Source organism: Salvelinus fontinalis, chromosome 24 (genome assembly GCF_029448725.1).
Source record: "Salvelinus fontinalis isolate EN_2023a chromosome 24, ASM2944872v1, whole genome shotgun sequence".
In the NCBI taxonomy this organism is placed as follows: domain Eukaryota; kingdom Metazoa; phylum Chordata; class Actinopteri; order Salmoniformes; family Salmonidae; genus Salvelinus; species Salvelinus fontinalis.
This window is the reverse complement of record NC_074688.1, coordinates 36,006,864-36,151,042: the sequence shown is the minus strand read 5'-3', so window position 1 is coordinate 36,151,042 and position 144,179 is coordinate 36,006,864. Positions and strand designations below refer to the sequence as shown.

The 144,179-nt window shown below is 44.3% G+C and overlaps 1 protein-coding gene and 1 long non-coding RNA gene across 2 annotated transcripts; one reads left to right on the top strand and one right to left on the bottom strand.

Moving 5' to 3' along the window:
- Positions 1–38,594: 38,594 nt before the first annotated feature.
- LOC129822366 (melatonin receptor type 1B-B-like) lies at positions 38,595–128,692 on the bottom strand. Its single transcript, XM_055880594.1, has 3 exons — positions 128,284–128,692; positions 41,687–41,805; positions 38,595–41,122 (listed from the first exon to the last, which is right to left on the bottom strand). Exons 1-3 carry the CDS (start codon positions 128,462–128,464, stop codon positions 40,367–40,369), a joined length of 1,056 nt encoding a protein of 351 aa, XP_055736569.1. The 5' UTR covers positions 128,465–128,692; the 3' UTR covers positions 38,595–40,366.
- A 542-nt stretch (positions 128,693–129,234) lies between these two features.
- LOC129822367 (uncharacterized) lies at positions 129,235–132,092 on the top strand. Its single transcript, XR_008754480.1, has 2 exons — positions 129,235–129,310; positions 131,671–132,092. It is a non-coding gene; the product is annotated as an uncharacterized LOC129822367 (long non-coding RNA).
- Positions 132,093–144,179: the final 12,087 nt, after the last annotated feature.

The window sequence follows — 144,179 nt, the reverse complement described above, 5'->3', positions numbered from 1 at the left end:
TACAGGTAATTACTGAGAGAACCCATGTACAGGTAGTTACTGAGAGAACCCATGTACAGGCAATTACTGAGAGAACCCATGTACAGGTAATTACTGAGAGAAACCATGTACAGGTAATTACTGGGAGAACCCATGTACAGGTAATTACTGAGAGAACCCATGTACAGGTAATTACTGAGACAACCCATGTACAGGTAATTACTGAGAGAACCCATGTACAGGTAATTACTGAGAGAACCCATGTACAGGTAATTACTGAGAGAACCCATGTACAGGTAGTTACTGGGAGAACCCATGTACAGGTAGTTACTGAGAGAAGCCATGTACAGGTAGTTACTGGGAGAACCCATGTACAGGTAATTACTGAGAGAACCCATGTACAGGTAATTACTGAGAGAACCCATGTACAGGTAATTACTGAGAGAACCCATGTACAGGTAGTTACTGGGAGAACCCATGTACAGGTAGTTACTGTGAGAACCCATGTACAGGTAATTACTGAGAGAACCCATGTACAGGTAATTACTGAGAGAACCCATGTACAGGTAATTACTGAGAGAACCCATGTACAGGTAGTTACTGGGAGAACCCATGTACAGGTAGTTACTGAGAGAACCCATGTACAGGTAATTACTGAGAGAACCCATGTACAGGTAATTACTGAGAGAACCCATGTACAGGTAATTACTGAGAGAACCCATGTACAGGTAATTACTGAGAGAACCCATGTACAGGTAGTTACTGGGAGAACCCATGTACAGGTAGTTACTGTGAGAACCCATGTACAGGTAATTACTGAGAGAACCCATGTACAGGTAATTACTGAGAGAACCCATGTACAGGTAATTACTGAGAGAACCCATGTACAGGTAGTTACTGGGAGAACCCATGTACAGGTAGTTACTGAGAGAACCCATGTACAGGTAATTACTGAGAGAACCCATGTACAGGTAGTTACTGGGAGAACCCATGTACAGGTAGTTACTGGGAGAACCCATGTACAGGTAATTACTGAGAGAACCCATGTACAGGTAATTACTGAGAGAACCCATGTACAGGTAATTACTGAGAGAACCCATGTACAGGTAATTACTGAGAGAACCCATGTACAGTTAGTTACTGAGAGAACCCATGTACAGTTAGTTACTGAGAGAACCCATGTACAGGTAATTACTGAGAGAACCCATGTACAGGTAATTACTGGGAGAACCCATGTACAGGTAATTACTGAGAGAACCCATGTACAGGTAGTTACTGAGAGAACCCATGTACAGGCAATTACTGAGAGAACCCATGTACAGGTAATTACTGAGAGAAACCATGTACAGGTAATTACTGGGAGAACCCATGTACAGGTAATTACTGAGAGAACCCATGTACAGGTAATTACTGAGACAACCCATGTACAGGTAATTACTGAGAGAACCCATGTACAGGTAATTACTGAGAGAACCCATGTACAGGTAATTACTGAGAGAACCCATGTACAGGTAGTTACTGGGAGAACCCATGTACAGGTAGTTACTGAGAGAAGCCATGTACAGGTAGTTACTGGGAGAACCCATGTACAGGTAATTACTGAGAGAACCCATGTACAGGTAATTACTGAGAGAACCCATGTACAGGTAATTACTGAGAGAACCCATGTACAGGTAGTTACTGGGAGAACCCATGTACAGGTAGTTACTGTGAGAACCCATGTACAGGTAATTACTGAGAGAACCCATGTACAGGTAATTACTGAGAGAACCCATGTACAGGTAATTACTGAGAGAACCCATGTACAGGTAGTTACTGGGAGAACCCATGTACAGGTAGTTACTGAGAGAACCCATGTACAGGTAATTACTGAGAGAACCCATGTACAGGTAGTTACTGGGAGAACCCATGTACAGGTAGTTACTGGGAGAACCCATGTACAGGTAATTACTGAGAGAACCCATGTACAGGTAATTACTGAGAGAACCCATGTACAGGTAATTACTGAGAGAACCCATGTACAGGTAATTACTGAGAGAACCCATGTACAGTTAGTTACTGAGAGAACCCATGTACAGTTAGTTACTGAGAGAACCCATGTACAGGTAATTACTGAGAGAACCCATGTACAGGTAATTACTGGGAGAACCCATGTACAGGTAATTACTGAGAGAACCCATGTACAGGTAATTACTGAGAGAACCCATGTACAGGTAATTACTGAGAGAACCCATGTACAGGTAATTACTGAGAGAACCCATGTACAGGTAATTACTGAGAGAACCCATGTACAGGTAGTTACTGGGAGAACCCATGTACAGGTAGTTACTGGGAGAACCCATGTACAGGTAATTACTGAGAGAACCCATGTACAGGTAATTACTGAGAGAACCCATGTACAGGTAATTACTGAGAGAACCCATGTACAGGTAATTACTGGGAAAACCCATGTACAGGTAATTACTGAGAGAACCCATGTACAGGTAATTACTGAGAGAACCCATGTACAGGTAATTACTGAGAGAACCCATATACAGGTAATTACTGAGAGAACCCATGTACAGGTAATTACTGAGAGAACCCATGTACAGGTAGTTACTGGGAGAACCCATGTACAGGTAATTACTGAGAAAACCCATGTACAGGTAAGTACTGAGAGAACCCATGTACAGGTAATTACTGAGAGAACCCATGTACAGGTAATTACTGAGAGAACCCATGTACAGGTAATTACTGAGAGAACCCATGTACAGGTAATTACTGGAAGAACCCATGTACAGGTAATTTCTTAGAGAACCCATGTACAGGTAATTACTGGGAGAACCCATGTACAGGTAATTACTGGGAGAACCCATGTACAGGTAATTACAGAGAGAACCCATGTACAGGTAATTACAGAGAGAACCCATGTACAGGTAATTACAGAGATAACCCAGGTACAGGTAATTACTGAGAGAACCCATGTACAGGTAATTACTGAGAGAACCCATGTACAGGTAATTACTGGGAGAACCCATGTACAGGTAATTACTGAGAGAACCCATGTACAGGTAATTACTGAGAGAACCCATGTACAGGTAATTACTGGGAGAACCCATGTACAGGTAATTACTGAGAGAACCCATGTACAGGTAAGTCCTGAGAGAACCCATGTACAGGTAATTACTGAGAGAACCCATGTACAGGTAATTACTGAGAGAACCCATGTACAGGTAATTACTGAGAGAACCCATGTACAGGTAATTAATGAGAGAACCCATGTACAGGTAATTACTGAGAGAACCCATGTACAGGTAATTACTGAGAGAACCCATGTACAGGTAGTTACTGGGAGAACCCATGTACAGGTAATTACTGAGAGAACCCATGTACAGGTAATTATTAAGCGAACCCATGTACAGGTAATTACTGAGAGAACCCATTTACAGGTAATTACTGGGAGAACCCATGTACAGGTAATTACTGAGAGAACCCATGTACAGGTAATTACTGAGAGAACCCATGTACAGGTAATTACTGAGAGAACCCATGTACAGGTAATTACTGAGAGAACCCATGTACAGGTAATTACTGAGAGAACCCATGTACAGGTAGTTACTGAGAGAACCCATGTACATGTAATTACTGAGAGAACCCATGTACAGGTAGTTACTGGGAGAACCCATGTACAGGTAGTTACTGAGAGAACCCATGTACAGGTAATTACTGAGAGAACCCATGTACAGGTAATTACTGAGAGAACCCATGTACAGGTAATTACTGAGAGAACCCATGTACAGGTAGTTACTGAGAGAACCCATGTACAGGCAATTACTGAGAGAACCCATGTACAGGTAATTACTGAGAGAACCCATGTACAGGTAATTACTGAGAGAACCCATGTACAGGTAATTACTGAGAGAACCCATGTACAGGTAGTTACTGGGAGAACCCATGTACAGGTAGTTACTGAGAGAACCCATGTACAGGTAATTACTGAGAGAACCCATGTACAGGTAGTTACTGGGAGAACCCATGTACAGGTAGTTACTGGGAGAACCCATGTACAGGTAATTACTGAGAGAACCCATGTACAGGTAATTACTGAGAGAACCCATGTACAGGTAATTACTGAGAGAACCCATGTACAGGTAATTACTGAGAGAACCCATGTACAGTTAGTTACTGAGAGAACCCATGTACAGGTAATTACTGAGAGAACCCATGTACAGCTAATTACTGAGAGAACCCATGTACAGGTAATTACTGGGAGAACCCATGTACAGGTAATTACTGAGAGAACCCATGTACAGGTAATTACTGAGAGAACCCATGTACAGGTAATTACTGAGAGAACCCATGTACAGGTAATTACTGAGAGAACCCATGTACAGGTAATTACTGAGAGAACCCATGTACAGGTAGTTACTGGGAGAACCCATGTACAGGTAGTTACTGGGAGAACCCATGTACAGGTAATTACTGAGAGAACCCATGTACAGGTAATTACTGAGAGAACCCATGTACAGGTAATTACTGAGAGAACCCATGTACAGGTAATTACTGGGAAAATCCATGTACAGGTAATTACTGAGAGAACCCATGTACAGGTAATTACTGAGAGAACCCATGTACAGGTAATTACTGATAGAACCCATATACAGGTAATTACTGAGAGAACCCATGTACAGGTAATTACTGAGAGAACCCATGTACAGGTAGTTACTGGGAGAACCCATGTACAGGTAATTACTGAGAGAACCCATGTACAGGTAATTACTGAGAGAACCCATGTACAGGTAATTACTGAGAGAACCCATGTACAGGTAATTACTGAGAGAACCCATGTACAGGTAATTACTGAGAGAACCCATGTACAGGTAATTACTGAGAGAACCCATGTACAGGTAATTACTGAGAGAACCCATGTACAGGTAGTTACTGGGAGAACCCATGTACAGGTAATTACTGAGAGAACCCATGTACAGGTAGTTACTGGGAGAACCCATGTACAGGTAATTACTGAGAGAACCCATGTACAGGTAATTACTGAGAGAACCCATGTACAGGTAATTACTGAGAGAACCCATGTACAGGTAATTACTGGGAGAACCCATGTACAGGTAGTTACTGGGAGAACCCATGTACAGGTAATTACTGAGAGAACCCATGTACAGGTAATTACTGAGAGAACCCATGTACAGGTAATTACTGAGAGAACCCATGTACAGGTAGGTACTGGGAGAACCCATGTACAGGTAGTTACTGAGAGAACCCATGTACAGGTAATTACTGAGAGAACCCATGTACAGGTAATTATTGGGTGAACCCATGTACAGGTAATTACTGAGAGAACTCATGTACAGGTAATTACTGGGAGAACCCATGTACAGGTAATTACTGGGAGAACCCATGTACAGATAATTACTGAGAGAACCCATGTACAGGTAATTACTGAGAGAACCCATGTACAGGTAATTACAGAGAGAACCCATGTACAGGTAATTACTGGGAGAACCCATGTACAGGTAATTACCGGGAGAACCCATGTACAGGTAATTACTGAGAGAACCCATGTATAGCAGGTCAGGGACAGGAGGAGATCACAGAGGAGATGAGAGACGAAGGAAGCAAGGGAGAGGCAAGGTCTATAGTCATCGTAGGTTATATAGGTCTGTGTGTGTACGTGTGTGATATCTACAGTACCAGTCAACAGTTTGGACAGACTTACTCATGCAAGGGTTTTTCTTTATTTGTACTGTTTTCTACATTATAAACTCAGCAAAAAAAGAAATGTCCCGTTTTCAGGACCCTGTCTTTCAAAGATAATTCGTAAAAATCCAAATACCTTTACAGATCTTCATTGTAAAGGCTTTAAACACTGTTTTACATGCTTGTTCAATGAACCATAAACAATTAATGAACATGCACCTATGGAACGGTCACAGTTATAAAAACTTAGGACACTAAAAAGGCCTTTCTACTGACTCTGAAAAACACCAAAAGAAAGATGCCCAGGGTCCCTGGTCATCTGCGTGAACGTGCCTTAGGCATGATGCAAAGAGGCATGAGAACTGCAGATGTGGCCAGGACAATAAATTGCAATGTCCGTACTGTGAGACGCCTAAGACAGTGCGACAGGGAGACAGGACGGACAGCTGATTGTCCTCGCAGTGGCAGACCACGTGTAACAACACCTGTACAGGATCGGTACATCCGAACATCACACCTGCGGGACAGCTACAGGATGTCAACAACAACTGCAGGAGTTACACTACAATCCTTCCATCAGTGCTCAGACTGTCCACAATAGGCCTAGAGAGGCTGGACTGAGGGCTTGTAGGCCTGTTGTAAGGCAGGTCCTCACCAGACATCCTGACATGACCCTCCAGCATGACAATGCCACCAGCCATACTGTTCATTCTGTGCGTGATTTCCTGCAAGACAGGAATGTCAGTGTTCTGCCATGGCCAGCGAAGAGCCCGGATCTCAATCCCATTGAGTACGTCTGGGACCTGTTGGATCGGAGGGTGAGGGCTAGGGCCATTCCCCCCAGAAATGTCCGGGAACTTGCAGGTGCCTTGGTGGAAGAGTGGGGTAACATCTCACAGCGAGAACTGGCAAATCTAGTGCAATCCATGAGGAGGAGATGCACTGCAGTACTTAATGCAGCTGGTGACCACACCAGATACTGACTGTTACTTTTGATTTTGACCCCCCCTTTGTTCAGGGACACATTATTCTGTCAGTCACATGTCTGTGGAACTTGTTCAGTTTATGTCTCAGTTGTTGAATATTATGTTCATACAAATATTTACACGTTAAGATTGCTGAAAATAAATGTAGTTGACAGTGAGAGGACGGTTCTTTTTTTGATGAGTTCAGAATAATTGTGAAGACATCAAAACTATGAAAAAACACATAGAATCATGTAGTAACCAAAAAAGTGTTCAACAAATCCAAACAAATTTTATTTTGAGAATCTTCAAAGTAGCCACCCTTTGCCTTGATGACAGCTTTGCACACTCTTGGCATTCGCTCAACCAGCTTCATGAGGTAGTCACCTGGAATGCATTTCAATTAACAGGTATGCCTTGTTAAAAGTTAATTTGTGGAATTTCTTTCCTTCTTAATGCATTTGAGCCAATCAGTTGTGTTGAGGCAATCAGTAGGGGTTGTGTACAGAAGATTGCCCTATTTGGTAAAAGACCAAGTCCATATTATGGCAAGAACAGCTCAAATAAGAAAAGAGAAACGACAGTCCATCATTACTTTAAGACATGAAGATCAGTCCAACCGGAAAATGTCAAGAACTTTGAACGTTTCTTCAAGTGCAGTTGCAACAACCATCAAACACTATGATGAAACTGGCTCTCCTGAGGACCGCCACAGGTAAGGAAGACCCAGAGTTACCTCTGCTGCAGAGGACAAGTTCATTAGAGTTACCAGCCTCAGAAATTGCTGCCCAAATAAATTCTTCACAGAGATCAAGTAACAGACACATCTCAACATCAACTGTTCAGAGGAGACTGTGTCAATCAGGCCTTCATGGTCGAATTGCTGCAAAGAAACCACTACTGAAGGACACAAATATTAAGAAGGTACTTGCTTGAGCCAAAAAACATGAACAATGGAGACATTAGACTGGTGGAAATCTGTCCTTTGGTCTGATGAATCCAAGCTTGAGATTTTTGGTTCCAACCGCTGTGTCTTTGTGAGACGCAGACTTGGTGAACGTATGATCTCCACATGTGTGGTTCCCACCGTGAAGTATGGAGGAGGAGGTGTGATAGTGTGGGGATGCTTTGCTGGTGACATTGTCCGTGATTTATTTAGAATTCAAGGCACACTTAACCAGCATGGCTACCACAGCATTCTACAGCGATACGCCATCCCATCTGGTTTGCGCTTAATGGGACAATCATTTGTTTTTCAACAGGAAATTGACCCAAAACACACCTCCAGGCTGTGTAAGGGCTATTTGACCAAGGAGAGTGATGGAGTGCTGCATCAGATGACCTGTCCTCCACAATCACCTGACCTCAACCCAATTGAGAGGGTTGGGATGTTGGACCGCAGAGTGAAGTAAAAGCAGCAAACAAGTGCTCATCATAGTCCTTCAAGACTGTTGGAAAAGCATTCCAGGTGGAGAGAATGCCATGTGTGCAAAGGTGTCATCAAGGCAAAGGGTGGCTACTTTGAAGAATCTCAAATAAAAAATATATTTTGATTTGCTTAACACTTTTTTGGTTACTACATGATTCCATATGTGTTTTTCATAGTTTTGATGTGTTGAGTATTATTCTACAATGTAGAAAATAGTAAAAATAAAGAAAAATCCTTGAATGAGTAGATGTGTCCAATCTTTTGACTGGTACTGTATGTATGTGGGTGTGTATATGAACATATTGAGTAATGATCTGTGTGTGTTATGTATGTGTGTTGTGTATATGTGTGTGTGTTGTATGTGTGTGTGTTGTGTATGTGTGTCTCCAGCCCCATTTACATCTGGGTCTAACATGAGTCCTTTTTTCTGATATTGTCCACATTCTGATCGTGCCCACATTTTTAGACAGGTGTAAACGATTAAAAGGCACATTGTGATCTGACTGTGATCAGATCTTCCTGACCACCTCGGGAGCAGTGGTGTAAAGTACTTTATTAAAAATACTTTAAAGTACTTCTTAAGTTGTTTTTTGGGGTATCTGTACTTTACTATTGATATTTTTGGCAACTTTTACTTCACTACATTCCTGAAGAAAATAATGTCCTTTTTTCTCCATACATTTTCCCTGACACCCAAAAGCACTTATTACATTTTGACAGGACGGTCTAATTCACACACTTATCAAGAGAACATCCCTGGTCATCCCTACTGCCTCTGATCTGGCAGACCTCACACAAATGCTTAGTTTGTAAATTATGTCTGAGTGTTGTAGTGTGCCCCTCGCTAGGCGTCAACAAAAAAAAGAAAATTATGCAGTCTCGTTTGCTTAATATGAGGAATTTGAAATGATTTATACTTTTACTTTTGATACTTAAGTACATTTTAGCAATTCCATTTACTTTTGATACTTAAGTATATTTAAAACCAAATACTTTTAGACTTTTACTCAAGCAGTATTGTACTGGGTGACACAGTTTTACTTGCGCCATTTTCTATTAAGGTATCTTTACTTTTACTCAAGTATGACAATTGAGTACTTTTTCCACCACTGCTCGGGAGGTAGTCAGGCACACACTGTAATTTACATACAGGGAGAGACGAGGAAATCTGGTCACGATGTGGACACAGTGGAAGGATACGAGACACATTTTAATACATATAATACACATTTAATACACATTTTAATACATGTAGACATATTTTTGAAAATGTGGGCACAATCAGAATGTGGACAAGATCAGGACAAATGATGCATGTTAGAGCCAGGTATAAACGAGGCTTCTGTGTGTGTATCCACTTGCAAGCATCTGTCATCTTATGATAGTGATGTATTTAGTGTTCATGTGAAACTGCTCTTCTCCATGATGTTTCATTACGAGCACTAAAATGCACTTAGCCAATCCAAATTAAAACTAGGAAACAAGTCTGCTCCTGCAAAGTCAGGGATGGCGTATGAGTGTCAGACTCGTCAGATTCCAAGCTCGACAGACGGACGTATTTATGTTGACCTTCGCACGCACACAAACACACACATTGTTAGATCTCCATCAATATGTCCCCAACAGCGTCCATCAGGAATGTGTGTGACCATCAAACCAAGGACAAGCAGCGCTCCTTGAGAGACAACAGTCAGGTGAAAGCAGACAGCTTGAAGACAAGATGCCCAAGCAGACACCTGGCCACCTGGCCACCTGGCCACCTGAAAGCTTTACTGGGCCTTAACCAAATCAACTCCACCCTTGGCTGATATCTAATTGAAGTTGGGCTCCACTAATCCCAAGCCGTTCTCCATCAAATCAAAGAGCACGGTCTATCCATCCAGTTGAATCCAGCAGTCCCAATTGGGTACTGCATGGGTACTCAAATCAAATCAATCAAAGTTTATTCATCAGCTCTAGTTTAGTGACCATGATTTTAGAGCAGCAAGGCTATAGTTTAATGAAGCCCAATTCATTTATTCAATACACATGAGGTTATGGGTTATTGCCCATTAATGGCACAAGGTAATGTGCTGCTTTATGGCTGGTAATGGTATGGAACATTCACTGGTTCCGTCCAGTGAACTGATACACACCTAATGCTGCTAGATGCAAATCACTGAATTATGAATGGCTACTTTCAATGCAATTCAGGTGAGTTGGATCAAAACTCCTTTGGGTCCCTGGAAGTCACAAGGTCAATATTAAACAGCTAAAGCCTACTAAAGAGACAAGATGCCTTTGTATAAAAATGAACTCTTTTCAAGAAACAAACTGTAACGGTCCTGACCAGTTTTATGTTGTTTTTGTATGTGTAATTGGTCAGGGCGTTAGTTTTGGGTGGGCAGTCTATGTTATCTGTTTCTATGTTGGTTTTGGGTTACCTGGTATGGCTCTTGATTAGAGGCAGGTGGTTTGCGTTTTCCTCTAATTAAGAGTCATATTTAGGTAGGGCGTTCTCACTGTTTGTTTGTGGGTGATTGTCTCCTGTGTCGTCAAATGTATTTTCCATACGGGACTGTTTGGCTGTTCGTTTCGTTTTCGATGTCGTCTGTTTCCTGTCCGTGAGTTTACGTTTAGTTATGTAAGTTTATGTTCAGGTTTCGTCAACGTCGTTTTCTTGTTTTGTAGTTTTGAAAGTGTTTTGTTTTGTTTTCGTGTTGCCGTCGTATTTATAATAAAGATGGCTTATTTCCCAAATGCTGCGTTTTGGTCTGAAGATCCTTCTCTCCTCACCTCGTCCGAGGATGAGGAGAGCGACAGCAGAAACACAAACGTTGCATTAAGAGCAATATAATGGCTATTTAGCACTCCTGAAAAATTCATTGTACAAGTCAGTTCAAATGGGTAGCTGGGAAGTGCTTTAGTGTTGGTGTAAGTCTCTACTTCCCTCTCTCTCTCTCTCGCTCTCCTTGAATGATTTCAGAGTTCAATGCCTTTATTTTACGTGTGACTTCCTTCACCATGGATGAAGGTGCTTCGGAAAAGATCACAAAAAGGACAGCAGGCGTCTCGGCTCAGGCATACATTCATCACAGCGAAGTAATTACCCCTGTGGGTAGAATGTCGTGCCAGGCTCCTCGGAACAAAACGGGAGTGAATTTAATTACATTATCTAGCGGAGAGGGAAGGTTGTTCTGTTAGATCAGGTGATGAATGCATCGTGAGGTGTGACTGACATGCTTTCTCTCTGACCCTCAAACACTGCCTGATTGTAAAGCATGTGAAGGGAAGGCAAGGCAGGGCAAGGCATGCAGATTATGCACCAAACTCAATTACCTCCCCCTTTAGATGCAGAGGGCAGTGACATCAAAGTGATGCCTTGCCCGGAAAATAGCCCTCCAAGATACGAGAATGTTAATGCAAAGTCAATTTCACACTCTATTGGATTTCTGATTTCTTCCATACACACGTGCACACACACACATACAGTACACACGTACAGGCACAGGCACACACATACAGTATATAAATATTTGTGCACACGCACAGACACACACAAACAGTCAGAGTCAAAACTCCTGGCCAGGGAGCGACAGCAGCAACACTAAGAGATCTTCCGGTCAGAGCAGTAACTCCTGGCCAGGGAGCGACAGCAGCAACACTAAGAGATCTTCTGGTCAGAGCAGTAACTCCTGGCCAGGGAGTGACAGCAGCAACACTAAGAGGTCTTCTGGTCAGAGCAGTAACTCCTGGCCAGGGAGCGACAGCAGCAACACTAAGAGATCTTCCGGTCAGAGCAGTAACTCCTGGCCAGGGAGCGACAGCAGCAACACTAAGAGATCTTCCGGTCAGAGCAGTAACTCCTGGCCAGGGAGCGACAGCAGCAACACTAAGAGATCTTCCGGTCAGAGCAGTAACTCCTGGCCAGGGAGCGACAGCAGCAACACTAAGAGATCTTCTGGTCAGAGCAGTAACTCCTGGCCAGGGAGCGACAGCAGCAACACTAAGAGATCTTCTGGTCAGAGCAGTAACTCCTGGCCAGGGAGCGACAGCAGCAACACTAAGAGATCTTCTGGTCAGAGCAGTAACTCCTGGCCAGGGAGCGACAGCAGCAACACTAAGAGATCTTCCGGTCAGAGCAGTAACTCCTGGCCAGGGAGCGACAGCAGCAACACTAAGAGATCTTCTGGTCAGAGCAGTAACTCTTGGCCAGGGAGCGACAGCAGCAACACTATGAGGTCTTCCGGTCAGAGCAGTAACTCCTGGCACTGTCATTTCCAGCCATAAGCTGTCATCATGGACTCCCCCAAGCCCATAAATAAGTGATCACACTAAGACACTTTAGTTACTAAAGAAAGCTCTAACTGGTACGCGTCACATCCCTCTGGGCACACACTGGTTGAATCAACGCTGTTTCCACATCATTTCAATGAACTAGGTCTGGGGAGGATGTCGGATTCTCTAGGACATTTTGAAAGGGGGAAAAAAATGTTTGGGGGGGGAAGGTCGTCTTCAGACAGGCAACTTCCAAGAAGTCATGAGTTTGGGTAAGCGGGCTACGGCTGAAAAATTCAAACTCTTTCTGTAGCCTGTAGGCAGACATGCCAGAACCTCGAGTTTCAAAATTAAAGTTTGCAGGGAAAATCTTTGCAGTGGTTTTAGTGAAAGTAGAGGATGCAAACTAGCCACTTCTGAAATGCACTTGTAACCTCTGTGTTCTCCATCTTGCTAGCTAGCTACGACTTTGTGTCTGGCAGGGATGTTTTCACTAGGACAACAAGCGGATCCGTCCCTGACGTCACCGATGACACGCTGCCCATTTCTGACACCTTCTCTCTATCCCAACTGACTCTGGAACTTCCACAGAACGTGTATGCACGAACATTGGTACATTGTGGAGAGCAACCCGTCTGTCTAGAGAGGCTATACATAAGATATAGGCTGCACTGTGTCTTTGGAGATCCATATACTTTCCAGCTTTCCCCGCTTCCCCGGGGCATAAATAGAAAGCTGAAATAACAGGTTTTCCACATACAGCAGCTGGCCGGAGGCTAGAAGGAAGGCTAGACAGACAGAGTAGTGGTACTGAGATGCCTCCAGGGGGCTTTGCTATAGTGACAGAGGGATAGCAGGCTGTTTCAGCCTCCAAAAGACTCTCTGTGATCACACCAGGCCTGCGCTGCACCGCGCCATGCTCAGCCAGCTGGTGTCCTTTCAATCAGGGCAATTATGTTTTCATTACCTGGAACAGCTTCTCAAAACAATGGTGGAAATTGCATCGTCCTCGTGGCATTTTTGTCAAGGGTGGCAAGAGGGCATATGAGAGGGACATGTGAGAGAGGACGCCAGGATTGTGAGCTCGATACCCAGGGCCATCCATATGTAAAATGTATGCATGCATGACTAAGTCACTTTGGACAAAAGCGTCTGCTAAATTAAGGGGTTGGGTTCCATGGCTGGTTGAGTCCGGAGGTTGGGACTGACAGTTGTGGTGCTACCTTGACCTTTTGGTGACCTTTGTATCGACACGGTCTGGGGCTTGTTAGACCTGATCAAGCGGTTATGATCATCAGCAGTAGATGGGTTCATATCTTCATCCCGTTGAGAATCTCCCTCTGACTTACATCTCCTCTAATCTATACTGTAAACTTTACTTTATGCAACACTGTATCCCCATGCTGGAGATAATTGACATTTTCATCATGACTTGAGAGCTCAGATATTGGCTTCCTGTCTGATCTGTCTATATCAATATGACAGGCCCGGTTTACATGTTCATAAGGAAACAACATTTTAATCTTCTCACGTTGCATTAACACACGGCACGTGCAGCCATGGAGAGTGTTGTGTTCCCTGCCTGTCGGCCTGGCTCTAGGTGTAATTTTCTGAGGAGGGAGAGAGAGAAAGAGAGACAGAGAGTGAGAGAGAGAGAATGAGAGGGGGCGGCACAGAGTGAGAGGGAAAGGAAAAGGGCTCCTCATAACGTTGTAGAAAAGAGGACATGATGCAGGATTAGCAGGGGATCAAAACTAGCTCGGTGAAATGGTGTGAAGGAGAGGAACAGGGCTCACACTCCTCTCACCTCTCCTTTAACCTCCCTCCTTCAATCAGAAGGCTTTGGCTTCTTTGTCCTGTAGAGTCTCCTCCTCTCAGTCCCCAGCAGGGAAGGTCTGGCCTCTTCAATCTAACAAATTCTTTCTCCATATATTATTCATCCTCAAAATATATAATTTCAAACACTATTATATCCAGACAGACTACACCTCCGGGCTAGCTGTTGGATCCACTAAAAACAGAATAAAATAAAGGATTTAAGTTACAGCAGCAGCTGTCCATTCCGCTCACTCACCTGTGGTCATCCAGACACAGAACCTTGGAAAATGTGTCCTGCGGTGAGCACTGATTGAATCTAGCTGCTTCCTGTAACTGCCATGGCATCCGTTCTACAGCCCTGCTATTACTCAAACAGTGGTTGGAGGGGCAACAAGTGCCGAAGGGCAGCTTATTTGTTCAACCAATGGGTTGTGTTTGAATTGCACACAAAAAAACATGAAGGAGCTTTGCAACCATCTCTGATGGGTACGAGGATCAAATGACTCCTGTGGAGAGTAATCATTATGCAACCTCGTTGAGAGAACGAAGCACTGTGAGGATGGCATAATTGTGGTTTCCAGCTGTTGAAATGATAGACCACATTCCAACAGCCGTCTGAATACCCCCACAGAATTCCATATCCTGTCTGGGGACTAAATATTGATTTCCAGCTCAGTGTGGGAGAGAAAACAGGGGGGGGGGGGGGGGTTGAATCTATCATTTCTGCTTATTCAGTCTATATTATTCTAAATTCTTCTTCTTTGACATTGTCTGTTCCTGTCATAAAAAACAATGTTCTAGTGAGTGCCAATATATAAAGCTCCTGGCAGTGGAACTACATTTTATTTACTGGCAGCTTCCCCTCAGTCTCTCTCTCCAGAGGTCCTGTGAATTGGAACTGGCCACTTAACTAAAGCATTCTGATTCCTATGACCTTGTCTCTCCCACTCTGGCACAGAGTGACATCTGCCATCGATGTCATTTAACCACCACAATAAAAGTCCATGAACAGGGTCAGTGCAGTTCAATGTCAGTAGTTAATTTGCTCCTTATCCTTACTGGAGCTGGGATTTGGGCATTTGAAGTGTTGGCGTGATATGGGGGACTACCTTGAAGCTGAAGAGAGATTACCTTGAAGGTTCTCTGAGACACTGAGAGGGGGTAGCTAGCTGCTAGAGAAGTCTCCTGAGAGGTGGTAGCTAGCTGCTAATGAAGTCCCCTGGGAGGGGTAACCTAGAGAAAGCCTTTTTGGAGCTCTCCAGGGCTGTGTGAGAGAAGCATCAGGGGACACAAAAGAGAGAAAGTGGCGCCAAACCACACAACTAATATTGGACACTTCATGGAACACAAAGCGTTCACTCTCATCCTGGAATATCCAAAGCCTGAGATCATCAGCTTCTCCATCCTGGAGGGGGAAAGCAATAATTTCCAGGCCCAGGGACATGTACTAGTCTGTGGCGACCTAAATGCCAGAAGTGGACAAGAACCTGACACCCTCAGCACATAAACACATACCTGGAGGTGACAGCATTCCCTCCCGCATATGCCCCCCTAGGGACAACTTTGACAACATAACCAACTGAAATTGGTCCCAACTCCTGCAACTCTGTCGCATGCTGGGTATGTACGTAGTCAATGGTAGGCGTCGAGGGGACTCCTATGGTAGGTACACTTATAGCTCATTTCTTGGCAGTAGAACTGTAGACTACTTTATCACTGACTTCAACCCAGAGTCTCTCGGAGCATTCACAGTCAGCCCACTGACACCCCTATCAGATCACAGCTGTAACGGCTTTCTTCTGTGGACGAAGGAAAGGAACAAAGCGCAGCGTAGCCAATGTTCATCATGTTTAATGAAGAGCATAAACTTGAACACTACAAAAATACATAAACAACAAAATGTGAAAACCAAAACAGTCCTATCTGGTGCATAGAACACAAAGACAGAAGACAACCACCCACAAAACCCAACACAAAACAGGCTACCTAAATATGGCTCCCAATCAGAGACAAACGACTAACACCTGCCTCTGATTGGGAACCATATCAGGCCAAACACAGAAACAGGAAAACTAGACACACAACATAGAATGCCCACTCAGCTCATGTCCTGACCAACACTAAAACAAATAAAACACAAAAGAACTATGGTCAGAACGTGACAACAGCAAACGAAAAACTGATCACAGCAACAACAAAAAAAATCAGTCTACTTGAACAGAGGCATCAAAGCTAAAGGAACTGAATAATATTAAGAAACGCTACAGATGGAAAGAAAGTAGTGTGGAAAGCTACCAAAAAACAATTAGGCAAAAACAAATTCAATCCCCTTTAGACAACTTCTTGGACAAAAATGTCCACTGTAATCTTGGCAGAAAACCTAAACAATATACAGTATACAGTTGAAGTCGGAAGCTTACATACACTTAGGTTGGAGTCATTAAAACTCGGCTTTCAACCACTCCACAAATTTCTTGTTAACAAACTATAGTTTTGGCAAGTCGGTTAGGACATCTAGTTTGTGCATGACACAAGTAATTTTTCCAACAATTGTTTACAGACAGATTATTTCACTTATAATTCACTGTATCACAATTCCAGTGGGTCAGAAGTTTACATACACTAAGTTGACTGTGCCTTTAAACAGCTTGGAAAATTCCAGAAAATGTCGTCATTGCTTTAGAAGCTTCTGATAGGCTAATTGACATAATTTGAGTCAAATGGAGGTGAACCTGTGGATGTATTTTATACCCTGATGAAGACAGCTTGGCTGTCGAAACGTTGGTAATTACATTTTTGCATCTGAGCTCCTAGAGTGTGTCCGGCTCTCCTTTATTTTTAAGTTTTCTACTCCGCTAGCCAGCACCTCGCCTCAATAGGTGTGCGTTTCTTTTTCTTCTAGAGTATTTCAAGGCCTAACTTCAAACTCAGTGTCAGCCAAATCAGCCAAGACCTCAGAAAAAAATGTGTAGACCTCCACAAGTCTGGTTCATTCTTGCGAGCAATTCCCAAACGCCTGAAGGTACTACGTTCATCTGGACAATCAATAGTACGCAAGTATAAACAACATGGGACCACGCAGCCGTCATACCGCTTAGGAAGGAGACATGTTCGGTCTCCTAGAGATGAATGTACTTTTGTGCGAAAGTGCAAATCAATCCCAGAACACCAGCAAAGGACCTTGTGAAGATGCTAGAGGAACCAGGTACAAAAGTATCTATATCCACAGTAAAACAAGTCCTATTTTGACATACCCTGAAAGGCCACTCAGCAAGGAAGAAGCCACTGCTCCAAAACCGCCATTAAAAAGCCAGACCACGGTTTGCAACTGCACATGGGGACAAACGTTGTACTTTTTGGAGAAATGTCCTCTGGTCTGATGAAACAAAAATAGAACTGTTTGGCCATAATGACCATTGTTATATTTGGAGGAAAAAGGGGGATGCTTGCAAGCCCGAAGAACACAATCCCAACCGTGAAGCCACGGATTGGCAGCATCATGTTGTGGGGGTCTTTTGCTGCAGGAAGGACTGGTGCACTTCACAAAATAGATGGTATCATGAGGCAAGAAAATTATGTGAATTTTTTGAACCAACATCTCAAGACATCAGTCAGGAAGTTAAAGCTTGGTCGCAAATGGGTCTTCCAAATGGACAATGACCCCAAGCATACTTCCAAAGTTGTGGCAAAATGGCTTAAGGACAACAAAGTCAAGGTATTGGAGTGGCCATCACAAAGCCCCGACCTCCATCCTATATAAAATTTGTGGGCAGAAATGAACAAGTGTGTGCGAGCAAAGAGGCCTACATACCTGACTCAGTTACACCAGCTCTGTCAGGAGGAATGGGCCAAAATTCACCCAACTTATTGTGGGAAGCTTGTGTAAGGCTACCCAAAACGTTTGACCCAAATTAAACAATTTAAAGGCAATGCTACCAAATACTAATTGAGGCCACAAATGTGCATGTGTCTACTCAAACGGTCAGAAACAGACTCCATGAGGGTGGTATGAGGGCCCGACGTCCACAGGTGGGGGTTGTGCTTACAGCCCAACACCGTGCAGGACGTTTGGCATTTGCCAGAGAACACCAAGATTGGCAAATTCGCCACTGGCGCCCTGTGCTCTTCACAGATGAAAGCAGGTTCACACTGAGCACATGAGCACATGTGACAGACGTGACAGAGTCTGGAGACGCCGTGGAGAACGTTCTGCTGCCTGCAACATCCTCCAGCATGACCGGTTTGGCGATGGGTCAGTCATGGTGTGAGGTGGCATTTCTTTGTGGGGCCGCACAGCCCTCCATGTGCTCGCCAGAGGTAGCCTGACTGCCATTAGGTACCGAGATGAGATCCTCAGACCCCTTGTGAGACCATATGCTGACACATGCACATTTGTGGCCTGCTGGAGGTCATTTTGCAGGGCTCTGGCAGTGCACCTCCTTGCACAAAGGCGGAGGTAGCGGTCCTGCTGCTGGTTTGTTGCCCTCCTACGGCCTCCTCCACGTCTCCTGATGTACTGGCCTGTCTCCTGGTAGCGCCTCCATGCTCTGGACACTACGCTGACAGACACAGCAAACCTTTTTGCCACAGCTCGCATTGATGTGCCATCCTGGATGAACTGCACTACCTGAGCCACTTCTGTGGGTTATAGACTCCGTCTCATGCTACCACTAGAGTGAGAGCACCGCCAGCATTCAAAAGTGACCAAAACATCAGCCAGTAAGCATAGGAACTGAGAAGTGGTCTGTGGTCACCACCTGCAGAATCACTCCTTTTTTGAGGGTGTCTTGTTAATTGCCTATAATTTCCACCTTTTGTCTATTCCATTTGCACAACAGCATGTAAAATTTATTGTCAATCAGTGTTGCTTCCTAAGTGGACAGTTTGATTTCACAGAAGTGTGATTGACTTGGAGTTACATTGTGTTGTTTAAGTGTTCCCTTTATTTTTTTGAGCAGTGTATATTTCAATGAATTGGCGAGGGCACTAGAACAGTGTGCAGCACCTGGACTCACTCTACTAGAATCTGAAGTCAAATGTCTACTGTTTGCAGATGATCTGATGCTTCTGTCCCCAACCAAGCAGTGCCTACAGCAGCACCTTGATCTTTTGCACAGATTCTGTAAGACCTGGGCCCTAACAGTAAATCTCTTCTTTTTTTATATAATGTTGTTCCAAAAATACAAGTTCCAGCTAGACACCATTGCCCTAGAGCACACAAAAAGTGATACATAACTCGGCCTAAATATTAGTGGCAGGTAACTTCCACAAAGCTGTGAACGAGCTGAGAGACAAGGCAAGAAGGGCCTTCTATGCCATCAAAAGGAAAATAAAATTCGACATACCAATTAGGATATCAAATAATGCATGTAGAGTAGAATTAGGCCAATACCCGCTAATTATCAAAATCCAGAAAAGAGCTTTTAAATTCTACAACCACCTAAAAGGAAGAAATTCCCAAACCTTCCATAACAAAGCCATCACCTACAGAGAGATGAACCTGGAGAAGAGTCCCCTAAGCAAGCTGGTCCTGGGGCTCTGTTCACAAACACAAACAGACCCCACAGAGCCCCAGGACAGCAACACAATTAGACCCAACCAATTCATCAGAAAACAAAAAGATAATTACTTGACACATTGGAAAGAATTAACAAAAAAACTGAGCAAACTAGAATGCTATTTGGTCCTAAACAGAGACTACACAGTGACAGAATACATGACCACTGTGACTGACCCAAACCCAAACTCAAGAGAAGACAGGCTATGTGCACACTACCCACAAAATGAGGTGGAAACTGAACTGCACTTCCTAACCTCCTGCCAAATGTATGACCATATTAGAGACACATATCTCCCTCAGAATAAACAGAAACACAAAGAATTCGAAAAACAAACTCCCATATCTTTTGGGTGAAATACCAGTGTGCAATCACAGCAGCAAGATGTGTGACCTGTTGCCAGTGAAGAACCAACACCATTGTAAGTACAACCCATATTTATATTGATTTATTTACCATTTTGTACTTTAACTATTTGCACATAACTTGATATTTGTAATGTCTTTATTATTTTGGAACTTTTGTTAGTGTAATGTTTACTGTACATTTTTATTGTTTATTTCACTTTTGTTAATTATCTTGTTCACTTGCTTTGGCAATGTTAACATATGTTTCCCATTACAATTGTCATGGCTGTTGAATGAAGTGGACCAAGGTGCAGCGTGGTGACCGTACATTTTCTTTTTATTAGAAATGACACCAACAAAACAATAAACAATACAAAACAAACTGTGAAACTTAAGGCTATGTGCCACAACAAAGTCAACAAAGTCAACCTCCCACAAACACAGGTGGGAAAAAGGGCTACCTAAGTATGGTTCTCAATCAGAGACAACGATAGACAGCTGTCCCTGATTGAGAACCCTACCCGGCGTAGAATTACAAATAATAGAACTAAAGAACATAGAATACCCACCCCAAATCACCCCCTGACCAAACCAAATAGAGACATAAATAGGATCTCTAAGGTCAGGGTGTAACGCCAATAAAGCCCTTAAATTGAAATTGAATTGCGAGAGAGAGAGAGAGGTAGAGAGCAATGGAGCACTGGAGCAAGGAATAGACAGAAGAGAGACCATGCTGTAAAGGGGATTTTCCAAATGAGTCGCTGGCATTTTTCCGGAGCAAAGTGACCTAGGGAGCTCTGAGGTACAGGTCTCCCCCCTGACAGAACTCCCCCCCCCCTTCTAATTTCCTTAATTTTGTGGCTAAAGTCAAATACTTTCTGTGGCACACATCAGAGTCAAATACTTTCTATAGAACAAACTTCACGTCAGGATAGACAACCGAAATTAATAATTAATGTATGTGTGTTATATTAAACATAGAGGGAGTAAAATGTTGGCAAGCAATAAACATGTCAGAACAACTATGGCTGAATTATTATATTTACACTTTCAAAAATACGAGTTGAATAAGAAATGGGAGAGATTATGAATTTTGGCAAAGAGATGTATTTATAGACTAATACAAAACCAGGAGCGGATTTAGGTACGGGCGACATGGGCGGGCTGCACGGGCGCCCCGGCGCTGAAGGGGGGTTTTCCCAGGGCGCAATACAAGCTAGAACCGCCACATACACTTGAAACAAGTAGCCAAACCGAAAACTGCAAACAAATATGCTTTCTGATACTAAGATCGGTGAAATGTAGGCTAAACTGACAACAGAGTGAAGAGCAGAAATCTCAACTAGCAAGCAAGTCGTAGCAATGAAGAACATGAAGGGGGAGAATTCTGGCAGGGGGGAGATTTTCGGCACAACACCGGAACGCATGAGAAAACAAAATCACCTTTATAGTGCAACTGACGGAAGTTGCACACAAGGAGAACATTTTTAGTGGCCTAAGGTCCGGGAAAATGTGGCCTTTGATGAATCCATTTCATGCAATTCTACATAATTTTACATGACTGGAGACTTTTATGCCGTGTTAAAAACATGGGAACTCGGAACTGGGGAATATCTGACTTCCGACTTCAGTACGTTCAAGACCACTAGGAACTGGGGGAACAAATCATCCAACTCGGAATTCCAAGTCGGAAAATCAGACCTCTTTCTAGAGCTCTGACTTTCCCACCTGAAAATTACTGACGTCATGATTCAACATCGTTCCCAGTTGTCATGAAAGCACCATAATAGCAAAGAAATGATCGAAATTACAGGCTAGGTTGACACTGATAAACTGAGAATCTGAGATCAACAAAAAACGACCTTAAATCCACCAATAGCATATGCTTATGTGTGTGCAGACACATATAGTAGGCTACAATATGAGGAGGGAATTAAAGTCCTAAAAATACTTTCTAGCTTCACTGACTCACACAATGATGCGCAGCTGATTCGCTGGTGATGGCGGATGTGCTAGTGCCAAAAACCTTTCTCTCACTTGTTTTACTTTGTAAAACAATATACCTGTTTGAAAGTTTATCAAATATTTCGTAGGCAGACAGATTAGAGTCTTCTCTTTTCAGATGGAGCCATTTGCTGAGCAATACTTGTGTTTTCCAGCAATTGTATTTGAAGTCTTGCCAAAGGCCAGTTATGTCTGCATGCTGTTTGTTCACTGACAGATTTGCCGCACGTTCCCGACTGCAGACTATGCCTTGTTTTTGGGCTACACTCCACACCTACAGGCAAAACATTTTTAAAGAAGTTGATCGATCCTCTGTGGTTAAATGGTATGCTTTCACATGGTGTAGTAGGTTATTCTGAATTATTTAATTTCTTTCTGTACAGACAGCAGCAACTCTATAACTTTGGCAAATGTATTTAAATCTATCAGGGGTGCTGCAGCTCCTCCTCCATTCTATAAGGTAATACATGATGAAGTCCAACGCTGGAGAGATGAGAGTTGTAGGCTTTTTCATGTATATCAGACAGTGGCGGTTCTAGCTTGTATGGCTCCCTGGGCGAACCCCCCCCCCCCCCCCCCCCCCCACACCCCAAAAAGCACCATTCTACACTAACTGTTTTATTCAGACATTTGGAACAACACAAATACATAATCATAATATTTAAAACTATATAAATATAAAATATATACAAAATTAAGACTCATAAATATCAAATATATGTAACAAAGACAAATAGAAACAAATTGTAGTATATAAATACAAATAAAAAAGAGTATCAAATTATTACACGATTACCCTATTGCTAAAAAAAAAAACACAAATAAAACTAAATTGCACAAATTCTATATCACACAAATACACAAATAGAATAACACACTTATAAAGAAGAGAACCTGATTATTACACTATTGCACTTCAAACAAGAAACATACAAACTAAACTGCACAACTGCCATCATCACTGTCAAACGCTCCCTAAAACACTTCAGGGAGCAGGCCTTTCTAATCGACCTGGCCCGGGTATCCTGGAAGGATATTGACCTCATCCCATCAGTAGAGGATGCCTGGGTATTCTTTAAAAGTGCCCTCCTCACCATCTTAAATAAGCATGCCCCATTCAAAAAATGTAGAACCAGGAACAGATATAGCCCTTGGTTCTCTCCAGACCTGACTGCCCTTGACCAGCTCAAAAACATCCTGTGGCATTCTGCATTAGCATCGAATAGCCCCCGTGATATGAAACTTTTCAGGGAAGTTAGGAACAAATATACACAGGCAGTTAGGAAAACTAAGGCTAGCTTTTCAAGCAGAAAATAGCATCCTGTAGCACAAACTCAAAAAAGTTCTGGGACACTGTAAAGTCCATAGAGAATAAGAGCACCTCTTCCCAGCTGACCACTGCACCACTGAGGCTAGGAAACACTGTCACCACTGATAAATCCACCAAAATTGAGAATGTCAATAAGCATTTTTCTACGGCTGGCCATGCTTTCCACCTGGCTACCCCTACCCCGATAAACAGCCCTCCACCCCCCACAGCAACTCGCCCAAGCCTCCCCCATTTCTTTAATTTCCAGGAGTCTGGCTTGGACACCTTTGTTTTTGCCTCTCATGTCAAATTAAATCAAATCAAATTTTATTTGTCACATACACATGGTTAGCAGATGTTAATGCGAGTGTAGCGAAATGCTTGTGCTTCTAGTTCCGACAATGCAGTAATAACCAACAAGTAATCTAACCTAACAATTCCACAACTACTACCTTATACACACAAGTGTAAAGGGATAAAGAATATGTACATAAAGATATATGAATGAGTGATGGTACAGAACGGCATAGGCAAGATGCAGTAGATGGTATAGAGTACAGTATATACATATGAGATGAGCAATGTAGGGTATGTAAACATAAAGTAGTTTAAAGTGGCTAGTGATACATGTATTACATAAAGATGGCAAGATGCAGTAGATGATATAGAGTACAGTATATACATATACATATGAGATGAGTAATGTAGGGTATGTAACCATTATATTAATTAAGTGGCATTGTTTAAAGTGGCTAGTGGTACATTTTTACATAATTTCCATCAATTCCCATTATTAAAGTGGCTGGAGTTGAGTCAGTATGTTGGCAGCGGCCACTAAATGTTAGTGGTGGCTGTTTAACAGTCTGATGGCCTTGAGATAGAAGCTGTTTTTCAGTCTCTCGGTCCCTGCTTTGATGCACCTGTACTGACCTCGCCTTCTGGATGATAGCGGGGTGAACAGGCAGTGGCTTGGGTAGTTGTTGTCCTTGATGATCTTTATGGCCTTCCTGTGACATCGGGTGGTGTAGACGTCCTGGAGGGCAGGTAGTTTGCCCCCGGTGATGCGTTCTGCAGACCTCACTACCCTCTGGAGAGCCTTACGGTTGTGGGCGGAGCAGTTGCCGTACCAGGCGGTGATACAGCCCGACAGGATGCTCTCGATTGTGCATCTGTAGAAGTTTGTGAGTGCTTTTGGTGACAAGCCAAATTTCTTCAGCCTCCTGAGGTTGAAGAGGCGCTGCTGCGCCTTCTTCACAACGCTGTCTGTGTGGTTGGACCAATTCAGTTTATCCGTGATGTGTACACCGAGGAACTTAAAACTTTCCACCTTCTCCACTACTGTCCCGTCGATGTGGATAGGGGGGTGCTCCCTCTGCTGTTTCCTGAAGTCCACAATCATCTCCTTTGTTTTGTTGACGTTGAGTGTGAGGGCCCTCACCTCCTCCCTGTAGGCCGTCTCGTCGTTGTTGGTAATCAAGCCTACCACTGTAGTGTCATCCGCAAACTTGATGATTGAGTTGGAGGCGTGCATGGGAACGCAGTCGTGGGTGAACAGGGAGTACAGGAGAGGGCTCAGAGCGCACCCTTGTGGGGCCCCAGTGTTGAGGATCAGCGGGGTGGAGATGTTGTTACCTACCCTCACCACCTGGGGAGGCCCGTCAGGAAGTCCAGGACCCAGTTGCACAGGGCGGGGTCGAGACCCAGGGTCTCGAGCTTGTTGACGAGTTTGGAGGGTACTATGGTGTTAAATGCTGAGGTGTAGTCGATGAACAGCATTCTCACATAGGTATTCCTCTTGTCCAGATGGGTTAGGGCAGTGTGCAGTGTGGTTGCGATTGCGTCGTCTGTGGACCTATTGGGTCGGTAAGCAAATTGGAGTGGGTCTAGGGTGTCCGGTAGGGTGGAGGTGATATGGTCCTTGACTAGTCTCTCAAAGCACTTCATGATGACGGAAGTAAGTGCTACGGGGCGGTAGTCGTTTAGCTCAGTTACCTTAGCTTTCTTGGGAACAGGAACAATGGTTGCCCTCTTGAAGCATGTGGGAACAGCAGACTGGGATAAGGATTGATTGAATATGTCCGTAAACACACCAGCCAGCTGGTCTGCGCATGCTCTGAGGACGCGGCTGGGAATGCCGTCTGGTTCTGCAGCCTTGCGAGGGTTAACACGTTTAAATGTTTTACTCACCTCGGCTGCAGTGAAGGAGAGCCCGCAGGTTTTGGTAGCGGGCCGTGTCAGTGGCACTGTATTGTCCTCAAAGCGAGCAAAAAACTTATTAAGCCTGTCTGGGAGCAAGACATCCTGGTCCGCGACGGGGCTGGTTTTCTTTTTGTAATCCGTGATTGACTGTAGACCCTGCCACTAACCTCTTGTGTCTGAGCTGTTGAATTGCGACTCTAGTTTGTCTCTGTACTGGGACTTAGCTAGTTTGATTGCCTTGCGGAGAGAATAGCTACACTGTTTGTATTCGGTCATGTTTCCGGTCACCTTGCCCTGGTTAAAAGCAGTGGTTCGTGCTTTCAGTTTCACGCGAATGCTGCCGTCAATCCACGGTTTCTGGTTTGGGAATGTTTTAATCGTTGCTGTGGGTACGACATCGTCAATGCACTTTCTAATGAACTCGCACACCGAATCAGCATATTCGTCAATGTTGTTGTTGGACGCAATGCGGAACATATTCCAATCCGCGTGATCGAAGCAGTCTTGAAGCGTGGAATCAGATTGGTCGGACCAGCGTTGAACAGACCTGAGCGCTGGAGCTTGTTGTTTTAGTTTCTGTTTGTAGGCTGGAAGCAACAAAATGGAGTCGTGGTCAGCTTTTCCAAAAGGAGGGCGGGGGAGAGCCTTATATGCGTCGCGGAAATTAGTATAACAATGATCCAAGGTTTTACCAGCCCTGGTAGCACAATCGATATGCTGATAGAATTTGGGGAGTTTTGTTTTCAGATTGGCTTTGTTAAAATCCCCAGCTACGATGAATGCAGCCTCAGGGTGTGTGGTTTCCAGTTACAAAGAGTCAGATAAAGTTCTTTCAGGGCCATCGATGTGTCTGCTTGGGGGGGAATATATACGGCTGTGATTATAATCGAAGAGAATTCCCTTGGTAGATAATGCGGTCGACATTTGATTGTGAGGAGTTCGAGATCAGGTGAACAGAATGACTTGAGTTCCTGTATGTTGTTATGATCACACCACGTCTCGTTAATCATAAGGCATACCCCCCGCCCCTCTTCTTACCAGAAAGATTTATGTTTCTGTCGGCGCGATGCGTGAAGAAACCAGCTGGCTGCACCGACTCCGTTAGCGTCTCTTGAGTTAGCCATGTTTCCGTGAAGCAAAGAACGTTGCAGTCTCTGATATCTCTCTGGAAAGCTACCCTTGCTCGGATTTCATCAACCTTATTGTCAAGAGACTGGACATTGGCGAGTAATATGCTAGGGAGTGGAGCGCGATGTGCCCGTCTCCGAAGCCTGACCAGGAGACCGCTACGTTGGCCCCATTATCATAAGACTGTCCTCTGTAGTACTCAAAAGGAATTGTTAGCTCCTCTAATCTTTTGACAGGGATGCCAAATGTTGGCCCGTGGACTTCACTGCCTCCAAAACCCCCATCAAATGTTCCTTTATGTGGGGCTCAATCACAACTGACAACTGTTCAGTGTGGCTGATATCTGAGGTGCAATCAAGAATGATAGAGAATCATTTTTCCAGCTTGATGTCACTCACCATTATTGAAATAAACTTGCTGCTCAACAAATCAATGAGTTCATTCTGTATTTGGTGGCCAAGGTAGCTGGTGGTGTGACTCGAGGTCCCTTTTGGGAAATGGTTAAGGTGCTCTTTCATGACTGGATCAAAGTGTGCCATCAGTTCAACCTCTTTGAGGAAATTTCCATTTGATGGAGAGTACAGTGTTTCTGTGTAGCCCCATAGTGCCAGATTTCTAATTGCCAGAGACTGCACAATAGCAGTCAGACGTGTCAACACCTCTCTCCATCTTATCCTCTCAGCCTCCATAAGTGCCATCTTTTATCCAGCATAAATTAACCACTACAGATTCTTTCTTTCTTTCTTTTCTTTTACCGTTATTTTACCAGGTAAGTTGATTGAGAACACGTTCTCATTTGTAGCAACGACCTGGGGAATAGTTACAGGGGAGAGGAGGGGGATGAATGAGCCAATTGTAAACTGGGGATTATTAGGTGACCACGATGGTTTGAGGGCCAGATTGGGAATTTAGCCAGGACACCGGGGTTAACACCCCTACTCTTACGATAAGTGCCATGGGATCTTTAATGACCTCAGAGAGTCAGGACACCCGTTTAACGTCCCATCCGAAAGACGGCACCCTACACAGGGCAGTGTCCCCAATCACTGCCCTGGGGCATTGGGATCTATATTTATTTTTTTTAGACCAGAGGAAAGAGTGCCTCCTACTGGCCCTCCAACACCACTTCCAGCAGCATCTGGTCTCCCATCCAGGGACTGACCAGGACCAACCCTGCTTAGCTTCAGAAGCAAGCCAGCAGTGGTATGCAGGGTGGTATGCTGCTGGCTAGATTACGCAATAGAAATGCAACGTTTCTTTTTGTTTGAGCCAGTATATGCATTGTTTACCGTGAATGCAGTCTCTGCTAACCCGAGAACTTTGCCTTTAAATTTAAATCACACAGTAACGCTGAACTTCCACGATACGGATTAAATAGAGTCCTTAATTCCTGAAATCTTCCCGTCTTAATCCTATTGGGAGGAAGTCAACCCTCCAGACTGACACTGACATTTTGATTGAATCCTTTTACTTAGTCACATTTTGATGAAAGATTGGAAGTCTAACAAATCCCTTAAAAATTGCTCAAAAGAACTGAAATCTTTGGTCAATGTGTTATTGAATGTCATTGAATGACATCATGATATGGACTAGGCTCAATGCCCTGATCTCAGTCCAGTGACTAGGCTCAATGCCCTGATGTCAGTCCAGTGACTAGGCTCAATGCCCTGATGTCAGTCCAGTGACTAGGCTCAATGTCTTGATGTCAGTCCGGTGACTAGGCTCAATGTCCTGATGTCAGTCTGGTGACGAGGCTCAATGTCCGGATGTCAGTCCAGTGACTAGGCTCAATGTCTTGATGTCAGTCCGGTGACTAGGCTCAATGTCCTGATGTCAGTCCAGTGACTAGGCTCAATGTCTTGATGTCAGTCCAGTGACTAGGCTCAATGTCCTGATGTCAGTCCAGTGACTAGGCTCAATGTCTTGATGTCAGTCCAGGGACTAGGCTCAATGCCCTGATGTCAGTCCAGTGACTAGGCTCAATGTCCTGATGTCAGTCCAGTGACTAGGCTCAATGTCCTGGTGTCAGTCTGGTGACTAGGCTCAATGTCCTGATGTCAGTCCGGTGACGAGGCTCAATATCCTGATGTCAGTCCAGGGACTAGGCTCAATGTCCTGATGTCAGTCCAGGGACTAGGCTCAATGTCCTGATGTCAGTCCGGTGACTAGGCTCAATGCCCTGATGTCAGTCCAGTGACTAGGCTCAATGTCCTGATGTCAGTCTGGTGACTAGGCTCAATGTCCTGATGTCAGTCTGGTGACTAGGCTCAATGCCCTGATGTCAGTCCAGTGACTCAGCTTAATGTCCTGAGGTCAGTCCAGTGACCCAGCTCAATGTCCTAATGTCAGTCCAGTGACTAGGCTAAATGCCCTGATGTCAGTCCAGTGACTAGGCTCAATGTCCTAATGTCAGTCCAGTGACTAGGCTCAACGTCCTAATGTCAGTCCAGTGACTAGGCTCAATGTCCTGATGTCAGTCTGGTGACTAGGCTCAATGCCCTGATGTCAGTCCAGTGACCCAGCTCAATGTCCTGAGGTCAGTCCAGTGACCCAGCTCAATGTCCTAATGTCAGTCCAGTGACTATGCTCAATGCCCTGATGTCAGTCTGGTGACTAGGCTCAATGTCCTAATGTCAGTCCAGTGACTAGGCTCAATGCCCTGATGTCAGTCCAGTGACTAGGCTCAATGCCCTGATGTCAGTCCGGTGACTAGGCTCAATGTTTTGATGTCATTACTATGAGACAGATGGATATTTTATTTGAATATTGAAACAATGTTGCAAATGTCGGCGAGACAGACAGCAAGGTTTATACAAATCTCCACTGTTGAAAACTAAATCTTAGTCCATGTGAGATAATGTCGAGATGCTTTTTATAGTGGAGCTCAAGTTTGTTAGTTACCTGGCTGGGCTGATGAGACAGTGGATTGCGCAGTCAGATGGGACAGAGTAAATAGGTATTTTAAGGTCATAGATTTAACCGGTGGTAACTTGTGGAATAGACACTGGCTGGAATGCGGTCTAAACCAATCAGCATCCAGGATTAGACCCACTCGTTGTATAACAACACATATTCAACTGATCATTTACTGTTAGTTCCCTTCAGTTGGTATAGCCTACATTATCATTACATTTAATTACATTGTTTCGTTTACCTTAATTTGCTTCCTGTCTAAACACCGTCACGTCCGTGTTGCTTAGGATAATTTGTATTTATTATAGATCCCCATTAGTTCCTGCCAAGGCAGCAGCTACTTTTCCTGGGGTCCGGCAAAATGAAGGCAGTTACAGCGTTTTTAAAACATGAGAATGCATTCACAACACATTAATTGTGTGCCTCAGGCCACTACCACATATCTACAAAACAAAATCCATGTGTACGTGTGTGTATTGTGTGTATGTTATCATGTGTGTATGCATGTGTCTGTGCCTGTGTCTCTTCACACTCCCCGCTGTTCCATAAGGTGTATTTGTATCTGTTTTTTAAATCGGATTCTTCTACTTGCATCAGTTACCTGATGTGGAATAGAGTTCCATGTAGTCATGGCTCTATTTAATATTGTGTGCCTCCCATAGTCTGAACTGGACTTTGGGATTGAAGTTATTTAAAATGTGATGAAAAAAACACGACTGTTAAGAAGTCATTACAACAACAACAATGGACTTCAGAAACAAACTTTCAAACCAATGGAAACTTCTTGGCAGGGAAAAAATACATTTGAATAAATGTGAGTTTTGACACTCATATGTAGGTGTCATAACCAGCCATAAAATAATGTAATATACAGTGCATTCAGAAAGTATTCAGACCACTTCACTTTTTCTACATCTTATTACGTTACAGCCTTATTCTAAAATTTATGAAATTGTTTTTTTTTACCTCATCAATATACACACAATACTCCATAATGTCAAAGCAAAAACAGGTTTTAGAACTTTTTGGAAAAGTATGAAAAATAAAACACTGAAATACTGAATTTACATAAGTGTTCAGAACCTTTACTCAATACTTTATTGAAGCACCTTTGGAAGTGATTACAGCCTCGAGTTTTCTTGGGTATGATGCTACAAGCTTGGCACACCTGTATTTGGGGAGTTTTCTCCCATTCTTCTCTGCAGATCCTCTCAAGCTCTGTCAGGTTGGATGGGGAGTGTCACTGCACAGCTACTTTCAGTTCTCTCCAGAGCTGTTCAATCGGGTTCAAGTCCGGGCTCTGGCTGGGCCACTCTAAGACACCAAGAGACTTGTCCCGCGTTGTCTTGGCTGTGTGCTTAGGGTCGTTGTCCTGTTGGAAGGTGAACCTTCACCCCAGTCTGAGGTCCTGAGCCCTCTGGAGCAGGTTTTCATCAAGGGTCTCTCTGTACATTACTCCATTCATCTTTCCCTCGATCCTGACTAGTCTCCCAGTTCCTTCCGCTGAAAAACATCCCCACAGTTCAATCTTTGCCTTTTGGCAAACTCCAAGCGGGCGGTCATGTTTCTTTTACTGAGGAGACGCTTCCTTCTGGCCAATCTACCATAAAGGCCTGATTGGTGGAGTGCTGCAGAGATGGATTGTCCTTCTGTAAGGTTCTCCCATCTCCACAGAGGAACTCTGGAGCTCCGTCAGAGTGACTATCGGGTTAATGGTTATCTCCCTGACCAAGGCCCCCAAATGCTGAGTTTGGTCGTGAGGGCAGTCCTAGGAAGAACCTTGGTGGTTCCAAACTTCTTCCATTTAAGAATGATGGAGGCCACTTTGTTCTTGGGGACCTTCAATGATGCAGAAATGTTTTTGTGCCCTTCCCCAGATCTGTGCCTCGACACAATCCTGTCTCTGAGCTGTACGGACAATTCCTTCGACCTCATGGCTTGGTTTTTGCCCTGACATGCACTGTCAACTTTGGGACCTTATATAGACAGGTGTGTCATGTCCAATCAATTGAGTTTGCCACAGGTGGTCTCCAATCAAGTTGTAGAAACATCTAAAAGATGATCAATGGAAACAGGACGCACCTGAGCTCAATTTCGAGTTTCATAGTAAAGGGTCTGAATACCTATGTAAATAAGGAATTTCTGTTTTTTTTAATTTTATACATTTGCAAAAAAATCAAAAAACATATTTTTGCTTTGTCATTATGGGGTTTTGTGTGTAGATTGATGTGGGGAAAAAATATTTAATCAATTTTAGAATAAGGCTGTAACTTTACGAATGCCCTGTATGTCACAACTGGTGTAAATATATGTGTCATGAGAGTTTTATGACCATATTATGAAAGGTTATGACAAGTTATGTCAGCTGTTATGGCATATTATGACATGGTTATGACCGTGTCATAATGTGTTATGACACTGGGTGTCAAGTAAAGTGTTACCAATGAATCAAACAACCGTTTTCTTTCGTGCATAGACTCTCCTAACCTTTTTTTATGATTACTAAATAATTTACTAAACCTAAATAATCTACAAGATCAGAGTATTTTTAAATCTACCAATTCTAATAATAATTACCAATATTCTGAACCCGTTCTCTCAATATATTTTAGTTAGTCTGTCGACAAAATTCGAACTTAAAGGTACACTGTATTTAAAAAGATGGCTTAAGATAAATGTTCTGAAACCCCTATTGAATGAAAACCACGAGAAAATCTATTGGCCAGCAAGTGGGAGCGTTTTCAGCTGTTTAATTACATTTATTCAGAGCGTGCAAGGTAGCCACACCTGCAGATCAGGTTATGCAACTGAATAAGGTAAGTCTGATTACCAAATGCTGATAAGTGTGTAGAAAAGGCATAAATTCTCCTTAGTGAATAATAATATGTTCTTTGTGCTGCTTTGCAGTTGGCCCCAGCTCTCTTAAATACTGAATGAATATATCTGTTGCCACTGCTATGCCAGAAACATACACTAGCTAGCTGTGGATTATACATCAGATGTTCTATTCAAGAGCATTATCAAAGCAAATACAAGAGGGTAGAATGAATTCTAGACGAAGGGCACTACTGTAAACATACAGTGAAGATTTACCACACCAAATAGAAACCTGTATTTATAAAAAATCTCAGAAAACTTGAAGACCACATTATTCTCTGCTGCTCATAGTTTTAGCGTGTGTAGTCTGTGTGTGTGTGTGTGTGTGTGTGTGTGTGTGTGTGTGTGTGTGAGTGTGTGTGTGTGTGTGTGTGTGTGTGTGTGTGTGTGTGTGTGTGTGTGTGTGTGTGTGTGTGTGTGTGTGTGTGTGTGTGTGTGTGTGTGTGTGTGTGTGTGGCATTTGTGTGTGGCATTTGTGTCTGCCTGACCCTTTCTATGGTAACTGACAAAAAGTAGTTGGCAGGGATGACATGTTAGGTCTCAATTATGGACTGGAAACATACCAGAGGACTGTGAACGAACTGTGCCTCTGCTAGAGAAGCAGGGTGAAAACAGAAGGCAAAGCCAAAGCACCACCAGACAGAACAGTGATAGCGGCTCAATTATTCATAACTGAACTGTGAGAGGAAGCATCACTGGGGTTTTACGCCCCAATTAGACTGGTTAGTGACATGGAGAAAACAAGAAGTGAGCAGTCACATCACAAAGACAATAGAAAGTAGTCATAACCCATAGAGATGGAAAGAGGTATTAACTCTGTATATATGCCATTACGGCATCTGTGAAGCATGAGCAGCTCCATAACCCCATTGAGGCTATATCTCCATTTTAAATTAGTCATTTTTCTTCTTCTGTTGTGTTTGAGAAAGGTGTAAGCTAATATTTGTGATTTACTGCCACCAGCAGTGCTAAAGCCATTTTAAAGATGAATACAGTGATATGATCATTGACTGATTGCTCTCAACCAATATGAATCCCCATCCAGTTGACTACTTTAAAATGGTGGAAGCACTCAATGGCAATGTCCATGCAAAAACAGGTTATAGCCAAGTTGAGTCCTCTAACTATGCCCAAACCTAGCTTCATGTCCACATCCCGGTTCAACCCTTAACCTTAACCTAGCCTCCACCACAACCCTAATCATAGCTTCATGTCCAAATCCAGGTTCAACCCTATTCCTAGCCTCAACCATAACCCTTAACACCCACCCTAACCCTAACCCTGGCCTTAACCACAATCATTACCCTAACTCTTGCTAACGTTCAGTTCCTGGACAATAAAGTAGATACACTCAGGGTAAGGATCTCCTTCCAGAGAGACATAAAGGACCATAACATACTCTGTTTTATGGAATCGTGGCTCTCTCCTGATATATTGTCCCCGTCCATACAGCCAGCGGGGTTTTCCGTTCATCGCTTGGACAGGAACAAAGAACTCCCTTGAATCTCCCGATCATGAATACCTCACCATCAAATGCCAACCGCATCAAGTGCTGCTGTTCATGAGGACTTTATGCTCCCGATCTCCGTGGCCGACGTGAGTATTACATTTAAGCGTGTTAACCCTTGCAAGGCTGCCGGCTCAGAAGGCATCTCAAGCTGCATCCTCAGAACATGCGCAGACCAGCTGGCTGGAGTGTTCAAGGACATATTCAATCTCTCATTATCCCAGTCTGTTGTCCCCACTTGCTTCACAATGTCCCCCATCGTTCCTGTACCCAAGAAAGTGAAGGTAACTGAACTAAATGACTATCACCCTGTAGCACTCACTTCTGTCATCATGGTGTTTTGAAAGGCTAGTTAAGGACCATATCACCTTCACCTTACCTGACACCCTTGACCCACTACAATTTGCATACCGCCCCAAGAGATCCATGGACAAGGCATATTGCACTGCACACTGCCCTATCCCAACTGGACAAGAGGAATACCTATATAAGAATGCTGTTCGCTATTCTTCGACTACAGCTCAGCCTTCAACACCATAGTGCCCTCCAACCTAAGCACTAAGCTCAGAACCCTGGGTCTGAACCCCTCCCTGTGCAACTAGGTCTTGGACTTCCTGACGGGCTCACCCCAGGTGGTGAAGGTAGGCAACAACAACTTTGCCACACTGATCCACAACATGGGGCCCCACAGGGGTGCGTGCACAGCCCCCTCCTGTACACCGTGTTCACCCATGACTGTATGGCTGCGCACGTCTCCAACTCAATCATCAAGTTTGTTGACGACACAACAATGGTTGGCCTGATTACCAACAACGATGAGACAGCCTACAGGGAGGATGCGAGTGCCTTTGTGGAAAAATAACCTCTCCCTCAACGTCAACAAAAGAAGAGAGAGATGATCGTGGACAATGGGGCCGTAGTGGAGAGGGTCAAAAGCAGCGTGCACATCACTGATGAACCTGAAATGGTCCTATTGAGCGCCTTCTGTTGGGCTGTATCATCGCCTTGTACGGCAACTACGCTGTCCGCAACCGCAGGACTCTCCAAAGTGTGATGCGGTCAGCCCAATATACCATCGGGAGCACACTGCCTGCCTCCAGGACACCTACAGCACCCGGTGTCACAGGAAGGCCAATAAATCAAAATGTATTTATAAAGCCCTTTTTATATCAGCAGTTGTCACAAAGTGCTTACACAGAAACCCGAGACTAAACCCCCAGGGAGCAAGCAATGCAGATGTAGATAAGAATACATGGCCATTAAGGCCAGATCGTTCTTCAAGATGTTCAAACGTTCATAGATGACCAGCAGGATCAAATAATAATCACAGTGGTTATAGAGGGTGCAACAGGTCAGCACCTCAGGAATAAATGTCAGTTGGCTTTTCATAGCCAAGCATTCAGAGGTTGAGACAGCAGGTGTGCGATAGAGAGATAGAGAGATAGAGGGAGGGTCAAAACAGACGGTCCGGGACAAGGAAATACAACCGGTGAACAGGTCAGGGTTCCATAGCCGCAGGCAGAACAGCAGAAATTGGACCAGCAGCACGACCAGGTGGACTGGGGACGGGGACCGCCAGGAGTTGTCAGGCTAGGTAATCCTGAGGCATGGTACTAGGGCTCAGGTCCTCCGGGAGGGGTAGACAGAGAAGAATTAGAGAGAGCATACCTAAGAACACCAGATAAGACAGGAGAATTACAGATACAGATACAGTATGCCAGACTCCGGGCACATAGATTATTGCAGCATAGATACTGGAGATTGAGACAAGGGTAGTCAGGGGGCACTATAGCCCTGTCCAAAGTTACCCCAAGACAGGGCAAACCAGGCAGGATATAACCCAACCCACTTTGCCAAAGCACAGCCCCCACACCACCAAAGAGTTATCAACACTAACTTACTACCCTGAGACAAGGCTGAGTATAGCCCACAAAGATCTCCCCCACCGCACAAGCCTGAGGACAGGAAGGAAAATCACATCAGTGACTCAACCCACTCAGGTCGAGTATAGCATGATGCACCCCTCCTAGGGACGGCATGGGAGAGCCTGAACAAGCCAGTGACTCAGCCCCCGTAATAGGGTCAGCGGCAGAGAAGCCCAGTAGAGAGAGGGGAGCCAGCCAGGCAGACAGCAAGGGTGTTTTGTCACTCCAGTGCCTTGCCGTTCACCTTCGCACCTCTGGGCAAAACTACACTTAATCATAGGGCGTACTGAAAAGATGAGTCTTCAGTAAAGACTTAAATGTTGAGTCCGAGTCGGCATCTCTCACATAGATTGGCAGACCATTCCATAAAAATGGAGCTCTATAGGAGAAAGCCCTGCCTCCAGCTGTTTGCTTGGAAATTTTATGAACAATAAGGCCTGTTGTATTTAGAACTAACTGAAGTTTATTTAGTGCCTTAGCTGGGTAGCCGGAGAATAGAGCATTGCAGTAGTCTAATCTTGAAGTGACAATAGCATTTTTCGACAAAAAGTTTCAGTTTTTTGCAATGTTACGAAGATCGAAAAAGGCTGGTCAAAGTGAGAGATCAGGGTCCAGAGTAACTTGAGGTCCTTATTTGAGATAACAAACATCGTGCAATATTCGAGATTCATTGTCAGATTCGACAGCAGATCTCTTTGTTTCTTGGGACCTAAAACTAGCATCTCTGTTTTGTCAAGGACCTCATCCACCTGAGCCGCGGCCTATTCACCCCACTATCATCTAGAAGGCGGAGACGGTACAGGTGCATAAAGCTGGGACCGAGAGACTGAAAAACAGCTTCTATCCCCAGGCCATCAGACTGTTAAAGAGCCACAACTAGACTGCCTCTGCCCTGTAGCCTGCCCTCCGCCCAGTACCCTACTCTGCCTTTCAGTCACTAGCTGGTTGTACTCTACCATGCACCTTAGGGACTGCTGCCCTATGTACATAGTCATTGAACACGGGTCACTTTAATAATGTTTGCATACTATTTGTTTATCTACTGCTGTACAACATTTTGGATTTATTTAAAGATTTTGGATTATTCTGTGCTTGTTGACATTTACTACATTGAGTGATAGGAACTAGGAACAAAAACATTTTGCTACACCCGTCATAACATCTGCTAAACTGTGTACACAAATGTTTTTATTTCATTTGATTTGATACTCCAATGGCTTACTCTATGCCATCCTACCGTCCTCGCTTTCTCTTTATCCCCTAGCTACCTTACCACCCACCCTTCCATGGTCCATGCCAGGTCGGACGTATCTGTCAGAGAAAAGTAATCCTGCCTGTTCCTGTTCTGATGCGTCAAGACGTAAATCTCAGGCTGCTGTCATGCAGGCAGGCCCACATCTCTTCACTCAGAGACATACACACACACACACAGGCTCAGGGTGGGAGAGGGGAGGAGGGGGGCTGTGCGACGACAATCCCCCCTGACAAGCTTTTTTCCAGGCTGTTCAGACGCTTTATCTCACCGCAATGACTTTGTCATTTGCCTTTCAGCGATGGCAATCTGCCAGCCTCTCGTTGAGAGATCAATTAAACACCTCTGTTGTGCACTACCCTCTGTGAAACATGTGTCTCTGTCTGTCGGTCGGTGTCTGTGTGTCTGTCTCTGTGTCTGTCTGTCTGTCTCTCTGTGTGTGTGTGTGTGTGTGTGTGTGTGTGTGTGTGTGTGTGTGTGTGTGTGTGTGTGTGTGTGTGTGTGTGTGTGTGTGTGTGTGTGTGGAATAACTAAGATGGAAGAGACTTTGCCTGGAGATATGTGTGTTAACACGATGTCATATGTGAACAAGTCAAATAAAGGTGACAGGTGTGCACCTTGAAAAAAAACAAAAATATCCACACTATCTGGGCCAGTGCAGCAGTACTGTCTGTCAGAACTTGTGTGGTCTCACCCAATGTGAGATGTTCCAGGAGAAAGTGCAAAGTTGACCTGGTTATGGCAGAATGAACAGGTTTCTCACACACACACACACACACACACACACACACACAGCACCCCCCCCCCCCCCCCCCCCCCCCCCCCATCCCCACACACACACTGGACCCCAGGAAATGTAGCTGCTGCTTCTGCAAAAGCTAATGGGGATGTAAATAAACAAATAAATAAATAAATCAGGGAGATGAAGGGTGCTCTGGAACTTCAGCAATGTTTGGGCTGACAGAAGCAATTTGTATGCATTAATCTCCCATCCAACCCTAAGCAGTGCTCACAGAGGGCAGCCTCAAGTACTGCGCATGTGCAGAATCATGGGGCAAGCAGTGGAGTGAACGGAGAAGGAATAGCTAAGAGCAGACAGGAAATAATGAGAGAAAGAGTGGGAGAAAGGCGAGAGAAAGATGGAGGAGGAGATAGTGTGAGGGGAATGAAAAAAAAGAATGAAAAACAGTGCTTAAAGAATAGAGCGAGAAAGAGAGAGCAAGGAGAAAGAGAGGGAGAGGAAGCGGGAGAGAGACTTCTCACCAGCAGCTGTAGTTTTCACATCACTGCACAGAAAAACATGTAAGTGTATTTTACAAACCCAACAATTTCCAAAAGTGAATCTGCATCCTCTAAATTAATTGTCTTGGCCATCTCAGTTATTATTTACACTCTTATCAATGTGTCTGAAAAGCAGTAATAATAACTAAGAAAAGTTGTTAAAAGTAAACGTTTTTATTAACATCTAAACTTTTACATTGACAACCCTTCAAAAGCATATTCTTCATCAGTTTCATACGTAAATCACAGCAATAAATACAATGTATTTCGCTTAATTAAAAAATCAAAAATCTTATAGCTTGACCACTGTGCTCCTTCTCCCTGTGCATCCACATGCATACATGCCAATTAAGAATGATCTTACCATCATCATCATCATATAATCTTTGTCAACATCATCGATATCTTCAGCAGCAGTTTTCACAAGGTCATCAATAGAAATGTGAAGGTCATTTGCGATTGAACTAACATATGTAGTGTGTACAGTGAATGTAGTCTCTGCTAACGTGGGAACATTGCTTTTAAATTTCAATCACGCTGTAACGCTGAACTTCCGCCATACAGATTGAATAGAGACCCTAGTTTCTTCAAAGCAAAACAAAAATAAAAAACAAACAAACAACCAAAGCAATACACAAAGCATCAAAGTTTATCATGCACATTCTTCATCATTATGGAACACAGCATCACAACAACGGTATTCAGCGTCATTACGGCCTGAATTCATTCACTTGATTTGTACTAAGATTAACTTCTTCATAAAAACAGTATTGTCCTTATTCACATATAGTATTGAGTAAGTTGGTTTGCTGTAGTGTTTTAAGGTAATGACATGAAGTGTAAAATGCATAGAATAGGTCACATGTCTTCATGCATTACTAAGAGTACAGTTGAAACCTGTAAACTGCATAAGTACAATGTCGTCCGAGTTAAAACAGCTTTATTGTGCTTATAATGTACCAGCGAGGGTTTTTCAGGACACTCCGTCGAGGGGCATCACAGCACCCCATTCCTGACTCAACAGAAATGACCAAATCTGCTGATGTATCTAATGTAGTTGTCTATTCAGTCTTATATCCTTGTGTAACTCTAAGCCTAACGCTATATGCTGACTCCAACCCTAACGAGTTAACCCATACTAACTGGGTTAAATTGTAAAGGGGTTGTTTTTGGTAAATCTCCTGTTTGAGACCATGAGCATAAAATCAGGCACCTTTTGACAATCCAATTGCCTAGTTAGTAGTAGGACCTTGTGAGCTCCTACCGTTGGCATGCTCCATTGCTTATTTGTTATTTACAACCAATAGGGTTTTTACAAATAGTTTTCTACGCTAATGTACGCTGGCCATAATGATTGTCATAATGATATAGATATATCGATATAGAAAATATAATAAACTGTGTGATAAATACTTTTACAGAGGAAACTGTGAAGATAACAAATGTGTCTTTAAATACCCTGTCTTATACAAAAATGTCATGGACGTAATGGTGTAAAAAAAATGTAATAATACTTTTGGGGCTTACACTTTGAAATGCATAATACTACAGCAGCAGAGAGGAGGCAGGCAGCCTGAGGTGTATACTTAAGGACATGATACATAATAAGATAGAACATATATGCTTCATGAATGGCACTCTTCGAATTGTGAATAACACAGTCAGTTAGCATCAGTCAACACCTTTGTGTATGTCTCTCTCTCTCTTTAATACGCACCATTCGGAGAGTTCTTTGAGGCTTCGGTAACAGCACAACTGTGCAGTCAGTGAGATACAGGAGAGAAATGGAACTCCATGACTGAAAAAAGAGAGAGAGAGAAGAAAAAAGAAACAAGTCCAACAACACCATAGGGGAGGAGTGGAGGAGAGAAGTGGAGGAGAGGAGTGGAGGAGAGGAGTGGAGGCGAGAAGAACCTTGGAGTCAGCGTCACAAAGCCTCTCCCTTGACGTGATCGTTGTTGTTGAGTCCCAGTCTGGGCGAGTGCTTGCTCCTTATACCCTCTGTACCCCCCTGTGACGCCTCCTGGAAGAACAGACCAGGCATCCACATGGACATGATAATCCGTTTGTATTCCTTACGGAAGTTCTGGTTGAGCAGGCCGTAGATGATGGCGTTAAGGCAACTGTTGAAGTACGCCATGAAGTAGCTGACCACAAACAGCCACTCGGGGATCCGTGGCGCCACCGTCTCCGGGTCGATGGCCACGGCCAGACCGATGAAGTTGAGCGGCGCCCAGCAGATGGCGAAGAGCACGAACACCACAAACATGGTGATGAAGTTGCGCATGTCGCTGGGTTTGAGGCGGGGCTTCACCTCTGACTTCACCTTCCTCCTCACCTGGATGACCAGGATCCAGATCCTCAGGTAGCAGAAGGTAACCACGGCTATGGGCACAAAGAAATGAATCACCACCACGGTGATGGTGTATGATGTACTGACGGCCTGGGCAAAGGTACACGAATACACCCTGGGGTCGTACTGGAGCGACCCTACGAAGAAGTTTGGTATGATGGCCAGGATGGTGAGAAGCCAGATGAGCCCCACCAGTAGGAGGGTGTTGCGGTAGCTGTAGAGCCTGTCGTAGGCAAAGCTGTGGCAGATGTAACAGTAGCGGTTGATGGCGATGCCGGTGATGTTAAAGATGGAGCCGATGACGCTCAGGCCCATCAGGAAACCACTGACCTAGAAAGAGAGAGAGAAAACAGAAGCCCTGTTTATACTTGGTTCTAACATTCAGCCTTTGTCCTAATCTTGTCCACATTCTGAATTTGCCCACATTTTCAGAAATATGTCTCCGCATTGTGACCATATTTCCTCATCCCTCCCTGTATGCAAATTATTTGACAGCTATTCTTTCAAAATAATATGTATTTATTTTAAGCCATATGGATGCCATAAGTCAATGGTGCCACCTGTAAATGATTTCATAAGGCAGGATAATTATGATTTAAATGGTTTCATTGTCCAGATACGTCTATATTTGTAAGATATCCAGACACAATGAGTGCCTGACTACCTCCCGAGGTGGTCAGGAAGATCTAATCATTGTCTGATGACAATCTGTATTTTAATAATCTACACCTGTATAAAAATATGGGCACAATCAGAATGTGGACAAGATCAATACATATAACATCTTAGAACCAGGTATAAACAGGGCTAGAAAGGCAGAGAGACAGACAGACAGACAGACAGACAGACAGACAGACAGACAGGCAGGCACACAGACAGACAGGTCTTAGTCACTTTGCACTGTGTCTCTCCCAGCGACCAGCCGTCATGGAAGATGGCGTAGAGCACCAATGGGTAGGGGTAGAAGGCCACCACGAGGTCAGCAAAGGCCAGGCTCACCACAAACACGTTCCCTACAGAGGAGAGACCACAACACATTAGCTTGTTGGGTTCGGGGGGTTCGGGTTACGGGTAAGGGTTAGGCTTGAGGCAAGGGTTAGGTTTAGGTTTAGGTTTAGGTTTGAGGCTAGGGGTAGGGTTAGGTTTGAGGCTAGGGATAGGTTTGGGGTTAGGGTTGAACCGGGGTGTGCACATGAAGCTAGGGTTAGTGTGAAGGTAAAGGTTAGGGTTAGTGCTTAAAATTGCATTTGAGTTAAAAAGTGCTTGGCCGTGTCTCAATACCTGTATTTGTGTTCTAAATAGTAGACATTTTGGGTATGTGAAAAAATATAGTTTTATAGTATGTGAAATATAGACAGTTTTGTATGCTTTAAATGCCAGGATGTCATATTAATTTAGGCTTTTGATCTAGTAGAATTCGCTGCACACAATTAAGGAAGACGTGTGTGTCTGACAACAGAGGAGGAGGACGGGCTTGTGGCAATGGCTGGAGCGGAATAAGTGGAATGGTAGCAAATACATCAAACGCGTGGTTTCCATTTGTTTGATACCATTCCATTAGCGCCGTTCCAGCCATTATTATGAGCCGTCCTCCCCTCAGCAGCCTCCATACATATACAGTGCATGGCATACTCTGCCACTTCACGATGAGGCTGGAAGTCAAGGGCCGTGCCCAAAATCTGGTTTACCTACTACTTATTTAATCTGCATACTTAACATGCATACTGTGTACTATTCATACTTCATTGCATATCAATCACACAGACACAACCATCCACCGAGAAACAAACACCTGCTATCATTCAAATACATTTGCTCATTGAATCACATCTCATTACCTTTTTCCTGGGTCTAATTTCCTGTGTTATACTACACTATTCCCACCACACGGGTCAATCAAGATTAAAGGAGACTTCTGCTCGGTAATGACTTGGAAGTCGAGAATGACTTGAGGACAAGTATGGAATATTAAGGGACTTAGAGACGGCGTAGAGAGAATAGAAAGAGGATGTATCTTTAGGAGAAGAATATATAACTAGAGTGATGTGAGCAGGATTTCTCAGACAGATCTGCTGTGTTGTTAGCACGCAGGATGCTAAGCCATGCGGTCTCAGAGCTGACTCACTCGATCGCTCGTCACCCAGCTAATTGAATGAGAAAAGGTACACGGCTCCTAATTGCCTTGTGAAAACAATCATTGTGTCAAGTCACTCCCACTTTGCCACGACAAAATAAAGTATGTGTACTGTGCAGTGGACACGGGGGAAAAGATTGTTAGCGTTAGCATATTAGCATGCACTATGTACTTTTCATTCCCCTAGATTCGCTCCTCATTTTGAATGGCAGTTAATTTCCACCTTAGCCTGCGTACTATTCATATTCGTCAGTCTAGATTGTTCCGATGCAAGGCCTTACCTCAGACCAGCCATTCTCCCTCTACAATGTACCGTATTATACTGAACTTTACTCTACTCAACAGTACTCCACTGAACTCTACTCTACTCTACTCTACTGTACTGTACTGTACTGTACTCCACTCTACTCTACTGTACTGTACTGTACTGTACTCCACTGAACTCTACTCTACTCTACTGTACTGTACTCCACTCTACTCTACTGTACTGTACTGTACTGTACTCCACTCTACTCTACTGTACTGTACTCCACTGAACTCTACTCTACTCTACTGTACTGTACTGTACTGTACTCCACTCTACTCTACTGTACTGTACTGTACTCCACTGAACTCTACTCTACTGTACTGTACTGTACTGTACTCCACTGAACTCTACTCTACTCTACTGTACTGTACTGTACTCCACTCTACTCTACTGTACTGTATTGTACTGTACTCCACTGAACTCTACTCTACTCTACTCTACTGTACTGTACTGTACTGTACTCCACTCTACTCTACTCTACTGTACTGTACTGTACTCCACTGAACTCTACTCTACTCTACTGTACTGTACTGTACTCCACTGAACTCCACTCTACTCTACTGTACTGTACTGTACTGTACTCCACTGAACTCTACTCTACTGTATTGTACTGTACTCCACTGAACTCTACTGTACAGTATTGTACAGTACTCCATTGAACTCTACTCTACTGTACAGTATTGTACTGTACTCCACTGAACTCTACTCTACTGTACAGTATTGCACAGTACTCCACTGAACTCTACTCTACTGTACAGTATTGTACTGTACTCCACTGAACTCTACTGTACAGTATTGTACTGTACTCCATTGAACTCTACTCTACTGTACAGTATTGTACTGTACTCCACTGAACTCTGCTCTACTGTACAGTATTGCACAGTACTCCACTGAACTCTACTCTACTGTACAGTATTGTACTGTACTCCACTGAACTCTACTCTACTGTACAGTATTGTACAGTACTCCACTGAACTCTACTGTACAGTATTGTACTGTACTCCATTGAACTCTACTCTACTGTATAGTATTGTACTGTACTCCACTGAACTCTACTGTACAGTATTGTACAGTACTCCACTGAACTCTACTGTACAGTATTGTACAGTACTCCACTGAACTCTACTGTACAGTATTGTACAGTACTCCACTGAACTCTACTGTACAGTATTGTACTGTACTCCACTGAACTCTACTCTACTGTACAGTATTGTACAGTACTCCACTGAACTCTACTCTACTGTATTGTACTGTACTCCACTGAACTCTACTCTACTGTATTGTACTGTACTGTTCTGAACTCTACTCTACTGTATTGTACTGTACTGTTCTGAACTCTACTCTACTGTATTGTACTGTACTGTTCTGAACTCTACTGTACTGAACTCAACTCTACTGTATTGTACTGTACTGTTCTGAACTCTACTCTACTGTATTGTACTGTACTGTTCTGAACTCTACTGTACTGAACTCTACTCTACTGTATTGTACTGTACTGTTCTGAACTCTACTCTACTGTATTGTACTGTACTGTTCTGAACTCTACTGTACTGAACTCTACTCTACTGTATTGTACTGTACTGTTCTGAACTCTACTCTACTGTATTGTACTGTACTGTTCTGAACTCTACTGTACTGAACTCTACTCTACTGTATTGTACTGTACTGTTCTGAACTCTACTCTACTGTATTGTACTGTACTGTTCTGAACTCTACTGTACTGAACTCAACTCTACTGTGCCGTGCCGTGCTGTACTCTATTGTACTCTACTGTACACTACTGCACTCTACTGTGCTATACTTTGATGTCCAAACTTGTGAAACATAGACGTTTATGATTGGTTCAGATTTGGTCTTGTTTGGGGGCAGAGCTCATAAAAATAATAGCCAGTGTGTAGAATAATACACAAAATATGCAGAGGAGGATATTGGATATTTCTACCTTTGTGAACCTATTCAGGATACATCACTATGAAGAGAATGACATTCATATCCATAATTATGCAGTTCTGTATACTACAGATTAGGAACCAATGATGAAATTCTGTTACCGCAATTCCGTTACCAGGTATAATTCCACTTCACTTAGTGTAGTTCAATAACCAAAATATGTTTTTTCAAAGTCAAGGATTCATGTCATAGCTGACACCTCATTCTTCTGCAGACATCTTTGATACAGAGTTTTTATAAAACGTGTTGACATATAAAACTGAGGGAGATTTTACCTAAATTCTGTTACCAAACTTTGCATCTGCACAGTTTTTCCAGTAAATTTGTTTTGTAACATTTTCAGTGTAAATCGTTAAAAATATTCCTTGTGCATGGATTTGTATGGTTTGTTAAAATTTTAAATCAATCGTTTTTGTTTGGCATACATTTTAGGTGAAAAAATCAGAGTCTCAGTGCAATTTGGTTATGGTGGAATTACCCATTACTGTCTCCTCCAGTCAATATTACAGGTATTAAAATGAATGATATTGCTGCTCCGGTCCAATGGCTACGGAAGGAAGGGAAAGAGGCCTATGCTTCATACAACAATTATTTCCAAACATTTCCTGCCACTTCAAAGACATTTCTCTCCTTCAGACTTTTCCACTGTGCTTCCATTTCTACTCTGTTCACTATTCCCCTCTGCTTGTCCTTTTCCCCATCTCTATCACTCTCTGTCATTTCTACTTCCTCATATCTATCGCTATACTTTCTACACCTATTAGAACAACAGTTGTGAAGTTATAATAGGTGCTAAACAACAGACCTTGAAGAGGCAATCTGCAGTTCAAATCTGCAGTTCAAACAATAACAAAGCTGACCCCCCCCCCCCCCCCACTGTTTTGGTAACAGAGCTATGGATGTATGGATAAATTGGCACATGGTGGGCGAAACACATAGGGATAATACCATGAGCTCACATTGGGAACAAATGGGGCCAATGTGAAGCCGATGAGCCCAATGTGGTCAGCCTAAATGAGGACATTATTTTAGCCCTGGGCCCACATCATGCCAGTCATGGCCGTAACTAAATATGAGGACACCGAGGTCCGGACCTTGGTTATTTTATATATATATTTATATATATACAGTTGAAGTCGGAAGTTTACATACACCTTAGCCAAATACATTTAAACTCAGTTTTTCAGTTTTCCTGACATTTAATCCTAGTAAAAATTACCTGTCTAAGAACAGTTAGTATCACCACTTTACTTTAATAAGAATGTGAAATGTCAGAACAAAAGTAGAGAGAATGACTTATTTGAGCTTTTATTTCTTTCATCACATTCCCAGTGGGTCAGAAGTTTACATACACTCAAGTAGAATTTTTTTAGCATTGCCTTGAAATTGTTTAACTTGGGCCAAACGTTTTGGGTAGCCTTCCACAACCTTCCCACAATAACTTGGGTGAATTTTGGCCCATTCCTCCTGACAGAGCTGGTGTACCTGAGGCAGGTTTGTAGGCCTCCTTGCTCGCACACACTTTCTCAGTTCTGCCCACAACTTTTCTATAGGGTTGAGGTCAGGGCTTTGTGATGGCCACTCCAATACCTTGACTTTGTTGTCCTTAAGCCATTTTGCCACAACTTTGGAAGTATGCTTGGGGTCATTGTCCATTTGGAAGACCCATTTGCGACCAAGCTTTAACTTCCTGACTGATGTCTTGAGATGTTCAATATATCCACATAATTATCCACCTTCATGATGCCATCTATTTTGTGAAGTGCACCAGCCCCTCCTGCAGCAAAGCCTCCCCCTTTTTCCTCCAAACATAATGATGGTCATTATGGCCAAACAGTTCTATTTTTGTTTCATCAGACCAGAGGACATTTCTCCAAAAAGTATGATCTTTGTCCCCATGTGCAAACCGTAGTCTGGCTTATTTATGACGGTTTTGGAGCAGTGGCTTCTTCCTTGCTCAGCGGCCTTTCAGGTTATGTCGATACAGGACTCGTTTTACTGTGGATATAGATACTTTTGTACCTGGTTCCTCCAGCATATTCACAAGGCCCTTTGCTGTTGTTCTGGGATTGATTTGCACTTTTTACACCAAAGTACTTTCATCTCTAGGAGACAGAACGTGTCTCCGTCCTGAGCGGTATGACGACTGTGTGGTCCCATGGTGTTCATACTTGTGTACTATTGTTTGTACAGATGAACGTTTAACCTTCAGGCATTTGAAAATTGCTCCCAAGGATGAACCAGACTTGTGGAGTTCTACAATTTAATTTCTGAAGTCTTGGCTGATTTCTTTTGATTTTTCCATGATGTCAAGCAAAGAGGCAGGGAGTTGAAAGATAGGCCTTGAATTACATCCACAGGTACACCTCCAATTGACTCAAATGATGTCAATTAGCCTATCAGACGCTTCTAAAGCCATGACAACATTTTCTGTAATTTTCCAAGCTGTTTGAAGGCACAGTCAACTTAGTGTATGTACATTTCTAACCCACTGGAATTGTGATACAGTGAATAATAAGTGAAATAATCTGTCTGTAAACAATTGTTGGAAAAATTAATTGTGTCATGCACAAAGTACATGTCCTAACCGACTTGCCTAAACTATAGTTTGTTAACAATACATTTGTGGAGTGGTTGAAAAACAAGTTTTAATGACTCCAACCTAAGTGTATGTAAACTTCCGACTTCAACTGTACGTACACAATTAAGAAAATCAATTATGGGTCAACATCTAAATATTGCTCCCAGAATGCTTATATTCATGATCTGACTGAGTTCTAATCACATCTCTCCACTACCCTCTCCCCACTGGGATTCTCTGCCTCTAACCCTATTACAGGGGCTGAGTCACTGGCTTACTGGTGCTCTTCCATGCCGTCTCTAGGAGGGGTGCGTCACTTGAGTGGGTTGAGTCACTGACGTGATCTTCCTGTCTGGGTTGGTGCCCCCCCTTGGGTTGTGCCGTGGTGGAGATCTTTGTGGGCTATACTCGGCCTCGTCTCAGGATTGTAAGTTGGTGGTTGAAGATATCCCTCTAGTGGTGTGGGGGCTGTGCTTTGGCAAAGTGGGTGGGGTTATATCCTGCCTGTTTTATTTATTTATTTATTTATTTTACCGTTATTTTACCAGGTAAGTTGACTGAGAACACGTTCTCATTTGCAGCAACGACCTGGGGAATAGTTACAGGGGAGAGGAGGGGGATGAATGAGCCAATTGTAAACTGGGGATTATTAGGTGACCATGATGGTTTGAGGGCCAGATTGGGAATTTAGCCAGGACACCGGGGTTAACACCCCTACTCTTACGATAAGTGCCATGGGATCTTTAATGACCTCAGAGAGTCAGGACACCCGTTTAACGTCCCATCCGAAAGACGGCACCCTACACAGGGCAGTGTCCCCAATCACTGCCCTGGGGCATTGGGATATTTTTTAGACCAGAGGAAAGAGTGCCTCCTACTGGCCCTCCAACACCACTTCCAGCAGCATCTGGTCTCCCATCCAGGGACTGACCAGGACCAACCCTGCTTAGCTTCAGAAGCAAGCCAGCAGTGGTATGCAGGGTGGTATGCTGCTTGGCCCTGTCCGGGGTATCATCGGATGGGGCCACAGTGTCTCCTGACCCCTCCTGTCTCAGCCTCCAGTATTTATGCTGCAGTAGTTATGTGTCGGGGGGCTAGGGTCAGTCTGTTATATCTGGAGTACTTCTCCTGTCTTATCCGGTGTCCTGTGTGAATTTAAGTATGCTCTCTCTAATTCTCTCTTTCTCTCTTTCTTTCTCTCTCTCGGAGGACCTGAGCCCTAGGACCATGCCTCAGGACTACCTGGCATGATGACTCCGTGCTGTCCCCAGTCCACCTGGCCATGCTGCTGCTCCAGTTTCAACTGTTCTGTCTGCGGCTATGGAAACCTGACCTGTTCACCGGACGTGCTACCTGTCCCAGACCTGCTGTTTTCAACTCTCTAGAGACAGCAGGAGCGGTAGAGATACTCTTAATGATCGGCTATGAAAATCCAACTGACATTTACTCCTGAGGTGCTGACTTGTTGCACCCTCAACAACTACTGTGATTATTATTATTTGACCATGCTGGTCATTTATGAACATTTGAACATCTTGGCCATGTTCTGTTATAATCTCCACCCGGCACAACCAGAAGAGGACTGGCCACCACTCATAGCCTGGTTCCTCTCTAGGTTTCTTCCTAGGTTTTGGCTTTTCTAGGGAGTTTTTCCTAGCCACCGTGCTTCTACACCTGCATTGCTTGCTGTTTGGGTTTGTAGGCTGGGTTTCTGTACAGCACTTCTGTACAGAGATATCAGCTGATGTAAGAAGGGCTACATAAATACGTTTGATTTGATTTGATCTGCAAAAGATAGGCTATTAAGTTGTCATAATAACTTTGCTTTACATAGAGTAGGTTACTGAGACAGACAGTGATGTGGCGCTCAGTGGTGAGGCAGGCTGCAATGCATGCAGGAGAAGCAGAGCGAGAGAGAGAGCGAGCGAGCGAGAGAGAGCGAGAGAGAGCAAGCAAAAAGAGAGGTTAGTACAGTGGTTCCCAAACTTGGGGTCGGACCCCCATGCAGGGTTCCTGAGAAAATCTGTACTAATCTTATCAAACATGTTATGAACTTAAAAAAGAAGAAGATATGTTTCAATTTGAACATCTCATACAGTAGCTCTCTTTACATAAATACTGTATCTATTTGTAGCCCCTCACCATGCCACCCCTCCGGATGGACCTCACTAAAACTCAAATGCTGGTTACAGCCCCCTGATGCCAATGTGGGCATGTTTACTGGGTAGTTACAGTACTTGGCACCAATACAGTCTACTGGAGATTGGGAGATGTAAAAACCCACCAACAGACTCTTTGGAGAGTAAAGCTTCAGACCCCTGGGGCAGGAGCGAGGGAATATAAGAGATTATCCTGTTGAATACTGAGAGAGACAGAGAGAGAGAGAGAGAGAGAGACACAGAGAGGAGAGAGAGAGACACAGAGAGAGAGAGAGAGACAGAGAGAGAGAGAAGAGAGAGAGAGAGACCGAGACAGAGAGAGAGAGAGAGAGAGAGAGAGAGAGAGAGAGAGAGAGAGAGAGAGAGAGAGAGAGAGAGAGAGAGAGAGAGAGAGAGAGAGAGAGACAGACAGAGAAAGAGAGACAGAGAAAGAGAGAGAGAGAGAGACAGACAGAGAGAGAGAGAAGAGAGAGAGAGAGAAGAGAGATAGAGAGAGAGACAGACAGAGACAGAGAGAGAGAGAAGAGGGCTGCTGTAGGCCTTTTTTAATTTCCCTCTCCACGCAAGCACAAACGGGGCCAAGACTATGCACGATTTGAGAACTTTTCTTCTGGGAGCGAGACAGAGACAGAGACACACACGCACAAACACACACACAAATACACACACGCAAGCATGCACGCACGCACACACGCACGCACAAACACACGCACAAACACACACACAAAGGCACAAACACACACACGCACAAACACACGCACAAACACAAGCGCGTCTTTGGAGTGTTCCATCAAACAGCAATTACACAATCCAGTTGCTAGGCACACACAAACACATTCGTTGTCTCAGTTGGCATAACCCACTTAGAATGCAATGTTAATTCAACATTTCCATTAACCGATGAGGAAAACTGTGCTTTTTTTATTGATTTAACATGATCTAATACACCCTTCTCTGCCAATGCAATTTTATCCTACCACCCCCTTTGGCATTCCCCAACCACATTGGTACTGTGGTCCCTCTGGCACTTTTCTGCCTCTCACACTCTTTGCTTTATAAGTCTCTCTATATACACTACCGGTCAAAAGTTTTAGAACACCTACTCATTCAAGGGTTTTTCTTTATTTTTACTATTGTTTACATTGTAGAATAATAGTGATGACATCAAAACTATGAAATAACACATATGGAATCATGTAGTAACCAAAAAAGTGTTAAACAAATGGACGCAATCAGAGAAAGAGACAGATAGAGAGAGAGAGAAAGAGAGAGAGCCAGTTTCATCAGAGCACTTGATGGTTTTTGCGATTGCACTTGAAGAAACTTTTTATATTTGAGATTCTTCACAGTAGCCACCCTTTGCCTTGATGACAGCTTTGCACACTCTCACAACCAGCTTCATGAGGTAGTCTGTACAGCACTTTGAGATATCAGCTGATGTACGAAGGGCTATATAAATACATTTGATTTGATTTGATTTTGATTTAGTCACCTGGAGTGTGTTTCAATTAACAGATGTGCCTTGTTAAAAGATGATTTGTGGAATTTCTTTCCTTATTAATGCGTTTGAGCCAATCAGTTGTGTTGTGACAAGGTAGGGTTGGTATACAGAAGATATTTGGTAAAAGACCAAATCCAGATTATGGCAAGAACAGCTCAAATAAGAAAAGAGAAACAACAGTCCATCATTACTTTAAGACATGAAGGTCAGTCAATCCGGAAAATGTCAAGAACTTTGAAAGTTTCTTCAAGTGGCTTGGTTTTTCTAATGACTGCCTCGCCTGGTTCACCAACTACTTTGCAAACAGAGTTCAGTGTGTCAAATCGGAGGACGTGTTGTCCGGACCTCTGGCAGTCTCTATGGGGGTACCACTGGGTTCAATTCTCAGGCCGACTCTTTTCTCTGTATGTATCAATGATGTCGCTCTTGCTGCGGGCGATTCCCTGATCCACCTCTACGCAGACGACACCATTCTGTATACTTCTGGCCCTTCCTTGGACACTGTGCTAACTACCCTCATAAAGAGCTTCAATGCCATACAACACTCCTTCCGTGGCCTCCAACTGCTCTTAAACGCTAGTAAAACCAAATGCATGCTTTTCAACCGTTCGCTGCCTGCACCCGCCCGCCCGACTAGCATCACCACCCTGGACGGTTCCGACCTAGAATATGTGGACAACTATAAATATCTAGGTGTCTGGCTAGACTCTAAACTCTCCTTCCAGACTCATATTAAACATCTCCAATCCAAAATCAAATCTAGAATCGGCTTTCTATTTTACAACAAAGCCTCCTTCACTCACGCCGCCAAACTTACCCTAGTAAAACTGACTATCCTACCGATCCTCAACTTTGGCGATGTCATCTACAAAATAGCTTCCAACACTCTACTCAGCAAACTGGATGCAGTCTATCACAGTGCCATCAGTTTTGTTACCAAATCACCTTATACCACCCACCACTGCGACCTGTATGCCCTAGTCGGCTGGCCCTCGCTACATACTCGTCGCCAGACCCACTGGCTCCAGGTCATCTATAAGTCTATGCTAGGTAAAGCTCCACCTTATCTCAGTTCACTGGTCACGATAACAACACCCACCTGTAGCACACGTTACAGCAGGTATATCTCACTGATCATCTCCAAAGCCAACAACTAATTTGGCCGCCTTTCCTTCCAGTTCTCTGCTGCCTGTGACTGGAACGAATTGCAAAAATCGCTGAAGTTGGAGACTTATATCTCCCTCACAAACTTTAAACATGAGCTATCTGAGCAGCTAACTGACCGCTGCAGCTATACATAGTCCATCTGTAAATAGCCCACCCAATCTACCTACCTCATCCCCATACTGTTTTTATTTACTTTTCTGCTCTTTTGCACACCAGTATCTCTACTTGCACATCATCATCTGCTCATTTATCACTCCAGTGTTATTCTGCTAAATTGTAATTATTCGCTCCTATGGCCTATTTATTGCCTACCTCCTCTTGCCTTTTGCACACACTGTATATAGACTTTCTTTTTCTACTGTGTCATTGACTTGTTTATTGTGTTATTGGCTTGTTCATTGTTTATTCCATGTGTAACTCTGTGTTGTTGTCTGTGTCACACTGCTTTGCTTTATCTTGGCCAGGTCGCAGTTGCAAATGAGAACTTGTTCTCAATTAGCCTACCTGGTTAAATAAAGGTGAACTAAAAAATAAAAATAAAGTGCAGTCACAAAAACCACCAAGCGCTATGATGAAACTGTCTCTCTCTCTCTTTCTCTCTCTCTCTGTCTGTCTATTTCTCTCATTTGTTTAACACTTTTTAGGTTACTACATGATTCCAGATGTGTTATTTAATAGTTTTGATATCTTCACTATTATTCTACAAAAAAAAGAAAGAAAAACCTTTCGATGCGTAGGTTTGTCCAAACCTTTGACAAGATACCCAACTGCTCTGCTAGATCCTCTAAAGCAGTCTCCAGTTTCTCTGGCACGTAACTCATCTATACATTTTTAAGGGGAGTGGCAATCGATATCCTTTTATCGATGTACAGGTGCTGATTCTGTCATTCATCACACCTTGTTTTGTGGTTAGGCAAGGCCAGACCAAACTAATCTAGCACCCTACTTGCCCCCGCTACAGTTTCTAATTCTCCTAGGATTTTCACTGGAAAATATGGCCATAGAAGAGCCTGTTCACACACTAACCTTCCTCATCCATCACTCTTACGGTCAGACAAGGCCAAGGTCAGTCCTAACTGCCTGCCAAGCAACTCACCACTTTTCTGCCGCAGTGTCCCCTAGGCTGGCCTAGTGGTTTTTAATGGAGAAAAGGTGGCCATAGTGGTGTCCATTCCTATACTATTTTCCTTATCCATTTCTCCTTCATTTGATGTTGGGCAATGCCCATGCAAGACAGGACAGGACAGGACAGCCCCAACAGCCACCATCCAGCAGCCTCCATCCCGCTCCCCTCCACTGGCATGGCAGGGTCCTTGGCTGGCCATAACTGTGCCTGATCATCTCTACACAGCAGGAGCTCTGAGTGTCAGCCAGAGTCCATCCTGTGCCTGCCGTGAGGTCAACGCCACTCTTGTCAGCCCTATAGTCACGTGGAGAATTGTCATCTTTATCAGAAAATTGCCATCAATATCAGAAAATTTGAATATCCCACGGAGCACATTTAAATACATTATTAAAAAATGTAAAGAATATGGCACCACAACAAACCTGCAAAAAGAGGGCCGCCCACCAAAACTCACAGACTAGGCAAGGAGGTCATTGATCAGAGAGGCAACAAAGAGACCAAAGATAACCCTGAAGGAGCTGCAAAGCTCCACAGCGGAGACTGGAGTATCTGTCCATAGGACCACTTTAAGCCGTACACTCCACAGAGCTGGGCTTTACAGAAGAGTGGCCAGAAAAAAAGCCATTGCATGAAGAAAAAATAAGCAAAAACGTTTGGTGTTCGCCAAAAGGCATGTGGGAGACTCCCCAAGCATATAGAAGAAGGTATTCTGGTCAGATGAGACTAAAATTTAGCTTTTTGGTCATCAAGGAAAATGGTATGTCTGGCGCAAACCCAACACCTCCCATCACCCCGAGAACACCATCCCCATGTTTTTCATCGGTAGGCACAGGGAAACTGGTCAGAACTGAAGGATTGATGGATGGCGCTAAATAGAGGAAATTCTTGAGGGAAATCTATTTCAGTCTTCCAAAGATTTGAGACGGGGAGGAGGTTCACTTTCCAGCTGGACATTGACCCTAAGCATACTGCTAAAGCAACACTTGAGTGGTTTAAGGGGAAACATTTAAATGTCTTGGAATGGCCTAGTCAAAGCCAGACCTCAATCCAATTGAGAATCTGTGGTATGACTTAAAGATTGCTGTACACCAGCGGAACCCATCCAACTTGAAGGAACTGGAGCGGTTTTGCCTTGAATAATGGGCAAAAATCCCAGTGGCTAGATGTGCCAAGCTTATAGAAACATATCCCAAGAGACTTCCAGCTGTAATTGCTGCAAAAGGTGGCTCTACAAAGTATTGACTTTTGGGGGGTGAATAGTTATGCAGCTCAAGTTTTCCTTTCTTTGTCTTATTTCTTGTTTGTTTCACAATAAAAAATATTTTGTATTTTCAAAGTGGTAGGCATGTTGTGTAAATCAGATGATACAACCCCCTCCAAAAAATATATTTTAATTCCAGGTTGTAAGGCAACAAAATAGGAAAATTCCAAGGGGGGGTGAATACTTTCGCAAGCCACTATACATCATCGTGCATGGATGTGTCTCCCTGTCAGGAATGCCATGCCACGGTTGCCCTTAGTTTGAAGATGTAATCTGAAGACAGGTGTTTCCTGTAGCTATCATACTCAAAATCTGCTCCTCCAGAAAGTGGAGAGCAACACTTATGCAGCTCCACTACACAATACATTTTTTTTTACATGCAGCGTTCGACAGGATTACCAACACAGACTGACAAGCTTCTATGGCAGACCAATCTGAACTGTCCCGCCCACTCATTATCTCAGCCAATCATGGCTAGTGCGAAGGTTGCTCACTTTTTCTGTGGCTTAACCAACAAGGCTCGTAATTTAACAATTGTATTTGTATTTACAGATGGCATACAAGTTTGTTATTAAGGCGCATGAACGTTCACATGTTCAAGATGGCATTTCTGCCAAAAAAACACATTTTGAAGTGGTGACTTGCGACACACACCTAGTTTCCTGAATCGGGTCACATTTTACATCAAACAATTTTACTTTATTCCTAGTTTAATCACTCTCTCACAGACCAGACCAGACCAGACCAGACCAGACCAGACCAGACCAGACCAGACCAGACCAGACAGACACACACACACACACACACACACACACACACACTGCTAAATGATGACCTCTGGGTCATGGTTAATATTTTCCCTTGCAGCCCAATGGTGTGATACGTTTGACTCTGTGTCACCTTACGCATCTTCTCTAATGGCATCATCAGACACCTGAACTTTAACCCTTCACAGGACTCTGCCTGGAGAAACCCCCAGGGTGTGTCTGGAACCCTATTGACTACATTCTTAGAAAAATGCTACTATCTAGAACCTAGAAGGGTTCTTCGGCGGTCCCCATAGGAGAACCGTTCGAAGAACCCTTATTGGTTCCAGGTAGATCTATTTGGCTTTCCACAGATGGTTCTACATGGAACCCAAAAGGGTTCTAACTGAAACCAAAAAGGGTTCTACCCGGAACCAGAAATTGCTTTCCTATGGCGACAGCTGAAAAACCCTTTTGGAACCCTTTTTTCTAAGAATGTATATAGTGCCCTACTTTTGATCAGAGCCCGATGGGTTCACTATATAGGGAATAGGGTGTGTCGTGACGTTGTTATTGTTCATGTGATGACATGCTATTTATGGAAAAAGAAACTATGTTTATTATTATGTGATTAATTTAATCATGTAACAATTAACTCAGTAACCTGGGGCACCACAGAAAAAAAAAAACATCAATCCCTCTATACCTCTCCCCCTTTGCGGGAGGGAGCGATATCTCTGTAGAACTATGATCCACTGTAACCTGATTCTTACAGGCCAGTTATGACAGGTGCCATTTCTGATTTACATACATTTTGTCACGTTCCTGACCTGTTTTCTGTTGTTTTGTATGTGTGTGATGGTCAGGGCGTGAGTTTTGGGTGGGCAGTCTATGTTTTCTGTTTCTATGTTGGTTTTGGGTTGCCTGGTATGGCTCTTAATTAGAGGCAGGTGTTTTGCGTTTTCCTCTAATTGAGAGTCATATTAAGGTAGGTTGTTCTCACTGTTTGTTTGTGGGTGATTGTCGCTGTGTCTGTGTTCATTGCACCACACGGTACTGTCTCGTCTCGTTCGTTCGTTCCTGTTCATGTGTTCTTCATTTTCATGTAAGTTCGTAGTTTAGGTCTGTCTAGTTCGTTTTGTTATTTTGTAAATTAGTCAAGTGTATTTCGTGTCTGTCTTTGTCTTGCAATAAATCATTATGTATTCATCACCCGCTGCGCCTTGGTCTACTAACTCACCGAAAGACGACCGTTACACATTTAGTATTTATTGACACTTCAGAGTGTTTCATCGTTATAACGAGAGAGAGAGAGAGAGAGAGAGAGAGAGAGAGAGAGAGAGAGAGAGAGAGAGAGAGAGAGGACCCACAAAGAATTAAAAAACAAGTCCAATTTTGATAAAGTCCCATATCTATTGGGTGAAATACCACAGTGTGCCATCACAGCAGCAAGATTTGTGACCTGTTGCCACAAGAAAAGAGCAACCAGTGAATAACAAACACCATTGTAAATACAACCCATTTTTATTTATTTTTCCTTCTGTAGTTTAACTATTTGCACATCGTTACAGCACTGTATATAGACATAATATGACATGTAATGTTTACTGTTCATTTTTTATTGTTTACAGTATTTCACTTTTGTTTACTATCTATTTCACTTGATTTGGCAATGTAAACATATGTTTCCCATGCCAATAAAGCCCCTTGAATTGAATTGAATTGAATTGAAAGAGATAGAGACAGGGAAAGAGATAGAGACAGACAGACAGACAGACAGCGAGATAAACCGACAGTCTGAACTACAGTGTCAGACCTTAACCTAAACATTAACCCCTACACTCATGTAAAATAAAAAAGCATGTCTATTTTATTTACCACATTTAGAACACAGTTTTGTAATTGCTTACATCAATAAGTAAGTCCATAGGGCAGTGCAGAGCCTCAAGGTCTTACCAGGCTTAGCACTACACGCCTGTGTATAATTCCCCAAGATGGACCTAGCTATGGAAAGAAACAACCACCACCACTACAGAGGCAAGAACTGACCTACCGAAGGCAATCTCGGTTGAGCTTTTTGTGCTAATCCCAAATTGTTAAGATTTTCAGGGAATATCTTGTACTTTTTCTATTTTCTCTGTTGTTATGTAAAAATGTTTGTTCAGTCATTCATAGCTTCCTATATTTATATTCAAATTCCGTATCACATTCTGCTCTTGTTCCCAGTAAATATGAATAAGGAACTGTGGAGAAAACCTCTGTTTTGAATGATGAATGCATTTATCCCTTCTTTCCTCATTAGACAAACAGCTGTTCCCAGTTTCTCCTAGCTTCCTGTGAGTTAGCGATTTACTAGAGCCCTAACTGTGACCCCGTTATACAACCCTGACCCCGGGCCAGCTCTTATTCATCACGATCATCACAGCTTAGCTGGAGAAAGCCGGAGGGTAGAGGAGAGAGTGTGAAGTGGGTGGCAGGATGGGGGTGTTTGGGTCAGCCTGGAGAGAGCAGAGAGCGGGTAGCGCAGCACTGGTGGCCGGATGGGGTGTGTTGGGGTCAGTGCTAACAACAGCTAGGTTAATCAGGGTAACTAAGGATCTAGAAAGAGAGGCTGAGGGTGAGTGAATCTCATCGTCCTGCAGGGTGCCTCAGCTACAATAGCTACACCTGGTTGGTTTATAATTACAGGTTGGAGGGGAGGAGACAGCACCATTTGTCCAGATATTAACACCGAGGGGGAACAAAAGCCACGGCTGGTTCTGTAGAATAAAACTAAGGCTGGTTTGGCAGACATACACTGAGGCAGACGATGTCAGGGCAAGTTAAGAAATAAAAGAACAGCAAGAGGGAAATAAAGCTAGTCTAGAAAAAGAAAGAGCCTCTATCAGGTATCACTTTGCATTGAGGGGTATAAGCCATGTTAGAGGTGTCTCATTCTAGTACCAGCTCTGCTCTATCTTTCTAAACGGTGCAGAGACAATCGACAAGCCAATGTGCTGCTAAACAACAGAAACCATAAGTAGGTAAAGTGATAACAAGATGAACAGAACAAATGGATCTCACCATTCTGCCGTAACTAATAAAATAACCAGTGGTGGAAAAAGTACTAAATTGTCATACTTGAGTAAAAGTAAAGATACCTTAATAGAAAATGACTCAAGTAAAGGTCACCCAAAAAATGTATGGGGGTAAAAAAAGAAGAAGACATAATAGGGCCTGAGGATAATGAAAGGGAAAGAAAAAACAGAATGAGGGTTGAAGAAAAAAGAGAGAGGAGGGAAAAGGTTTTTGCATCCTAAATATGCCATTAGTGCTCGTTTGGCCATTTGAAAAATGTCCTCCATTCATACATTTCCAATTAGCTAAGTAGCCAATTACACCCTTGGAGCTCTTTAATTGGTGTATAAATGATGGATGGGGGTGTTGTGGACATGCTAATGTGCTCCTCCACACAAACAAACAGGGGGAACAGAGCATTTTTAGGGATAGAACAAGTGTTGGGCTACATCTGGCCTCTTATTCCCTGTATAGTGGCCTACTTATGACCCAAGCCCTATGGACCCTTGTAAAAGTAGTGCACTATATAGCGAATTGGGTGGGTAAAAGCCAGTGGAGGCTGCTGAGGGGAGGATGGCTCATAATAATGTCCGGAACGGAGTAAATGTGTCTGATGTATTTGATCCCATTCCACCTATTCCACTCCAGCCATTACAACGAGCCCGTCCTCCCAAATTAAGGTGCCACCAACCTCCTGTGGTAAAAACTACACCGCATAGCATCCTAGTATGAACACATCAGAAGGTGATTCCACATAGCCCTGGAATCTTAATGAGCGATAATCTAACCTCTGGTGCTGTTAATGCTATTTATTCCCTCTCTCTAATCCCCTGCGGAACTCATGTATTGAGGAAGCACTAACTGAGACACAACCATTAAGGGAGTATAAAGACATCTACTTTTAAAAGCTAGCCACATCTGACTGCAATTACATCAGGGTGATGAACGTCAGGATGCTGACTACTATGCAAAATGTGGTACTCGTTGCCACACACACCCACATTCTTTTTACATCACAGTGCCGGTGGACGATCTGAAACCTGAAACACAACATCAATTGAATTGGAGAGTAAGAGAAAGCGAGAGCTTTTGTACTTCAACCATTTGCACATCGTTACAACACTGTATACATACATAATATGACATTTGTAATGTTTTTATTCTTTTGGAACTTCTGTGAGTGTAATGTTTACTGTTCATTTTTATTGTTTATTTCACTTTTGTATATTATCTACTTCACTTGCTTTGGCAATGTTAACACGTTTCCCATGCCAATAAAGCCCTTGAATTGAATAGAGAGAGAGTGACCGAGAGAGAGAGCGAGGCAAAACCACCACGACAGTGCGGTAGATTTCACTATGAAATGGTCTAAACCAGGGATCATCAACTAGATTTTTTCTTGAGTAAGTGGGTGGAACATAATTACAAATAATTTGTAGATGCCAAATTGACAGCAAGAAAACCAAACAAATATAATATGTGACTAGAACATAATCAAACCTTGCTTACATTTGTATAGGATCATATATACAGCAGGCTACCTCTCTATTATGCGTGGGAATACTTTGGAACAGATTTCAAAAATGTAAATCACATGGAGCTGATTGCTGGAGTTTTTATAGTCTTTTACGTTCCAACAATAAACATTTTTAAAAGTTTATTTATTTGCTCAGAAAACCTGGGGGGAGAAATAAAATCACCCGCGGACCACCATTTGGGGAACCCTGGTCAAAACTGAGGATTCACTTTTGATCAAAGTGCTAAATGATCATGATCCCTGCTCAGTGCGCTGTGTCTGTAAAGTGATCTTTAGTCTGGTGTGCCTGACTTCTGTTTGAAGACACCAGTCTGGGCGATAAATAATAAAATTTCTCTCCAAGACAGAGCTAAGTATCAACATATATATAGCTGCATATTACACATTAATGAATGGTGAGAGCCATAGGTCATTCATTCTCCACCCCAGTCCGCTGCTCTAGCTAGCGTCACAGCCTCACCCTTTCTCTACTCTCCTTCACATGAGGCCTGTTTTGACTGTTGTCTGTTGAGCACTCTAAAGGGAGTTCCTCACCCTCCGACTATTCAGACACACTTCAGAGAAGACATGGCCAGTACAAACGTTGGGCAGAAACCTACTCTGCTCCTATTATACCTGCATTTATCAACCTGGCATCTCATTAGTTGTACCGGATGTGCTCTTTAACGTCTGACACCCATCCTGACAAGTAACAAAGATATCTGACAATCACGACAATCATATAACTATGTAACACAGAGATATATATATATATATATAACATGTATACATTTACAACCATCTCAGCTATTTCCCACAGTGCCCCCGGTCATATTTGGTGGCTCAGGTGGCTCCCAACTTGGACAAATCGTCCTGAGAAGGACTGCATCATCGCCTGGTTACGGCAACTGCACCGTCCATAACTGCAGAGCTCTCCAGATGGTGGTGCGGTCTGCAAAACGCAGGCCGGGGGCAAACTACCTGCCCTCCAGGACACCTACAGCACCCGATGTCACACGAAGGCCAAAAAGATCATCAAGGACAACAACCACCCGAGCCACTGCCTGTTCACTCCGCTACTATCCAGAAGGCGGGGTCAGTACAGGTGCATCAAAGCTGGGACCGAGAGACTGAAAAATAGTTTCTATCTCATACCCATCAGACTGTTAAACAGCCATCACTAACACAGTGAGGCTGCTGCCTACATACAGACTAGTCACTTTAATAATGCCACTTTAATAATGTTACATGTCTTGCATTACTCTCATATGTATATACTGTATTTTATACCATCTAATGCATCTTGCCTATGCCGCTCGGTCATTGCTCATCCATATATTTATATGCATATATTCATATTCCATTCCTTTACTTAGATTTGTGTGTATTAGGTAGTTGATGTGGAATTGTTAGATTACTTGTTAGATATTGCTGCACTGTCGAAACTAAAAGCACAAGAATTTCGCTACACTCGCAATAACATCTGCTAACCATGTGTATGTGACCAATAAAATGTGATTTGATTTGAAACAGCTCTGCCAGTAATTCCATTCACCTGTCTATCTGTTTACCAGATTCAGTCACAGCTGTACAGCGAGGATCCATTAACAGCCAGCATTGGGGGAGTAGCGGATTATATGTAATACGTTACGTGTAAGGGATTACAAAAAACGGTAACTGTAATCTGTTTCATTACCAGCAAAAATATTGTAATCAGATTACATATACTTTTGAAAAACTAGATGATTACTTTGAGGATTACTTTTAAATTCAGAAAGGATGTATGCGAAAAAATCTTTGACACTTCTCAGTTTTCTCAATGACATTCAAATCAGCATTGAAAAAAGGCACAAATAAAAATGTGTTCAACGTGAGCGAATCTGACCACAAGTCAGAGACCACTATGATGACACACCGAATGTGTTTGATGATTCGCGGGAAAAGAGCAGGAACAGGCTTTTGTAGGCTACAGTTCAAGCTATGTCTTCCAATGGTGTGACTGCTGTCGGCATCCAAAGATAATCCAACTTGAATAAACACTTTGAGGTAAGGATGACAGCAATGGTGAAGTCTACGGCGATACGGATATCACTTATTATTGATATCTACATAACGCATTGATGTGAATCACACTGCTGCTCTCTTATTTAGCTATTTGCGCCTTACGGATTGTGGTTGTTGTGGATGGCTCCCAAGTGGCGCAAACGCTTTAAGGCACTCAGTGCTTGAGGCTTCACTACAGACACCCTGGTTCGATCCAAGCTGTATTACAACTGGCCGTGATTGGGAGTCCCATAGGGCGACGCACATTTGGCCCAGTATCGTCTGGCTTTGGCGATGTACTGTAGGCCGTCATTGTAAGTAAGAATTTGTTCTTAACTGACGTGCCTAGTTAAATAAAGTTTCAATTTAAAAAAAAATATCAATGTGCATTTGAACCCAATAATGTTTGAATAAAAATAAAAAGTTTCAGCTGCCTATCAATCATTGTTTTTGAAACCATTGGAGAGCCAGTGAAAAATGAGCTCTTGCAACAGCTGCATAGTGCGGATCCCAGCCTATGGAATAGAAGTAGTGCTTTTATTGCTCAATATAATTAATGCTGATAAAAAATAAATCCATAGGCCGAATAGACACATATTCAAACTAGTACACTTTTGATAGACTTAAAGGGGCAATCTGTAGTTGCTTCATCCATTTTTGGATTTATAAATGATATATACACTACCGTTCAAAAGATTGAGGTCACTTAGAAATGTCCTTGTTTTTGAAAGAAAAGACAAGTTCATTAGAGTGTCTAGTTTGAGATACAGACACCTCACAAGTCCTCAACTGGCAGCTTCATTAAATAGTACCCGAAAAAACACCAGTCTCATCGTCAACAGTGAAGAGACAACTCCTGGATGATGGCCTTCTTGGCAGAGGTCCTCTGTCCAGTGTCTGTGTTCTTTTGCCCATCTTAATCTTTTCTTTTTATTGGCCAGTCTGAGATATGGCTTATTCTTTGCAACTCCGCCTAGAAGGCCAACATCCTGGAGTCGCCTCTTCGCTGTTGACATTGAGACTGGTGTTTTGCGGGTACTATTTAATGAAGCTGCCAGTTGAGAACACTCTAATGTACTTGTCCTCTTGCTCAGTTGTGCACCGGGGCCTCCCACTCCTCTTTCTATTCGGGTTAGAGCCAGTTTGCGCTGTTCTGTGAAGGGAATAGTACACAGTGTTGTACAAGATCTTCAGTTTCTTGGCAATTTCTCAGAATATGAATAGACTGACGAGTTTCAGTAGAAAGTTCTTTGTTTCTGGCCATTTTGAGCCTGAAATCGAACCCACAAATGCTGATGCTCCAGATACTCAACTAGTCTAAAGAAGGCCAGTTGTATTGCTTCTTTAATCAGGACTACAGTTTTCAACTGTGCTAACATAATTGCAAAAGGGTTTTCTATTAGCCTTTTAAAATGATCAACTTGGATTAGCTAACACAACGTGCCATTGGAACAAAGGAGTGATGGTTGCTAATAATGGGCCTCTGTACACCTACGTAGATATTCCATTAAAAATCTGCCGTTTCCAGCTACAATAGTCATTTACAACATTAACAATGTCTACACTGTATTTCTGATCAATTTGATGATATTTTAATGGACAGAAAATGTGCTTTTCTCTCAAAAACAAGGACATTTCTAAGTGACATCTGTAAGTCTTTGCTTGGTAAAGCTCTCTTATCTCAGCTCACTGGTCACCATAGCAACACCCACCCGTAGCACGCGCTCCAGCAGGTATATTTCACTGGTCATACCCAAAGCTAACACCTCCATTGCCCGCATTTCCTTCCAGTTCTCTGCTGCTAATGACTGGAACGATCTGCAAAAATCACTGAAGTTGGAGACTCATATCTCCCTCACTAACTTTAACTTTTTGGCAGAGCAGCTTACCGATTGCTGCAGCTGTACACAGCCCATCTGTAAATAGCCCATCCAACTAACTACCTACCTCATCCCCATATTTGTTTTTGTTCTTCTGCTCTTTTGCACACCAATATTTCTACTTGCACATCCTCATCTGCACATATATCACTCCAGTGTACATTGCTAAATTGTAATTACTTCGCCACTATTGGCCTATTTATTGACTTACCTCCTTACTTCATTTACACACACTGTATACAGATTTTTCTATTGTGTTATTGACTGTACGTTTGTTTATCCCATGTGTAACTCTGTGTTGTTTTTGTCGCACTGCTTTGCTTTATCTTGGCCAGGTTGCAGTTGTAAATGAGAACTTGTTCTCAACTGGCCTACCTGGTTAAATAAAGGTGAAATAAATAAATACATTGAAAAAATTTAACGGTAGTATATATATCCATTGATTGTTGAAGAATATAACTTATAAACGCCTCATGAGCTTAGTTCAACTGTCGCACTCCATGAGAACCCAAAATATAAGCTTGTTTTTGAAAAACAAACACTGTATAGAATCATCACATGGTTAAAACAATAATTTTGATGGTCAGTCCTTGCATCCATAGCTGTCTATTCATCTGAGAGTGGTTACATTTCTCCAGGCCCATCCTCAGCTTTTTACCAAAACAGAGGCAGAGCTTTTTGTTAATGTTTCATCTGTGGATTTGCCCTTTAAACAGCTGCATATTACCAAAATATGAAAGTATCACCAACAAAAAGGTAAACAATAGGACTATAGCAAATGCAGCACATGGCATTAATTTTCCCCATGTAAATAGCACTTCTCAGTAGTGCTCAAAGCATGCCATTCCATGAGCGCAGCATTTATGTTTAAACTCAAATCGATGAGTGTCACGATCGTGTGGCGGATTAACGGACCAAAATGCAGCAGTTGGAAAATATGCCATCTTCTTTTATTATAACACGAAGATGAACACGACACAAAAACACTTTAACAAAACAACAAAACAACAAAACGACCGTGAAGCTACAAACGTTGTGCACAAACATACAGGCTACTAACGTTCTTACATAGACAACACTAGACATATACACTCAACACAAAACCATCTACTACACCCCATAACCCCTTTACCAAATAAACACCCAAAACCAACAAAACATAAACATTACCCATGTCACACCCTGACCTAACTAAAATAATAAAGAAAACAAAGAATAATAAGGCCAGGGCGTGACATAAACCCCCCCCTTGAGGCGCGAACTCCGGGCGCACCATACACAGTCTAGAGGAGGGTCTGGGTGGGCTCCCCTCCACGGTGGCGGCTCCGGCTCTGGTCGTAGTCCCCACGTCACCACAGTACCTAACCACCTCCTAGGCTTCCTCCAAACGACCCCCCTCCACATTAACCCCATTGCATTAAGGGGGAGTTCCGGACTAAGGGACAGCTCCGGACTAAGGACCAGTACCAGGGTAAGGGGCAGTACCAGGGTCAGGGGCAGTACCAGGATAAGGGGCAGTACCAGGGTAAGGGGCAGCACCAGGGTAAGGGGCAGCACCAGGGTAAGGGGCAGCACCAGGGTAAGGGGCAGCTCCAGGGTAAGGGGCAGCTCCGGACTGAGGAATGGCAGCTCCGGACTGAGGGACTGCAGCTCCGGACTGAGGGACTGCAGCTCCGGACTGAGGGACGGCCCATGGCTGGCTGACAGATCTGGCTGCTCATGGCTGGCTAACGGATCTGGCTGCTCATGGCTGGCTAACTGATCTGGCTGCTCATGGCTGGCTGACGGATCTGGCTGCTCATGGCTGGCTGACGGATCTGGCTGCTCATGGCTGGCTGACGGATCTGGCTGCTCATGGCTAAATGACGGATCTGGCTGCTCATGGCTAGCTGACGGATCTGGCTGCTCATGGCTAGCTGACGGATCTGGCTGCTCATGGCTAGCTGACGGATCTGGCTGCTCATGGCTAGCTGACGGATCTGGCTGCTCATGGCTAGCTGACGGATCTGGCTGCTCATGGCTAGCTGACGGATCTGGCTGCTCATGGCTAGCTGACGGATCTGGCTGCTCATGGCTAGCTGACGGATCTGGCTGCTCATGGCTAGCTGACGGATCTGGCTGCTCATGGCTGGCTGACTGATCTGGCTGCTCCTGTCTGGTTGGCGGCTCTGGCATATCCTGTCTGGTTGGCGGCTCTGGCAGATCCTGTCTGGTTGGCGGCTCTGGCAGATCCTGTCTGACGGACGGCTCTAGCGGCTCCTGTCTGGCTGGCGGCTCTAGCGGCTCCTGTCTGGCGGACGGCTCAGTGGGCTCATGGCAGACGGGCGGCTTTTCAGGCTCATGGCAGACGGGCGGCTTTGCAGGCTCATTGCAGACGGATGGCTCAGATGGCGCTGGGGAGACGGATGGCTCAGATGGCGCTGGGGAGACGAGCAGTTCAGTCAACGCTGTGCAGACGGCAGACTCCTGCCGGCTGAGGCGCACTGTAGGCCTGGTGCGTGGTGCCGGGACTGGTGGCACCGGGCTGGAGACACGCATCTCAGGGCTAGTGCGGGGAGCAGCAACAGGACGCACAGGACTCTGGGGACACACAGGAGGCTTGGTGCGTGGTTTAGACACTGGTGGTAAAGGGCTGGAGACACGCACCATATAACTAGTGCGTGGAGGAGGCACTGGTGGTACTGGGTTGGGGCGGGGAGGTGGCGCCGGAAATACCGGACCGTGCAGGCGTACTGGCTCCCTTGAACGCCGAGCCTGCCCAACCTTACCTGATTCTATGCTCCCCGTCGCCTGACCAGTGCGGGGAGGTGGAATAACCCGCACCGGCCTATGTAGGCGAACCGGGGACACCATGCGTAAGGCTGGTGCCATGTACGCCGGCCCGAGGAGACGCACTGGTGACCAGATGCGTTGGGCCGGCTTCATGACATATGGCTCAACGCTCAGTCTAGCCCGGCCGATACGTGGAGCTGAAATGTACCGAACCGGGCTATGCACGCGTACAGGAGACACCGTGCGCTCTACTGCGTAACACGGTGTCTGCCCGTACTCCCGCTCTCCACGGTAAGTACAGGGAGTAGGCGCAGGTTTCCTACCTGACTTCGCCACACTCCCTTTAAGGCCCCCCCCAAGAAATTTTTGGGGTGTACTCACGGGTTTCCAGCCTTGTCTCCGTGCTGCCTCCTCATATCGCCTCCTCTCGGCTTTCGCTGCCTCCAGCTCTTCACGAGGGAGGCGATATTCTCCAGGTTGATCCCAAGGTCCATCTCTTTCCAATTCGTCCTCCCAACTCCAGAGATCCTGTGTAGGTAGGTCCTGTTGCCGCCTTCCATGCCGCTTGGTCCTATGGTGGGTAATTCTGTCACGATCGTGTGGCGGATTAACGGACCAAAATGCAGCAGTTGGAAAATATGCCATCTTCTTTTATTATAACACGAAGATGAACACGACACAAAAACACTTTAACAAAACAACAAAACAACAAAACGACCGTGAAGCTACAAACGTTGTGCACAAACATACAGGCTACTAACGTTCTTACATAGACAACACTAGACATATACACTCAACACAAAACCATCTACTACACCCCATAACCCCTTTACCAAATAAACACCCAAAACCAACAAAACATAAACATTACCCATGTCACACCCTGACCTAACTAAAATAATAAAGAAAACAAAGAATAATAAGGCCAGGGCGTGACAATGAGCAAGAGAGGGATTGAGGAGGAGGAGGATGAGAGGTTGCTGTACCCCTAATTCATCTCTCTCGTTCTCCTTTTCTTCCTCTCTCTCTCCCACTTTTTATGCCTCCCCCTCTCCCAACCTCCCCCTCTCTCTCCATCTCGGTCTCATCCCTCATCTCCTGTCCTGTCTCTCCCTGGCTGTCCAGATGAAGACGGATCATTTCTGCTTGAGTGGCACCTCCATGGAGGGCTCCCTGATATATTCCCACTGTTCTCCTCATCCATCCATCCCTCCTTCCTTCTCCTCCCTCCTCTTTCCCTCCACCTCATTCACATTTTCTCTCAGTTCTGCCCTCTCCCTCTCTCCAGTTGTCAGTCGCTAGGAGCCAAGACCCTGAGTAGAAGGCAGGTTTGTATATATTTGAGCAGTGACTGAGAACTGTGACACTAACTAAGACCATGAAGGAATTGTGTTTGAGAATTCACAGAGGAAGACTATGAGTGGACAGAGAGTGAGCCAGTTTAGATTGCAGGTTGCTATTCAGGCTCTCTCTCGGTCACACCAAAAAGGTCCCATATGTAGAAATGTGCAGTGAACGTGTGCCGGTGTCTGTACAAAATGTTTTGAGGCTGTCATACAAAAAAAGATTTCAATTCAGTACACAACATGACCATGATGTCACAAATGACGTCAGCCAATTTTGCCCACTAGGTGTGTGGCTGTGGGCATGTTGAAGATATAATATATTTGGTGATGTGGTGGTTGTGGGCATGTTGAAGAGATAATATATTTGGTGATGTGGTGGTTGTGGGCATGTTGAAGAGATAATATATGTGGTGATGTGGTGGCTGTGGGCATGTTGAAGAGATAATATATGTGGTGATGTGGTGGCTGTGGGAATGTTGAAGAGATACTATATTTGGTGATGTGGTGGCTGTGGGCATGTTGAAGAGGTAATATATGTGGTGATGTGGTGGCTATGGGCATGTTGAAGAGATACTATATTTGGTGATGTGGTGGCTGTGGGCATGTTGAAGAGGTAATATATGTGGTGATATTTTGGCTGTGGGCATGTTGAAGAGATAATATGTTTGGTGATATTTTGGCTGTGGGCATGTTGAAGAGATAATATATTTGGTGATGTGGTGGTTGTGGGCATGTTGAAGAGCTAACATATTTGGTGATGTGGTGGCTGTGGGCATGTTGAAGAGATAATATATTTGGTGATGTGGTGGCTGTGGGCATGTTGAAGAGATACTATATTTGGTGATGTGGTGGTTGTGGGCATGTTGAAGAGATAATATATTTGGTGATGTGGTGGCTGTGGGCATGTTGAAGAGATAATATATGTGGTGATGTGGTGGCTGTGGGCATGTTGAAGAGATAATATATGTGGTGATGTGGTGGCTGTGGGCATGTTGAAGAGAAAAGATATGTGGTGATGTGGTGGTTGTGGGCATGTTGAAGAGATAATATGCTTGGTGATGTGGTGGCTGTGGGCATGTTGAAGAGATAATATATTTGGTGATTTGGTGGCTGTGGGCATGTTGAAGAGATAATATATTTGGTGATGTGGTGGCTGTGGGCATGTTGAAGAGATCATATATTTGGTGATGTGGTGGCTGTGGGCATGTTGAAGAGATACTATATTTGGTGATGTGGTGGCTGTGGGCATGTTGAAGAGATAATATATTTGGTGATGTGGTGGCTGTGGGCATGTTGAAGAGATAATATATTTGGTGATGTGGTGGTTGTGGGCATGTTGAAGAGATAATATATTTGGTGATGTGGTGGCTGTGGGCATGTTGAAGAGATAATATATGTGGTGATGTGGTGATGTGGGCATGTTGAAGAGGTAATATATTCGGTGATGTGGTGGCTGTGGGCATGTTGAAGAGATAATATATTTGGTGATGTGGTGGCTGTGGGCATGTTGAAGAGATAATATATTTGGTGATGTGGTGGTTGTGGGCATGTTGAAGAGATAATATATTTGGTGATGTGGTGGCTGTGGGCATGTTGAAGAGATAATATATGTGGTGATGTGGTGATGTGGGCATGTTGAAGAGGTAATATATTCGGTGATGTGGTGGCTGTGGGCATGTTGAAGAGATAATATATTTGGTGATGTGGTGGCTGTGGGCATGTTGAAGAGATAATATATTTGGTGATGTTTTGGCTGTGGGCATGTTGAAGAGATAATATGTTTGGTGATATTTTGGCTGTGGGCATGTTGAAGATATAATATGTTTGGTGATGTGGTGGTTGTGGGCATGTTGAAGAGATAATATATGTGGTGATGTGGGCATGTTGAAGAGGTAATATATTCGGTGATGTGGTGGCTGTGGGCATGTTGAATAGATCATATATTTGGTGATGTTTTGGCTGTGGGCATGTTGAAGAGATAATATGTTTGGTGATATTTTGGCTGTGGGCATGTTGAAGATATAATATGTTTGGTGATGTGGTGGTTGTGGGCATGTTGAAGAGATAATATATGTGGTGATGTAGTGATGTGGGCATGTTGAAGAGGTAATATATTCGGTGATGTGGTGGCTGTGGGCATGTTGAAGAGATAATATATTTGGTGATGTTTTGGCTGTGGGCATGTTGAAGAGATCATATGTTTGGTGATATTTTGGCTGTGGGCATGTTGAGGAGATACTATATTTGGTGATGTGGTGGTTGTGGGCATGTTGAAGAGATAATATATTTGGTGATGTGGTGGCTGTGGGCAGCAAAATCACAGTCTACTTGAACAGAGCAATACTCAATCATGAAGCATCAAAGCCAAAGGAACTGAATAATAATAAGAAATGCTATAGATGGAAGGAAAGTAGTGTGGCAACCTACCAAAAAACAATTAGGCAACAACAAATTCCATCCCCTTTAGACAACTTCCTGGACAAAAATTTCCACTGTAATCGTGGCACAGTAATAGTGAAGGAGTAAACCTGGCAGAAGAACAGTATATTTGACCTCTCAGCTTCCCTATTTAGTCTAAAAATGTCAAACAGAAAACCGATGAAAATGAACAACAATGACAAATGGTTTGATGAAGAATGCTAAAACCTAAGAAAGAAATTGAGTAACCTATCAAACCAAAAACATAGAGACCCAGAAAACCTGAGCCTATGCCTTCACTATGGTGAATCACTCAAACAATACAGAAATACACTACGGAAAAAGAATGAACAGCACATCAGAAATCAGCTTAATATAATTGAAGAAATCATAGACTCTAACCACCTCTGGGAAAATTGGAAAACACTAAATAAACAACAACACGAAGAGTTCTCTATCAAAACGGAGATGCATAGGTAAACCACTTCTCCAATCTGTTTGGCATTATAAAAAGAACAAACAGCAGAAACATATATATATATATATATGATCAAATACAAATCTTAAAATCAACTATTAAAGACTACCAGAACCCACTGGTTTCTCCAATTATGTTGAATGAACTACAGGACAAAATACAAACTCTCAAGCCCAAAAAGGCCTGTGGTGTTGATGGTATCATCAATGAAAATTATACAATATACAGACCACAAATTCCAAATGGCTATGCTTAAACTCTTTAACATCATCCTTAGCTCTGGCATCTTTCCCAAAATTTTTAATCAAGGACTGATCACCCCAATCCACAAAAGTGGAGACAAATTTGACCCCTATAACTACTGTGGAATATGCGTCAACAGCAACCTTGGGAAAATCCTCTGAATTATAATTAACAGCAGACTCGTACATTTCCTCAGTGAAAACAATATACTGAGCAAATGTCAAATTGGCTTTTTACCAAATTACCATACGACAGAGCACGTATTCGCCCTGCACACCCTAAATGACAAACAAACAAACCAAAACAAAGATAAACTATTCTCATGCTTTGTTGATTTCAAAAAAGCTTTTGACTCAATTTGGCATGAGGGTCTGCTATACAAATTGATGGAAAGTGGTGTTGGGGAAGAGCAGAATTAGGCTGATACCCACTAATTATCAAAATCCAGAAAAGAGACGTTAAATTCTATATCCACTTAAAAGGACGCAATTCCAAAACCTTCAATAACAAAACCATCATCACCTACTGAGAAATTAACCTGGAGAAGAGGCTCCTAAGCAAGCTGGTCCTGTTCACAATCAGACCCCACAGAGCCACAGGACAGCAAGACAATTAGACCCTACCAAATCATGAGAAAACAAAAGATAATTACTTGACACATTGGAAAGGATTTACAAAAAACAGAGCAAACTAGAATGCTATTTGTCCCTAAACATAGAGTACACAGTGGCAGAATACCTGACCACTGTGACTGACACAAAATTAAGGAAAGCTTTGGCTATGTACAGACTCAGTGAACTTACCCTTGCTATTGAGAAAGGCTGCCGAAGGCAGACCTGGCTCTCAATAGAAGACAGGCTATGTGCACACTGTACACAAAATGAGGTATGACCATATTAGAGACACATATTTCCCTCAGATTGCACAGACCCACAAAGAATTAGAAAACAAATCCAATTTTGATAAACTCCAACATTTATTGGGTGAAATACCACAGTGTGCAATCACAGCAGCAACATCAACAAAAAAAAGGGTCGACCAGTGAAGAACAAACGCCATTGTAAATACAACCTAAATGTATGTTCATTTCTTTTTATGTTTGTACTTTAACTATTTGCACATCGTTACAACACTGTATATTGCCAGTAATATGAGATTTTAAATGTCTCTATTCCTAAACTTTTGTAAGTGTAATGTTTACTGTTCATTTCTGATTGTTGACTTCACATATGTTTCTTGTCTATTTCACTTGTTTTGACAATGTCAACATATGATTCCCATGCCAGTAAAGCCCCTTGAATGGAATTGAATTGAGAGAGGGAGAGAGCAATATACATAATATGACATTTGAAATGTCTTTATTATTTTGGAACTTGTGTGTGTGTACTGTTAATTATTTATTGTTTATTTCACTTTTGCTTATCATTTTCACTTGCTTTGGCAATGTAAACATATGTTTCCCATGCCAATAAAGCCCATTGAATTGAGAGAGAGAGAGAGAGAGAGAGAGAGAGAGAGAGAGAGAGAGAGAGAGAGAGAGGAGGAGAGAGAGAGAGAGAGATGAGAGAGAGAGAGAGAGAGAGAGAGAGAGAGAGAGAGAGAGAGGAGAGAGAGAGAGAGAGAGAGAGAGAGAGAGAGAGAGAGAGAGATGAGAGAGAGAGAGAGAGAGAGACTTTTGGTCTTTCTTTATTGAAACATTCTCATTTCATTTCCAAACTCGCCAACCCCCCCCCCCCCCCCCTAAAATAAAAAAACTAAATATAGCCTGTACTGCATACATGTACCATACTCACCTTTCTATCTACCACATGATACAAATCACCATACACAAAAACAATACCCTCTCCTACAACCGTATATCCAAAACATCTTCCCCAGCTGTACAGACAGCCCCCCCAACACACCATATCTCCTCAAACATCTCCACACATTTTATCATTTTATAGAACTCAAACTCAACCCTAAGGCGCGCAGAGACCATCCCATTAAACAGTAGTAAAGAGTCTGTTATCCCCCCACCTTTGACCCTGTTTCTCCTTGTTAGCCAAATAGCTAACTTTGCCTGAGCAAACAGAAAATTCAACAACACACATTTCGCTTTCTCCTTACTCGAATACCTGTATCCCATTATAAACATCCCAACAGCAAAAACCACCCCCAATCTCTCACACAGACATTCCAACTGAGACATTAATGGCATTAACCTGGTGCACACAGAAAACACATGAATCACAGTTTCTTTCATTTGACAGAAAGGACACCCCTGCCCAATTCCCGGATCAACCCGTGCCAACCAGCTGTTAGTGGCCAGGGCTCCATGAAGAACCCTCCACTGTAGGTCCCCTGACCTCTTTGGTACTGGGGGTTTGTAGAGCGCCCTCCATCTAAAACCCACCATACTCTCCACCCCACATACCCCCTGCCACTGATGTGCCTTCACTCCTGTTAGGCTTCTAATGTTCCTAACCTTAACGCAGAGGTTGTAGAGGGCTTTACCTCCCACCCCCTCAAACTCCCCCAGGCTCGGAGTGTTAAAATCTAACAAGTCCTCCAGACCCCCTTGCCAGTCCCCAGTCTCTGCCGTCACCTGCAGTGGCGGAAACGTTGGTGGCCCCTCTCCCTTTGGCCTCTCAAACACCCCCCTTACCTGCTCAGACAGTGCCTCCTGGACCTCCTCCAGGAATCTCTCCAGCAGCCTAAGAGACGTTATTCCTGTTTGTTGAGCCAAGACCTCCGGGGTTTTCCACCCCTCCTCTCCCAGCATTCTCAGGTCACCTAGCCTTTGTACACCCCCTGCCATCAGTTGCCTCTGCAGGGTGGCAGACTGAACCGATCTCAAAGGGATGGCTGGGTTGTGGAAAATAGGCTCCTCCCACACCCACTGCCCAGGCTCCACACCCCCTTCTCGTGTGGGCCTTAATAGCTGCCAGGTCCTCAGCACCGCAGAGTAAAACTCTGAGAGACCTGCTGTACTCAGCCTCTCCAGCTTCATGAGGAACAGCTGCCGGTCCAACCCTAATCCGCCAGCTCTCCTCAGCAGTGCGCATGCTGGTTCCCTCCAGCCAACATCAGTATGGTACAGCAGTCTCTGCGCCGCCTTTAGCCGGAAAGCAGCCATCCTGCTCTCCAGTTCCACCAGGCCCTGTCCTCCTTCGTGGACGGTCATGTACAACACTGCTGCCTTCAGCCAGTGATGGCCCGACCAAAAGAAGTCCACCAGCTTGCGTTGCAGGTCTGCAAGCAGACCGGCGGGGGGGTTGAGGACAGCCAGTTTATGCCACAAGGAAGATGCCACCAGGTTGTTAATTATCAGCACCCTCCCTCTATATGACACTTGGGATAGGAGCCACCTCCACCTGGCCAGTCTTGACACCACTGCCTGTGACAGCCCCTCCCAGTTCTTCCTGACCCACCTCTCCGAGCCCAGGTACACCCCCAACACTTTAAGCCCTTCACAACCCCACTGCAAACCCCCTGGAAGCAGAGGAGGAGCCCTATCCCCCCATTCCCCACATAACAGAGCTTTGCTCTTTCCCCAGTTTACCTTAGCTGATGAAGCTCCCTCGTACACCTTCAGACTGGTCTCTAGTTCCTGCATATCTTGCCCATCCCTGACCATCACAGAAACATCGTCTGCATATGCTGAGACTGCTATTCCTGTCACCACACCCATGCCTGTCCAGCACACTCCCTGCAATCTCCTGCGTAGCAGTCCTAAAAAAGGCTCAATGGCTAGTGTGTATAGCTGCCCAGATAGAGGGCATCCTTGTCTAATGCCCCGTCTCACCCAGACTGGCCTACTGAGCCCCCCTCCCACCTTAACCATACATGACGCCCCAGCATACAACAGCTTCACACAGGTCACAAAACTCTTCCCAAACCCAAACACAGACATCACATTAAACAGATACTCATGATCCACTCTATCAAAGGCCTTCTCTTGATCTAAAGAGACCAGTCCAAAATTCACATTAGAACCTCTCGACAAGTCCAACATGTCCCTAATCAAGAACAAGTTGTCCGTGATTGAGCGTCCCGGTACACAATATGTCTGGTCCTTGTGTATTATAGAGTCCAGATGGGACTTCAGTCTGTTAGAGAGGACCTTGGCAAAAATCTTGTAGTCCGCACAGAGTAATGCCACAGGCCTCCAGTTCTTAAGTTCACACAAGTCCCCTTTTTTGGGCAGGAGAGTCAGAGCCGCCCGACGGCAGCTCATCGGCAACTCTCCTACCCCGATGCACTCACGCAAGACGCAAAAGAAGTCCTGTCCAATTATTCCCCAGAATTTTTTGTAAAACTCCACTGGAAGTCCATCGACCCCCGGTGCACGACCGGGGGACATCTGGGTTACGGCCTCTGCCAGTTCATGTGACAACAGAGGAATGTCCATTTCATCCCTCTGTGCCCGAGAGAGCTTAGGGAGTCCTGCGAACAAGACCTGAGCACACATAGGATCACACATTTCTGCCCTATACAATTCAGTATAAAACTCCACAGTCCGCTCCCGCATCTCCCCCACCACAGAGGTCACCCGCCCATCAGAGAGCCGTAAACAATGCATACCCTTGGCTTCACTGCTCTGTCTTTCCAAACCAAAGAAGAAGGAGCTGGGAGCATCCATCTCCTTGAGCATGGAGAACCTAGCTCTTACAAGTGCTCCCTTTGCTTTAACCTGGAAAAAACTGCCCAGGTCCCTACGTAATTCGGCTAAATTAGCCTGGAGGCCTACATTGCCTTGCCCCACCATCTCTACCTCCATCTCACTAATACACCGCTCTAGTTCCCCCAATACTCTCCTAGCCTCTGAGGATGAGAGAGCTGTGTACTGTTGACAGAAAAGCCGAATTTGCACTTTCCCCACATCCCACCATTGACCCAGAGACTCATACTCCTCTCTTCGCTGCCCCCACCTTTCCCAAAAAGTCTGGAAACCTGAGCAAAAAGTGGCATCTTGTAAGAGCTTTACATTGAACTTCCAGTAAGATGCCTGCCGGGGCCCTGGTGAAATAGACAGCCGAGCCATGGTTATGTGATGATCCGAAAACCCCACCGGGAGAATGGTAGCGCCCAGCAGCCTATTGCTCTGATTCCTGGACATGTAAAACCTATCAAGTCGGGCTGCACTCACCCTAGCCCCAAAAACCTTCACCCATGTATACTGTCTTGTGTTTGGATGTTTAGTTCTCCAAACATCCACTAGGTCAAACTGATTAATGATGTCCCTTAACACCCCCACTGACACTGAATGAGGCTCTTCCCCATTTCTATCTGTTGTAAAATCCATTGTACAGTTCCAGTCACCTCCGATCACCAGCATCTCCTCAGGCGCTACTTGTGAGAGTTCCTGTCTAAGACTCCCAAATAGAACCCCTCTTTCTCTCCCTGTGTTAGGCGCATACACATTTATAAAAACAAAACCCATGCTGTTAATTTCTGCTTTAACAACAAGCAACCTGCCCTTACACACCTCCTTTGAGGAGCAAATTTTTACAGACAGACCCGGTGCAAAAAGGACTGCCACCCCTGCACTAAGATTTGTCCCATGGCTCAACACACTTGCCCCTTTCCACCAGAGCCCCCAATCAACTTCATTCACCACATCACTATGCGTCTCCTGCAGAAACAACACATGTACTTTTTTTTGTTTTACATATTCACCCAACACACTCCTCTTTCCCGCATCTCTGGCGCCATTTATATTGAGCGAGCCTACCCGAAGAGTCTCCATAAGAAGTGGGAGAAAAGCCAGCAGAGAAATAGACCAATAGCAAAGCTCAAAAAGCCCCAGTGTCAGAAAGAAATTAACCATTTAAACAGTGTCTGAAGGTAACCCTTTACGCACTGTTGTGACCCACTTCCTCAACCTAAACCGTTTCCTGGGTGAGAGGACACCATGCCCCTCATTTCTCATAGCATGTTGTACTGATCTTACAAACTTTTTAGGATCAGGAAAAAAAGCCTCAAGATTAACTTTTTTCCCCTTAGTCTCATTCAGGAATCTTGTCAGTTCAATCAACGTGTACTTAGACCCCTCTGGTTGACTGGCTGTCAGCTCCGGGCCAATTGAAGAGGAGTCTGAAAAAAATAACTCCTCATCCTCTTCCTCAGACTCACTTTCCTCCTCTTCTCTATCTCCCACCCTGACCACCTGCTCTTTCTCTCTGGTTAGGGCCTCACCCACAGCAACAGGCAACATTTCCATGGTGCCTTTGTCCACACCCTTTTTCCTTTTCCGCTTGACACCCTCCTCCTCCCCCCCTAATCTCTTACACTTCCCCACTATACTCTCCTCATCCACGAGAATAACCTGACTAGACCCAGTATCATCTACACCACCCTCCATAGCATGACTAGGCCCAGCATCATCTACACCACCCTCCATAGCATGACTGGGGCCAGCCTCAGCTACCCCACCATCCATAGCCTGACTAGACTCAGCCTCTGCTATACCACCATCCATATCCTGCCTAGACCCAGCACCCTTTACACCACCCTCCATAGCATAACTAGGCCCAGCCTCAGCTACCCCACCATCTCTAGCCTGACTAGACCCTGCCTCTGCTTCCCCACCATCTCTAGCCTGACTAGACCCAGCCTCCACTATCCCACCATCTCTAGCCTGACTAGGCCCAGCCTCTGCTGTCTGCATCTCCTTACCCCCTGCACTTTGACCTCGATTTCCCCCACTGGCGCTTGTACCCTCACCTTGTTTATGGCCTTTGTGTGGGCACGCAAAACTCTTGTGCCCCAAATCCCCACATTCAAAACACCGTAGACTATCTGTGCTGGCAAAACCTGCATAGAGCCCCTCCCCATGTCTCACTTTAAAATGCACATTTAGCTGTTGCTCGTTGTTGTTCAGAAACATAAACACTTGCCTCCGGAACGAAACAACGTGTTTAACGGCATCTGCCTGAAATCCTGCTGACAGTACACGGAAACCGCTAGCAAACTTACCAAAACGACTCAGCTCTTTCCTAATTTGATCATCCGTAATAAACGGAGGCAAATTTGCCACTACAACTCTTGTTGAAGGGGTAGAGAGAGGTGAAATTGACACCAACACATCCCTTACAAATATTCCGCTAGCAATTAGCCTACCAACCAAATTAGCCCTTTTCATGAACACAACCACAGCTTTGTTCATTCTAGAAGCAGAATGTATAAACTCAGCTCCTACCTGTTCACCGACCGCGAGCAGAACCTCCTCCACCTTAACTCCGTTCTCAGGAACACACCTGAATCCATGCTGTATAGACAGCGTCTCCTCCGCGCTAGGCTGAGAAGCCATCGCGCACACCACACCTTCCAAACCCCAGGAAAGTTACTCTGTCCTCTTCCACCCTAACTTTGAAAAAAAACTTTGGATACCGCTAAAACAAAACTTGCATTAACCCTCCACCATAGAAAATAACATTTAAGAAAATAATCAAGAAAGTTAGTTAGGATAGAGCCCTCCACACCAAACACTCAAACTCCAAAAACACCCAGCATGCACTGCGAGAGAGAGAGAGAGAGAGAGAGAGAGAGAGAGAGAGAGAGAGAGAGAGAGAGAGAGAGAGAGAGAGAGAGGAGACGAGAGAGAGAGAGAGAGAGGAGAGAGAGAGAGAGAGAGGAGAGAGGAGAGAGAGAGAGAGAGAGAGAGAGAGATGGTGTTCCAAAAAAGGTCCAGTCGCCAGGACCACAAATTCCATCTAGACACCGTTGACCCTAGAGCACACAAAAAACTATACATTCCTCGGCCTAAACATCAGCACCACAGGTAGCTTCCACAGAGCTGTGAACGATCTGAGAGACAAGGCAAGAAGGGCATTCTATGCCATCAAAAGGAACATAAATTTCAACATACCAATTAGGATCTGGCTAAAAATACTTGAATCAGTCATAGAGCCCATTGCCCTTTATGGTTGTGAGGTCTGGGGTCCGCTCACCAACAAAGATTTCACAAAATGGGACAAACACCAAATTGAGACTCTGCATGCAGAATTCTGCAAAAATATCCTCCGTGTACAACGTAGAACACCAAATCATGCATGCAGAGCAGAATTAGGCCGATACCCACCAATTATCAAAATCCAGAAAAGAGCCGTTAAATTCTACAACCACCTAAAAGGAAGCGATTCCCAAACCTTCCATAACAAAGCCATCACCTACAGAGAGATGAACCTGGAGAAGAGCCCCCTAAGCAAGCTGGTCCTAGTTCTCTGTTCACAAACACAAACACACCCCACAGAGCCCCAGGACAACAGCACAATTAGACCCAACCAAATCATGAGAAAACAAAAAGATAATTACTTGACACATTGGAAAGAATTAACAAAAAAACAGAGCAAACTAGAATGCTATTTGGCCCTAAACAGAGAGTATACAGTGGCAGAATACCTAACCACTGTGACTGACCCAAACTTAAGGAAAGCTTTGACTATGTACAGACTCAGTGAGCATAGCCTTGCTATTGAGAAAGGCCGCCGTAGGCAGACATGGCTCTCAAGAGAAGACAGGCTATGTGCTCACTGCCCACAAAATGAGGTGGAAACTGAGCTGCACTTCCTAACCTCCTGCCCAATGTATGACCATATTAGAGAGACATATTTCCCTCAGATTACACAGATCCACAAAGAATTCGAAAACAAATCCAATTTTGATAAACTCCCATATCTACTGGGTGAAATTCCACAGTGTGCCATCACAGCAGCAAGATTTGTGACCTGTTGCCACCAGAAAAGGGCAACCAGTGAAGAACAAACACCATTGTAAATACAACCCATATTTATGTTTATTTATTTTAACTTGTAACAATGTACAAATGGTTAAAGCACACAACACTGCATATATATAATATGACATTTGTAATGTCTTTATTGTTTTGAAACTTCTGTATGTGTAATGTTTACTGTTTATTTTTATTGTTTATTTGACTTTTGTATATTATCTACCTCACTTGCTTTGGCAATGTTAACACATGTTTCCCATGCCAATAAAGCCCCTTGAATTGAATTGAATGAGAATGAGAATGAGAATGAGAGAGAGAGAATGAGAGAGAGAATGAGAGAGAGAATGAGAGAGAGAATGAGAGAGAGAATGAGAGAGAGAATGAGAGAGAGAATGAGAGAGAGAATGAGAGAGAGAGAGAGAGAGAGAGAGAGAGAGAGAGAGAGAGAGAGAGAGAGAGAGAGAGAGAGAGAGAGAGAGAGAGAGAGAGATGGCATTTGTGAGACATGGAGAGGGTTTGGTCCAAATCCACCAATTATAGTTGGAATGTTGGAGAGAGAAGGGAGCTGCACTTTATTTGGGGGGGGGGCAAGGATCCAAACAGCTTTCTGTCTGCTTCGAAACCAAACAAAACATCAAATCGTTACCTCTTTTGAACCGTCCCACAATGAAGAACTCATGATGTCAGTGGTTTCAATAAAAAAGACAGTGATAGTATCAGTGATAAGAATACAGGTGTATTTTTCCCTGAACAGAGCTTTTCCTGCTGATCAAATGTTATTGGTCACATACACATGGTTAGCAGATGTTATTGGTCACATACACATGGTTAGCAGATGTTAATGGTCACATACACATGGTTAGCAGATGTTATTGGTCACATACACATGGTTAGCAGATGTTATTGGTCACATACACATGGTTAGCAGATGTTATTGGTCACATACACATGGTTAGCAGATGTTATTGGTCACATACACATGGTTAGCAGATGTTATTGGTCACATACACATGGTTAGCAGATGATATTGGTCATATACACATGGTTAGCAGATGTTATTGGTCACATACACATGGTTAGCAGATGTTATTGGTCACATACACATGGTTAGCAGATGTTATTGGTCACATACACATGGTTAGCAGATGTTATTGGTCACATACACATGGTTAGCAGATGTTATTGGTCACATACACATGGTTAGCATATGTTATTGGTCACATACACATGGTTAGCAGATGTTATTGGTCACATACACATGGTTAGCAGATGTTATTGCGAGTGTAGCGAAGTGCTTCTGCTTCTAGTAGCAATATCTAACAAGTAATCTAACAATTCCACAACAACTACCTAATACATACAAATATAAGTATGGAATGGAATATAAATATATAAATATAAATATATGGATGTGCAATGTCAGAGTGGCATAGGCAAGATGCAATAGATGGTATAAAATACAGTATATACATTTGACATGAGTAATGCAAGATATGTAAACATTATTAAAGTGGTATTATTGAAGTGACTAGTGATCCATTTATTAAAGTGGCCAATGATTTCAAGTCCGTATGTAGGCAGCAGCCTCTCTGTGATAGTGATGACTGTTTAACAGTCTGATGGCCTTGAGGTAGAAGCTGTTTTTCAGTATCTCGGTCCCAGCTTTGATGCACCTGTACTGACCTCGCCTTCTGGATGGTAACGGGGTGAACAGCCAGTGGCTCAGGTGGTTGTTGTCCTTGATGATCTTTTTGGCCTTCCTGTGACATCGGGTGCTGTAGGTGTTGAATGCTGAGCTATAGTCAATGAGTTGCATTCTTACATAGGTATTCCTCTTGCCCAGATGGGATAGGGCAGTGTGCAGTGTTATGGAGATTGCATCGTCTGTGGACCTATTGGGGAGGTATGCAAATTGAAGTGGGTCTAGGGTGACAGGTAAGGTGGAGGTGATATGATCCTTGACTAGTCTCTCAAAGCACTTCAGGATGACAGAAGTGAGTGCTACGGGGCGGTAGTCATTTAGTTCAGTTACCTTCACTTTCTTGGGTACAGAAGCAATGGTGGCCATCTTGAAACATGTGGGGACAGCAGACTAGTATAGGGAGATATTGATTATGTTCGTAAACACACCAGCCAGCTGGTCTGCGCATGCTCTGAGGACGCGGTTAGGGATGCCGTCTGGGCCGGCAGCCTTGCGAGGGTTAACACGTTTAAATGTATTACTCACGTCAGCCACGGAGAAGGACAGCCCACATAATACAGTGCCACCGACGTTATTATCCTCAAATCGGCGAAAGAAGGTGTTTAGTTTGTCTGGAAGCAAGACGTCGGTGTCCGTGACGAGACTGGTTTTTCTTTTGTAGTGATTGTCTGTAGACCCTGCAACATATGTCTCATGTCTGAGCCCTTGAATTGCAATTACAACCGAAAGTACAATTAACTTCTGAAAAGTGCAATGGTATTAGTAATTCAGTAAAAAAAGTTGGTTGGACTTTTTTCTTTGAATTTTGATCATGACCTGCATTCAAAAACAGAGTTTACACTTAGTTTACACTTTAAATGGAAGGCTTGGGTACATTACTCCCAATCTCACACAAAAACAAACACACACACACACACACAAAAACAAACACACACACCACACACACACACACACACACACACACACACACACACACACACACACACACACACACACACACACACACACACACACACACACAAACAGTTGCCTAGAGATCTGAGTGAGAGTGACAGGCAGACGTTCCACTCCTGTCCCTCTCAAGGCGATGAATAAACAAACAAGCCATTTACTATGCAAATAATGAAATCCTCCCTTGGACTGTGGCAGGGCTTCCCAATCAATCATGCTGCGCTGAAGAGACAGAAATGTGTGTGTGTGTGTGTGTGTGTGTGTGTGTGTGTGTGTGTGTGTGTGTGTGTGTGTGTGTGTGTGTGTGTGTGTGTGTGTGTGTGTGTGCCTGTGTGTGTGTGTGTGTGTGCAAATCAGTGTTTCAAATCAAATCAAATCACATTTTATTTGCCACATGCGCCGAATACAACAGGTGCAGTAGACCTTACAGTGAAATGCTTACTTACCAGCCCTTAACCAACAATGTAGTTTTAAGAAAAAAACTTTAAAAAGTAAGGGATAAGAATAACAAATGATTAAAGAGCAGCAGTAAATAACAATAGCGGGGCTATATACAGGGGGTACCGGTACAGAGTCAATTTGCGGGGGGGAAACAACAGATTAGCTATGGCTTGGGGGTAGAAGCTATTTAGGAGCCGCTCCGGTACCACTTGCCATGGGGTAGCAGAGAGAACAGCTTTTGACTAGGATGGCTGGAGTCTTTGAAAATTTGTAGGGCCTTCCTCTGACACCGCCTGGTATAGAGGTCCTGGAAGGCAGGAAGCTTGGCCCCAGTGATGTACTGGGCCGTATCCACTACCCTTTGTAGAGGAGGGTCCGGGTGGGCATCTAGCGTGGGTGGTGGCTCAGGTGTGGGGCGAAGTATCCACTACACTCGCGGATCCGCCAGCATCGGTGGTGGCTCTGATGCGGGACGAAGAACCCGTTCATCCTGCGGTTCCAGCATTGGTGGCGGCTCTGGTGCGGGACTTTGCCACCGCCCAGACCACGAGTCCGGCCATGGAGCCGGGTATAACGCCGTGCCTGGACTGGGCCTCGGCGCAGAGGAGGACCATGGTGCTGTGTTGAATGCCGCACCTGGACTGGGCACCGGCGCGAGGAAGGCTCCTGCCCTGGAGCTGGACTGGACACCGTGCCTGGACTGGACACCGGCGCAGAGGGAGGCTCCTGCCCTGGAGCTGGACTGGACGCCTTGCCTGGAAGCGCCGGACCGTTGACCCTCGCTGCAGGTTCTGGAACGTGTACCGTCGCTGGCGGTTCCGGACCATGAACCGTCGTAGGAGGTTCCGGACCGTGGACCGTCGCAGGAGGTTCCGGACTGTGGACCGTCGCAGGAGGTTTCCCGACCGTGGACCGTCGTAGGAGGTTCCGGACCGTGGACCATCGTAGGAGGTTCCGGACCGTGGACCATCGTAGGAGGTTCCGGACCGTGGACCGTCATATGAGATTCCGGACTGTGGACCGTCGTAGGAGGTTTCCAGACTGTGGACGTCGCAGGAAGTTCCGGACTGTGAACCATCGCCGGAAGCTCTGAACTGGGGACCGTCGCCGGAAGCTCTGGACTGGGAACCGTTGCCGGAAGCTCTGGACTGGGGACCGTCGCCGGAAGCTCTAGACTGGTGACACGCACTTCAGGGCGCGTGCGAGGAGCAGGCACAGGGTGTACCGGACTGCGGAGGCGCACTGGAGGCCTAGTGCGTGGAGCCGGCACAGGTGGTACCGGACTGGTGACACACACTTCAGGGCAAGTGCGAGGAGCTGGCACAGGACGTACTGGGCTGTGGAGGCGCACTGGAGCCCTGGTGCGTATTGCCGACTCAAATTGTACCGGAACGATGACACACTTCGACACACAAAAAAAACTTTTTGGGGCTGTCTTTTGGGCTTTCTATGTGGCCGCGAACCCCCGGCGTCGTCGCTGTCCTCCCTTCTCTCCTTGCGTCTGCTTCCAAGGAAGGGTTTCGTCTCCTGCCAAGATTTCCTCCCAAGTCCAGGATATCTTCTCCTCCTTGATCTCTTCCCAAGCCCAGGATACCTTCTCCTCCTGAGCACGCTGCTTGGACCTGGTGTGGTGGGATCTTCTGTCACGGTCGTCGTAATAACATTCGGACCAAGGCGCAGCGTGATATGGGTTCCCCGTCTTTTTATTTGTGAAACGCACAAAAACAATAAAGAGCAAATTACACGTGAAGCTATGGAGTGCTCACAGGCAACTACACATAAACAAGATCCCACAAAAAAAATGTGGGGAAATGGCTGCCTAAATATGATCCCCAATCAGAGACAACGCTAAACAGGTGCCTCTGATTGGGAACCATACCAGGCCAACAGAAATAAAACAACCTAGATTACCCACCTTAGTCACACCCCAACCTAACCAAAATAGAGAATAAAAAGGCTCTCTATGGTCAGGGCGTGACAGGGGTCTACAGCTGATCATGAGATACTTTACCTCAGGCAAGCAAAACCTCGAGACTTCCTTAGATATTGTGCACCAGCTGTTGTTTACATAAATGCATGTCCAGCAAAAGCAGAGAGGAGTGACTGTATGAAATTAGGGTTAGGATCAACATCTGACCTAATGTTGGCACCCTGACTACCTTCCACTGTATGGCTCTAACACACACACACACACGCACAAACATTGGAACACACCACAAGCACAGGACCATGGCCTTATGCCCAAGTTATGCACTGAGAGAGAGCGAGAAAGAGGGAAAGAACGAGAGAGAGAGGGATAGAGAGATAGGGAGAGATAGAGAGAGACACCTGTAAGGGAGAGAGAGAGGGAGACAGAGACATACAGACACAAACACTGAATAACAAAACTGCTGTGCAGTGCAGCACTCTATAACCTGGCAATTTCCCCTTCATGAACACCTAATCAAATTACTGAGGTGTAAGTGCATACTGCATCGCTCTGCAAGGTGACACTGGCACACAGGATTATGGACCTTTCAAAAAAACGTTTTGCCTCCCATTTTCTCAGATCTTAGACCAATATAACCTTAACCTCTCTCTCTCTCTCTCTCTCTCTCTCTCTCTCTCTCTCTCTCTCTCTCTCTCTCTCTCTCTCTCTCTCTCTCTCTCTCTCTCTCTCTCTCTCTCTCTCTCTCTCTCTCTCTCTCTCCCTCTCCCTCTCCCTCTCCCTCTCCCTCTCCCTCTCCCTCCCTCCCTCCCTCCCTCCCTCCCTCCCCCTCTGGTGTGGTGCCAGGATAACAACCTCTTCCTCAACGTGATCAAGTCAAATGAGATGATCGTGGACCACAGAAAAAGGAGGACTGAGCATGCCCTCATTCTCATTGACGGGGCTGTAGTGGAGCAGGTTGAAAGCTTCAAGTTCCTTGGCGTCCACATCACCAACAACCTACCATGGTCCAAACACACCAAGACAGTCATGAAGAGGGCACGACAATGCCTATTCCCCCTCAGGAGACTAAAAAGATTTGTCATGGGTCCTCAGATCCTCAAAAGGTTCTACTGCTGCACTATCGAGAGCATCTTGACCGGTTGCTTCACCGCCTGGTGGCAACTGCTCGGCATCCAACCGCAAGGCACTACAGAGGGTAGTGCATACGGCCCGGTAGATCACTGGGTCCAAGCTTCTTGCCATCCAGGACCTCTATACTAGGCGGTGTTAGAAAAAAAAAAAAAAATTGGCAAACATTCCAGCCACCCTAGTCAAAGACTGTTCTCTCTGCTATCAAGTCTAGGTCCAAAAGGCTTCTTAACAGCTGCTACCTCCAAACTATTAACTACTTGCATTGCCCCCCCACCCCCATTTTTACCCTGCTGCTACTCTCTGTTTATTATCTATGCATAGTCACTTTACCTCTACCTACATGTACATATTACCTCAATTACTTTGACTAACACATTGACTCTGTACCGGTACCCCCTGTATATAGCCTCGTTACTGTTATTTTATTTTAATTTTATTTTTTTATTTTTTTTATTTTATTTTTATTTTATGATTATTTTTTTTACTTCAATTTATTTTAGTAGGTACTTTCTTAAACCTTTTTTTATTAAAACGGCATTGTTGGTTAAGGGCTTGTATGGCGCATGGAACAAATAACATTTGTTTTGATTTGATCTTAATCTGACCAGTTATTTACATCAGAAAAATAATCCTGTAGCAATTGATTATTGCTTCGATTATAATTAATGGAGATTTTTGTAGGGTTTGATACATTTTTAGTTAGTGGAAATCAAGTCTGGCATTTTAAAGTGGAAATTACAAACTTTAGAAGCCTCGAATACACTACAAGTTTGCATTTCCTGCTGTGCGGAACATTTCCTGCAACAACAGGTTGATAAAATACACTAGTCTAACACAATGGCTACCAAGGTCCAAGGACATGTCTTTACAGCCAGCCTGGCTCGATACAAACAGCACTTTGCTTGTCTCTATGAATGGATAATCAGTGAAATAGGAGTCGTGAAAGTAGGCCCTGAACAAAGGAATTGGCTAACACTGTTAGAATCCTTAAGACAGGGAAAAACACGCGCAGGAATGCATCTACGCATATACATGCGCAAAGGTGCACATAAATGCAGGCACACACACAAAGCGATATCTGACACCTAGCTGTTTCCCTGTGGCAGCAAAAAGACTCCCTCGCTACTCCTTTCATCCCTTTAGTTTCAGGTAGCCAATCAAAAGCCGTACCCCTGAGGCCAAGTATTGCGTTGGCATCGCTCTAAAATCCCTCAACTTTTGACCTTTTAGCTCTGCATGTTCTTCCCCTCATCATTCCTGCCAACGCTGTTAATCCTTAATAAGAAATGAAAAACAAATGTTCTGGATAATAACACGGGGCCAATCTGCTGAATACAGAGACGTCTCTAAATTCATCTCATGCCATGGAACGTGCTTCTTTCATTGAAATGGTGGGTCATTCTTAAAGAATTATTATTTATAGATTATGGGCTCTATTCAATCCGTTTTAGCCGACATCTGCATAGCGGTTGTTTTGGCAGTGGCTGAGGTGGAACCACATTAGAGCTGTTAAATCAACGCAGGTTAGAGATTTTTGTCACAGATGTGACTAATTTCCGGAAACTAGGCATATGTCGCATGTCACTATTTCTGTCACGCCCTGACCTTAGTTGTGTTTGTTTTCTTTATTATTTGGTTAGGTCAGGGTGTGACAAGGGTGGGTTTTTTTTTTTTTTTTTTTTTTTTTTTGTGGGGGGTGGATCAGCTTAATATTGCGGAAAGAATGTTGCTTCCAATGTAATTGTCTGCATCATTTCCAATCCCCCATATTTTTTGGGGTAAATATATATATCCATTCACGTATGCATACATATACACATATATACATACACATACCTACATAGACATACATACTTTTTTTAAAGAGTATACCTTTATTATTATTCCCCGCAAACCCTACCACCGATCCCCCAATTGGAGTAAACTGATAAACATTTCTGTTTTTACCTTCAATTTATACATCTTATACACATTTTACAGACACAGTCTACTTTATAATAATTCTCTCTTGTTTGTTCTTAGTCCTTCCTCTATTTCTGTTGTCCATCCAGTTTGATTTCCACTTGTAACTGTGCTATTTCACAATAGCTCCGCACCTATACACATTTCACAGATCCCGTATGCCCTACATTGTTTATCTTGTTATTAGTCCCACCCTTCAGCTCCACTCAACCTTTCCCATCTATCTTCCAACATCATCCATTTCAGATTTTTATTTGCCATATATTTTTCAACTGTGCTGTGATGCTTCACAAAAGATTTGAATCTTCCCATTCTCATAGCTTCCACGGATTGTAAATTAAAAAGAAACATTTTTGCTAAAATAATTATTATATTATTGATTGATTGACTATGGCTTTTCAAATCCCCCAGTATTGCTATCTGTAGCGTTAGTTCTACGCAAATGTTACAATTCTTCAACCATTCCTGGACCTGTGACCAAAAACGAGCTACATGCGGACAATAACAAAATAAATGGTCTAATGACAGAGGCAGCTGTTTATCGTTGTCTCTAATTGGGGACCATATTTAGGTAGTCATTTCCCCTTGGGTATTTGTGGGTTCTTGTCTATGTGTAGTTGCCTGTCAGCACTCTTTTGTATAGCTTCACGGATAATTTTGTTATTTTGTTATTTTTGTTTAGTGTTCATTCTTAGAATAAAGAAGAATGTATGCATACCACGCTGCGCCTTGGTCTCCTCCTTTCGACGGCCGTGACAGGTCACAAATCTTATTCTGGAGGCAGCTCTGCAGAGTGGTCACAAGCTGGCACAGTCACAAAGTCGGAAAATCTGATTTTAAACCTAACCCTAACCTTAAACCTAACCACATTGCTAACCCTAGGCGGATGAATGGCATGACAATAAGCCTCAGGATCTTGTCACGGTATCTCTGTGCATTCAAATTGCCATCGATAAAATGCTATTGTGTTTGTTGTCCGTAGTTTATGCCTGCCCATACCATAATCCTACTGCCACCATGGGGCACTCTGTTCACAACGTTGACATCAGCAAACCGCTCACCGATTGGACACTCAACCAAATTCTCTAACACTACGTTGGAGGCGGCTTAAGGTCGATAAATTAATATTAAATTATCTGGCAACAGCTCTGGTGGACATTCCTGCAGTCCGCATGCCAATTGCATGCTCCCCTCAAAACTTGAGATATCTGTGGCATTGTGTTGTGTGACAAAACTGTACATTTTAGAGGGGCCTTTATTGTCCCCAGCACAAGATGCACCTGTGCAATGATCATGCTGTCTATTCAGCTTTTTGATATACCACACCTGTCGGATGGATGGATTATCTTGGCAAAGGATAAATTCTCACTAACAGGGATGTAAAAATGAAATCACTGTATTTACAATATATACACTGAGTGTACAAAACATTAGGAACACCTTCCTAATATTGAGTTGCACCGCCTTTTGCTCTCAGAACAGCCTCAATTCGTTGGGGCATGGACTTTATAAGGTGTCAAAAGCGTTCCACAGGGATGCTGGCCGATGTTGATTCCAATGCTTCCCACGGTTGTGTCAAGTTAGCTGGATGCCCTTTGGGTGGTGGGCCATTCTTGATACACACGGGAAACTGTTGGGATTGAAAAACCCAACAGCATTGCAGTAGCTTGGCACCTATTGACACCTACTACCATACCCCATTAAATATTTTTCCTTGCCTACTCACCCTCTGAATGGCACACATACACAATCAATGTCTTAATTGTCTCAAGGCTTAAAAATCCTTACGTAACCTGTGTAATCCCCTTCATCTACACTACCCAATACCCTTCATCTACACTCATATAAGTGGATTTAACAGGTGACAACAGGTGACATCAATAGGTGACATCAATATGGGATTATATTTTTCACCTGGTTTCACCTGGTCAGTCTATGCCATGGAAAGAGAAGGTGTTCCTAATGTTTTGTACAATCAGTGTACATGCTGTGCCTGTGAGAACACAAGCCTATGGCAGTTATTATATTTTCATTGATATTACATAACATAGGTATCTATGTAACTTTCCAGCGTTGACATCAGCACAGCGTTAAGGGTGGCATCACTGCTGTGAGTTAACGAGCTCGTCAGTTGCCAGGGTGATCCTGAAAATGACATGAAGACCAACCTGGCAGACTCAGGAAACTGTGAATAGGGGAAAATAGGCAGTTCAGTCCCGGAGAGGAGGTGAACAGAATTATCTGAAGGACAATAAAAACATTGCCCATCAGTGATTACGCTACACCACCACCACCACCACGAACGAGAGAGAGAGAACGAGAGAGAGAGAGAGAGGGAAGAGGTAGAGACAGAGCTGCATTTCCTATTACACTGTGAAGAATACTCAGACCTAAGAGAATATTTCTTTCCCAAAATTATAATTCAATACAAAGAATTTGAAACTATAAAAGATGACAAAAAAATCTAATATTTATTGGGTGAAAAGCCAAAATGTGCAATGTGCAATGTTTTGGCAGCCAAATATGTGTCCTCCTGCCACAACCTGAGGGACAGCCAGTGAAAAGTGCAAAACAATGTTGATAATATTTCCCATCTTGTTTTGTTTTGTCTTTCATACCAGGTAATGTGTCTTCTCAGTCATGTTGAGACTGGTCTACTACTGTTGCTTTAATGTATTGTTGTTCTGATTAACATTGTTGTTGTAGTTGTTGTAAATGGTAATCCCATGTCCACTACTACTATTATTATTGCTGTTGGTCCCACCATTTTTTATTTATTTATTTATTTATTTATTTTGTTGAATTTTATCCCCTTTTTCGTGGTCCAATTGTTAGTAGTTACTATCTTGTCTCATCGCTACAACTCCCGTACGGGCTCGGGAGAGACGAAGGTCGAAAGCCATGTGTCCTCCGAAACACAACCCAACCAAGCCGCACTGCTTCTTAACAACTTCTTGTCAATAGGGGGAGCTGTTAGCACTGTGTAATCTTGACGTTCCCAAATTGAACTGCCTCGTACTCAATTCTTGCTCGTACAATATGCATATTATTATTACTATTGGATAGAAAACACTCTCTAGTTTCTAAAACCATTTGGATTATGTCTGTGAGTGAAACAGAACTGGACTTAGAGCAATTTTTCTATGAGGATTTGAAAATGCTGAAATCTGCTCACTGTTCCCAGAACAGTTTATTAATTTGCCTGTACTCTATTGGTTGAGATGCACTGCATACGCCTTCCCCTGGGTGTCAGCGAATAGAGGGACTTGAAATGGTGTTTCAAGGCAGATCTGAAAGTCTATAAATTGCTTGGAAACGAAGTGTCCCCTCTTTTGACTCTTCGCTCTGACGCAGGGAGGATCTTGGCATGTCGTGTTAGAAGCTCCTGTTTTAGCTCCTAGATATATCCGGCTCTGTTTTTATTCGATATAGGTGTTAAAGACATCATAATGTTGTTATATCAGTTTATGTCAGTATATTGCGATTTTCGGGTATTTCATTTTCTGGCGTTGTAGGAAGTTGGGTATCTCTCTCTCTCATGCTATTGTTTACTGCTAATTGCAACGTGGAAGACGACATTCTCCAACCTAGCAACGATTGTTCTGGAGAAAGGACACCTTGCCCAAGATTCTGATGGAAGCTCAACAAATAGTAAGCAGTCTTTATGCTGTTAATTCGTACTTATGTTGACAAATGTCAAATAATAATTCCGCCATGAATTATGGTGCGGTCTCGCTTTAGCGCACGCTGTATGCTTGAAGTAACGTTAATTTTAAAAATGTAACCCAGCGATTGCATTAACTTCTTGCGACTATAGGGGGTGCTGTTTTCTCATTAGCATAATTTGCATTACAGATGAAACGGCTTCCTACTAAATTCTTGATCGTACAATATGCATATTATTACTATTGTTGGATAGAAAACACTCTCTAGTTTCTATAGCCATAGGAATTTTGTCTCTGAGTGGAACAGAACTCATTCTACAGCAATTTCCCTGACATGGAGTCAGATTTCACACATTTTGGCCCCTGATCTGGAGTCAGTTTAAAGGCCACTGTGAATGTTATGAGGATACGGACACTGCTTACGTCTTCCCCTGGATGCCTTTACGTGATTACGCTTTGAATGGTATCGATTGCGCAATCACAGCCACTATAAAACAAAAAAACGTGTAGGTAGGAACTCTTTTCCAGCTGCGCCGGACGCGCGGTGGACACTGCCCTGCTCTTTTTCCAAGCATTAGTGTAGCCAGTAATATTTCTCCGGTCATGTTTTTACCCGTTATAGGTGTTAACAGCATCATAAGGTAGTTAATTTGAACCGTTGTATAGCAATTTATATCCTTTTAGTGCGATTTTGAGGCATTGCTTTGTTGTGCACTTTGACGCGCTGGGCACATTTCGGGTTCTCGGTCGTACGTTAGTGGGCATTTCGACGGACAAGTGGACATCTTTCGACCAAAAGAAGATTAGACCCAAGAAAGGATTCTTTGCCCAAGATTCTGATGGAAGAACAGCTCACAGTAAGAACAATTTATGATGATAAATCGTGTTTCTGTCGAAAAATGTTAAAGCTTACGCCGCCATTTTGTTTTGTATAGCTTCGCTTGGCGCAACCTGTATTGAAAAGTAAGGATAATTTAAAAAATGTAAATCAGCGATTGCATTAAGAACTAATTTGTCTTTCGATTCCTGTCAACCCTGTATTTTTTTGTCAAGTATATGATTAGCTATTGATTAAACTAGATCACTCAAAGATGGCGACCGACATTTCCAGGCTTGTTTTGCTACTATTTTCATTGTATAACCACGTTTTTTTATGGCTAAATAATTTTCAAACAAACTGTATATGTATGTTGTAATATGATGTTACAGGAGTGTCATCTGAAGAATTCTGAGAAGGTTAGTGAAAAAATTAATATATTTTGGCGATGATATGATATCGCTCTCTTTGGCTAGAATCAGTGCTCGGGTAACGTTTGTGTATGTGGTATGCTAATATAACGATTTATTGTGTTTTCGCCGTAAAACACTTAGAAAATCTGAAATGTTGTCTGAATTCACAAGATCTGTGTCTGTCCAATGCTATGTGCTGTGTATTTTTAAGAAATGTTTTATGATGAGTAAATTGGTAATACAAGTTGCTCTCTGTAGTAATTCTAGAAGCTTTGGTGAGATTTGTGATGCTGGCTGCAATGGCAAACTATGATTTATACCTGAAATATGCAAATTTTTCTAACAAAACCTATCCTATACCATAAATATGTTATCAGACTGTCATCTGATGAGGTTTTTTCTTGGTTAGTGGCTATCAATATCTTAGTTTAGCCGAATTGGTGATAGCTACTGGTGTTGAGAGAAAATGGTGGACAAAGAAAAATGGTGATTTTTGCTAACGTGTTTAGCTAATAGATTTACATATTGTGTCTTCCCTGTAAAACATTTAAAAAATCTGAAATGGTGGCTTTATTCACAAGATCTGTATCTTTCATTAGGTGTCTTGGACTTGTGATTTAATGATATTTAGATGCTACTATTTAATTGTGACGCTATGCTAGCGATGCTAATCAGTGTTGGGGGGGGGGGGGGGGGGGGGGGCTCCCGGATCCGGGGTAGAGGCTCGTTAGAGGTTAAGAACTAATTTGTCTTTCAATTGCTGTCCAACCTGTATTTTTGTAGTCAAGTTTATGAATAGTTTTCGATTAGAATAGGTGCCTCTCCAAGATGGCGCCGGACAGATTGCTTGAGGTTCTGGACACTATTCTCATTGTATAAGCACGATTTGTGCCGCTAAATATGCACATTTTCGAACAAACTCTACATGCATTGTGTAATATGATGTTATAGGATTGTCATCTGAAGAATTCTGAGAAGGTTAGTGAAATTTTTTATATATTTTGGTGGTTTATACATTATAGCTATTTTTGCCTTGAATCAATGCTGTTGTGATGTTTGCTATTGTGGTAAGCTAATATAACGCTATATTGTGTTTTCGCTGTAAAACACTTAGAAAATCTGAAATATTGTCTGGATTCACAAGATCTGTGTCTTTCATCTGCTGTACGCTGTGTATTTTTAAGAAATGTTTTATGATGAGTAATTAGCTAATACACGATGGTCTCTGTAGTTATTCTAGTCGCTTTGGTGAGAGTTGTGATGGTGGCTGCAATAGTAAACTCTGATTTATACCTAAAATATGCAAATTTTTCAAACAAAACATATGCTATCAGACTGTCATCTGATGAGGTTGTTTCTTGGCTAGTGGCTATTTATATCTTTATTTGGTCGAATTTGTGATAGCTACTGATGGAGTAAAAAAATGGTGGAGTAAAGAAGTGGTGTCTTTTGCTAACGTGGTTAACTAATAGATTTACATATTGTGTCTTCCCTGTAAAACATTTAAAAAATCAGAAATTATGGCTTGATTCACAAGATGTGTATCTTTCATTGGGTGTCTTGGACTTGTGATTTCCAGAACATTTATTATATGATATCCCTGTGGCTTTAGGCTAGGCTATGCTAGTCAGCTTTTTTGATGGGGGTGCTCCCGGATCCGGGTTTGTGAGGCGTTAGAGGTTAACACAGCGCGCATCCAACCCGGAAGCCAGCCGCACCAATGTGTCGGAGGAAACACCGTGCACCTGGCGACCTTGGTTAGCGCGCACTGCGCTCGGCCCGCCACAGGAGTCGCTGGTGCACGATGAGACAAGGATATCCCTACCGGCCAAACCCTCCCTAACCCGTACGACGCTAGGCCAATTGTGCGTCGCCCCACGGACCTCCCGGTCGCGGCCGGCTGCGACAGAGCCTGGGCGCGAACCCAGAATCTCTGGTGGCAGTGCCCTAGACCACTGCGCCACCCGGGAGGCCCACCATTTATTTATATATAAATATATATATATATATTTTGTATATATATACATATATATTTGATTTTGATTTTTCGATATGTATACTTTGACAATGTAAGTGATAATGAACTTGCCATGTCAATAGCTGCTGCTCTATAGTAGAGTGAAACAGAGCCGGTTGCTACATATATGTGTCCAAGTGACAGAGAGTGAAAGAGACATACATGACTTCTTACAAAGATTGCAATCACGACACAATCAAGCTCATCTCCTAGGCCTTGGTATACCGTGGAAAATCTACATGTAATACGCACTTCCACATACCACAATGTATAGCACATTTCAAGGTTCCATGGAGTTAATCAATATAAATGTTTGAGCTGCTATGTCTGCATGTAACTGCCCCAGGTGAAATGGTATTTTGTAAGGTCAGAAAAAGATATTTGGATAAAAAAAACACATGAGTAGCTCCACTAGGTTTGGAGCTGGAGATACAGGGAGTTGGTTTAGAATGTGTTTTATTTGCTAAAGTTACCATTCGCGTTGCATTTATTTTAGTGTGTAATTTAATATTTAAAGTTAGCATTTTGTGTGTTTTAGAGTGTCTTTGAATGGTTAGAGTTAGCATTAGCAAAGTGTGCGTTTTAGAGTGTGTTTGAATGGTTAGAGTTAGCATTAGCAAAGCATGTGTTTTAGAGTGTGTTTGAATGGTTAGAGTTAGAATTAAATCATTTCTAATTGTATTGGTCACATACACATGGTTAGCAGATGTTATTGCGAGTGTAGTGAAAGGCTTGTGCTTCTAGTTCTAGTCCTGACAGTGCACCAATATCTAACAAGTAATATACAATTCCACAACAAATAACTAATACATTTTTTTTAATTTTTTTTTACCGTTATTTTACCAGGTAAGTTGACTGAGAACACGTTCTCATTTGCAGCAACGACCTGGGGAGTAGTTACAGGGGAGAGGAGGGGGATGAATGAGCCAATTGTAAACTGGGGATTATTAGGTGACCATGATGGTTTGAGGGCCAGATTGGGAATTTAGCCAGGACACCGGGGTTAACACCCCTACTCTTACGATAAGTGCCATGGTCTTTAATGACCTCAGAGAGTCAGGACACCCGTTTAACGTCCCATCCGAAAGACGGCACTCTATACAGGGCAGTGTCCCCAATCACTGCCCTGGGGCATTGGGATATTTTTTAGACCAGAGGAAGGAGTGCCTCCTACTGGCCCTCCAACACCACTTCCAGCAGCATCTGGTCTCCCATCCAGGGACTGACCAGGACCAACCCTGCTTAGCTTCAGAAGCAAGCCAGCAGTGGTATGCAGGGTGGTATGCTGCAAATACACATACAAATCTAAGTAAGGAATGGAATAGGAAGATATAGGCTCAGGGCGAGGTCCCCACCCCACCATAGTCAATCCCAGCCTCCATATTTCCCTCAGAATGACCACCCTCCTCAAACCACCTAATTTAAGGGGCAACACCAAAATAATGGACAACTCAGGGACAAGGTAGCTCAGGACAGATAGGTATCTCAGGATAGAGGGGCAACTCCGGACTGAAGGGCAGCTCCGGACAGAGAGACAGCTCTGGACTGAGAGGAAGTTCTGGATCAATGACCGCTCTGGGCTGAGGGGCAGCTCATGACTGGCTGACGGCTCTGGACGCTCATGGCTGGCTGACGGCTCTGGACGCTCATGGCTGGCTGACGGCTCTGGACGCTCATGGCTGGCTGACGGCTCTGGACGTTCATGGCTGTAGGGCAGCTCATGACTGTAGGGCAGCTCATGACTGTAGGGCAGCTCATGACTGTAGGGCAGCTCATGACTGTAGGGCAGCTCATGACTGGAGGGCAGCTCATGACTGGAGGGCAGCTCATGACTGGAGGGCAGCTCATGACTGGAGGGCAGCTCATGACTGGAGGTTAGCTCATGACTGGAAGGCAGCTCATGACTGGAAGGCAGCTCATGACTGGAGGGCAGCTCATGACTGGAGGGCAGCTCATGACTGGAGGGCAGCTCATGACTGTCTGACGGCTCTGGCAGATCCTGTCTGGTTGGCGGCTCTGGCAGATCCTGTCTGGTTGGCGGCTCTGGCAGATCCTGTCTGGTTGGCGGCTCTGGCAGATCCTGTCTGGTTGGCGGCTCTGGCAGGTCCTGTCTGGTTGGCGGCTCTGGCAGATCCTGTCTGGTTGGCGGCTCTGGCAGATCCTGACTGACGACTGGCACTAGCGGCTCCTGACTGACTATCGGCTCTGACGGCTCGGGACAGACGGGCGGCGCTAATGGCTCGGGACAGACGGATGGCTCAGACGGCACTGGGCAGACGGATGGCTCAGATGGCGCTGGGGAGACGGATGGCTCAGATGGCGCTGGGGAGACGGATGGCTCAGATGGCGCTGGGGAGACGGATGGCTCAGATGGCGCTGGGGAGACGGATGGCTCAGATGGCGCTGGGGAGACGGATGGCTCAGATGGCGCTGGGGAGACGGATGGCTCAGATGGCACTGGGCAGACGGATGGCTCTGGCCGGATGAGGCGCACTGTAGGCCTGGTACGTGGTGCCGGAACTGGAGGCACCGGGCTAAAGACACGCACCTTCAGGCTAGTGCGGGAAGCAGCAACAGGGCACACTGGACTCTCAAGGCGTACTATAGGCCTGGTGCGTGGTAACGGCACTGGTGGTACCGGGCTGAGGGCACGCACATCAGGGCGAGTACGGGGAGAAGGAACAGTGCGTACAGGACTCTGGAGACGCACAGGTGGCTTAGTGCGTGGTGCCGGAACTGGAGGCACTGGGCTGGAGACACGCACCATAGGGAGAGTGCGTGGAGGAGGAACAGAGCTCTGGAAACGCACTGGAAGCCTGGTGCGTGGAGTAGGCACTGATGGTACTGGGCTGGGGCGGGAAGGTGGCGTCGGATATACCGGACCGTGCAGGTGTACTGGCTCCCTTGAGCATTGAGCCTGCCCAACCTTACCTGGTTGAATGCTCCCCGTCGCCCGCCAGTGCTGGTAGGTGGAATAACCCACACCGGGCTATGTAGGCGAACCGGGAACACCATGCGTAAGGCTGGTGCCATGTAAGCCTTCATGAGGCTTCATGACATCCGGCTCAAGGCTCAATACTCAATCTGGCCCGGCCGATATGTGGAGCTGGAATGTACCGAACCGGGCTATGCACGCGTACAGGAGACACCATGCGCTCTACTGCGTAACACGGTGTCTGCCCGTACTCTCGCTCTCCACGGTAAGTACAGGGAGTGGGCGCAGGTCTCCTACCTGACTTCTCCACTCTCCCTTCTAGCCCCCCCCCCCCCCCCCCCCCAAGAAATTTTTGGGGTTTACTCACAGGCTTCCAGCCACGTCTCCTTGCTGCCTCCTCATACCACCGCTCCTGGGCTGTAGCTGCCTCCCTCTCTTCCTGAGAGCGGCGATTCTCTCCTGCCTTAGCCCAGGGTCCTTCTCCATTCAAGATCTGCTCCCATGTCCACGAGTCCTGTTTTTTTTGTTGCGCTCTCCCCCGTCGCTTGGTCCTATGTTGGTGGGTGATTCTGTAACGGGTGTCGTAATCCTCCTCCTCAGACGAGGAGAGGAGAGAAGGATCGGAGGACCAAAACGCAGCGGGTGTTGAATACATAATGATTTATTAGACACGACGAAACAATGACACGAACTATACTTGAATAAACTACAAAATAACAAAAACTAATGTGTAGACAGACCTGAACAATACGAACTTACATAAAACACGAAGAACGCACGAACAGGGAAAATAGACTACACGAAAGAACGAATGTACAAAACAAACCGAAAACAGTCCCGTGTGGTGCACAGACATGGAAAACACAGGAGACAATCACCCACAAACAAACAGTGTGAACACACCTACCTTAATATGACTCTCAATCAGAGGAAATGAAAAACACCTGCCTCTAATTGAGAGCCATATCAGGTCACCCAAAACCAACATAGAAACAGAAAACATAGACTGCCCACCCACACTCACGTCCTGACTAACTAACACATACAAAACTAACAGAAACCAGGTCAGGAACGTGACATATTCCTCTTGTCCAGATGGGATAAGGCAGTGTGCAGTCTTACTCATGTCGGCAACAGAGAAGGAGAGCCCACACGCCTTGGTAGCGAACCGCGTCGGTGGCTCCGACTCCCTCTTCTCCGGCGGCGTTGTTTTGGGTCAGCCTTTGGAATCAGTTCAAATGCCCTGGGTGGTGCGGTACAAAGAATCCGCTTCGGGAAAGTCGTATTCCTGGTTGTAGTGCTGGTAAGTTGACGTGGCTCTGATATCCAATAGTTCTTCCCCGCTGTATGTAATAAAACTTAAGATTTTGTGGGCTAATGTAAGAAATAATACATAAAAAAACGAAATACTGCAAAGTTCCCTAAGGACTAGAAGAGAGGCAGCCCTCTCTGTCGGCGCCATTTTCCACCGTGTGTGTGTTTTAGTGTGTGTTAACTGGCTAGAGTTAGCATTAAGCATAGTCCCAGCAGGTTTAATTGAAATAATTTATCAGAGAGGATGGCCAAGGTGCCAAAGTCATTCAAATTAATCATACATCACTGGAAGCAAACACGATGTTGGAGCATTCTAGCATATGCTCCGGGCCATGGCTCCCTACCAAAATAGCACACAAGGGATTTGGAGGTACACACAGGAACGTGAACTGGGTTACTATCAGCTCACTATACCCCCTAGAGTCACTTGGTGTCAGTACGCACTCTGCTCTTTTCTCTACTCCGATGTCCTTTCCTCTCTTCTATCCCCCTTATCCTTCTCTCTTATTCCCTTCTCATCTCTTCACCCTCCTCCACTTTCCTCCACTCTCCTCCTTCCTGTCTCTCCACTCCTCCACTTTTCTCCACTCTCCTCCCTTCCTCTTCTCGCCACTCCTCCTCTCTGGTGTCCTATACTTCCCCTTGCTCCGTCCTCTTCATCTTCTCTCTGCTGTCCCCTTTCATTCCCTCTCCACGCTTCTTTTCCCCTGATCTCTCCTTTCCTTTCTCATCTTCTCTTGTCTATTCATAATTATCCCCATTCCCTCTCCTCTCCATTCTACCCCCTCTACCTTTCTTCCCCCTCTACCTTTCTTCCCCCTCCTCCCCTCTCCATTCGGAGTGCATGGGTACAGAGGGATCCTCTCTTTGAAATGGGAGCCAATTGTCTGGGAGAGACGCTCCTTCAGTTTTATACCATGCCATCAGGGAGGTTTAGCTGTGACAAAGCTCGCTGTTGAATAAAGATGACTGTTGAGGGAGAGTATGTGTGTGTGTGTGTCTGTGTTTGTGTGCGTACGTGTGTTTGTGTGTGTACCGTGGCTGGTGTAATGATTGCCGTTCTGTTTAAAGGCTCATGGAAACATTGGGTCCACCTCAAAGCCTAGCCTATATAACCTCCAACCACCCACCCTGACACACACACACACACACACACACACACACACACACACACACACACACACACACACACACACACACACACACACACACACACACACACACACACACACACACACACACACACACACACACACACACACACACACACACACACACACACACACACAACAATAAATGGACTCTCTGGCATAACAAGAGTTGAGCATTTTGAGCCTCTGTTCAACTTGTTGACAAAGCATCCGCTCCACCCACAGAAAGGAGAGGGAGAGCCATCCAGTCCAGTCCAGTCCAGTCCAGTCATCCCCTTCAAAACAGCCAATGAGTCAGTTGGTCAAGCTCCCCAGCAGCCGACACACATCCCAATTTAGCTCAGCTCCGGATGCTAACACAGAGACGGCTGGGTTCTTACTTGGGCCTCACTGGGCCAGCCGTGTTCAACTCTATCAGCCCAATTACGTGGAGGTGAGAGAGGGGGGTGGATGAGGGGGTGGATGAGAGGGTGGATGAGAGGCTTTGTGTTGGGTTACGCTTCACATCGTCATGTAATGAAAATGAAGCTGACGTTTCAAAGTCACCTTGCACCCCTCACAGGTTTAGTGTGTGGCCCTTGGCACCCAAGTATAGTGTGTGTGTCCCTTGGCACGCAAGTATAGTGTGTGTGTCCCTTGGCACGCAAGTATAGTGTGCGTGTAAGCTGTTTGCTGACAGCACGGAAAACGGAGGGGAGTGCTAGCAGAGGCGACAGAGCGTTGATGCCCCACACCCTTGGCCTGTTCCGTGTGTGTGTAGCTCTTAGTATGATGGCCACCGACGATACCCTCTCTGAATTCCCTTCCACCCTCATCAGTTGTATTAGAAGTCACAAGACAACTTCCCCAACCCGTCGAGAGCCCCGCTTCAACAGCCTCATAGAATGACAGTGTGAATGACAGTATTATAGAAGGTGACCTCCAAGGGAAGCAGTTCCAAACACACACATACACACATAAACTCAGTTACCGTAGGGGGTAGAGGTGATAGTTGATATACCATCAGATAGCTGGTGCTAGGCCCGACAGCAAATCACAACAAATCACAATACTTGTTTTGATATGGTTCAAGAACGACCAGGGCAAATCTTTTAAAGGCTTTTATGGCCAAATTCTCAGATCTCATCCTACCTAAATATTGAAAAAGAACATCCTGTCACGATTTCCGCCGAAGTCGGTCCCTCTCCTTGTTCGGGCGGCGTTCGGCGGTCGACGTCACCGGTCTTCTAGCCATCGCCGCTCCACCTTTCATTTTTCATTTGTTTTGTCTTGTTTTCCCGCACACCTGGTTCACATTCCCTCATCAGACTAAATATATATTACCCTCTGTTTCCCCCATGTCTGTGTGTGGAATTGTTTTTTGTGTAGGGTGTTACGCTACAGGCTGGCTTGCGCTAGGTTTGTTTGTTTTGTTTATTCCGGTTCATGTTACCGTGGTTGTGCTTTGTGCTGCCTCGCCTGTGCCTTTGGGCCAGGGTGTATATTAAAGTTCTCCTGTTATCACCCATCTCTGCTCTCCTGCGCCTGACTTCCCGGCAACCAGTCACTCACCCCGTTACAGAATTCCACACCGATCACTGGAGTCAGCAGGAGTGGGTGCCCCCGTTGTGGGGGTAGAGGAGCGCGTCTGGGAGCAAGCGGCGATGCTTCACCATCTCGGCGCTGTCATGGACCGCGTCGTCCAGACTATGGACCCCTGGGAGAGACAGGGAGTCCCTCCAGCGCCGCCACCAGCACAACAAGGGTCTCCACTACTCGCCTCCCGTGCACCCGGTCTCAGTGGGATTCGTCTCGCCCTTCTCAGGGAGTTTGATGGGACGGTGGCACGCTGCCATGGGTTCCTGCTGCAGCTGGACCTGTATCTGAGGATCGTCCAGCAGACGTCTCGTGCCTCTCGGGGAAAGCCCTGGAGCGGGCTAACGCCGTGTGGGTAGAAGGAGATGCGGCACTGGACCACTTCGAGGAGTTCAACCGCCGCTTCCGGGCGGTCTTCGACCACCCGCCCGAGGGTAGAGCGGCGGGTGAACGTCTCTTCCACCTGAAGCAGGAGACGAGGAGCGCCCAGGATTTCGTCCTGGACTTCCGGACCCTGGCCGCCGGAGTGGGATGGAACGACAGGGCCCTGATCAACCACTATCGCTGCAGCTTGCGCGAGGATGTCTGTCGGGAGTTGGCCTGCAGGGACACCACCCTCACCTTTGACCAGCTGGTAGATCTGTCCATCCGGCTGGATAACCTGCTGGTCACCCATGGACGTTCAAATGCGGCTCTGTCGGTTCCATCTCCTAGCACCACCGCTCCAGTGCCTATGGAGCTGGGGGGGTGCTGTGCTCAGGGAGGCCGGAGGGCCGGTGTCGGGTTGGTTCCTCTGGGGGTCGAGGCAGCAGGCAGAGCGCTCTGGCGTCATCCCAGGTGAGCTTGCACCCTTCTCACCCACAGCCCTCTGTTGCCCACCTGTTTTTGCAAGCCAACTTTTTAGAGTTTTCCCCGCATTCCCAGCATAAGGTGCTTCTCGATTCAGGCGCAGCTGGGAATTTTATCGACAGAGCATTCGCCCATAGTTTAGGGATCCCCATTGTTCCAGTGGTTAGGCCCTTTCCAGTTCACACGTTGGACAGTGGACCATTAGGGTCCGGCTTTATCATGGAGGCCACAACTCCTTTGGTCATGGTGACTCAGGGGGGTCACAGGGAGAGAATCAGTCTCTTCCTCATTGACTCTCCTGCGTTTCCCGTGGTGCTAGGCCTTCCCTGGTTAGCCTGTCTTGACCCCACTGTTTCATGGCAACGGAGGGCTCTCACGGGGTGGTCGCGAGAGTGCTCGGGGAGGTGTTTGGGGGTTTCCATTGGTGCTACTATGGTGGAAAGTCCAGACCAGGTCTCCACCGTGCGTATTCCCCCCGAATATTCTGATTTGGCTCTCGCCTTCTCTAAGAAGAAGGCGACTCAATTATCACCCCATGGTCAGGGGGATTGTGCGATAAACCTTCAGGTAGACACCGCACTTCCCAGGAGTCACGTGTATCCCCTGTCACAGGCAGAGAAGGCGGCTATGGAGACATATGTCTCCAAATCTCTGCGTCAGGGATACATTCGGTCCTCCACTTCACCCGCCTCCTCGAGTTTCTTTTTTGTGAAGAAGAAGGAGGGAGGTCTGCGCCCGTGTATTGACTATCGAGCCCTTAACCAGATCACTGTGAAGTACAGTTACCCGCTACCTCTCATAGCCACATCGATTGAGTCAATGCACGGGGCGCGCTTCTTCACTGAACTGGATCTCAGGAGCGCTTACAACCTTGTGCGTATCCGGGAGGGAGACGAGTGGAAGACAGCGTTCAGTACCACCTCAGGGAATTATGCGTACCTCGTCATGCCGTACGGGTTGATGAATGCTCTGTCAGTCTTCCAAGCCTTTGTGGACGAGATTTTCAGGGACCTGCACGGGCAGGGTGTAGTGGTGTATATCGATGACATTCTGATATACTCCGCTGCACGTGCCGAGAATGTGTCCTTGGTGCGCGTATGTCAAGGCTGAGAAAAGCCTGTTCTTCCAGCAGTCCGTCTCCTTCCTAGGATACCGCATTTCCACGTCAGGGGTGGAGATGGAGAGTGACCGCATTTCAGCCGTGCGTAATTGGCTGACTCCCACCACGGTAAAGGAAGTGCAGCATTTTTTAGGGCTTGCCAATTATTACCGGAGGTTTATCCAGGGTTTTGGTCAGGTCGCGGCTCCCATTACCTCACTGCTGAAGGGGGTTCCGGTGCGTTTGCAGTCGTCGCTGAGGCGGACAGGGCTTTTGGTCACCTAAGGGCTCTGTTTACCTCAGCTCCCGTGCTGGCGCATCCGGATCCCTCTTTGGCGTTCACGATGGAGGTGGATGCGTCCGAGGCTGGGATAGGAGCCGTACTCTCTCAGCGCTCGGCTGCGCCACCGAAGCTCCGCCCCTGTGCCTTTTTCTCGAAGAAGCTCAGCCCGGCGGAGCAAAACTATGATGTCGGGGACCGGGAGCTGTTGGCTGTGGTGAAGGCGTTGAAGGCGTGGAGACATTGGCTTGAGGGGGCTCAACACCCTTTTCTCATCTGGACTGACCACCAGTCTCCGCGAGGAGACTGAATCCTCATCAGGCAAGGTGGGCCATGTTTTTTACCCATTTAGTCAGACCAGGTTCCCAGAATGTTAAGGCAGACGCCCTGTCCCGGCTGTATGACACAGAGGAGCGGCCCATGGATCCTACCCCCATACTCCTGGCCTCCTGCCTGGTAACGCCGGTAGTATGGGAGCTGGACGCGGACATTGAGCGGGCGTTACGTGCAGAGCGTGCTCCCCTCCAGTGTCCCGCTGGGCGTCTGTACGTTCCGTCTGCTGTCCATGACCGGTTAATCTATTGGGCCCACACGTCACCCTCCTCTGGTCATCCAGATATCGGTCGGACGATGCTCTGTCTGAGTGGGAAGTACTGGTAGCCCACCTTGGCAAAGGACGTGAGGGTTTATGTTTCCTCCTGCTTGGTGTGCGCCCATTATAAGGCTCCTAGACACCTGCCCAGAGGTAAGCTACACCCCTTACACGTTCCACAACAGCCTTGGTCGCATCTGTCGCATTCCTCACCGATCTTCCTCCCTCACAGGGTAACACCACGATCCTGGTCGTTGTGGATCATTTTTCCAAGTCCTGCCATTTCCTCCCTCTGCCCGGTCTCCCTACGACCCTCAAGACTGCGGAGGCCTTGTTTACACATGTCTTCCGGCACTACGGGGTGCCTGAGGATATAGTGTCTGATCGGGGTCCCCAGTTCACTTCGAGGGTCTTCGAGGGTTCGAGGGTTCATGGAACGTCTGGGGTCTCGATCAGCCTTACCTCGGGTTTACACCCCGAGAGTAATGGGCAGGTGGAGAGAGTGAACCAGGATGTGGGTAGGTTTCTGCGGTCTTATTTTCAGGACCGGCCGGGGGAGTGGGCGTTGTTCGTGCCCTGGGCCGAGATGGCTCAGAACTCGCTCCGCTACTCCTCCACTAACCTCTCGCCCTACCCCGTACTGGGGTACCAGCCCGTTCTGGCGCCTTGGCATCAGAGTCAGATCTGGTTCAGGCGCGAGGAGGAGACCTGGGACGTTCACCTCCAGCGGGCCGTGCTGCGCCAGAAGGCCAGCGCAGATCATAACCGCAGTGAGGCCCGGTGTTCGCACCGGAAGACCTGGCTCTCGACCCGAAACGTGCCCCTCCCCCTGCCCTACCGTAAGCTGGGGCAGCGGTTTGTTGGGCCATTTAAAGTCCTGAGGAGACTGAACAAGGTTAGTTACCGGTTACAGCTTCACGCCAAATACCGTATTAACCCCTTGTTCCATGTGTCTCTCCTCAGGCCGGTGTTGGCTGGCCCGCTCCAGGAGTCTGAGGTGCGGGAAGTTCCTCCACCCCCTTTGGACATCGAGGGGGCCCCGGCGAACTTCGTTCACTCCATACTGGATTTGAGGAGTTGGCCGAGGGGCTTTAGTACCTCATGCACTGGGAGGGGTAGGGTCCGGAGGAGAGATGCTGGGTCCCGGTGGAGGACGTTTTGGACACTTCTATGCTGCGTGAGATCCACTGTCTTTGTTCGGATCGCCCTGCACCTCGCCATCCGGGTTGTCCCCGAGGCCGGTATCGGCGCGCTGCTGCCACTAGTCCTATTACAGTCACTAGTCCCATTACCGTTACTAGTCCCATTACAGTTACTAGTCCCATTACAGTTACTAGTCCCATTACAGTTACTAGTCCCATAACAGACACAAGTCCCATTACTGTCACTAATCCCATTACAGTCACTAGTCCCATTACAGCCCATTACAGTCACTGGTCACATTACAGCCACTAGTCCCAATAAAGCACTAGTCCAATTATAGTCACAAGTCCCATTATTGTCAATAGTTCGATTACAGTCACAAGTCCCATTACAGCACTAGTCCCAAAAGAGTCACTAGTCCCATTACAGTGACTATTCCCATTACAGCACTAGTCCCATTACAGCACTAGTCCCATTACAGTCACTAGTCCCATTACAGCACTAGTCCCATTTCTGTCAATAGTCCCATTACAGTCACTAAAACCATTACAGCACCAGTCCCATTACAGTCCTTAGTCCCATTACAGTCACTAGTCCCATTACAGTGACTAGTCCCATTACAGCACTAGTCCCATTACAGCACTAGTCCCATTACAGTCACTAGTCCCATTACAGCACTAGTCCCATTTCTGTCAATAGTCCCATTACAGTCACTATAACCATTACAGCACCAGTCTCATTACAGTCCTTAGTCCCATTACAGTCACCAGTCCCATTACAGTAACTAATTCCATTACAGCGACTTGTCCTATTACAGACATTAAACCCATCACAGTCAGTAGTCCCATCACAGTCAGTAGTCCCTTTACAGCCAATAGTCCTATTACAGTCACTAGTCCCATTACAGTCACTAGTCCCATTACAGTCACTAGTCCCATTACAGTCACTAGTCCCAATACAGTCACTAGTCCCATTACAGCCACAAGTCCCAATACAGCCACTAGTCCAATTACAGCCACTAGTCCCATTACAGGTACTAGTCCCAATACAGTCCTTAGTCCCACTACAGTCAGTTAACCCATCACAGTCAGTAGTCCCATCACAGTCAGTAGTCCCTTTACAGCCAATAGTCCTATTACAGTCACTAGTCCCATTACAGTCACTAGTCCCATTACAGTCACTAGTCCCATTACAGTCACTAGTCCCAATACAGTCACTAGTCCCATTACAGCCACAAGTCCCAATACAGCCACTAGTCCCATTACAGCCACTAGTCCCATTACAGCCACTAGTCCCAATACAGTCCTTAGTCCCACTACAGTCAGTAGTCCCATTACAGTCAGTAGTCCCATTACAGCCACGAGTCCATTACAGTCACTAGTCCCATTACAACCACTAGTACCATTAAAGCCACTAGACCCATTATAGTCTCTAGTCCCAATACAGACAGTAGTCCCATTACAGTCACTTGTCCTATTGGAGTCACTTGTACCAATACAGCCACTAGTCCCATAACAATCACCAGTCCCATTACAGCGACTTGTCCTATTACAGACATTAGTCACATACTGTTACTAGTCCCATTACAGTTACTAGTCCCATTACAGTTACTAGCCCCATTACAGACACTAGCCCCATTACAGACACTAGTCCCATTACAGACACTAGTCCGATTACAGTCACTAGTCCCATTACAGACACTAGTCCCATTACAGTCACTAGTCCCATTACAGACACTAGTCTTATTACAGTCACTAGTCCCATTACAGCCACTGGTCCAATTACAGAAATGAGTCCCATTTAGAGTCATTAGTCTCATTACCGCACTAGTCCCAATACAGTACCAGTCCAATTACAGTGACTAGTCCCATTACAGTACCAGTCCAATTACAGTCACTAGTCCCATTACAGTACCAGTCCCATTACAGTCACTAGTCCCATTACAGTACCAGTCCCATTACAGTCACTAGTCCCATTACAGTTACTAGTTCGATGACAGCCATTAGTCCCATTACAGTTACTAGTCCCATTACAGTCACTAATCCCGTTACAGTTACTAGTCCCATTGCAGGCAATAGTCCCATTGCAGGCATTAGTTCCATTACAGTCACTAGCTCCATTACAGGCACTCGTCCCATTACAACACTAGTCCCATTACAACAACTAGTCCCATTATAGTGACTAGTCCCATTACAGTCACTAGTCCCATTAAAGTGACTAGCCCCATTACAGCGACTTGTCCTATTACAGAAATTTGTACCATTACAGTTACTAGTCCCATGACAGCCATTAGTCCATTTACAGTTACTAGTCCCATTACAGTCACTAGTCCCATTACAGTCACTAGTCCATTACAGAAACTAGTCCTATTACAGTTACTAGTCCAATTACAGTCACTAGTCCCATTACAGACATTAGTCCCATTACAGCACTACTCCCATTACTGTCAATGGTCCAATTACAGTGACTAGTCCCAATACAGTCAATAGTCCCATTACAGTCCCTAGACCCATTACATCACTACTCCCATTACTGTCAATAGTCCCATTACAGTCCTTATTCCCATTACAGTCACTATACCCATTACAAACACTAGTCCCATTACAGTCCTTAGTCCCATTACAGTCACTAGTCCCATTACAGTCACTAGTCCCATTACAGTCACTAGTCCCATTACAGTCACTAGTCCCATTACAGTCACTAGTCCCATTACAGTCTCTAGTCCCATTACAAACACTAGTCCCATTACAGTCCTTAGTCCCATTACAGTCACTATACCCATTACAAACACTAGTCCCATTACAGTCACTATACCCATTACAAACACTAGTCCCATTACAGTCCTTAGTCCCATTACAGGCACTAGTCCCATTACAGTCAGTAGCCCCAGTAGAGCTACAAGTCCATTACAGCGACTCTTCCTAATAAAGACATTTGTTCCATTAGTCACCAATCCCATTACAGCTACTTGTCCCATTACAGTCACTAGTCTCATTACAGACATTAGTCCCATTACAGTTACTAGTCCCATAACAGCCATTAGTCCCATGTCAGTTATTAGTCCCATGACAGCCATTAGTCCCATTACAGTTACTTGTCCCATTACAGGCACTAGTCCCATTACAGTGACTAGTCCAATTACAGTCACTAGTCCCATTACAGGGGTTAGTCCCATACCGTTACTAGTCCCATTGCAGTCACTAGTCCCATTACAGTCACTAGCCCCATTACAACCACTAGTCCCATTACAGTCACTAGTCCAAATACAGCCACTAATCCATTAAAGTCACTAGTCCCAATACAGTCACTAGTCCCATTACAAACACAAGTAACATTACAGTCACTAGTCCCATTACAGTCACTAGCCCCATTACAGCCACTAGTCCCATTACAGTCACTAGTCCAAATACAGCCACTAATCCATTAAAGTCACTAGTCCCAATACAGTCACTAGTCCCATTACAAACACAAGTAACATTACAGTCACTAGTCCCAATACAGTCACTAGTCCCATTACAAACACAAGTAACATTACAGTCACTAGTCCCATTACAGGTACTAGTCCCAATACAGTCCTTAGTCCCACTACAGTCAGTTAACCCATCACAGTCAGTAGTCCCATCACAGTCAGTAGTCCCTTTACAGCCAATAGTCCTATTACAGTCACTAGTCCCATTACAGTCACTAGTCCCATTACAGTCACTAGTCCCATTACAGTCACTAGTCCCAATACAGTCACTAGTCCCATTACAGCCACAAGTCCCAATACAGCCACTAGTCCCATTACAGCCACTAGTCCCATTACAGCCACTAGTCCCAATACAGTCCTTAGTCCCACTACAGTCAGTAGTCCCATTACAGTCAGTAGTCCCATTACAGCCACGAGTCCATTACAGTCACTAGTCCCATTACAACCACTAGTACCATTAAAGCCACTAGACCCATTATAGTCTCTAGTCCCAATACAGACAGTAGTCCCATTACAGTCACTTGTCCTATTGGAGTCACTTGTACCAATACAGCCACTAGTCCCATAACAATCACCAGTCCCATTACAGCGACTTGTCCTATTACAGACATTAGTCACATACTGTTACTAGTCCCATTACAGTTACTAGTCCCATTACAGTTACTAGCCCCATTACAGACACTAGCCCCATTACAGACACTAGTCCCATTACAGACACTAGTCCGATTACAGTCACTAGTCCCATTACAGACACTAGTCCCATTACAGTCACTAGTCCCATTACAGACACTAGTCTTATTACAGTCACTAGTCCCATTACAGCCACTGGTCCAATTACAGAAATGAGTCCCATTTAGAGTCATTAGTCTCATTACCGCACTAGTCCCAATACAGTACCAGTCCAATTACAGTGACTAGTCCCATTACAGTACCAGTCCAATTACAGTCACTAGTCCCATTACAGTACCAGTCCCATTACAGTCACTAGTCCCATTACAGTACCAGTCCCATTACAGTCACTAGTCCCATTACAGTTACTAGTTCGATGACAGCCATTAGTCCCATTACAGTTACTAGTCCCATTACAGTCACTAATCCCGTTACAGTTACTAGTCCCATTGCAGGCAATAGTCCCATTGCAGGCATTAGTTCCATTACAGTCACTAGCTCCATTACAGGCACTCGTCCCATTACAACACTAGTCCCATTACAACAACTAGTCCCATTATAGTGACTAGTCCCATTACAGTCACTAGTCCCATTAAAGTGACTAGCCCCATTACAGCGACTTGTCCTATTACAGAAATTTGTACCATTACAGTTACTAGTCCCATGACAGCCATTAGTCCATTTACAGTTACTAGTCCCATTACAGTCACTAGTCCCATTACAGTCACTAGTCCATTACAGAAACTAGTCCTATTACAGTTACTAGTCCAATTACAGTCACTAGTCCCATTACAGACATTAGTCCCATTACAGCACTACTCCCATTACTGTCAATGGTCCAATTACAGTGACTAGTCCCAATACAGTCAATAGTCCCATTACAGTCCCTAGACCCATTACATCACTACTCCCATTACTGTCAATAGTCCCATTACAGTCCTTATTCCCATTACAGTCACTATACCCATTACAAACACTAGTCCCATTACAGTCCTTAGTCCCATTACAGTCACTAGTCCCATTACAGTCACTAGTCCCATTACAGTCACTAGTCCCATTACAGTCACTAGTCCCATTACAGTCACTAGTCCCATTACAGTCTCTAGTCCCATTACAAACACTAGTCCCATTACAGTCCTTAGTCCCATTACAGTCACTATACCCATTACAAACACTAGTCCCATTACAGTCACTATACCCATTACAAACACTAGTCCCATTACAGTCCTTAGTCCCATTACAGGCACTAGTCCCATTACAGTCAGTAGCCCCAGTAGAGCTACAAGTCCATTACAGCGACTCTTCCTAATAAAGACATTTGTTCCATTAGTCACCAATCCCATTACAGCTACTTGTCCCATTACAGTCACTAGTCTCATTACAGACATTAGTCCCATTACAGTTACTAGTCCCATAACAGCCATTAGTCCCATGTCAGTTATTAGTCCCATGACAGCCATTAGTCCCATTACAGTTACTTGTCCCATTACAGGCACTAGTCCCATTACAGTGACTAGTCCAATTACAGTCACTAGTCCCATTACAGGGGTTAGTCCCATACCGTTACTAGTCCCATTGCAGTCACTAGTCCCATTACAGTCACTAGCCCCATTACAACCACTAGTCCCATTACAGTCACTAGTCCAAATACAGCCACTAATCCATTAAAGTCACTAGTCCCAATACAGTCACTAGTCCCATTACAAACACAAGTAACATTACAGTCACTAGTCCCATTACAGTCACTAGCCCCATTACAGCCACTAGTCCCATTACAGTCACTAGTCCAAATACAGCCACTAATCCATTAAAGTCACTAGTCCCAATACAGTCACTAGTCCCATTACAAACACAAGTAACATTACAGTCACTAGTCCCAATACAGTCACTAGTCCCATTACAAACACTAGTGACATTACAGTCACTAGTCCCATTACAGTCCCAAGTCCAATTACAGCACAAGTCTAATTACTGGCTCTAGTCCCATGACAGCCATTAGTCCATTTACAGTTACTAGTCCCATTACAGAGACTAGTCCCATTACAGGTACTTGTCCCAATATAGTCACTAGTCCCATTACAGCGACTTGTCCTATTACAGACATTAGTCCAATTATAGCAACTAGTACCATTTTAGTAACTTGTCCCATTCCAGCCACTAGTCCCATTACAGTCACTAGTCCCATTACAGTCACTAGTCCCATTACAAACACTAGTCCCATTACAGTCCTTAGTCCCATTACAGTCACTATACCCATTACAAACACTAGTCCCATTACAGTCACTATACCCATTACAAACACTAGTCCCATTACAGTCACTATACCCATTACAAACACTAGTCCCATTACAGTCCTTAGTCCCATTACAGTCACTAGTCCCATTACAGTCAGTAGCCCCAGTAGAGCTACAAGTCCATTACAGCGACTCTTCCTAATAAAGACATTTGTTCCATTAGTCACCAATCCCATTACAGCTACTTGTCCCATTACAGTCACTAGTCTCATTACAGACATTAGTCCCATTACAGTTACTAGTCCCATAACAGCCATTAGTCCCATTTCAGTTATTAGTCCCCTGACAGCCATTAGTCCCATTACAGTTACTTGTCCCATTACAGGCACTAGTCCCATTACAGTAACTAGTCCAATTACAGTCACTAGTCCCATTACAGGGGTTAGTCCCATACCGTTACTAGTCCCATTGCAGTCACTAGTCCCAATACAGTCATTAGCCCCATTACAGCCACTAGTCCCATTACAGTCACTAGTCCAAATACAGCCACTAATCCATTAAAGCCACTAGTCCAGATACAGTACTAGTCCCATTAAAAACACAAGTAACATTACAGTCACAAGTCCCAGTACAGTGACTAGTCCCAATACAGTCACTAGTCCCATTACAAACACTAGTGACATTACAGTCACTAGTCCCATTACAGTCACAAGTCCAATTACAGCACTAGTCTAATTACTGGCTCTAGTCCCATGACAGCCATTAGTCCATTTACAGTTACTAGTCCCATTACAGAGACTAGTCCCATTACAGTTACTTGTCCCAATACAGTCACTAGTCCCATTACAGTGACTTGTCCTATTACAGACATTAGTCCAATTATAGCAACTAGTACCATTTTAGTAACTTGTCCCATTCCAGCCACTAGTCCCATTACAGTCATTAAACCCATGACAGCCACTGGTCCCATTATATCCACTAGTCCAACAACATTCATTGGTCCAATTACAGCCACTAGTCCCATTACAGAAATTACTCCCGTACAGTTACTAGTCCCATTACAGTCACTAGTCCAATTACAGTCACTAGCCCGATTACAATTACTAGTCCCATTACAAATACTTGTCCCATTACAGAAATTACTCCCGTACAGTTACTAGTCCCATTACAGTCACTAGTCCAATTACAGTCACTAGCCCGATTACAATTACTAGTCCCATTACAGCCACTAGGTCTATTACAGGGACCTGTCCCATTACAGTTACCAGTCCCATACAGTCACTAGTCCATTATAGTTACTTTTCCAATTAGAGTCACTAGTCACATTACAGTCACTAATTCCATTACAGTGACTTGTCCTCTTACAGACATTAGTCCCATTACAGTCACTAGTCCCATAGAAGCCACTAGTCCCATTACAGTTACTAGTCCCATTACAGTTACTAGTACCATTACAGTGACTTGTCCCATTACAGTCACTAGTCCAATTACAGGCACTAGTCCCATTACAGCCACTAGTCCCATTACAGTCAGTTGTCCCATTACAGTCACTTGTCCCATTACAGTCACTAGTCCAATTACAGTCACCATTACAGTTACTCGTCCCATTACAGCCACTAGTCCCATTACAGTTACTCTATAATATTCTATAATGCTCTCTATTACTCTCTCATTGTCTCTTTTTTCTCTTTCACATAATTCTGGATTGGGAAGGATAGGGGGCGTTGCAGTCATCTTCATGGCCTCGTCACGCCTACCTTCTCTGGCTCTCTGTAGTGAGCTCTGGAGAGGTTCTATTGGGTACACTTCATGAATATAATCATGTAAATGGGGTCTGGAGTGGAGCAGCCAGAAGTCTTAGTGGCCCCGGCGTCTCTCCCTGGTTTGGCGAGGAGGAGGAGGAGGCTTTTGGCGGAGGAGAGCCGCACACGCCTGTGAAGTGACGGAGCCTGCACTCTTTCAGATAAGTAAATGTCATGGGAATCCACCAAATCACGTTACATTAGTGAAGAGCGCAGCAGAGTGAGAGAGAGAGAAGATAGCGAGAGAGAGAGGAGCGAGAGAGACAGAGAGAGAGAGAGAGAGAGAGAGGGAGAGAGGAGCGAGAGAAAGAGAGAGAGAGAGAGAGAGAGAGAGAGAGGAGCGAGAGAGACAGAGAGAGACAGAGAGAGAGAGAGAGAGAGAGAGAGAGACAGAGAGAGAGAGAGAGAGAGAGAGAGAGAGAGAGAGAGAGAGAGAGAGAGAGAGAGAGAGAGAGAGAGAGCGAGAGAGAGAGGAGCGAGAGAGACAGAGAGAGAGAGAGAGAGAGAGAGAGAGAGAGAGAGAGAGAGAGAGAGAGAGCTACACCAGCAATGGCTCTGTTTCTGTCTCATCACACTCTCGCTCTCCGTACACAAGAAGACACTTATATGATCAGTCAAAACACACACACACACACACACAGTCTTGTATAACTAACCTTGTGGGGACACACAATTCAAACCCATTCAAAATCCTATTTTCCCTAACCCCTAACCCTAACCTTAACCTGAATACTTAACCCTAACCCTAAACCTAAAACTAAACATAGCTACTAACCCTAAACCTGAATCTAACCCTAACACTACTTCTAACCTTAAACCTAAACCCCCTAGAAATAGCATTTGACCTTGTGGGGACTTAAACTTATAGTTAAACACGTCCACACACACACACACACACACACACACACACACACACACACACACACACACACACACACACACACACACACACACACACACACACACACACACACACACAACATCATGCACTCAGCACAGCGGGTAGAGCACAGCACAATGGAGAGCTACACTTAATAACATACAAGTCATACATCAGTGACAGTGCAGCACTGAAAGGATCCATTATCAGAGAAGAGATCCTATGGAGACATACTGACACAATGTCAAACACACACACACACACACACACACACACACACACACACACACACACACACACACACACACACACACACACACACACACACACACACACACACACACACACACACACACACTCTATAGATAAAAAATATCCCCACACACAACATCCACATCCACTGGGGATTCATTAAGAGACACAGCGAGCTGAAAGCTGAAAGCCTGCTTTGAGTGACTTCTTGGTGATACAGCACTTGAACCTGCTGTCTGAATCTTTCTGTCACTCTCTCCCGATGAAGCAATTTTTTTCTCTCTCTCTGTCTACAGTTCTGTCTTTTTTCCAAGACAAACTATTGTATTTTTCTGAGTCGCACTCAGATATTCTCCCCCCCCCCTACCCCCCCACCCAACACACACACACACACCACACCACACACACACACACACACAAAATACACTTCTGAAAAGGTGGCATATTTTCTGAACTCAAACCCACGATAAAGATGACCAAGGAGAGAGTTTGTCGGTGGGTAGATTTGTGTAGGCATGTACGCTGCTGTATGTGACAGGGTGTTCATCTTTACTCTACGACCATGAAAAAGACTCAAAAGACCTTTTAATGAGACCAGTCTGCTGTAGTGCATTCAAAGAACCTGTGCCTAAGCATACTCAGGAAAATAGTAGTAGTGCACTCAGAAACCAATCAGAAAATAGTAGTAGTGTCACGCCCTGGCCTTAGTTATCTTAGTTTTCTTTATTATTTTGGTTAGGTCAGGGTGTGACATGGGGGATTTATGTGTTTTGCCAGGTCTAGGGGTTTTGTATGTTTATGGGGTGTTTTCTAGTCTAGGTGTTTGTATGTCTATGGTTGCCTAGATTGGTTCTCAATTAGAGGCAGCTGTTTATCATTGTCTCTGTTTGGGAACCATATTTAGGCAGCCATATTCTTTAGGGATTTCGTGGGTTATTGTCTATGTATTTGTTGCTTGTGTCTGCACTTTATATATATAGCTTCACGTTCGTTTTGTTGTTTTGATTAGTTTGTTTAAGTGTTCTTCGTTTCGTTATTAATAAATAGAAGAATGTATTCGTATCACGCTGCACCTTGGTCCCCCTCTCTTCCTCCATACAACGAATGTGACAAGTAGTGCACTGAGAAACCAATCAGAAAATAGCAGTAGTGCACTCAGAAACCAATCAGAAAATAGTAGAGGTGCACTCAGAAACCAGTCAGAAAATTGAGTTAGTGCACTCAGAAAATAGTCAGAAAATTGTAGTACACTCAGAAACCAATCAGAAAATGGTAGTAGTACACTAAGAAACGAATAAGCTGTAGCCTCACTACAATCAAAGTAGCCTCGCTACTTTTATAGCCTCGCTACTGTATATAGCCTGTCTTTTTACTGTTTTTTTATTTCTTTACTTACCAATTGTTCACCTAATACCTTTTTTTCACTATTGGTTAGAGCCTGTAAGTAAGCATTTCACTGTAAGTTCTACACCTGTTGTATTCGGCGCACGTGACAAATAAACTTTAATTTGATTTGATCAGAAAATAGCAGTAGTGCACTCAGAAAAAAATCTGAAAATAGTAATAGTGCACTCAGAAACCAGTCAGACAATAGTAATAGTGCACTCAGAAACCAGTCAGACAATAGTAATAGTGCACTCAGAAACCAGTCAGAAAAGAGTAATAGTGCACTCAGAAAACATTCAGAAAATAGTAGTAGTGCACTCAGAAACCAGTCAGACAATAGTAATAGTGCACTCAGAAACCAGTCAGAAAAGAGTAATAGTGCACTCAGAAAACATTCAGAAAATAGTAGTAGTGCACTCAGAAACCAGTCAGACAATAGTAGTAGTGCACTCAGAAACCAGTCAGAAAATGGAGGTAGTACACTCAGAAACCAATCAGAAAATAGTAGTAGTGCACTCAGAAACCAGTCAGAAAATAGTAGTAGTGCACTCAGAAACCAGTCAGAAAAGAGTAATAGTGCACTCAGAAACCAGTCAGAAAATGGAGGTAGTACACTCAGAAACCAATCAGAAAATAGTAGTAGTGCACTCAGAAACCAGTCAGAAAATAGTAGTAGTGCACTCAGAAAACAGTCAGAAAATAGTAGTACACTCAGAAACCAATCAGAAAATAGTAGTAGTGCGCTCAGAAACCAATCAGAAAAGATTAATAGTGCAGTCAGAAAACCAGCTTGTGCTTCAGAGCAGAGGAGAGGCGCAAGTACAGATCAAAGCCCCCAACGGTTTTCTGGGACCGGTCAACCAACTTACAGCACTGGCCACACTCAAACCACACACTGTAATACGCAGAAACACAGACACACACAAGTGTGTACACACACATTTGCACAACATTTAACACCACACACGCATACTCACTCCCTCTTTCCCTATCTTTGTCTAACTCCCTGCCCTTTACCATCCTCCCTCCCTCCCACTCTCCCGCTCTCTCTTTCTCTCTCTCCCTCTCCCTTCCTCCCTCCCTCCCTCTATTTTGTCCAACCAACTGGCATAAAACTAACCTCCAGACCGTGATCTAAACACATTGGGCTCTGGGTTGGATTATGGCCATGTCTTGAAGTTCTGAGGTCACACATAGAGGATAGGAGAAGATCCAGGGGTCACATACAACAATCTATCAACAGAAGCACCATACAGAGACCCTGTTAAGCAGCTAATCACTCCCACTGGATGGACAGAAAAATGTGGTTGAGGGAGGAAAGACACAGGAAGGGATGGAGGGGAGGGAGAGAACGAGGGGAGGCACAGAAAGGGTGTGAGGTAGAGAGGGAGGAGTGGAACAGAGGGAGGGAGGTAGAGGAGGGGAGGAAGAGGGAGGTGTAATAGAGAGAGAATGTGATTATCGGTGCAGACTGATAATAAACTGAGCCATTATATCCGTAACCCAGATAATTACTTTTTAATGGAATCAATTCTAACTGAACTTTTACCAAACCAAAATAGTTTGAATATCTCTACCAATTAAATATACAGACAGCAGGTGTCAAAAGGTATTAATAGACACATTTTAGGCAATATATCCGTAACCCTGATAAATCCTTTTTAATGGAATCAATTCTAACTGAACTTTTTCCAAACCAAAATAGTTTGAATATCTCTACCAATTAAATATACAGACAGCAGGTGTCAAACGGTATTAATAGACACATTTTAGGCAATATATCCGTAACCCGGATAAATCCTTTTTAATGGAATCAATTCTAACTGAACTTTTTCCAAACCAAAATAGTTTGAATATCTCTACCAATTAAATATTCAGACAGCAGGTGGCAAAAGGTATTAAATAGACAGATTTTCTGGTCGATGGTTATCGTAAAAGAGGTGCAGAGTTAGATGGAGTGAGCTGTAAATGGTGGCTGGCAGTCAGAAAATAGGATGTTAAAATGTTTATAAGTTTATGCTTATAAACTTGTTGCAATTCAGCATGGTGAGACATCTATCAGTTATCTTAGCCTCTAACCTTTAGTACCTGTGAACATCACACAGGGGAAGGCAATTATGAGCACATAGAACAGACGTTCAAAAAGTTTTGGAGGGGAAAAAAGAGAAGCTGCAGGGGTAGAGCGCTGCACACACACACACACACACACACACACACACACACACACACACACACACACACACACACACACACACACACACACACACACACACACACACACACACACACACACACACACACACACTACCAACTCACCAGCTCTGGCACACTCCACAAGGGAGATAGAGAGAGGGAAATAAACAGAGGAGTGGGGGAGAGAGAGAGGAATGGGATAGATGATATGGAGAAAGGGGGGGTTAAGAGAGAGAGAGAGAGTGAGAGAGAGAGAGTGAGAGATAGAGAGAGAAATAGAGAGTAAGAGAGAAGACAGAGAGAGAAGAGAGAGAGTGACAGAGAGAGAGAATCTGGGGTGAGATAGAGTGCCATGTAGGCTTCAAAGGCAATGTCTGGCGACGTGCTGTCAATGGACCCGGGCGCTGTGTCTGGGACGAGGTCTGGCTCTAGGAAGGTCTCCCCCCTGGCACATTTAGGATGAATACCTCTGTGCCTGCCTTTAATTGGCTCCTGCTCATTACGAGTGGGGGATAGGAGAGCTCTGGGACCTGTTAACAAGCCAGGCATATTAATAAGAGGGTCAATTAGATATTCACCCTCATATCCCCATTCAGCCACACTGATGGGGTTCTCAGGTAGCCTAGCAGTTAGAGCATTGGGTCAGTAACTGAAGGGTCGCTGGTTCGAATACCCGAGCAGACGAGGAGAAAAATCTTTTGATGTGCCCTTGAGCAAGGCACTTAACCCTAATTTGCTCCAGGAGCGCTGTACTACTATGGCTGGCACAGTAAAACAACACATTTCACTGCACCTATTCTGTGTATGTGGGAATAAAACATGTCATTTTTTCTCCTATAGATCAATACATGCACACACGCGTGCACAAACACACAACGCAAGCCTACTTGATGGTAATAGCGCTCACTCTCACCCCTAGTGGACGGTTTTGAAGGCATTTCCTGACGTCCACAGGACATGGATAGACGTCCAATTTCGATGGCAATCTTGAACAATCTGGCTGCACCACGAGCCGCCAAAACAGCTTCAATGCGCCTTGGCATGGTGTCTACAAGTGTCTGGACCTCTATCAGAGGATGCCACAACATTCTTCCATGAGAAATTCCATCATTTGATGTTTTGTTGATAGTGGTGAAAAACGCTGTCTCAGGCACCGCTTCAGAATCTCCCAAAGTGTTCAATTAGTTTGAGATCTGGTGACTGAGTCACACACATAAAAAAGCACACACTTTAAACCGCCTGTGCTCCTTTGAAACCCCTCTTTCAAAGTCACTGAGGTCTCTTGATCTAGCCATGGTAACCCAAATAATATAGAGCAATAGTAATGACGTCTTTTCGTAGGCACTATAACTCCGCCATAGCTCGTTGGCCAAAGCCAATGGGGAAATTAACAGATTTTTTGTAGGGTTTTTGGATAAACTCTGAAAATAAGGTTTGTTGTAAAGACAGGATTAGGAGATAATGTATGTTTTTTTCTGTGAGGTCATCATCATTAGCTAACTTCACTTTTTGTAAATTTGGAGGCATTTATGTAATAAAAGAAAGCACATAAAGCACATAAAAGCTTATGAAGGCTTCATAATTAATGTTTAATGGATGATATTATCTCATTGAACAAAACGTATAAGATCTCCAAAGCCTGTCTTAACCTCAGACCTTGTTTTCTGTGTTTATCCCAAAGCCCTATTCCTTCCCAATTCATTTCCGCCATATGAATGGCTGAACGAACCAGATGTAACTAATTTCATTTATTAGGACTACAAGCTGGCGAGCTTTATGGGCGACTGGGCATGATGGGATGTTAATTGCTTAACTAACTCAGGAACCACATCAGTGTGGAAGCACCTGCTTTCAATAGACTTTGTATTCCTTATTTACTCAAGTGTTTCCTTTATTTTGGAAGTTACCTGTATGTGTGCTGTTTGATCAAACTGAAAATGAACGTTCCCAAGGCAAAGTGCCAATATTTGCTTGCAATGGTACTTACAGTATTCTTCCTCTCGTTTACAGTTTTTTTTTGATTGCTTAAGCACGATTTTCAAAACAGGGCCCGTGTTTTCAAAACACTACACACAATTAGCACAACCACACACCCAATTAGCAAAACACTACAGATCCTTTGCAAAATTAAACACTCTTGTAAAAACTATACACTTCTTTTTAAAAACCACACTTTGTTACCATATGAAACACACACGTTTCACATTACTATACTCTGTTTGCACGAGTTACACACTGCTGTGATAAACCTAAAACACTTTTAGCACTTCTACTTCCCTATGATTAGAGTAGGCTACTATCAACAAAGTACAAATATAATGTAAATTCACCAAACACTACACAAGACCAATGTTGCAGACTGAAGAAACTCATTTATTTCTCAACACGCCCAAAATGTTGACATGGAGATTCATAATACTGTAACCAAACGTCATTTTACGTATTGTAAGTTTAAAAAAAAATAAAAAAAATAACTAGACATTGTCTCTTCGCCTAGCTGGATCTGGCCAGAGAATTTCATCAACATCGCATGTTGTCATTAGCAAGACACCTTGGAAAGAAACGTCTTGAATGACGAATCCATCCTTGCATTGCTGCTACCTCCATCTGGTCACAGGCCTCCTCCATGACTTGGATAAGGGTTACCTCAGCCTGGAGACGGAGATCATGTACCTTCCACCGCCATGCCGAGAAAAACTCTTCTATAGGGTTGAGGAATGGAGAGTATGGTGGAAGATATAGGACGGTGAAATGTGGATGTTGCTGAAACCAGTTCTGAACCAGAGCAGAGCGGTGGAAAGACACATTGTCCCAGACAACAATGTATTGCATATGATCAATTTGATTTGCTGCTGTTATGTTGTGCAATTGGTCCAAGAATGTAAGTATGAGTGCTGTGTTGTAAGGGCCCATATGGGCATGGCGGTGGAGGACCCCATTCTGTGTAATGGCTGCACAGAGTGTTATATTACCCCCACGTTGCCCTGGGACATTGACTATAGCCCTGTGGCCAATGATGTTTCTTCCCCTCCTTCGTGTTCTCGTCAGGTTGAACCCAGCCTCATCTACGTAAATGAACTCATGCTGGATCTCCTCTCCATCCATTCGTAAAACTCTCTGAAAAACAGTGTCAGGCAAAATTGTGTAGTTCAGTGTAGATCTAGTATACATATTACAGTACAGTAAAAGATTATGAGACAGTATGCAAGATCACACTGCTAAAGTGAATACATACCTCTGCATAATCATGCCGCAGTCGTTTCACCCTTTCGGAATTGCGCTCGAAAGGCACTCGATAAATTTGCTTCATTCGAATATGTTTTTTTTTTAGGATGCGTGCCAGTGTTGATGTTGAGACCTGATGGATATCGTTGAAAATGGCGTGGTTATTGACAATGTTAGCTTGGAGCTGCTTGAGTGTTATAGCATTGTTGGCCAAAACCATGTTTACTATCTCCCTCTCTTGCTGTTCTGTGAACATAGGAGGCCTTCCCCCTTGTCGTCCCTGACCCTCAATCCTATGTAGAAAAAACCCAGTATACAATAGTACAGTAATTTCACAGGAAAAGGTAACAGAAGTGCTGATAGTGCATAGAATACAGTACTGTAAGCAGTTACTGAAACCATGCAGATGTTTTTGATATGATGATATTTTTACAATACCTATTTTCCAGTCGTAATGTTCTCATCACACTTGCCACTGTATATCGGCTTAGATTTGGCTGTACTCGCAGTCCAGCCTCCCTCAGCGTCAGGCCGTGGTTGACAACGTGGTCAACCAGTGTTGCGCGGATCTCATTTGTCAGATTCGGTCCTCTTTGAGCACCTTCTTGTCTTCCTCTTCCTCTTCTTCTTCTTCCCCTTCCTCCTCCTCCTCGTCCTCCGCCTCCTCCTCGTTCTCCTCCTCCTCGTCGTCCTCGTCCTTCTCCTCCTCCTTGTCTTACTCTTTCTCTGACTCTTTCCATTGTGCTTGAAGACCGATGAACTCACCTGCTGCTTTTTATAGTGCTTATTCACCTGATTGGTGTGTCTACAATTACGCAAACGAGTGTTTGCACACCTGATGACTGTGTTGAACCAATTGGTTGGACGGTGTGGTAATTTGACAGTCAGTGCTTTGGTATTGCAAGGACGTGACTTCATGATAGATTTTTGTGTGTAATGTATGTTAAGTGTGTTTAGTGTTTTGCAAATCACTGTGTGTAGAGTTTTGCAACAAGTGTGAGGTTGACAATGTGCTTATAGTTGTGCAAATATGGGCTGATGTTTTGCTTCTTGAGTGTAAGGTTTTGCTAATAGTGTACTACTTTTAATTTTAGTGTGTAAGCAATCCAAAAAAACTGTGAGAGCTTTAGGATCATGTAGTTTGTGTGTGTGTGTGTGTGTGTGTGTGTGTGTGTGTGTGTGTGTGTGTGTGTGTGTGTGTGTGTGTGTGTGTGTGTGTGTGTGTGTGTGTGTGTGTAGTGATGCTGACAATTCTCTCGCTCTGTGTTACACAACACAATACAATGCACAATGAACTAGCTCTTTACAGTTTAGCACAGCCATTCCAATGAATTCTCTCTCCATTCCCAGACTACAGCAATTTCTCTCTTATTACAATAATGACATAAAAACCTATACTACCAACAAGTACTCAAAACATTTTATCAATAGATGTTGTCTTTGGAATGCAATCTTTATGCAACTAGGAGGCGGCTAGGACACAAGCGCTTATTTTTTCTTTGTGTATTGGGGGTAGATGCGAACTGTCACATCTTGGCATCTTGACTGGCTGCACCCATGCGTTAGATCAGGGTAGAGGTGTCATGTCCATAGGGGGTACAGAGGCACGTGCCCCCTCACAGTGGTCCTCTTGGAGCTCTTTCCATGACATAAGCTTGCCAGGTGAATCCAGGTGAAAGCTATGACCCCTTATTGATGTCCCCTGTTAAATCCAATTCAAAATCAATGTAGATGAAGGGGAGGAGACAGTTAAAGGAATTTTAAGCCTTGACACAATTGAGACATGGATTGTGTATGTGTGCCATTCAGAGACTGAATGGGCAAGACAAAAGATTGAAGTGCCTTTGAATGTGGTATGGTAGTAACTGCAATGCTGCTGGGTTTTTCACGCTCAACAGTTTCCCATGTGTATCAAGAATGGTCCACCACCCAAAGGACATCCAGCCAACTGGACATACAGTAACTGTGGGAAGCATTCGAGTCCACATCGATCAGCACCCATGTGGAACACTTTCGACCACTTGTAGTCCATGCCCAATGAATTGAGGCTGTTCTGAGGGCAAAATGGTGTGAAACGCAACATTAGGAAGGTGTTCCTAATGTTTTGTCCACCCAATGTATGTATATACAGTACGAGTCAAAAGTTTGGACACACCTACTCATTCAAGGGTTTTTATTTATTTTTTAATTATTTTCTAAATTGTTGAATAATAGTGAAGAAATCAAAACTATGACATAACACATATGGAATCATGTAGTAACCAAAAAAGTGTAAATCAAATCCAAATATATTTTATATTTTAGATTCTTCAAAAAGCCACCCTTGATGACAACTTTGCACACTATTGGCCTTCTCTCAACCAGCTTCATGAGGTAGTCACCTGGAATGCATTTCAATTAACAGGTGTCCCTTATTAAAAGTTAATTGTGGAAAGTATTTCCTTCTTAATGTGTTTGAGCCAATCAGTTGTGTTGTGACAAGGTAGGGTTGGTATACAGAAGATAGTCCTATTTGGTAAAAGACCAAGTCCATATTATGGCAAGAACAGCACAAATGTGACTCATTTCAGGAATGTAGGTGTATGTCGCGGGTCACTACTTCACAGGAAAGCCATTTAAACGTAAACCTTTTTTTTTTCAAAATGTTTTTTTTTGCAGAAATGCCTTCTGGAACATATGAATTTTCATGTGCCTTAATAGCAAACTTGTATGCCATCTGTAAATACAAATAAAATGTTTAAATGATGAGCTTGGTTGCTTTAGCCACAGAAAAAGTCAGCAACCTTCCCGCTAGCCATGATTGGCTGAGATAATGAGTGGGCTGGACATGCCGAGAGATGACTTCGGATTGGTCTGCCATATAGCACGCTTTTGTCTATTTGAGCTGGTCAGTATCTGTATGTAATCCCGTTTAAAAAAAAATATATAGTGTTATATCGCGTAGTAGAACTGCATACGTGTTTCTCTCCACTTTCTGGAGGACTGAATTTTGAAATCAGTGGAATTAGAGTATAATAGCTAAGGGAATAGAGAAAACAACTGTCTCCGGATTACATATTCAAACTAAGGGCAACCATGGCATCCGTGACAGGGAGAAGCGTCCATCTATCCATGATGTATACGGGCAAGATAGTATAGCTAATGGCTAGCTACATTTTCAGATATTAAACGTTTCTAACTTCAACAGAAAGTTGATTTCATTTCAAGTTAAAGAGCACTGTTAGCTAGGTAGCTAACGTTAACTGGCTGGCTCGCTAGCTAAAGTTATGTGTATGATCTTATTATTTGTATCTCAGGTCCATTTGCTTTGCTAGTTATAGCCTAATGTTATCTAGCTAACATTGAACTTCATTGGTTACCTACCTGCAGATTCATGCAGGGTAGTAACGTCATGAGTTGAGATTATGGTACATTGTTTAGCTAGCTAGCTAGCTAGCTACATGTCTTAACAAAAGACATAACAAAAGACAAAATGCAAGTATCAATTTCAATAGAATGTCACTGCAACAACGGTTGATAGACGTAGCTGGTAAATTCACTCTGGCTATCCACTCTGATTTCAGAGCACCGTAAAATAGTCTAGCTTGTTGCATTTTCAGATTTTACACGTTTCTAATTTTGACAAAGTTATTTTCATTTCAAGTTAAACTGTACTGTTAGCTAGCTAGCTAACATTAGCTGGCTGGCTGGCTCGCTAGCTAACGTTACATGTATGATCCGGTTATTCATATCTCAAGCTAGCCAATGTTAGCCAGTTGGCTTGGGTGCTTGACTGCTGTTGTTAAAACAGAACACTCGGATCAACCTTAAAGAAATGGGTGGAGCTAAAGCATAAGAGGGTGTGAATGGGTGTAGACAAAGAAGAGCTAGGCACCAAAACATTAAAAGGTCATTTTCTCAAAAGTGAGGTTTCAAGTTTATCAACTTTCAAAGCAGAATTACTTTCCCATTGTTCAAATGTAGTTTATGATAGACACTTTTGTACCTCTGTCTCTGCATTAATCCAATGTAAAAAATCTAATTTCAAATTTTAATACATAAGATCAAATCTTCAAATGCAGTCGCAAAAACCATCAAGCGATATGATGAAACTGGCTCTCATAATGACCGCCACAGGAAAGGAAGACCCAGAGTTACCTCTGCTGCAGAGGATAAGTTTATTAGAGATATCAGCCTCAGAAATTGCACCCCAAATAAACACTTGACAGAGTATAAGTAACAGACTGCTGTGCCACTCGGGAGCCCTGCTGAGAGAAGACTGAGTGAATCAGGCCTTCATGGTCGAAGTGCTGCAAAGCTACCACTACTAAAGGACACCAATAATAAGATGAGACTTGCTTGGGCCAAGAAACATGACCAATGGACATTAGACTGGTGGAAATCTGTCCTTTGGTCTCATAAGTCCACACCTCCAGGCTGTGTAAGGGCTATTTGACCAAGAAGGGGAGTGATGGAGTGCTACATCAGATGGCCTGGCAATCACCGACCGAAAACACAATTAAAAGATGGCTTGGGATGAGTTGGACCACAGAGTGAAGGAAAAGCAGCCAATAAGTGCTCAGCATACATGGGAACTTCTTCAAGACTGTTTGAAAAGCATTCCAGGTGAAGATGGTTGAGAGAATGCCAAGAGTGTGCAAAGCTTTCATCAAGGCAAAGGGTGGCTACTTTGAAGAATCTCAATTAACACTTTTTTTGGTTACTACATAACTCCATATGTGTTATTTCATAGTTTTGATGTCTTCGCTATTATTCAACAATGTATGAAAATAGTAAAAATATAGAAACCCCTTGAATGAGTAGGTGTACCCAAACTTTTGACTGGTACTGTATATATATTTTGATGTATTATTATTATTTGTTGTTGATTCTTTGTAATACTCCTAGCCACTTTGCAATTTTATGATGTTGTTTTTTGAAATTGTTCTGAATAAGACTCACACGCCTTTCAAATGTTTTCCCAGATTTTAGAAAAGATGTAGAGAAGCATATTTAAGGAGTGTTAGTAAATTTACTCTGGCGTGCCAAAGGGTTCGTAAATTCAGAGCATATGCAGAAAAATACATAGAATTAAGCCTAATAATTATTGCTCTAGATTCCCGGAATAAGCTGCCCCTCAGACTTTTAGAGTGCATGACACCCATAGTAGATGATGCCTGAATAAAAGCAAGTGAACCGAGCACGATAAATCACGACTGTGACTGCTGTTAAAGTGCTACAGAGATTTGAGAGCTCAGTGTTGAGAACAACAGACTGGAATTGACCGACAGTACTACAACTAATCCCCGGCCCCTGCATTACATCCCCAAACCATCACAACTGAATTGTATTTCTGTCTTCAAACATATATTACAATATTAATCAGTAACCTAGATGACAACTACCTAGCCCGTTCAAAAAACGCCAAACAAAATAAATATATTATAATTAACGCGAATGGGCACACAGCTGACGTGTGTTGGTATAATTGGTGCTCGTGCGCCCTTTTTTCCGCGCTGGTGGATAATGGCGGGAATCCATCGGTTTATACTGTGTTACTTTTGCATTTTCTCTATGGACACGACAGGCCTATGAAAACAGTTCTAGTTTAAAAATGTTGTCAAAACCCAATTTGAAATAAAAAATTGTAGGCCTCTGTTTATACACAAACAAACCATCCGCATAGGAGGTATACATTCAGTATGTTCAGAAGTCTCATTCATATGGGGTCTTGACTGTAGGCTTATTGGTGAGAATGAGACCGTTCATTGATTCAGATAAGGCACAAGACCGAAATCCTATTTTCAAAATCTCTCCTTGTCATTGCATTTATAATATATATTTTTTATTGGTCGATAAGTCAATGTTATGCCAAATAATTTCAACAATATTCAGGTAGGCTATAGGTAGGCTATAACCAGGGGTACCATCTTTCTCAGTCTCTCTCTCTCTCACACACACACACACACACACACACACACACACACACACACACACACACACAAAGAGACACAAACAATAATTATCCACTTACCCGCATTCCTAAGTTTCCGGTTCCTAAGCACTGAAATGATAACCAGCAAGTTGCCCAAGACATCCACCACGGTGGTGAAAATCAGCACGCTGGCCAGCACAGTGATAGCCCATGCGGGACGCGCCCCCGGCCGCGCTTCCAGTTCCGTGCGGTTCCTGGAGAACGAAACATTCTCTGGCATTTCGAAAACCTTAGGGCTGCCAATTTATATCCTCCCCGTCCGAGTCATTCAAACCCCGCTGTCCTTCTGACAAAACACTAACATGTTGTTGCAAAAGTAGACTTGTAGCCTATTTGATAGCTGTATATGTTAAACGTCGCGTTGGGTTTTGACAGTCTGTGATGCACACAGTTTCTCAACTTGCTCCGAGTGAGCGCGCCTTCATCGAGTTGTTTATAACTGCGCCCGCTCTGGCTAGCTGACCCTAATGTCCCCTATCGATCAAATACTTGAGATTACTCGTGTGTGCTCCGTGCCCTCATTCCTGGCAGCTCATTTGCATATCCAGTCCAGCTGTTGTCCCTGTGTGAACGCGCCTATCGCTTTCTCTCAATTCTCCTCTCTCCTGTTCCGGTCGGACCGAACCTTGCCCGCAGTGCTGTGAGCTGCCTTGTGTCTTTCCTCTGGCAAAGTCTGGCTGCGATCTGAATTATTTGTTTTAAAATTGTCTCGGAATTGCGAATCCACAGCGCAATCAGACTAGCGAGCGAGAGCCAGACGGTTGGTTGTATTCAGAAAGAGGATATATCGGGGAAGCGGATTCATTAACTCGTGCTTCGAACCCGAGCTCAGTGAAGCGTGCGTTTGTTTCATGATTATTGTTTCGCTCAGCGCGGTGACAATATTTTGTTCATTAATTTGAAGATGTCTGTCTGCCTGCGGTGCGCCGTCTGGAAACAACGTTGTATGACATCGAAATGACTATTATTCCACAACAGATTCCGGCTGTGACCGACCTTTTCACAACAAAGTGTCAAGTTCCCAGTATGAAGAGCGCACTGGCTAGCACCACGGAGCGTGAATTGGGTATGAGGGACTGGAATGTCAGACCCACTGGAAAAAAATGGTTGAATCAATATTGTTTTAATGTCATTTCAATTAAAACATGTAATGCGATGACGATGAATCAACGTGGAAAACTGACTGGATTGGCAAAAAGTAATCTATGAAAGGGAATTTCGTCTTTTCACGTAACTTTTAACCAACATCCAATGACATGGTGAATTTAGTTGATTTCACCTTGAATTCACGTTAGTTGACAACTCAACCAAATGTAAATCAAAACTAGATGTTGAAATGATGTCTGTGCAGAAGGCACAAGACCGAAATCCTATTTTCAAAATCTCTCCTTGTCATTGCATTTATAATATATATTTTTTATTGGTCGATAAGTCAATGTTATGCCAAATAATTTCAACAATATTCAGGTAGGCTATAGGTAGGATATAACCAGGGGTACCATCTTTCTCAGTCTCTCTCTCTCTCTCTCTCTCTCACACACACACACACACACACACACACACACACACACACACACACACACACACACACACACACACACACACACACACACACACACACACACAAGGGTTTTGACAGTCTGTGATGCACACAGTTTCTCAACTTGCTCCGAGTGAGCGCGCCGAGTGAGTGAATGCGGGTAAGTGGATAATTAATGTCAGAAATTGGGAAAAACTGAGTTTAAATTGATTTGGCTAAGGTGTATGTAAACTTCCGACTTCAACTGTATATATACAGTTGAAGTCGGAAGTTTACATACACCTTATCCCAATTTCTGACATTTAATCCTAGTAAAAAATCCCTGTTTTGGGTCAGTTAAGATCACCACTTTATTTTAAGAATGTGAAATGTCAGAATAATAATAGAGATAATTATTTATTTCAGATTTTATTTCTTTCATCAAATTCCCAGCGTGTCAGAAGTTTACATACACTCAATTAGTATTTGGTAGCATTGCCTTTAAATTGTTTAACTTGGGTCAAATGTTTCGGGTAGCCTTCCACAACCTTCCCACAAAAAGTTGAGTGAATTTTGTCCCATTCCTCCTGACAGAGCTGGTGTAACTGAGTGAGGTTTGTAGGCACCCTTGCTTGCACAATCTTTTTCAGTTCTGCCCACACATTTTCTATAGGATTGAGGTCAGGGCTTTGTGATGGCCACTCCAATACCTTGACATTGTTGTCCTTAAGCTCATTGTCCATTTGGAAGACCCATTTGCGACCAAGCTTTAAATTCCTGACTGATGTCTTGAGATGTTACTTCAATATATCTACATAATTTTCCTGCCTCATGATGCCATCTATTTGTGAAGTGCACCAGTCCCTCCTGCAGCAAACATGATGCTGCCACCCCCGTGCTTCACGGTTGGGATGGTGTTCCTCAGCTTGCAAGCTTCCCCCTTTTTCCTCCAAACATAATGATGGTCATTATGGCCAAACGGTTCTATTTTGTTTCATCAGACCAGAGGACATTTCTCCAAAAAGTACGATCTTTGTCCCCATATTTGTGGAGTGGTTGAAAAACAAGTTTGAATGACTCCAACCTAAGTGTATGTAAACTTCCAACTTCAACTGTATACAGTACCAGTCAAAAGTTTGGACACACCCACTCATTCAAGGGCTTTTCTTTATTTTTACTATTTTCTACAAAGTAGAATAATAGCGAAGACATGAAAACTATGAAATAACACATATGGAATCATGAATGTCCATTTGATTTGTACAACATGCCTACCTACCACTTTGAAGATGCAAAATATTTTTAATTGTCAAACAAACAAGAAATAAGACCCCAAAAAACGAAAACTTGAGCGTGCATAACTATTCATCTCCCTAAAGTCAATACTTTGTAGAGCCACCTTTTGCAGCAATTACAGCTGCAAGTCTCTTGGGGTATGTCTCTATAAGCTTGGCACATCTAGCCAATGGCATATTCTCAATTGGATTGAGGTCTGGGCTTTGACTAGGCCATTCCAAGACATTTAAATGTTTCCCCTTGAACCACTCAAGTGTTGCTTTTGCAGTATGCTTAGGGTCATTGTCCTGCTGGAAGGTGAACCTCTGTCCCAGTCTCAAATCACTTGAAGACTGAAACTCTGATGAGTCCAAATTTGAGATTTCTTGTTCCAACCGCCGTGTCTTTGTGAGACACAGAGTAGGTGACCAGATGATCTCCGCATGTGTGGTTCCCACAGTGAAGCATGGAGGAGGAGGTGTGATGTGTGGGGGTGCTTTGCTATTGATACTGTCAGTGATTTACTTAGAATTAAAGGCACACTTAACCAGCATGGCAACCACAGCATTCTGCAGTGATCCGCCATCCCATTTGGTTTGTGCTTAGTGGGACTATCATTTGTTTTTCAACAGGACAATGACCCAACACACCTCCAGGCTGTGCAAGGGCTATTTGACCAAGAAGGGGAGTGATGGAGTGCTGCATCAGATGACCTGGCCTCCACAATCACCCGACATCAACCAATCTGAGATGGTTTGGGATGAGTTGGACCGCAGAGTGAATGTTAAGCAGCCAACAGGTGCTCAGCATATGTGGGAACTCCTTCAAGACTGTTGGAAAACCATTCCAGGTGAAGTTGTTTGAGAGAATACCAAGAGTGTGCAAAGCTGTCATCAAGGCAAAGGGTGGCTACTTTGAAGAATTTAAATTCTAAAATATATTTTGATTTGTTTAACACTTTAGTGGTTACTACAGATATGTGTTATTTCATATTTTGATATCTTCACTTATTATTCTACAATGTAAAAATAAAGAAAACCCTTTAATGACTAGGTTACTTCAAACTTTGACTGGCACTGTACAGAGAGACAGACAGACAGACAAAAAAGACAGACAGAGAGAGACCCGGTACCCGGCCACACACTACTAGAATCTAAAGTCATATGTCTACTGTTTGCTGATGATCTGGTCCTTCTGTCCCCAACCAAGAAGGGCCTACACCAAGAAGGGCCTATCCTGTATAGGCCTATCACAGCCAACATAGTGTACGCTCAGAAAAGAGTCAGAGATGATCTCAGCAATACCTTCCTCTGGGCACAGTCAAACCCCTGCTTCCAGATCGGAACCCTGGGTCCTTGGTTGGGACAGAGAGGATAAGTCGGAAATGGGAAGTGCGTCACCGGTAACTTCACTTCCGTATCCGCTTGTTGTGCTAGCTAAACATGAGCACATTTCAAGCTGGCATTTTAAAAGCCCAGCCTCCCCAAAGTCGTGATTTGTTGGGAGAGTTGTCTGTCTGAAAAGGACCCTCCCCTGAACAATGTATTTCCCCTTTTCGAAATGTACGACACAATATCCTCCCCAGACTTCGTGCCGTTGCCTAGAATACGCTTCTCCAAAGTCTAGGATATCCAAGACTATATATTGTTCTATGAGGATGTTAAAGGGACAAATGAAGTTGGAGAAAAGGTTGAGAGTCTCAAAAGCATTGTTTACAAGCTACAGCCCTCACACCATGAGGACACTTGATTTTAGAACCAGGCTACTTGACATCCTTTCAACTCTTCAAATAAGACCTGTCCACAAGTTATAGCCTAGCTGATCTTCTCTAAATGAAACTTGAACTGTGTGGAATTCAAGAGGGTTCTTTCCCCTATATGTAGGCTACAAAGGGTTTCTCCTGTCGGCACTGGCCGTACTGGCAGCCCTGCTGTGAGCTTCTGACTATCAGTAGGGCCACCTGGTATATCAGTGAGTTTGCTGTCTAGGGACACAAAGAGGTGAGCTAGTGTGACAGACACAAGTTTGACTGTGCTGGAAGACGGGTCATACATAGTCTATACATTTCTTCGGTTATTTACCAGCGCCACCTACCACCCACTTTCCCGCCTTACTTCAGCCTGGAGGGAGCACAAAGCCTTGTGCTGTATGTTTACATTCCCTGTAGGCCTATCTATTCTCATGAATGTTAAGTAGTCCTAAATCAACAGACCTGTTTGATGGATCATATGTAAATGTTGTATTTTTAAGGAGCAAAAAACTATTATCTTGTGGATACAGCATGCCCTCTTGATTTCGGAGAGTCACATTTGTCAGCTATATAAATTATACATTTAAAAATGTAGACTTGGCTTCAGCACACAGTTCGACAGCTGATAAGGAGGTGACAAACCCTGCTGTCCGGACTTAAGCAGCCTTGCGGAGTGTGAAACACTTCCACCTCTAGAAATGAAACGGAACTACTATAATTATTTAGGCTAGGTTATTATTATGTTTTATCAGCATTAATAACTATAGGTAAAAATATGGCAGATTAAATATTTCCCTTGAGAAGAGAGGACACAGCATTCAAGCACGAGTTGTTTTCTCAGTGCCTGCCTGGTGTTGGTGCGCACGCGGGGGCAGAGTTTGATTGTTCCAACGCGTGTCTCGTTAAGAGCTCACAGGTTATGTAACTGCCTGTCTGTCTCTGAATGAACACCAAGGCATATCTGCTTTGATCTAGGCCTCACTGGCTCTACAAAGCAGAGGGACTGCGTATGCATGCATGTGTGCATGTGTGTGTGTGTGTGTGTGCGTGTGTGTGCGTGCGTGCGTGCGTGGGTGGGTGTGTGTGCGTGAGCAAGAGAGAGAGAGACACATGCAGAGGGATTAGGCCTACCCCCAAATATACCTGAGGGACTCCATACCCCCCTCTGTAAAAGTGTGTGTTTTTGCATTTAGTGTGTTTGTTGTATACATTGTGTGTGTGTGTTTATCTGTGTGTTTATGCGTGTTTATCTGTGTATTTGTGTGTGTTTGCATTTGTGTTTGTTGTATGTATGCACATGCTCTCTCCTTGTCCTCCAAATGGTAATCTTCTCAATGCATATGTGCTCCGTGCAGCTGTGTCACTTGTGTAAATGTCAGATTGAGAGGGGTCATTTTTCCTGACTTCTTTCTCCTCTTGTGGCATACGCTCTGCTCTCTAACTCCCTTTTTCACCACTGCAAAAGCCCAAGACACAATCGTCTGTAGAAATAGACCATGTTTAGCAGACCAAATCGGAGCATGGCAGACAAGCCTGTCCTAGCTCAGGACCCTCTGCCTTACCAACTGAAAGTCAGACTCAGCTATGAGTACAGAGGAGCAGATACAGTTGAAGTCGGAAGTTTACATACACTTAGGATGGAGTCATTAAAACTAGTTTTTCAACAACTGCACAAATTTCTTGTTAACAAACTATAGTTTGGGCAAGTCGGTTATGACATCTACTTTGTGCATGACACAAGTCATTTTTCCAACAATTGTTTACAGACAGATTATTTCACTTATAATTCACTGCTTCACAATTCCAGTGGGTCAGAAGTTTACATACACTAAGTTGACTGTGCTTTTAAACAGCTTGGAAAATTCCAGAAAATTATGTCATGGCTTTAGAAGCGTCTGATAGGCTAATTGACATCATTTGAGTCAATTGGAGGTGTACCTGTGGATGTAATTCAAGGCCTACCTTCCAACTCACTGCCTCTTTGCTTGACATCATGGGAAAAAATCAAAAGAAATCAGCCAAGACCTCAGAAATTAAATTGTAGAACTCCACAAGTCTGGTTCATCCTTGGGAGAAATTTTCAAACGCCTGAAGGTACCACGTTCATCTATACAAACAATAGTACGCAAGTATAAATATAATGGGACCATGCAGTTGTCTTACCGCTCAGGAAGGAGACGCATTCTGTCTCCTAGAGATGAACGTACTTTGGTGCGAAAAGTGCAAATCAATCCCAGAACAGTAGCAAAAGACCTTGTGAAGATGCTGGAGGAAACAGGTACAAAAGTATCTATATCCACAGTAAAACGAGTCCTATATCGACATAACCTGAAAGGCCGCTCAGCAAGGAAGAAGCCACTGCTCCAAAACCGCCATAAATAAGCCAGACTACGGTTTGCAACTGCACATGGGGACAAAGGTTGTACTTTTTGGAGAAATGTCCTCTGGTCTGATGAAACAAAAATAGAACTGTTTGGCCATAATGACCATCGTTATGTTTGGAGGTAAAAGGGGGAGGCTTGCAAGCCGAAGAACACCATCAGGTAATGGAGTGGCCATCACAAAGCCCTGACCTCAATCCCATAGAAAATTTGTGGGCAGAACTGAAAAAGCGTGTGTGAGCAAGGAGGCCTACAAACCTGACTCAGTTACACCAGCTCTGTCAGGAGGAATGGGGCAAAATTCACCCAACTTATTGTTGGAAGCTTGTGGGAGGCTACCCAAAACATTTGACCCAAGTTAAACAGCTATAAGGCAATGCTACCAAATACTAATTGAGTGTATGCAAACTCCTGACCCACTGGGAATGTGATGAAAGAAATAAAAGATGAAAGAAATCATTCTCTCTACTATTATTCTGACATTTCACATTCTTAAAATAAAGTGGTGATCTTAACTGACCTAAAACATGGATTTTTTATTAGGATTAAATGTCAGAAATTGGGAATTTTGAAAAAATGAGTGGAAATGTATTTGGCTAAGGTGTACGTACACTTTGTCACGTTCCTGACCTTATTTCCTTTATTTTGTCTTTGTTTAGTATGGTCAGGACGTGAGCTGGGTGGGCATTCTATGTTATGTGTTTCTATGTTTAGGTTCATTGTTAATTAGCCTGATATGGTTCTCAATCAGGGGCAGGTGTTTTACGTTTCCTCTGATTGAGAACCATATTAAGCTAGGCTGTTCACACCGTTTGTTTGTGGGTGATTGTTGCTGTGTCTGTGTTTGTTGCACCACACGGTACTGTTTCGTTTCGTTCGTTCTTTCCTGTTCGTGCATTCATTGTTTTATGTTCTCAAGTTCAGGTCTGTTAACGTCGTTATGTTGTTTTGTATTTATCAAGTGTGCTTCGTGTTCGTTTTTTCTTTAAATAAATCATTATGTCTTCATACCTCGCTGCATATTGGTCCGATCCTTGCTCCTCCTCAAACGAGGAGGAGAACGAACGTTACACACTTCCTATTTCAACTGTATGTCTATTTGTCAAGTGATTCAGAGTTAAAACACGTGTCCATGTGGCAGCTTCCCAACACAGACCCTAAACTCTCTTTTTATTTTATTTTATTCACTTATTTTTTTAACAATAACAACCATATATAAACAAAAGCCAAAAAAGACCCACAACTATCTATGCCGGGGAAAGAGCTTCTGTCTGTATGAGTCCCCCTCTAACTCACTGCTTGATGAATCACAGAGTGACAAAACACAGTCTCTAAACTACTTTATAAATTGTTCTGGACAAGATGAGCCTGAGGGAAACGGGATTACACTGGGGGTGGGTAGTAAAAGGGGCATAAACAACCACTCTAATAAGGAGGAGGTGGAAAGCTGACAAGACTAAGATTGTCAGACTGTCAGTGAAGTGTCAGTGTTATTGTGTGTGTTTGTTTGTCTCTTTTGCTGTATAAAACAACTTCAGTAGCATCCGATGGAGAAGTCTGGGTCCATGCTTACCCCCTGACTGCAATTATTTTCTGATTACCTCTTTAGAACCCAAAGCGGCCGTTGAAGTCCTTTCTTTAAATTACTATAGCGGCCGCAAATGGCCTTGTTTTTCTAACAATAATATCTGTGTCAATATCACAAAGTTAACTTGCTTACAACCTGTTGTCATATTCGTGTGGCAGGTGTCATCAACCAGACTTTTCAAAGTTTTATGCACATAATTACTTAAAATGAGGGTGCCGAAGGGGACACGACTTTTCACTGTGAAAGAGGCATTGGTTGAAGATACAAATCTACAAATCTCTACGTTGGTTGAAGATACAAATTTGGACACGTCCTTACACTTTGAAAAGCGATAATGTCGAAATAAGTGAAATAAGTAAACAGCAGATTAATGTTTGGTGTTGTCGATGTTTGATGCTGGGAAACTTGGGGAATAGCTCTCAGATTAGCAAATTCCTGTCATGATAACTTGGTTGGTACAGGCGAGCACATCAGCGGGGGCGCTCGAATGATTGCTCTCTGTCTGTCAGGGCTGTGGGTAACTGGTGAAAGGAGTCAGGCGCAGGAGAGCTGAGATGCGTGGACAAGGTATTTAATACTTGATAACACCAGTATAACCACAATACTATGGTGCGCGAACAATACCGGTACCACAAAATAAATGGCCGTAATAACAAAACCCGGCAACAAAATACCAGCCGTCAGTAACAGCCTGAACAATAGAACAAACCCGCACACAAACATGGGGGAAACCAGAGGGTTAAATAATGAACATGTAATGGGGGAATTGAAACCAGGTGTGTAGAAAACAAAGACAAAACAAATGGAAAATGAAAAGTGGATGGCTAGAAGGCCGGTGACGTCGACCGCCGAACGCCGCTCGAACAAGGAGAGGGACCTCCTCCTTAACTCTGGCGGAAGTCGTGACATTCCCATGGAAATAGTTGCAGTGTTTAACTGTTTTTAGTCAGCTAACTAGTTGGTTGTTTTGTGTTGTTTCTATGTAAATCATATGGAAACGACCCAAGCTGCTTGCTATAGCTAGCTACTGTAGCAAGCTTGTTAGCCTGTCAGGCAAGACAAGTTGCATGTAGCTGTAAATTTGAGCTGCACTCACGAAGCGTCAACCTCAGCTGTCACTTTTACTAGCCAGCCATACAGAAAACCAGCTAACTAGCCACCGAAATGAAGGCTAGAATAATTTGTGTTTATTTGTTGGGCTTAGGTTATTGTTTGTCATGTTTGCTAGGTGCAGATATTAATAGGCTATATATTGCCTCGTTTTCCTATTTGACAGCTTAGCTGGATATTTGTCTGGATATTTGTTTACATAGCCAGCTAACAAGTTACTTGTTTTGTCCTGTTTCAAACGATGCAATTCATTTGGAAACTGTCCCAGATTCGTAACTAATCAGCTAACATTGGCGAACTCAGTAGTTAGTCTTTCAGGCAAGAAAGTAAGAGTTGATTGGAGGAAAGTGTGTGTGTGTGTGTGTGTGTGTGTGTGTGTGTGTGTGTGTGTGTGTGTGTGTGTGTGTGTGTGTGTGTGTGTGTGTGTGTGTGTGTGTGTGTGTGTGTGTGTGTTGAATGGGAGGCTTGTAACTGTATAACACACTTTATTATGGAAACCCCTTATTAGAAAGTCAGTGTGTATGGTTGAGAAAAAGATGGAGAGAGGGGGGAAGAGAGAAAGAGTGTGAGGGAGAGAGGGGGGAAGAGAGAGACAGTGTGAGAGGGAGACAGGGAGAGAGAGAGATTATGTTCCTGACCACTATTGTATCCTATTTGTTGCTCCTCTCCTCTCCCTCTGTCACTCTGTTCCTCTAGGTCAGTGAAAGAGAAGGAAGTGATGCGGAGAGTCAGGGCTCAGCAGCAAAAGGCAGGGAGAAAGAGGAGTTAGAGATGACTGGAGGGATAGAGATGTGGAGCGAGAGGAGAGTGGAGGGAAAGAGGAAGAGGAGAGTGAAGGAGAGGAGATTGGAGGGAGAGGAACATGATGAGGAAGAGGAGGAGGAGGAAGAGGAGGAAGAAGCAGTGGGCGAGGAGCCAGCAGAGGGAGAGGAGGAAGCAGAGAGAGAGGAGGAGGAAGAGGGAGGGGAAGAGGGAGATCATACACGGGAGGGGAGCCTATGTTTCCATGGAGTGTTTCTGCCTCATGTCCCACCATTCACCCTTGTACCACACAGCCAGGGCCTAAAGTGACTTGTTTTGGAGTTGTTTTTAAAAGTGCTAGGAAGTTATATCTGCTCCAGAGCTTGTAATGGATTACAATAAGAAAATGGGCGGGGTTGACCATCTTGACCAACTGAAGAGCCATTAACATGTTGGAAGCACAGGCAGAAAATGGTGGAAGTATGTGTTGTGCGCGATGCTCAACATTGCCATCATAAATGCGTACATTGTGTGGGGGACCCTACAAAGGCCCCTTCCCAGAAACCGCAGGCGCTGGTCCCTGAAGGCATTGAAAATGCAGCTTGTGCAGTCATTTTGTGATATGGCTACAGTGGCAGGAAGAGGAGAGCCAAGAGTGTGGCACCAGGGCGTGTAGACCAAGTTGTAACTCATTTGAAAGCAGCAGAAGTTTGAAGGGCACAAGAGAGGGTGTGTGGTGTGCATCTGTAGTGGATGCAGGGCAAAGAGTGGCAGATAGACCTCCTTTGGGTGCTCTACGTGTTCTGAGACACTTTGCAGGATGGGGCCGTGCATCCAGAAGTTTCATGACATGTTGTAGGCTAAATGCAAACACTAAAGTGACCGTGTGAAATATGAATTTGTCTTACAAATATTTTATTGTCTCTGAAGAGTTTTGTATCTTCTCTCTTTATCTGTCTCTATCTAATACGTGTTGCATTCACTGAATTGTTGTCAAAGTAGCCTACTATTTCTACATTTTGTGTCAGGCCTGGTCTGTACTAAATCTTATTGAGAGAAGTTATCTACATTTTGTGTCAGGCCTGGTCTGTACTAAATCTTATTGAGAGAAGTTATCTACATTTTGTGTCAGGCCTGGTCTGTACTAAATCTTATTGAGAGAAGTTATCTACATTTTGTGTCAGGCCTGGTCTGTACTAAATCTTATTGAGAGAAGTTATCTACATTTTGATATAGTCTCTGAATAGTTGTTTGCATTTGTACATTTGTTTGTGTTGATTGTTAATAGTTTTTTGATAGTGAGTGTCTTTACACAATGGAAGACAACATGAGTGTTGTTCATATTGACATGAATGTGGTGTCATATTAAAGAAGAGGTTGTGTTCTTTAAAACTAAGTGAACTTGTAATTCTCATTTGTTATTTGTTTTTGAACTATGTTTGTTTGTTTGAAATGTGTGAGAAAATGAGCTTCATCATGAACATTCTCAGTAATCTACAGCAGCATTCTAGAATTGTATTGGGGTCTGAAGGGTTAACAAATTGCCGGGGAAAATCAGGACCATTTTACATTTTAAAAAGCTTTTGCAACTCCATAAAGCTGACAGTTCGCTGACTCTCGCGTTTGATTGGGCTTCAGAGAGCCCTCGAAAGGCACTTACCCTTAGCATCGCAAAAGAACAAACGAAGCAGTAAAGCGTTGAATTGCACTTTTATAAACGTATAAAGAAAATGACAGTCAGCTCCTTGAAAAAGAGCCCTTGATGATAAACATGTGCAACTAAACTCTCTACTCATGGGTCTTGTACCATGTTTGTAATGCCTCTCACGGTCCTAACAAACCACTTTTCACGGTTCTAACAAACTACTTCTCACGGTCCTAACAAACCACTTCTCACGGTCCTAACAAACTACTTCTCACGGTCCTAACAAACCACTTTTCACGGTTCTAACAAACTACTTCTCACGGTCCTAACAAACCACTTTTCACGGTTCTAACAAACTACTTCTCACGGTCCTAACAAACCACTTCTCACGGTCCTAACAAACTACTTCTCACGGTCCTAACAAACCACTTTTCACGGTTCTAACAAACCACTTCTCACGGTTCTAACAAACCACTTTTCACAATTCTAACAAACCACTTCTCACGGTTCTAACAAACCACTTTTCACAATTCTAACAAACCACTTCTCACGGTCCTAACAAACCACTTCTCATGGTCGTAACAAACCACTTTTCACAATTCTAACAAACCACTTCTCATGGTCCTAACGACCACTTCTCACGGTTCTAACAAACCACTTTTCACGGTTCTAACAAACCACTTCTCACCATGGTCCTAACAAACTACTTCTCACGGTCCTAACAAACCACTTCTCACGGTCCTAACAAACCACTTCTCACGGTCCTAACAAACCACCTCTCACGGTCCTAACAAACCACTTTTCACGGTTCTAACAAACCACTTCTCACGGTTCTAGTAAACCACTTCTCACGGTCCTAACAAACCACTTCTCACGGTTCTAACAAACCACTTCTCACGGTCCTAACAAACCACCTCTCACGGTCCTAACAAACCACTTTTCACGGTTCTAACAAACCACTTCTCACGGTCCTAACAAACCACTTTTCACAATTCTAACAAACCACTTCTCACGGTCCTAACAAACCACTTCTCATGGTCCTAACGACCACTTCTCACGGTTCTAGTAAACCACTTCTCACCACGGTCCTAACAAACCACTTCTCACGGTCCTAACACTTCTCACGGTCCTAACAAACTACTTCTCACGGTCCTAACAAACCACTTCTCACGGTCCAAACAAACCACTTCTCACGGTCCTAACAAACCACCTCTCACGGTCCTAACAAACCACTTCTCACGGTTCTAGTAAACCACTTCTCACGGTCCTAACAAACCACTTCTCACGGTCCTAACAAACCACTTCTCACGGTCCTAACAAACCACTTCTCACGGTCCTAACAAACCACTTCTCACGGTCCTAACAAACTACTTCTCACAATTCTAACAAACCACCTCTCACGGTCCTAACAAACCACTTCTCACGGTTCTAGTAAACCACTTCTCACGGTCCTAACAAACCACTTCTCACGGTCCTAACAAACCACTTCTCACGGTCCTAACAAACCACTTCTCACGGCCCTAACAAAACCCTTCTCACGGTCGTAACAAACCACTTCTCACGGTTCTAACAAACCACTTCTCACGGTTCTAACAAACCACTTCTCACGGCCCTAACAAAACCCTTCTCACGGTCGTAACAAACCACTTCTCACGGTTCTAACAAACCACTTCTCACGGCCCTAACAAAACCCTTCTCATGGTCCTAACAAACCACTTCTCACGGTCCTAATAAACCACTTCTCACAGTCCTAATAAACCATTTCTCTGTTCTCCCGAGTGGCGCAGCAGTCTAAGGCGTCACTACAGACCCGGGATTGATCCCAGGCTTTGTCGCAGCCGACCGCGAGACCCATAATGCGGTGCACAATTGGCCCAGCGGCGTCCGGGTTAGGGGAGGGTTTGGCCGACCGGGATGTTCTGTCCCATCACGTTCTAGCAACTCCAGTGGCGGGCCGGGCTCATGCAAGCTGACAAAGTCGCCAGTTGTACGGTGTTTCCTCCGACACATTGGTGCTTCTGGGTTAAGCAAGCAGTGTGTCGACCTTCGTCTCTCCCAAGTCCGTAAGGGAGTTGCAGTAATGGGACAAGACTGTAACTACCAATCGGGGAGGAAAACGGTAAAAAAAACACTTCCCATGCTCCTAACCAACCACGTATTGAAAAACAAGGCCAATTTCTCAAGAATCTCATTAAGCAGCCAGCACGTAGCAGTATAGATCCCTCATCCCTCCTCATCCCTAAGTGGTCGTCCTGTTCTGAACATGTTTAATGTGAACTTTAACCTGTATCATATCTATTCTATTTTGATATAGTCTCTGAGTAGTTGTTTGTATTTGTAAATTTGTTTGAGTTGAGTGTTAATAGTTTTTTGATAGTGAGTGTCTTTACACAATGGAAGACAAGTTCAGGACTGTAGCGTCGTTGGGTTTCGTTTTGTTTATTGTTTTGTTCGTCTTAAAAAAAGTATTCAAATAAATATGGATACATACCACGCTGCGATTTGGTCCTCCTCCCCTTCAACCAACGACGAGAGTCGTTACAGAATCACCCACCAACCAAGGACCAAGCAGCGTGGTAACAGGCAGCGGCAGCAGGAGCAGCGCAAGAAGGAGGAATGGACATGGGAAGACGTTTTGGACGGCAAGGGTTGCTACACATGGGAGGAGATCCTGGCTGGAAAGGATCGCCTCCCATGGGAACAGGTGGAGGCAGCTAGGAGAGCAGAGGCAGCCGGAGAGAGGAGCCAGTGATGTGAGGAGGCAGCACGGCAGCGCGAAAGGTACGAGAGGCAGCCCCAGAATTTTTTTTGGGGGGGTAAAGGGGAGTGTGGCTAAGCCAGGTAGCAGACCTGAGCTCACTCCTCGTGCTTATTATAAGCAGCGCGTAACTGGTCAGGTACCGTGTTATGCGGTTAAGCACACGGTGTCGCCAGTACGTGCCCATAGCCCGGTGCGCTATAGGGCAGCCCCCCGAAAGTGTCATGCGAGTGTGGGCATCCAGCCAGGGCAATTTGTGCCTGCTCAGCGTGTCTGGTCTCCGGTACGCCGTTTCGGTCCAGGGTATCCTGTGCCGGCTCTGCGTGCTGTGTCTCCGGGGCGCTGGGAGGGTGCAGTGCGTCCTATGCCTGCGCTCCGCTCGTACCGGGCAAATGTGGGAGTGGAGCCTAAGGGAGAGGTGCGCGTAGTAGGCACTAGATCTCCAGTGCTCACCCACAGCCCGGTTCAACCTGTGCCTGCACTCTGGAGGGTCCGGGCTAGAGTAGTAGTCCAGCCTGGGGGAGTGGTGCCAAGGCTGCGCATCAGAGCTCCAGTGCTCCCCCACAGCCCAGTCCTTCAGGTGCCTCCTCCTAATACCAAGCCTCCTGTAGGTCTCCCCAGCCTGGTGGGTCCTGTGGCAGCCCCACGCACCGGGCTGTCTCTCCGTCTCCTCCCTACAGGTGTGCCCGTCTGCCCAGCGCCGCCTGCACTGCCCGTCTGCCCAGCGCCGTCTGAGATGCCTGTCTGCCCAGCGCCGTCTGAGCTGCCTATCTGCCCAGCGCCGCCTGCACTGCCCGTCTGCCCAGCGCCGTCTGAGCTGTCCGTCTGCCCAGCGCCACCTGCGCTGCCCGTCTGCCCAGCGCCGTCTGAGCTGCCTGTCTGCCCAGCGCCGCCTGCACTGCCTGTCTGCCCAGCGCCGTCTGAGCTGCCCGTCTGTCATGAGCCTTCATAGCCGCCCGACTGTCCTGTGCCTTCAAAGCCGCCCGTCTGTCCTGAGCCTTCAAAGCCGCCCGTCTGTCCTGTGCCTTCAAAGCCGCCCGTCTGTCCTGAGCCTTCAAAGCCGCCCGTCTGTCCTGAGCCTTCAGAGCCGTCCGTCTGTCCTGAGCCTTCAGAGCCGTCCGTCAGTCAGGAGCCGCTAGAGCCATCCGTCAGTCAAGAACCGCTAGAG

Excerpts from the sequence above, each read along its gene's own strand:
- LOC129822366 (XM_055880594.1), bottom strand. The coding sequence starts at position 128,464 with ATGCCAGAGAATGTTTCGTTCTCCAGGAACCGCACGGAACTGGAAGCG. Across the intron at positions 41,806-128,283 it reads CCGGAAACTTAGGAATGCGG|GGAACGTGTTTGTGGTGAGC; the intron begins GTAAGTGGATAA and ends TCTCCTCTGTAG. Across the intron at positions 41,123-41,686 it reads TGGGAGAGACACAGTGCAAA|GTCAGTGGTTTCCTGATGGG; the intron begins GTGACTAAGACC and ends CTCTCTTTCTAG.